Below are 118,758 nucleotides of genomic sequence, written 5' to 3'. Positions count from 1 at the left end.
TGGCTTGTTTTTTCAGGCCAGTCCTTGTACCTGACCATCTGAACATTTATGAAGCCACCTAAAGCTAAGAGTTATCACTCAAGCATAAAAAAAAGCAAAGAACACATTTTAAAGTCTGTATTTTAGCAATTTGTTGCCAGAAGTCTTTTGAAAACACACAATTTGTTCTCATTTCTTCAGTTGCACCCATGAAAATTTCTTAAGATTAGTTTGACAGACATAAGAGCATTTTTGCAACAAGGTGATTCCCAACAAGCTATTGGCTGAAAACCTGGCATATCACGCATGGTGTGCAGAGCAAATTGGACAAGTGGAGGACAAAATAAAAAGTAACAAGCCTAAAATACTATCAACAGCATCTGAAAGACCTTAAAGCGATACAATGTAACTTCTCAAAAAGCCCATTATGGAGCTCCCCCTACAGGCTTGGAGGCAATGTACGGTTACACTGTCGTAAATACAACACCCTTTCGCTTTCACGTTTCACGTTTGTTGACGAACCGGCGAGGAGTCAGAAGGTGCAAGCTATGTCGACCGAGAAGGTAAGAGTAATCAAATGTACCTGGGAGCGTGAGAGGGGTCTATTTGTTTTTGTGGTAGGTGTGCCAGAAAGCAAGTCGAAGTACTTCCGCTCAGCTCCCGGGCCGCTACTGGGCTGCTCCCAGGCCGGTCCAGCAAAATTACATAGCGCAGTTTTTCCAACTCAGACCCCCGAAGGGCATAGGAGACAGGCCAATCGTAATATTAAAACTCATTCTAGCCGCACAATTTTTTTCAAGCTGTTATTTTAAGGTAGAAATGTTACATAGTATTGCTTTAAGAAATCCGCCAAAGACCTGACACAGGACCTGAGAGATGTACCTGGACCTTTAGTTGATCCATCTAATGCTCACTGAAGCCTCATCAGAAATGGTCTCCGTGGAAGGGTGACTGTCAAGAAGCCATTCTTAGGGAAGGGAAGCAGGGAGAAAAGGCTGAGCTATGCCAAATGACTCAAGAAGTGGACTGAAAATCAGTGGCAACAGGTCTTATGGAGGGATGAATCCTCCCCAGAGCCTGGACCTCAACATTATTGAAGCAGTGTGGGATCATCTTGGCTTAGAACTGAACAAAAGACAGCTAACATCCAAAGAAGAGCTTTGGGATTTCCTTCAAGAAGCTATCTACCTATCTATCAGAAAATTGTTTTATTTTCAGATGAGGTGGTACATTTCAACATCTGTAAAGATAAAATAAGGTAGTAAAGCGGTTTAGCCACAAGGAGGGGCTCACAGAAAGAGATACATTTATTCTTTGCCAATAAGGCAGTATTAGTTAGTAGTAGTTATTGTGGTCATTTTCAATTTCTGAAGAAATAATCTCTAAATACATAGAGCCCCAAACTCCATTCTGATTATAAGAATTAGACCAATGTGCTCTCAGCTGGACAGCATGCACAGACTTAAGGCTGGAATGCTCTTGCTAATATGATATTAGGGCACAAAAAAAGCATGCAAGTGTTCCAAAATCTTTTTTAAAGACAAGAGATTTGTCACCACTCGAAGACAAACAAGAAAATTAGGGATATTTGTGTGGAGCAGTTAAGATGAAGTAATGTACTTTTGTGAGCTGCTGTCACATGTTGGGGACTCACACAGTGAACACATCAAAGGCAAAAATATTGAAGAAACAATACCAAACCAACAGGATTTGATGTAACTGAAGTCATATTTGTTCCATGTTGTTTGTTCTATGATTTCATGATTCAAACTGAACTGCATGTGTTATATACAACGATCCAACAGAGAGCAAATCTCTCCTTATACATGTATGCATCACACACAGCCCACACAGTGAAATTCTTTCTACCTTCTGAATGTTCTGCCTTGATGCTCATAAGCAAAACTACCCTCCCACATGCTGGAGTATGTCTCCTCGCAAAGAGAACCCCCCCCCCCCCCCCAGCTTCAAAGCCTGTGTTTCTGCCTCGATTCAAAACATTTAGCTGAGGGGCGTTCTTTTTGTCAGCAGAGCCCTGTGCACATTGTCCTCATAACCAAATAAACACAGCTGCCAACAGCTTTTGAAAAGCTGTGAGACACAGACACACATCCCTTGTACGGGGTAAACAAAAGAGAAGCGTTCATATCCATAGGAGACCTCCTTTTATTAATAAAGCTGATCACCACAATCACCCAGTCAATACTCTGGAGGTGATACGAAACAGATTTGTGAGGAGGAGTAAGGGAGGAATAGTCCTATAAATTAAGCTGACAGAGAAGTGTGTGTGTGTGTGTCAGAGAGGGAGAGACTGAAAGAAAAAGAACCTGAGAGACACATCGCACGAGGGGGAGAAAAAACTAACATTGTAAACAAGACCTTGTGATAATTAAATGCTGACAGCCAGACTTATTTGGAGTATCAGTGCCTCCCAGCCAGCTGGATCCATTACTTTTTCATTAGTGGTGAACACTTCCATCTTCTCCTCCTAAACTTTACATGACATCACAGGAGGAAGGCAGGGCCAAGCTTGGACTCTGCTCCAGCTCCAGGGAAAATCACTCCATCAGCCTCCCTCTCTCTCTCTCTCTCTCTCTCTGTGCACGGACCACCCTCCACTGTTCTCTGCCCCTGGACTGCCTTTGCTGGTGCCATAACTGTGAGTGCAGGCCTTCACTCTCAATGAGAGCAAAGACAGAGCAAGACTGAGAGTGAGGGGACGAGAATGGAGGGCATGAACCTGCAGTGGAAACAATATTGAGACACCGCTCGGACCACTGACTGAACTCACTGACACAGGTGAGATTTCTGCTTTATTTATTTTACTATCCGTTGAACTGAAGTGCACTGCTGGCCAATTTTTTAATGCCACTTGTACTCTGTAATTTTGTATCTGACAAGTGTAGCTACACATGAATGATTTGTAATACTTACTTATGGTGTGATATAAGTGATTTTACTTCCTTGACTATTGTTGACATGATGGCATATTTGTTGTTTTTCCACACTGCAGTAAGTTCTCAACCAAAATCTTCCAAAAGGAGGGTGAGCTGTAGAGATGTGCATCCCTTCATGAGGAAGGAATTTTCTAATGTGCGTTATGTGTTATGAAAACATTTTGACCATATTTTCCAAGCTTGTGTATCATGTTGCCTCCTCAGCAGACGGGCCCAATCAGTGGCATCAACAGAGAAACTTGAGGGCTAATCGGTGCTAAAAGTCTATGGGCCCAGAGCAAAAGCCACAACAAAGTTAGACTGGAAAGAGGGGGATTTCTAATTTACTCATTTGTATTCATTCTGTACTGGGAAAATTAAGAAATTATGGGAATTGTACATATTTCTTTCAGAGGCTTTTATGTTAAAATGGACTATTTCAAAAAGGGAGGTACTGTAGCGGAAAAAACAGCCGCTACAAAGTTTGACCTGTCTGGTCATAAGCACTAAATTAATATGAAAGTGGCTGCTGGTTATCTCTGAGCAGGGAAAAGCGAGGAGAAGATTAGCTTTTAATAAGTCCTCAGAAATTGACGTCTCTTTTGTGGACTCGACCAGCGTGGTGAGAGTGACGGAGAGAAACCTGGTGGTAATAACTGCAAATGAGATTTACAGCCCCGGCTGAGGAGCCTCTATGTAAACACTGTCACTCCTGTCAAGGCCTGCGAGATTCATATTGTGGGGTTGGAGTCGTGCAGTCGTGCCAGTTGTTGAGACTGAACTACTGAAAAGGGATGACCTGTGATTTCAGAAAGAGGGGGGAAAGAACTTTGTGGCTAATAATAACTGACTGACAGTTTCTGAGGTGTTTCTGAGCTCTGACACATGGCCTCTATTCCTCTAAGTGCCTTTCCCTTTGCTCTCATACAGTTTATGATTCATGAGTAAATCAAACTGCAGCTCATTCCACACGGTACAGCAAAAACACAGGCTTCAAGACAGAGTTGTGTTGTTAAACAACATGGTTATTGGAAACTCATTTAGGCTCAGATGCTTTCCATCAATCACGCGAAACTTCACGAAAACACCAAAAAATTCCATTGAGGTAAGCATGTTTTTTTTTTTTCTGAGATAAATGATACAAGGGTTATATTCTGTGACTCGAGCAGTTTGAGTTTAAATAATCCTCTGGGATATGTTCCATTAACTGTGGACAGAGCTCTTCGGTGCACCTAAACGTCAAGATGAGACCACAGAAATGATTTAAAGCTCCAGCTGTCTCGGTCTTGAAAATAATTTTTTAATTCTGCTCCTTTGGCTTGTGAAATCCTCCCAGGATTCTGTTTCAAAGAGTATCAGTGTGAAGTGGGTCACACCATGTGCCTGTCAGAAGTGTTAGACGAAGACTGCTTAACCTCCTTGGTCACATCCGCCACGCTGCCTCCTGGTTGGATTTGGCTCGACTGCCAAAACCAGCCTGAGGTTGGCTCACCACTCTACCTCCACTTCCAGGGCCAAACCATGCTGCTGAGTAGAGAGGGAGGGATTTTTCATTTAGCATGTACCCTGCCCTGCCTCATTCTTTGTGCTGTCAAAACCGATGAAATCAAAACACAAGCTTCCTTTCCAAAAATAGACTCCAGAAAACATTACTCATAAATCAGGGTTCCCTGTTGCCCCTGCTGCTCTTTGAGCACATCAATTTCTCTCATTCATCACCAGATTTAAATCCACCACTTTCTTCTGTCTTTTGGTGACTAATGTGTGCTTTGGGAGGCACAGAACATTTTGAGCGATACAACACATGTTCTTAATTCAGAATTTGATGTGTTGCCATCGGGCCGGAGATTTGGGATGGTAATCTGCGAACCAGTATAAGAAACAATTCATTCCATCTGCCTTCAAGATATTACATCCTGACAAGTAGAATATTTCTTTTAACCATTAATTGGTAATGTGGTGATTGATTGTTTAACTGTCTTTGGAAATGTTTGCATGATTTCCTTTGATGATAGTGTACGTTGATATTGCTGCGAATGTGCCTTATGGTGCAGCTGCGTTTTCACTAAAGAAACAACATTCCCGACATGACAAAAAGTATATTTCGTCTTTATCTTTTTGTTATTCTTTCTGTACCACCCTGGAAAAAAATCCATGAATTCAAATGAGTCAGCAAGGCCCAGTTTTAATCACTTGATGGCTTTTACTATTTTGCTAACTTAAATACATATTTCTACGCCCCTTGAGTCCATCAGAGATTTCAGCTGGAAACCCATCGGATAATGTATTCAGTGTCATTTAATGCCACATCAACTGAATTATCGGTGAAATATTTGACTTTGTCTGGAACGTCTGTGAACTGTGAGAGCTTCAAAAATATTAAAAACAGAACTCAACACTTGCACACACTGGGACATCTGAGACAAATGTGGCCAGGGCCATAATGAAAAAGAACCCGTCATAGAATGTATTGAAAATACGAGTTGAAATAACACATTTGCGGCAGTTGGGTGGAAGAACTGTTATTCCACCGCAAATCGTAGCAGAAGGCAGCTCTTGCCAAGAGCATGACTGTCTGCAGTATGTGGCATGTGAAACAAGCCGTGCATGTGTCGAAGTCTGCTTCTTTTCACTGTACATTAAAGTGCTCACTTGCTTCATAATTAAGCAGAACTCTTGAGTTTAGTCTTCACAAGCAGCTCTTTCCTACTGTGCTAAACCAATCAGTGCTCTCTGACTGAGTTTTACAGACACAGTGGTTTAAGTGGATTAAGCCAGATTAGAGTGAAAAAGAAAACATCTGTGAAAATGTGTAGTTTTCTAGTATTGCGTCTTGGTTGAAATTGAACAAATAGGGCAACAAGACGGGTTACAAATTAAACGGAAAGCCAACACAGGGAGTCTTCGTATAGTGCTGGTAACTCAGCTTTAACACACCTTGGTATTGATCGTCCAAGTCTCATGAACTCATTGTGGAGCACCACTCACAGCAATTTTCTTGGTTTCAGTGTTGGCCCTAATCTTGCATAGCTGTTTAACACATCAGGATAAAAAATGTTTTATTGTTGGATGAATTTAAACATTCAAAACAACTTTGTTTTGATTTGCAATGACTCTTCACCATACGGACACAAATGAAGGAAAAACAATGTCGCCAAAACTGACCCTCATTACGTAACAGATCCACCTGGAGTCAAGGTTCAGCTTTGGCCTTTGATTCATCATCCAGCTGTAGCTTCTTTTTAAAATACTTGGAACCATTTAAATGTATAAGTACTAGCTTTATTTGCCTATTCTCAGCAAATTAAAACAAAAGGTAAAAATATCAATAATCTGACCCAACTATGAAGTCTGAGTTGCAAAATGGGACTACAAGCACATAAGCACAAACATGAGTGCTAGTGCTGCTGTTAATATAGCAGCTCCGTGATTGTGTAGCTGCTGTATCTCCGTGAAGTTACAGTTAGCTACAGTTAAGTGTTGTGCCAAATGTTAACACGAGTATAGGAACAAGTTTCAGTAACATACAGATATGAAATAGATGCTACAATTAGCACGCTAACTATCATGATTTAGTTAGCACAAAATACAATGCATTGCTAAAGCTAATATGAAGGTAGACATTTTTCTCAATGGGCATTTTGGCAGAAATAGTTGGTAAACAGGTGCAAGGCTACACTGACATTAACTAGGGCTCAGAAACTAAATACAACAGAATGTTGTCATAAGTAATGCCTGTGTTTACCTACTATTGTCATTACTGGCAAATGGTGGCTGGGAAAATTAGTTTAGTTAGTATTAAGTCATGAGAACTTTTCAGACAAGGGATTCAAAACATTAATGGCTTCATCAATAAGGGGGCAGTGACTGTGAATGGGGGTAGCTGAAAATGTCACTTTTTTGAGCTTACTGAAGAGGTGATTGCATAGCTATACTACTAACTAGCTTGTTTTTTTAAGCATGGCTTGAAGTAAAACTATATATTTGCAAGCCTTTTCAAAAATTCATATCTTCAGTATGAATCAGTTGGCTTGGGATTTAAAGGGGAGGGAGTCTGCAAAGAATTGGAGATAGGCTAATTCTTTGTTGATGTTGGCATTTTTATTGGAAATGACAGAATAATGCGCAACTTATCCTTCTATGTACTCTGCCCTCTCATAGATCTCTAGCTTGCTTGGTGATAGTAAGAGGCGGAATCATGAGACCTGATATGTGGCGCCTTTTTGTTCTGTTTGGTCTGTCTCTCTGGAGCAACAGTCAAGCCTTCACGAAGAACCCCATCCTTTCCCGGATAAGAAGGGCTCCAGAGGCCAACGAAGAAAGCAAGAAGTGCTCCTATACCTTCCTGGTCCCTGAGCAAAAGATCACAGGCCCCATCTGTGCCGCCCGAGGCTATTCAACTGACAAGGACCGCGTGACGCGCCTGGATGTGGCCTCGGTGCGTGACCTTCTGTCAAAACAGCGCCGGGAGATGGAAACTTTGAAGTTGGTGGTGGACGTGGATGGCAACTTGGTCAATGAGATGAAGTTGCTGAGGAAAGAGAGCAGAAACATGAACTCCAGAGTGACCCAGCTTTACATGCAGCTGCTGCATGAGATCATAAGGAAGAGGGATAATTCACTGGAGTTGGCTCAGTTGGAGACACGCATCCTTAACGCCACCACTGAGTCACTGCGCCTAGCCTCGAGGTACAGGGAACTGGAGACCAAATATGCATCCCTGTCTGCAATAGTGAACAATCAGTCAGTGCTGATTGGAGCACTGGAGGAACATTGTATGCAGGTATACAGTCGTAGGCATGAGCAACCACCCCTGGGACCTCCACTTGTGCAGGTGGTGCCTGAGAACATTCCAGTCAGTGTGCCACGTTTTACCAATGAGATCCAGACCGACAACACCAGAGGATTTGCCCGGGAAAGGGGCTCTCGCTCTGGGCCCCCACCCACAAAAGGCACCCTAGAAGTCGAGAAATCTGAGAGAAACTTCAGCACAGAAGGTGAGTGTATGAGGGAATTAGTTTGATAGTGATCCATTCATTCTGCTAATTCATTTCCATTCATTTATTCTTTGACTGTGTCACTAAAGTAACAAAAACAGTCACGGTAAAATGTAGAGCAGTCATGACTTTTGCAGGCCAACCACAACAGAATAATAAAACAGGACTTTTAATACAGCTGCAAATGGGCCACAGACCTCATTCCAAAGGTTAAAGATTTGCGAAATCAGCTGTTACTCAGCTCCAGGCTCAGCAGAAAGAACACAAACCAGGATGGAAATAAAAATGTTGTAACGTGTGAACCAAGCCAGGATACTTAAAGAAAAGCAAAGTAAGACCTGATCTGCTTGATGTTGCTCATTGACAGAATTTCCTGACGCATTTAAATTACCATTGCTCAAGAAAAATAAAGTATAAAGGATTTCAATGCAGCTAGGTATGAAAATGATCCTTTGCAAGACTTTTCCATTGCGTGAGAGGTAGACAAAACCCATGCTGCAATGAGGTACCGAAGGTAGCTCTGTTTTTAAGAGTCCAGACTATTATTACTGTTACTTTTATTAGCATTATTCTATAATTGGTAGGGAAACCGTTAACTCACCCTTTAAATAAACTTACTGCTGCATGGCCTATTAAAGAAATCTTGTTATGAAAGTGTAAAATGACCTTGAAAAAAGGCAGACATTGACAACAACTGTTTTGGTTTTTTGACCTAAAATGAGGGAAAGTCATTTCTTGTTAAAGGGATATAAGAGGCCTGTTCTCAGAGGAAATGGTAAACAAGTGTAACGTTGTAGATCTACAGCAGATACATGTAAATGGTAAATGGGCTTCATTTATATATGACTTTTCTAGTCTTGTTGACCACCCAAGTGCACTTACAGTACAAGCCACAATTAACCCATTCACACATACAGTGTACGTGTATACTTGGTCGGACTCCAGAATGTGTCTTTTTCATGCTATAGAAAGAGTTTTTGAAAACTACAAAACAGGGGGACAACATGTAACTGCAGTGGTGGAACCCAGTCTTGAGGCTAAACCTGAATTAGCTACAAAAACATCATCTACTTGGCTGCCCAGCGGTGCTTTGGTAAGAACTGTTTGGTTTGTCTCTGTGTTGCCTCTATGATGGACTGCTGACCCATCCAGTGTGCACCCGCCTCTCCTCTGGTTGGGAGGTAGGATAGGTTATTATTAATTAATTGAATTCCAATTGGCTTGAATTGGACTTACTATCTAAGTGCCTTGAGATGACAATTGTTGTCTTTGGCGCTATATAAATAAAAATGAATTGAATTGAATTGAATTGAATAGGCTCCAACCCCCGGAAAATGAAAGAACTTCATCCTTTGATTTGTCTCCATAGGCATGATTTTGTATGTTTTTTTTATGCTACATGAGTATGAAAATCACAACATACAGGAACACAACATCACCACATTTTGTGAGATAGTCATGCAATGACAATTAGATCACACTGTTGCATCACATTCAAAAGGCAAAAAAGCTGCATTACTTAGGGATGATGGACCTTCCCACACATGGCTGTCAGGCCGCAGACCTCGGCTCAAGTCCTGCGATGAGCACTGATGTTTTAAGGAAACTTTCCTCTGAAATGTCATTTTTGCATTCAGTCGCTGTTCCGATGGAATTGTATGCAGTAAAAGCAACTTGGTTAAGGTTAGGCATTAAAACGTAGCCTGCGCGATTAAGGTTTAAAATGGCTCAGTTAAAGGTACGCTTGCATTAAAACAGCCACTGTAATAATGTAAAAATGATTGTCAAAATATGCTTTTTCCTGGATAATTGGTGGCTGAGTCTTGACAACTCAGTTCAACACCCAAAACAGGCTGAAAACACAAACCAGTCTTCGTCATAAAATATACTTCTTTGAACATTGTCATGAGTGACACGATTTTTTGTTAATACAAAGTTTTAGGTTTTGACTCTTTCACTTTTTTCCATGAGACCAGGCTGACTGACTGCGCCCTAGTTACATCAGGCTAGCTGGAGGACAGTCACTGATAATCTGAGTAAAAGCTAATTAACTTTTTTTTTTTTGGTTTATGCGATGGAAAATCAGTTTTGATGCTCCAGTGTTAAATTTAAGCCTAGTGATTTGTTCTTTCGTGGTATCATAAGATAAAAAAATAATTACAAACTAAACTAGTTCTGTTGAAAGCTAATTTGCCTAGCTTGGATTTCCTTAAATGTCCAACCCAGTTAAATAGATTTCAGATTTCAAAACAGATTCCAAAATTACAATAGAATTCTGATAATCTTACAGCATCACCAGAGTCTACTGTTAGCCTGCTCTCTATTTAGAGCTGGACAATGTCTTTCACTGCATGTTCCACGTTCTTATTGTGCTTTCCTTCAGGTCCGTTCAGAGACTGTCTGGAGGCTCAGGAGGCCGGTCACAGCACCAGCGGGATGTATCTCATCAGACCGGGCGAAGCAGAGAGGCCATTGCAGGTCTGGTGTGAACAGGACATAGACAACGGGGGTTGGACCGTTATCCAGCGCAGAAGAGATGGATCAGTTAACTTCTTCAGAAACTGGGAAAACTACAAGGTGATGACAATGGGACTTCCTCTGGTCGGTCTGTCTTTTTTTCTTCTCTTCTTTCTTGGGCCAGCTTGTTAATTCTTAGCTCTTCCAGAGACAACAATGGTGTCGTTATATGACCCGCCTTGGGGACTGTCTGGGTTGTTTGAGATAATTTCCTGAGGCTGAATCCTTGTGTTTTCACTTACTGTAAAATATAGCGCCCTGTCATCAGCTATATTCGAGCAAGGTAATTTATTTTTTTTTTTTAGATTTCCATTATGAAACTTTAGATGCCCCACTAAGAAGGTATTCTGCACAGCTCAATCTGCAAGCATTTCTTTCCACAGCCACTTCTACTATGGTTCCTTCTTAGATGGATGGCTGGTTGGCTTACACCACACCGTATAGAGCGCCATCATCAAAGCCCTGTGAGAATGAGTTAGAGAATATCACAGCAGGCAGCTGCTGCAATCCAGTGTTCCATTCGGTCCGGCCAACTTTGTGCATGTCTAACTGGAGGCTAAATTGCTCTCTTCCACACTGATTTGTCTCTGCGCTGAGACGCACACACACACACACACACACATAGAACCACAGCAGAGTCCCAAACTAAAACCCCACATCATTCATCATCTGTTGGCTCACTCAACTAATCCATAATCACAGACCTCAACCTCTTCTGCCAAGTGAAGTGTTCTTGAGCCTTGTGCCCAGACATTGATGGCTCATGGTTATTCAACACAAGTGCCCAAGTTTCACCATTAGCCACAATTCAAGAAATCTGTAGGGTTTGGGGAGCAGCATTCTGAGGAGAGATGCTTTTCTTCCAGCATAAACTCGACAACATAGCTTTCTCTTGAATTTCATATGGACAAGGGGGCATTCGTTTGCCACAGTCCTTTTCTCTTTTCTTTTGAAGTTTTCACGGATTACAGAACAATGATAAAAACATCATCAAGGAGAAATTTCTCATTTTCTCTACTAGCAATCCCACAGCTGCTTCCACAAGAGGTTTCAGGTTCCTAAATAATGCTCATGTTTCTAAACTCCTCGGCCCATTATTTTCTGTAATCTTTTTGTAACCTTCCCTTTAATTTTCCTTTGATCCAGAGCGGCTTTGGCAACATAGATGCGGAATACTGGCTCGGCCTGGAAGGCATCTACAACTTAGGGAGGCAGGGCGACTACAAGCTGCTGGTGGAGATGGAGGACTGGATGGACAAGAAGGTGTACGCTCAGTACAGCAGCTTTCACCTGGAGCCAGAAAGCGAGGGCTACCGCTTGCGCCTGGGCACATACCAGGGTAATGCCGGGGATTCCCTCAGCAGCCACAACGGCAAACAGTTCACCACTCTGGATCGAGACAAAGATGCTTTCTCAGGTAGATGGAGCTGCAGTGCTTTCTTTAAAGTGGATCAGATTATATCCATGCGTAGACCTTCCGTTTTACTATCGTGACCTTGGAATTTGCAGTATTAAAGGGGAACTCCGGGGCATTTGAAGCGTGTTTCCATTGTTAGAGGTTGTCAAATAATGATAGTAGGACACAGAGAGGTGCACATCTGCGCTCCCTGTGTGAAGATCGCTCTGTCCGCACAGCCTGTCATGCGAGGCTAATACGTGGTGGCTAAGGGGCAAGCGCTAACCCTTCCACGTAAAACAACAACTTGCACACAGCAGAAACGTCACACCACTTTATAACCCATCCGACAATAAAGTCACAAGCCTTACCATCAAAACCATATGCATGGTTCTCACATTACTGGCATGGGGACGTTACAAAACAACTTTATAAACAGCATGTCACTCACCGGCTGGTTGTAGGCTCGCGCATGTGAAAGCCCAGAAGAGTCGATGGAGAATAATCCCATATACAAAACAATTATATTTTCTAGAAAAACTGCGTTCAAGTATTTAAAAATTTACAAGAATATTACTGGGCATGTATTGTTGTAATGTTTTAAATACTTGAACGCAGTTTTTCTAGAGAATATAATTGTTTTGTATATGGGATTATTCTCCATCGACTCTTTTGGGCTTTCACATGCGCGAGCCTACAACCAGCCGGTGAGTGACATGCTGTTTATAAAGTTGTTTTGTAACGTCCCCATGCCAGTAATGTGAGAACCATGCATATGGTTTTGATGGTAAGGCTTGTGACTTTATTGTCGGATGGGTTATAAAGTGGTGTGACGTTTCTGCAGTGTGCAAGTTGTTGTTTTACGTGGAAGGGTTAGCGCTTGCCCCTTAGCCACCACGTATTAGCCTCGCATGACATGCTGTGCGGACAGAGCGATCTTCACACAGGGAGCGCAGATGTGCACCTCTCTGTGTCCTACTATCATTATTTGACAACCTCTAGCAATGGAAACACGCTTCAAATGCCCCGGAGTTCCCCTTTAAGCCGTTGTTATCACACTCAACTACCCTGTCACCTAAAAAGTAGGGACACTGAGTCATCTTTGCTCTTTTAGTATTGGATGCCAACAACACATTTTAGGGGGAAAAAAAGCTCGTAACGGGGCAAGGAAAACAGGAAATGTTGCATAAAGTATAAACCTCCTTGTAAAAGAAAGTATAAAAAAAGCATCCCAGCGAGACTGAAGCCAATTTCACACACGAGCACCAGAGATGTTCGGGAGAATGTTTTTCCATGGTTATTGTTCACACGAACACATTCTGCTGAAGATGTGCTCTCCCTGCTGGAAACATTGTGGGTGATATACAGCATGTCGAGAATCTCCGGTCAGAAATGAAGACTGCGGTGCGTGTGTGGAAATGGTGTGTGAAATATTTCCCAAGCAAAGACGGGGAGGGGTTCACCACTCTTTAAACGAACCTGCAGGAAAATAGTTCATCAGTGTAAAAATAATATTTCTCAACATAGAATTTTGTTGAATTTGGTGAATAGATTATGTGTATTCCTGTAAGAAAGTGGTGTATCCGTCTTCAAAGGAAAAGAGAATTGAAGGGAAGCAAAGGGTGCACTCTTTTTTTTTTTTCCCCACATGACCTTATATTCCATAATATTATGCAAGAAAACAGCTAAATCTCTCTGGATTGCTATGATCTTTGGTAACCAAGCAGCAAGGCATTGGAAAATGGCCCAACATGTGCTGGAGATCACTGTAGGAACGTTTCTGAAAACCACTGTCAGTAAACACAGTTAGTCACTGCATCCACAAACACTACTTAAAATTCTGCTGACATCAAAACTCAAAACAAAATTCCAAACAATTTGCAAATCATTCCATTCACTTCTTATATAGAAATATCTGCATTTAACACAGTCACCCAACTTTGTTGCATTGCAGAGGCGCAGTGTACAGTTGAATTTTGCGTTTTCTCAGGCTCGTGGATTTCAAACAGACCCAGAATGCAGTGCGATGCAAAGTCTTAGCTGTATGCTGGAATCCCACAAAGCCTCCAGCAATGCCTTCACTTCCTTTAGCAAATAAATAGTGATCACTCACTTGCATGCATGACCTCTGCAACTTTTCATTTATTGCCGTGAGGATGTTAAGAGTCACGGGCTGGAAAATAGATTGTGCTTTTGGGAAGCTTTCTGTAAATACGCAGATTAGGACTATTTCAAAATGAATGCGATTGTTTTGGAAACAATCAAAACTGGCTGACTTTGAGCAACAAAACTTCCATTGCTGTTAGGGTCGTACTTTTGATTACAAACAGTAAAAAAAAAAGTGCAGAATTTTGTCTGTGTTTTAGAGATTACCAGAGAAAACATATCAAATGATTAAAAGTGAGACCTTGGACTATGTCGTGAAAAGCATCAGCTCATCTTGAATTTCATGGCAGCAACACCTCTCAAAAAGATGCCAACAAAAGACTGGAACAGTAAACGGTATTAAAAAAGACACGGCTGGAAAAAGTGTTGCAATGAATTCGGTTAATTCATTCACTTCATTAAAAACAGGCATTATTCTGTTATGAAAATCCCTGCCTGGGTTCAGGAACACTTCCAGAATCGTTGCCTGTGAACTCCGTTTACAAATGCAGGCACAGAGGCTGGAAATAAGGGCGAGAAAAAGCTCTCAATACGCTCTTATTTTCTAAGAGAAATACTGTTTCCATAAAAAACAAACGTTCTCACACGAGCTAATGATCCTCATTTTTCCCTACAACAGGTAACTGTGCCCATTTCCATAAAGGGGGCTGGTGGTACAACGCTTGCGGCCAAGCCAATCTCAACGGTGTCTGGTACACCGGAGGAGTGTACCGCAGCAAATTCCAGGATGGCATCTTCTGGGCCGACTACGGTGGAGGCTTCTACTCCATGAAGTCTGTCCGCATGATGATCCGGCCCATAGACTGAGACTACAGTGTTACTCGGACTGGTCAAGGGGCAGCTGTGGTGGCCGTGGCATATTTAAGACTCATTTTAAATTGTTACCTTATATGTCAACAGTAAGTGGTTGATGTTAGATGGAAGAACTGCAGCGATGGAAGTGACCCATCAGATAGTGAGCTGAAATTATCAGCAGTAACAGACACAAACTTTTTTTTTTTTATCAAAACAGATGCATATAAAAGAATTAAGGGCATATGACTTCATGAAATACAGAGCTCCACCATATATGGTAAAAGCAAACGAAGAACAACTGTCAACATTTTGCAGGTGATATATGTTTCTGTTGAAGACTGACTGTGTGCTCTCAGTACTACATTACTTAACAAAGAGGAGGTATATAACTTTATAACTTCACTGTCACAAGCATCACAGGAGCTATACGTGGCTTTTCCTACCTCACCAAGATAAATGTCTGGTTCAGATATTCATATCTGGTATTTGATTTGAAGTGTTTGGAGGCAGTAAACACATTTAGTCCATACCTACAGTCATGTAAGTCAAATAAACCCTCTTGGAATGCTAAGGTTTTACATATCTCGATATAAAAAATAAAATAAAAAATAGAAAGAAAGAATTGAGGTCATTTACAGCTTCAGATGAACAGAAACATATGACATATTACATCATGTCATTATTTACTTTTCAGAAATCAAACCAAGACACAGAAGCAGTATGTGAAAACTATGTACACCCAGCAGCTTGTGGAACCACCTTTAGCAGCAACAATGCATGTTATCACTCTCTCACATTGTTGTGGAGAAATTTTGGCCCATCGCAACACTGCTCCAGTTTATTGAGGTCTGTGGACTATTTTATGCACAACTTTCTTAAGGTCGCACTAAAGCATTTTTGTTGAGTTCTGGACTTTGACTGGACCATTGTAATATCTCGATTTTTTTCTTTTTCAGACATTCTGTTGTAGATTTGCTGGTCCTGTTCTATGACCTCATTTCAGCCAAGTTTTATCTCACAGACAGATGGCCTCACATTTGACTCTAGAATACTTTGGTATACAGAGGAGTTCATGGTCGACTCCATGACTGCAAGGTGTCCAGGTCCTGTGGCTGCAGAACAAGCCCAAATCATCAGCCCTCCACCACCGTGCTTGACAGTTGGTATGAGGTGTTTGTGCTGATATGCTGTGTTTGGTTTTCTCCAAACGTGCCGCTGTGCATTATGATCAAACATCTCCACTTTGGTCTCTTCTGTCCAAAGGACATTGTTCCAGAAGTCTTGTGGTTTGTTCAGATGTAACTTTACAAACCTAAGCTGTGCTGCCATGTTGTTTTTAGAGAGAAGAGGCTTTCTCCTGAAACCCTTCCAAACAAGCCGTACTTGTTCAGTCTCCATTTTGTGGTCTGTTCAGATGCAATTTTGAAAACCTGCCAACCTGTTCAGTCTTTTCTATTTGTACTGTCATGAACTTTAACATTTAACATAGCTCTTGAGTTTTTTTGTAGTTTCTCTGATCATTGCACAGTCTGACCTTTGGGTGAACTTGCTGGGACATCCACTGCTGGGAAAATATACATCTGTCTTGAATGTTTTCCACTTGTGAATAATCTTTCTCACTGGAGAATGACGGACTCCAAATAGTTTGGAAATGACCTTATAACTCTTCTCAGATTGATGAGCAGCAACAATCACTTCTCTCAGATCATTATTGATGTCTTTCCTCCTTGGCATTGTGTTCCTGCAGACCAGCAAACTGACAAAACTTTTGCTTTTATAGAGGTGCTCACATTGATGATGATCATTTGATCAGGTGATTAGCAGCACCCGGCTGCTGCTGACCCTCTTTACTCCCATGGAAGCACAAAGGATGGACTTAGTTTTTCACGCACTGCTTCTGCATTTTGGCTCAGTTTTAATAAATGAATAATGACAGTGTGGAATCTCAGGTCATTTTGTTTATCTAAGGTTATATTTACCTTGAAATTATGTTTTGATATATAAAACCATCGAATTAAAACAAGTGTACTTGATTTTTCACATGACTGCATATAGTGCGCTCTGTATACACTTTCAGATTTGAAGGAGCACAGTTGTTACACTTGATTGCTCAAAAACAGTGCTGGTTTTATTCTAAATTCCTACACTTAAAATGACCTTTATACTGCATGTTATAATACTTTGTCGAAGCGCAGATAATTTATGTGTATAATTAAGTTATCATAACAGTGAAATGGGCCAGGTGTCCTGAGGGAACAGGCAACGATACTACAGAAAAAAGGACCAGTTTTCTCCACTGTAAATAGGACAATCATTCTCAAAGTGTGCTAACACATGTGGAAATTAGCCTTATATGTTTTTCTCATTTGGACTTTGATTAAAGTTCAGTATGACTCCATGAAACACAAGCATTGTCGGGAGGAAAAGAAGCTTTGAGTGGTTTTTGAGCACGCAAAATATGCCGACCAAGCGCCGGGAGTTTTAAGCACTGGGACAGACAACGAGAAGCACATTTCTGAAAACCAGACAGGATGGAGAAAGAAAAAGAGGAGGGAGGGAGGAAGGGTTGGATGGGATGTACTGGGATGGAATCGGTCCAAATTTCCAAGTTATTTTTCCACGCTAACCCGCAACCCCAATCTTGCCTTCAAACGCAGAATAATCTACGTTCTTTCCACACAGAAAGTACTTGAGCTGTATGTTTTTGTAAAAAATATCTTTCAATGAAAAAAGCCGTGGGTTCCCTCACCCTGTAATCAATGCTATGGATGGAAATCCTTGAAGGGAACCCGTCTCAGAGGGCAGGAGATATTTAAACTGGTGGGTTTGCTTTGAACAACCTATCTGCGTCCGTAGCAAACATGAAAGGCCGCAGCCTTCTGTGTCTGACCTGAAGGTAGACTTGCATGTTGTGCTTTTTTTCTACCTTTTTTTAATTGAGCACTATGGGACTCACACCCATCTCTTTATAAAGATTTTATGAAGCAACAAAACACAAAACAAGGATACTGGTCAAACGCAGTATCGCGGAGACATGTTTATGGATATGTAAAAAGGCAGAATCTAATAAAAACTGTTGTCATCCTATAAATAAGCAGCAATAAAAGTCTAAACCAATGACTCACAATGCTCAACACAACAATATTACAACAGTGGCTAAATGGAGAGCATTTGAGGGTACGTCATGGGACACACTTGTTCAAGGGCTTTCGAAGAAGAGCTCTCACTTGTAATGTTAAAACATGATTTGTTTTTAGTGTGTTTAGATTACATCTTATTGTGCGTGGCTGTTAGTTGGAATGCTGTAGTCTCAATAGCGATAGAAAGTTTCCCACTGAAGTTCTGTGCTTAATTTGCATTTGACACCAACAAGAGGTGTCTTCATACCTTTGTGTCTTTGAGGGAACAGCTGAATACATCACAAAGATTCGAGTTTTGACTGAATAAGGGCAAGCCATTTGTTCAAGTCTCACTGGGCTACAGTGCATTACTCTTTGTCACATCTGTCTGTTCAGCAGTTAATAGTTTTACCTTAAATTCTCTTTTTTATGAGAGAAAAACCTTTGGTAACAGAGTCCGTCTGTATTTGTTGATGTAGGTTTAGAAGACTTAAATAGGTTAAATTAGACAACTCAAAAAAAGCACAAAAACTGGAAGACTAGATCACAAGTGTTCACTTGGGTTGAATTTGTACTTAAAAGAACAATTTGTTTTGGGTGATGCACTCATCTTATCCCTCATGAGGAATAATCTGGTGCCTTGCTGATCGTCCATGAATCCATTAGGCTCAGACTTGCCTTATAAGTTACTGCCAGGCATTACATTTGCAATGATTTAAAAGACAGTTTGCGTCAGCATTTTTGTTTTTTACACAAGTTTCAGTGGTTTTTACGGCCTAGAAGTCAACATTTGGGGATTAGACATTCAGAATTGTCCTTCAACACCGTAAGATATGTTGGGCGCCACTGAAGCGAAGAAACAAGGATGTTCTTCGGTTGAGAAAATAGTGACAAAATAAACTACTGTCTGATGCAAAAGATTTGGTGTAATATTCATTAAAAATATAGTGTTTGCTCAGAATGCAGGGACTTAAAAATAAAGAAAATTAAGTTGTTTTAGATGGTGAATATTGAGTAGCTGTTAGCGTAGCTCTCAATCAGAATTCCTCCCTGATTCTCTAAACTTCAAGCTCTCTGACTGCTGTCTACGGCAGGTAAGACACTGGTGGCTCATTTGTACTTCATAGAGTGTCCAAGGCCTAAATGCAACCAAACAGTGGCTGAAAACAAAGTGAAGTTTCAAACCAAAGTAACTGTGGAAATCAAAGTAAAGGACATAATCTCAGGTCTTCTTTTTGACAGTTGTGTGTGACTCCACCACCGAACACTTGCATCTCAAACGTTGAACTTCTTCACCTGCTGAAGCTGATGATCCTTCAGTTTGTGACGGTTTGATGAAATCCCGTGAGACTGCATTCCTATATGCTGCTCTCCTCTTGTTCACATGAACAAAAGAAGAACAAAAAAAAAGCATTTTTGTCGACGGGCTCAAATACAATACATGATGTTTTGTGGGTGTTTGACAAACTTTGTTATCCAAGTATGTACCCTGTATAAATATAAAGTATACAAAAATGTACTCAAGCTCAAATATTGACAGTCTTTAAAATTGGACTGTCAATTTTAGACAATTCCTGCTTGCCTCAAACCTGCATTCTTTGTACTCTAATGGCCAGCAGGGGGCAGCACCAGTGGCTGCAAAAAGTATAAAAGTCTACTACGATGATCTGATGTATCACTTCATTTTTTTTCCAAAAGATAAAACTTAATTTTTCCCAAGACGTTCATGGTTTCAGTTGCTAATTTCAAGTCTTCCTTTTATATTTTGCTCTTTCATTTCAAAACGATGGTCCCATTCACAGGAGACAATAAAGCCTTCTAAAGGACAGAGCTACTTGTGTTTGAGGAATCGCTACCCATGATGTGCACACACAGCCTGTGGGTTCTCAGTCAGATCCAACATCAAGATCCAACACCCAGATCCAACATCTTGCGACATCCAAGTACATCTAAACCTGAGGCTTCAGGGTGGCTGCATCTGTCTTTTCTCCGCAGTCTGGGCCCAACACACTACAAACACACTCTTTAACAGTATACACAGCTAAGAGGCTTAAACAGTCTTCCAAGAATTGTGAATAACAACCATCTGAACACAGCTGTTTTTTTTAAACCAAACCTATTTTTCTATCCATATAGAGTTATCCTGTTCTCTTTTTCCAGTCAAAATGTTGTGCGCATTCATTTAATTTCAGTATACATTTCCCCATCTGAAGGTTAAGAACAAGCAGGCCACCTTCATGTCTTCACACCTCTAACCACCCCACAGACAGCCTGTGTGGGTTGCTCCATCACCACTGGAGCAGTTGGTGAAGCCTTCCAGTAACTTTTACCAGCACACACTGAACCCTCACATTTAAGACAACCTCATCAGGACATTGAAATGCATGATTATCCCACAAGAAACTCCTGTGCAGTCGGACTGTGGAACAGTGAAGGTGACATCCTTGGCTCCGTTAAGGGGACCACACTCACCACCTCAAATTCCTGGCCAACACACCAGGGATGGCCGAGAGCTGCTGCAGTGTGGTCCTCTGTGGATTTCTCCAGGCTTTAGAGGTGAAAGCCCTCCTTGTCACAGAGCGAAGCTCTGCTGTCTGCGGATTTCCCCACAAGGCTCGGAAGATGTCTGGACAGCTTTCTGCTGTTTGCTAGAAGAAATGTGCTGTTGGGGGGGAGGGGGTGGAATGTCCATGAGAGCGACTCATCAACCCTCAAAAGCGCAGTTAGTGTCAAACAGCAAGTCAACAGACAGGATGTGAAGCTGTTTTCTTTGAAAATAAGCAACATGACGAATTTTAGACCTGACTGGCACAGTCAAAAGATTCCATAACTTAGTGCTAAAAAGCCTTTTGTTTAAAAAACTTGACAGACACTTGTTTAAGATGGATGATCATTTGGAGGGTTCTATAAAGTCTCATTTTACTGCAGACAGCTGCAGTTTCCACTTCCTTTCATGGTCTAAAGCATACAGTAGAATATTTCATTTAGCAATGAAGCACACGAGCAGAGTCTGAGATTGGGAAAATACGATTTGTTTTATTAAGATTTTTTAGTTGTTTTCTTTCACAGAAATAAGTACATCCCAGATAATAAACAGGGGGGCATTTGAGCCATGAGAAGCGTGCTCATTTAATTGATTAACAGACATTTAGTGATGGAGTACAATTATTAGTGACCAAAAATTCAGATGGTTTTCATTGTTAATGTGGTTGGCATGACGTGCTTGTTTATTCTAGACTCAAAACTTGAAACCCTTTGCATGATCAAATGGATCTCCGCAGCAAAGAAGTATGACCTCAAAACACTGTGGAGTCAGCATTAGTCACTGAAGTGAGAACCCACAAGTGGTCTACAGTACAACTGTTAACTGTTTGTGTTCTGGTTATGTGATTCCACTTATTGTGATGAATGGCGTGAGTCACGAGGGTCTGTTTAAGACTTCAGGGTCGCCTGGGGAGACGGAACTAAAGGGGCAATCGCTCAGACCACTCAAATGTTTTTATACTGTAGTTGAAAAGGAGAAAAACAAATGGGCCTCCCGACTTAAACCTGCTTGAGAGAGGTATGGGCCCAAAGTGCCACAGAAGGAACCACAGAAATGCTTTACATCCAGTCTAGTGGAGCAGTGGGGCTCTGAATTTAACTGGTAGCTGTATGATGGAAGACACAGCATCGAATCTCTTTCTGTAGAAGTTTATTTTGCTGCTGCATTTCAAAGTAGCTTTAGATATGTGTGACTTTTGAAAGCTGGCAGGAATTCGAGAGGTTAGCGAGAGGGGCATTATTCAAATATCCTTAAAGATATCATGAATTCCCCTAAAAACTCACATGCTTCTCTAAACTGTATATTCTAAAGGTTTTATCAGGCACAAACCTCTCAAGACCTCACAATGGCTTGGGTATGACTACAACTTGATCCTCATTCAGTGAACAGGAAACTATGGATATGCTAATCTGGCGCCACCCACATTTCTGCTCACCAATAAATGAGAAGCTAGCATAAGCTATGAGGAGAGGTTAGTTTCATACTCAGCCTGGTGATGAGTCCCTGCTGGTATTGCAAACTTGCTCAGTCCGGCTTGTGTTGGCTTGCTCACCCTGGACCATTTTAGGCAGATAGCAGCCAGTAGCCTCTCACTCAGTCCGGCCCTGTCCAGATGGCTAGTAGCTAGCAGTTAGCTCCCACTCCCTTAGCCAGGTGAACAGCTGAGAACCCCCCAGTAGCCCCCCATCTAATTCCTTCACTTTTCATTGGTTCAGCCCAACCGAGCTTGAAGTCATAATTGGTTCCATGAGTGTTCAATGTGGAACCCACAGGCTGTTGGATCTTGGCTTTCTGGGACTGTCGGTAGTGCTCTACAGATTTTTACTGCAGAAATATCTTCTACAATGGCAGCTGAAACAACATTAGAAATAAAAGTTGATCAATAAGAATACGTAACAGGTGTTGTGGTCTGCAGCTGTGATAACTCATCCAAAGCAACATTTCACGTAAAGGAACCCAGGTGCATCGCATGCACATAGCAAGCTTTAGGAATATAAAAGATTAAGAGATAAATCAACTCTTTGGTAACAGTGATTTCTTGAAAATAAAATATGCATGTTGATCTTTCATCTGGACTAACTTGGCATTAGCCCTTTCTCTCAAAGTCCGACAATCCACGAATGAATCCATCATCTGTTGTTTTGTGCAAATTTCTTGATCTTTTTCAATGTTGAAAAGTTTCTCTCAGAATCATACCTGCTGTCATTGGTTTGCTGAATCTGCAGCTCCATTACACATTTGTGAACGGCACTTATTTAAGGAAAGCAGAATAGCAATTTTCTGGCAACACCTGCAGCTAACTGTATTTTCCACTTGAACCATTTAATGTTAAAGGAGTGGATTTTGTTCTTTCTGGCTTAAGTTAAAATCTTTAGCTGTTGAGATCATCGAGTGTCAGTCTCTAACTTTTGCTTCAGTGCAAAAAAAGTGCCAAATTGAGCTTTCATTTCGAGTTGTTGGCTTGAATAATCATTTCGTCTTGGTAGCTAAGAATGATGACCAACACTAGCTGGCTGTATACCACCATACGCCAATGCCCTGTTTTCAATTTGTGAAAGCACTGACAAGGGAATTTCTGACCTTATCAGCTTTCTTTTGCGAGATTTCCTGAATATAACTAACAACAGTACCACAGTCACACAATATTATTGGTAATAAAAGGGGGAATGCAAATGTAAAGATAAATTCTATTATATAATATTTTATTAATATTAATGCAGCATTCTGTTCCACAGCAATATCTGGCCCCAAATGCAGAGATGCTACAGGTACTTAGGGGGCCCCAAAAAAAATCCCCTTTAAATTAACTTAAAGGGCCAATGAATTATGGAGGATTTGAGAAGGGGAAGGAGGGGCACTTAAATTTTTTCTCAGTCTGCTATAAAATGTTGGACTCTAATGTCACACTTCAGCTACATACAACGGTCCAATGCAGTATCAGCTCGTACTTGAACCCCTGTCAAAATGTGAAAACACCACCGCTGGAGGATACCATTTAGCTGTTTTTGTTTTTTTTCACAGAGCAAAAAAAATTACATATGTCACAGGGCTGCATGGTGATGTAGTGGTTACACCGTCCCCACACAGCAAGAGAGTTTCAGGTTCAATTCCCAGCTGGGGCCTTTCTGTGTGGAGTTTGCATGTTCTCCCTGTGTATGTGTGGGTACTCTGGCTTCCTCCCGCTGCCCAAAATATGCATGTTAGGAGCCATGGGGAAGGAAAACTTTGGAGAAACAAACCAGCGTAGGGGATGCTCTTCAGCCTTGGCTTATGAGAGGGAAAAACTCAGACAAGAAATGTCCTGGGCATTTCTGGGCCCCTGGAAATTTACTGGGCAGTACAACTATGTCATGGAGACAAATGAGACAACAACAAGATATGTCACACAAAACTATTTTCTTTAACAGCTGGACACTCTGGCTATGCAGAATGTCACTAAAATATCTAATAGAATTATATAGGTATAGGTATATTTTACAAAGCCATAACTTTCACCGATTAAATAAATTGGTTTCTTTTGTCATGTCTGCATTTTTTGTCTCCACAAACTAAAACAGCTTAATTAATATCTTCCAGGAGTAATTCCATGTTTTTGTTCTTCTTGCCAGGGATTTCTTGTTGTGGCAATAAGGACTGTTAAATAAGGTGAAAAATGGCTGATTCTAGACAGCCGATAAAGGCTTCATACTTTTTGTGAGTAGAAGAATGTATACTTCATTTTTGGTAAGGGATGTCAAAATGAAAGGGTCACAACTCATTTTATTCAGCTTTATTGAACTGGGCTTTGCAGACCAACCATACAATAATGCCATCTGGTGGTTGAGAAGCTTTACTGACAAACTAAACTGAGGTCTTTATGATCATTATAAGAAAATTCATACCCCATAATTTAAAAAGTGCCCCACACATCTATTTGATTATCATTTATAACTTTTAGTTAATTCCACAAGCAATATTCAAATAAAGTTGGGAAAAATGTAAAAAATAATAACATGATATTATATAATACAATACAATATTATATATATGTATAACATCAATATTTTAAATCTTAATTAAATATAGCAATAAACAAATAAGAGTAAACGCCGCTGTCGCGGAATGATGACGTATCTCTAAGAAGCTATGGCGGCTCATGCTAGCGAGCTCGAGATTGCAAAGAAGAATTTAACGGATGCAATCGGCGATAATGTGAAGCAGTAAGTTATTGGCACTTTGAGTGTATTTTCTGTTTGTGGCGTTCGGTATTTGCTGTATTTATTTGTCCCAGGGTTGCTAAACAAGTACCGTTAGTCATCCTGACTGTCTGCAGTTTAGCTTCTAGCTAGCACTCGCTAACGTTTGAACCGTTTAACTCTTCTAGCAGACATCAATATTGCAGCTATTCCGCATTTACTATGTGGCTTCAGTATGATGCCACACTTGCAGAATAATAAACGTCACTTCCATTCCACTTTAGTTTTAACTACCGCTTCTGGAAAGTTTTTATCAAGAGAGCTTAAAGATATAGCAGTGTGGTAAGTTAGCGGGCAATAAAGCGGAAAAAAAGACTAAATGAAATAAATATATGCAGCTTTTTTTTAAACTTTTTTCTTTTTTAAACAGTTGTAAGCTGAAATCTTGAAATGGCGAGCACAGGCGTCAGTGTGAGTTTCTGTGAAGTGAATGCTATAAGTGCACCTTAACTGTTGGGAGTGAACATGTGTGGCTTCCGTGCAGTTACTGGGCAAACCTGAAGCTGTGGTTCAAACAAAAAATCAGCAAGGAGGAGTTTGACATCGAGGCACGTCGTCTCTTGGCACAGGAGAATGGTAAGTGTCCAAGAAAAGCTTTTCTCTTTTCCTGAAGTTTGTTTTAGATTTTTTTCTTTTTCTTTGTCTTATCCTGTTTTTACCTCCCTTTTCTGTCACAGTCCATGTTCACAACGATTTCCTCTTGGCCATTCTCACACGATGCCAGATCATTGTTTCCACACCAGGTACAAGTCTTTTTGTGTGTGTGTGTCGCTGTGGCAAAATGTGGTCCTGGTCACTGCACATAAGAATGATGTTTTCAGTGCATTTTTGAAGAGCATGTTGGAGGCTTTTGAATATGAAGTTTTAGAAGATTGTACCAGAGGAACATATTGAGCTTTTGCAACAGACATCACATCACAGTGCAGAGTTTGAGGGGGCAGCACCTCTACAGTGTGAAGCCACGAAACAAAAGTTTTTATCCGTTTACTCATCGGTCAGACTGTTGTTTCTACTGCCAGTCAGAAAGACAGTGAGACTGCACACAAGGCTGAATAATGATAATAATAAAAGTCCTGGGCCCTGCCTCTTATCTGGATGAAAATCAAAAGGATATCAGTCTCTTTGCAAAAAGTAAAGATCATTTTTTTTTGTTTTATCCTTTTCAACCTTGTTGGTTGTATGAGTGGATGTCAACTAATGACTTAACAATTCTTTCCTCAAATGATTTAGATGTACTGTAGACATAGGTTGGTTTTAAAAGAGAAAAAATGACTTTTAAGTTGGTGAACTGATGTCAAGAGCAAAAGACAGTGGCTTCACAATGTGGGGGCTTGCACCTGTCCGACATTTGTCGACCTTTGGTGTAATATTACATAGCAAAGGTTTAATCTGGTAAAACAAGCATCTCTGTTTGAGTCTTAAATGCAACTTTTGTTTTCTTCTCTGTCCTGTAGAGGGCGCCGGGCCATTACAGTGGCCAAGCAGCTTTGCCTCAAAGCCTGGTAAACCAAAAGGGAAGAAGAAATGTACCTCCAGACAAAAATTTGATGTAAGCCCTCATTCTCTTTGTCTATGCATGTTTAATTTAAAAGCAACAATTCAGATGAGACTGATTGGGTGTTTTTTTTTTGTTTTGTTTTTTTTAATAGTTGGAGGCATTTAATTAATCATTAGGTGCTCGAACAGTAGACTCACTGACCAATTTTGGATTTGGTTTGTTTGTTCCTTCAGCATCGCTTCCAGCCTCACAACCCTCTTTGTGCCGCCCAGCCGTTCAGCCCACGAGAGGTGGGGGGTGAGGAGGAGGAGCTTCGTCTCAGTGCCCACACTCTGTTGCTGCCCACACGGGGCCAGCTGGAAGCCCGCATGATGGTCACCGCCTTTGAGCTGGGCCTGGATAACGTCACAGAAGATGCCATCGGCACCATGATCAATGCTATTGAGGTGTGTAGTAGCTGTCCACTTGCCTGGTTTCAATTTTTTTTTTTCTGCAGGTTTGCTGACCAGGATCATCTGTCTTTTCGTTCTCGATCGTGTTCATTCATGAAACAAAAACGGATGTAATTTCTTTCCATCCATCCATCCATTTTCTGTACCGCTGAATCCGTTGGTCGGGTCGCGGGGGGGCTGGAGCCTATCCCAGCAGTCAATGGGCGAGAGGCGGGGTACACCCTGGACAGGCCGCCAGTCCATCACAGGGCCTAATTTTCTTTCGATTTCTCATTTTTGATGCCCCTTCCTCTGTTATGTTTTAATGGCACCAATCGCTCATCCCAAGCTGCTTAACCTCTTTATTTTTTCACCTACTGCTCTTTGACGAGCATCTATCGACGGCGACGTCATGGATTTAGTTGCAACATTACTGTGGGGATATTTTGGTTTTATGGGGAGAGCCCAACAACTTAGCTGTGATTTGCCATATTTATAGTAAACTGCTGATGTCCAAGGAGCTCATGCTCTATCTTTAGACTAATAGTGGTACTTTTTAAGCAGAAAAACACAATTACGTTGTTAAATGCAACTATTAGTATCACAGTCATCAGCTAAAATTCCTGATTGTTACAGCACCGATTGTCCACCCGGAGAAAGTAGGTGAATGTTGGCTGTTTATTTATGTTTTCACTACAAGTAGGCAAACATCTCCTTGTATGCACCGTACTGTTTAAAGCCGAGTGTGTTTATCTGCATGTCAACTCAGAGGTAATCTTTAGTACCTCCATGCCAGGACTCCAGACCAACTTTTTTAACCTTTAATCTTTGAGGAAATTGTTTAATTTGACCAAACTCATTACACATAAGAGACCCATAAGGTGGGTTATCCCTTTAAAAAACCTTTTAAGTGGCTCAAATGAATAGAGGGATTTTGCTCCAGTTATATAGGACTGACAGCAGTGTTTTCTTAAGAGACTGCAGAGCCTCATGGCTCAGTTAGGATCAAAATCCATCCTTAGCAGTGTTTCTAAAAGCAGGTGATGAAGGATATGGTGTGGGCGGAGCTGTAAACATCAGCTCATATAGCTAACGTGCTAACAATCACAAAGCTGCATATCGTGCATCCCCCAAGCAAACACTTTACTGTCCCTGTTTGACCAACCTGGCTGTTGTGGGTGCAGTTTTTCTTTTGACTTATAAAACAAGAATATAAAAGTTTCCTGAATGACGAGTGATTCCCACCCCTCCTCTAACACTGCAGATCCCTGCTATCATGCATGTCAGTATTCATTGTGCTTAGATGTTGGATTCGAGAAAGTGCTAACTTCAGCCTGACTCAGAACTCTGACTTATTGTGTTTCAGCACCACTTGAAAGATGTCCTGACGGCTGTCGTCACCCGGAGGAAGGCATATCGATTACGAGACGGTCATTTTCCTTATGCCTTCGGCAGTGATGTCACACCTCAACCTTATCTGAAAAACAGCCTGGCCGCCTACCACGGTGTCAGTGAATGGTAAGCATGTTCATCATAGGAGAGAGCAGGACGTGGAAGTCTTTATCGTCACTTGTTGCTTTAAACTGTTCAGCTGTACAGATAACGGCTTCTACCTGTCTTTTTTATTTATTTTTTTTAACTCAGCCCCCCTCCAAGTGCTTCTCTGCCCGCGGGCCCACCGCCTCAGGTGTCCCCTGATGACGCTGAGCAAAAAGCCGTTCACTTGCTGGCTTGCTCTGCTGACGGTCTTCCTGCTCCACTCCCTCCAATCAGCATGTTTGACCTCCTTGAGGCTTTACAGGTGAGAAATTGTGTAGATGGGTTTCAGGTCTGAGCGTCTGCCACAAAATGATCTATTATCTAGTGTTTTCTTCTTTTTCTTTTTTCTTGCTTCAACAATAGTCTTATCAATAGTCGCATTCGCACTGTAGGAACCTTTGGCAGTTCCTATAACCTTTTAAGGAACAGGGCCGTTTTTTCCCGCATTAGGACATACAGGAACTCGGGACCATCTCCCTCAGTTCCTATAACCATTTCAGCTCCTTCTCCTCAGCTGGGTCTGTTCTGGTTTCTATAGGAACACATCTGACGTAGGTGTTTGGTGGTTGGTAGCTACGCCCCATGTCATGCTGTCACGGCTGAAATGTTTACTCATACCACACGGACACAACCTGTGCGTGTTTAATAAGTTAAACTTACACGCCGTCTCCTTTGTCTGCGGCGCTCTGCTCTCCTTCCTTCTTAAAATGAAGAAGTATCGCCTGCGCTCGATCCTGACTCTCTCTGTGAGCTCTTCCAGCCTCGATGTCAGATGCCCGATGTGATCGTCCATGATTAATATCACCATCATGCAGACCATGAACATAGTGGCCTCCCCGGTCTCCATCTTAGCTTCTTGGTGGTGTTTTTTTTTTCTTCTCTCCTTACTTTTTGCGGTTTTTGTTTTGTTGTTGAATGTGGCGCTAAAGTAACACGTCACTGTCGCAGACGGTTGCATCGCATCAGTCCCGACCTGGTCCCGACTCATGTGCAAATGCACTCTCAAACAGTTCCACTGGGGAAGGACAGTTATCAGAACGAAATTCGAGGAGGACCGTTGTTAGAACTGCTCTGTCCGAATGCGGCTATTGTGTTTTTCTGTACAAAATGGCAAGAAGGAAACAGTCTCACTCTGTCTTGATGATCTTAGGGGGGAAATGCAATAGTGTGTACAAGAAGTGAAAAATATTTAGTTGGTCATCATATTGATCTCATATAAACAACTGCACATGTCACAGTAATTTCAGTGTGCGGGCAACATGTGAACACACATTAGAAACGCTGACATTGGAAAAAATGACTAAGTTGATTTCAGCAGTTACTTGTTGCTGCCCCGACGCTCCAGCAGGGTAACTTTCATTCCTTTTCTTTTTGAGTCATATCCACGATGGCTCACAAGAAGCTGTGTATTTATGGCCATTGCCGGAGGGATCCCCTGTGTTTTTAAAAAAAAAATTAAAAAAAACAATAATGGAGGCAGTTATGGCACTGCAGCAGAGAGATTAGTGCTGTGGATACACGCCAGAGATGCACCGCAGCAGCTCAGCAGCGCACACGCACCAAAACGCCGGCCTTGGGGAAGCCATTAGCCTGGACTGCACGATGTGTTAGGACTGTTTTAGTTGTTATGGCAAGTGAGCAGAAATAACTCAGCAATTTTATTATTTTGAGGTTTAATTAGACAAGACGGAATATGTTGAACACATTGACTTGAGCTTTTGGATATATCAGTTGGAACTATTTTCTGACAAAACTATTGATTTAGTCAAATGTCTGCAGATTTATCAATAGTCACCAGGGTTACTGTTTATCCATCTGTGTGTGGAATTGTTTGCTCACCTTTGTAACATGTGTCTGATGTAGGTTCACCATGGTGTGATGCCCTCCCACACTATGTACGCCCTCAACATGGAGCGCCTTCTGTCTCGCCTCTGGCACCCCAGCCACGAAGAACTAGAGCAGGACCACGTACACCGCCAGCGGCTAGCTCCTAAAGACGGCACGCTGGTCAGCTGAGAAGCGCCGACACAGGACTGTAGAAGGACTGATGAGGGCATTGAGAACCAAAACGAAAGCAGTCCCCAAACACAAAGGTCTGGGTGCAAAAACCTATTCTAAGACATGAAAAACCACACCCGAGCTGCATAGAAACATCGGACACGAATGAAGCGAGATGAAACAAATAAGCTGGGAAACCATCATCGAATATGTCTACATGTCAGTACTATTCTGACCATTGAGTTTAATCCTAATAAGACAATTTTCAGATTGTGGCGTTTACACGAGTTTCACATATAGTCCGCTCATATTCCCATTTACATGTTGCATAGCGTTCTCTGATTAATGACCACATTATGTTTCCCCGACATACTTGGAATGTTTGCGCTCATCCAAAGTTTCAGTTGCATCCATATCCCTCAACAAGGTAGCCTTCTCAGGTTTCTGCCTCACCCCAGAGGTTTGTCTTCTTTTTTTGCCACAGCCTCTCTGTTCTGCACTGAACTCGGCCAAAGTCAGTGTTGCCAGACTTTACAAAGCTTCATTTGACTACTGCCCCCTCCGAATACGACCTCAGTGGGGTTAAGGTGGTCAGAGGATGTTTACAAGGCAGTGTCTTATTCAGAGTAAGGTCATATTGGAATATCACTGTGCACGCGAACATATTACAGTCAATACAGGTGACTAATTCATGAGTCATTTAGCCTGGCAGAAAACATTATGGAATTTAGGTTCCCCAGTGTCCCATTGTACATAATGGAATATACATTTAGTTAGTTTAAATGAATAGTCTGTTTATAATTTTTAAGGGTTTACCAGCAGTTATGAGAATGAAAATGAGCTTCCAGCCCAGATTGCACAGTATTATCAGCTGTTAGTAAGAGACTGAAAGAAGATGACTGAATTTCCCACTGTTTGTGTTGTCAGACGTGCAGCACAGCTGTTTACTGTAAGAATACAGAACAGCACACCTAGATAAACCTGCAGCACTGTGTACATGTTCTGGACATGACTTATCTTACTGGAAGAGTCGGACAGATATCGCATCAGGCTGAAATTGTGGCCCTGAGGAGAGTCCCGTGATCTCCCGTAAGTCGGCATAGCAACAGAAACGGTCCGTATTTACCAGCAGGTGCAACTGAGGGTCCAGCTCAGTCGGTCACAGTCTGGAGAAGAGCTCAGTCATGCAGTAACTGGAAACACCTGTGTGGGTTTACAGTGGGCACGTTGGGGTCTTTAACCAGCGCTGGACAGCTGCCTACTGTGCTGCTCCTCACATGTCTGGGACTGGGCCATGAGAGTTCCCAGAACTTTTACCGCTTTCTCGGAACTGCGTTGGTGGTCCTCGGTGTCTGCACAGGTTTTTTTTTTTCTTACCTTCTTGTACATACATTTGTACCTTTTCTATTTGGTGTTTGTCATAAATGAAAGACGTTTGGAAAAATGTAATAAAAACGACCGTCTTTGTTTAAAATAAAATTATTCTTTGTGTACCTCAACATTCCAACAACCCCCCCCCCCCCCCCCCCCCCCCCCCCCCCGAGTGAGTAAACACGCCTGCCTTTGCTTCATAGGTTACTCATAAGTGTCACCGGCAGCAGTAGAGCTGGTGGGTGGGGGAGCAGTGATTCAGACGCGCGTGCACGCGCACCCGTCCCGGTGCGCGGTCGGGACTCCTCGCCATATTTGGCTGCCTGCGGCTCTCTTCCGACGCCCCGCTGTCCAATGGGCGTTCGTATAGATTGGCCAACCATTACGAGCGGCTCACGCTGCGCCGATGACTCAGTCTGCCGTCCCACTTCTTCAATAACAAACACACCGTTACAGAGATGTCTGCTGTGACAATTTACCACGAATTCGACACAAAAGTTCTCAAAAGACATGTCCAACTGTTTTATTTCATCGTATTTACAGTTAAGTGCTGCGTACAAATATTACAAAGTGTTATTTCAGGTCTAACAGTTAGAACCCATATCACAAAGCTGGAAGTGTTATGAAAGTAAGGCAGTTGTCAGTAAACGCTACACACACCTGCAAAAGTCCAAAAGGTGTGAAACTTGTTAGTATTATTCTGTACATATGCTCGCTGGTGCATGGGATGCTCAGTGCTCGACTCAAGTTGATGTGCACACGTTGCTACTTGAAAGAGATTTGCAGGGGAAGGTCTGGCTCACCATAAAGTGATGAAGTGGGAAACATGCCATGCCGTGATCTGACTGCACACAACCTTGCTGGAGGTTTGAGTGGAAATGAGAGGTTACAGACAAAGTTATGGAGAGCTAAGATTCTCTGAGCAGTGGTGCACCTGGACATCAGGTTTGGTGGCTCCATCAAACCGACCAATTAAAAGTCATTCCATTCGTGTCCATAAAGTCTGAGTGAATAATTATTGGGAAAACGCGCTGAGGCAGGAACTTCCCTGAAAGGCTGAACGGGCCATTCTAAGTTGCATTTTGGTCCCCAAGCGATGTGCCTTGGTTGTTTTAGTCATGGCAGTTTAGTAGGCTTGGAGCTGCTGCGTCAGAATGAGCTGACAGCCGCTGTTAACGTGGTCCATGACCTTTTGCTTAAGCAGAGCCAGCTCGTCCCGGAGGACATTAGCCGAGGAAACCAACTCCGTGTTTTGGCTCTTCAGGTTTTTGACCCGGTCCTCCAGCCGGGAGATCCTCTCCAGCTTCCTTTTCCGGCATTTGGACGCGGCCACTCTGTTCCTCATGCGCTTCCTCTCCGCTTTGATGCGCTCCTGACTCTCCATGTCGATAGGGGAGAGCGGCGGAGTGTCACCGGACATCTCGGGCACCGTCTGCGGCTCCTCTTTGAGCGCCTGCAGGCGCGGGTGCTGAGCAGCCGCCAGCTGGTGGTCCATGTGGTTGTGGGACGGCTGTTGAGCGCCTTGGTAACTCGTGGGTGGGTGCCTCTCGCTGACAGGTGCAGAGGCAGAGCCCACTGTCCGAGCAAAAGTGGCCAAGTTTGTGTACTCTGGCGGCTCCGTGCGCACCGTGCAGCTGTAGGGGATCCCGCCGCTCTCGCACGGGGCAGAGCTGGGTGCCATGCTGTTGGTCGCGCCGGTCTGTGCGTCGGGGTGGGCGTTGGGAATCTGCTGGTAGTGGAGCTCAGCCAGGGCCCTCACAAAGCCTTCGGCGAAGCCTTCCTGCTCGTCGGTGATGTTCTTAGGACAGACGAACTGGGTTGGGGTGGGAGTCGTCAGCCCGTTGCAGGACTGGATGATCAACCTCTCCAGTTCAGGCGAGGCCAGCTTCAGCAAGCCGACATCGGGAGAAGTCAGGATGTCCAGGGCCTTGGCGCCCAGGTGGGGTTTGAAGTTTTTCGGGTCGTTTAGGTTTAGGGTCATGGTTTGTTTGAGGGTTTTAGGGTTGAACCCGTATACAGCAGTCCCGTCATGCTGGGAGTTGGAGGCGTTTACGGCTTCGTCGTAGAATGTCGCTTCCATTTTTCTGGACATAAAGTTATGATCGCCCTAAGGGGAGTTTCTTTTTTCTCTCCTGTAAAATAAAAAGAGTCCACGACTAACTGTTTACATATGTCCCGTGACAATCCGTCCACTGTCCTGCGGCAGAGTCTGCCTATTGTTGAAGTTCAACTCACTTGACAACTTTGTGTCCCGAGAAAACTTTTCTTTTGTGCGCCGCGCGGTCATCGACAAGAGAAAAAACCAGCACCCTCTTCCCCCGCCGCCGAGCGTCTGTGTTTTTACACCTCAAGGGCTCTCTTTGATTTCTCCTCCCACCTAAAAACCAAAATCGGTGCCTGAAAACGGGTAATACTTTCAATCACTTCCAACGTGGAGACGAACTTTATCCACCTCTAAGCTGCAGCTCGACTGAAAATAACAATGATGTCACTTCTACGGCCTGTGATTGGCTGGAAATGATTTGGTGGGCAGGGATTGTCTAATGACATGCACGTTGCTCTGACAACCAGCCCTATCCCCGCCCCCCCGCGATGGTTTATGGGATTAGGTAATGCGGACAGTGGAGCAATGTACTCTGGGATTACGTAGTGTTTTTGAATATTTAGTTACCCGCTCAATTTCTGATGGTCTATCCCAAGTGCGACACGCTTTGAGTCGGAACATATGATTCACGCGACATTAAGACAACAGCGAAGCCGAACACAAAGTCATTGTTTTTCTTTTATCAAATCGCTTTAGACGAGAAGTCATTATTGTTTCTATGGATGCAGGAACCTGATAAAACGGCACAGGAAGTGAGCGCTGTTTGGCTCAGATGGGACAGTTAAAGATATAGGGCAGAACATGAGCCCGACCTTATATCAAGAGCTCTTCTTGTGAAGAATTACTCGAAAAAAATAGTTGATTTTAAGCAAAGACCTTACAGATTGAGGAGGACAGGTCTTCAGCCACACGTCTATTTGTTTTGTTTTTTCTTGCTATTGCGCAATAACGCACACCTTTTCTAAGCGGTCAGATAGATAGATTTTTATTTTTGAACATGTATATATAAAAAAATGTATGTAACTATTTGTACATACAAAATAAAGAAAAAAGAGAAATTAAAAAAAAAATCACATAAAGTGCTAATGCATAACAAAACACAACACTTTGTTCGAAAAAAGTATACCTCTGAGTTTTAACATTTTACATATCAAGACCTAATGAAAATAATCTGGTCCATACCAGGTTTTAGAGAGAGGTAAATCTGACCTTAAATGAACAACAACATACAACGTATCACATTGTGTCATTTTCTATCAAACTAACACTAAACACAGTGGGAAGCAAAAAGCAGTCAGGTGCTGCTAATCAAATGCACTTAATTAATTGATTATCAGCAAGTGTGAGCTTCTCAAAAGCCAGTAAAAGATGTTTTGTCAGTTAGCTGCTCTGGAGCATTCAGGTGTGTGTTAACACGATGCCAAGTAGGAAAGATGAGAGCAATGATCTCAGAGAAGCAATTGTTGCTGCCCATCAATCTGGGAAGAGTTATAAGGCCATTTCCAAACGATTTGGAGTCCATCATTCTACTGAGAGAAAGATTATTCACAAGTGGAAAGCATTCAAGAAAGTTGTCAATCGTCCCAGGAGTGGACGTCTCAGCAAGTTCACCCGAAGGTCAGACTGTGCAATGTTCCGAGAAACTACAAAAAAACCATGAGCTACATCTCAGACTCTCCAGGCCTCAGTTAGCGTGTTAAATGTTCGAGTTCATGACAGTACGAATAGAAAAGACTGAACAGGTTGGCAGGTTTGTAAAATTGCATCTGAACAGACCACAAAGTGGAGATGTTTGGTCATAATGCACAGCAGCACGTTTGGAGAAAACCAAACACAGCATATCAGCACAAACACCTCGTACCAACTGTCAAGCACGGTGGTGGAGGGCTGATGATCTGGGCTTGTTCTGCAGCCACAGGACCTGGACACCTTGCAGTCATGGAGTCCACCATGAACTCCTCTGTATGCCAAAGTATTCTAGAGCCATCAGTCTGACATATAAAGTTCGGCTGAAACTGGGTCATCAACAGGACGTTGATCCCAAACACAGCAGCAGATCTAAAACAGAATGTCTGAAAAAGAAAAGAATCGAGGTGTCGCAGTGACCCAGTCAGAGCCCAGACCTCAACCTGACCTGAAGTGCTGCGGTGGGGCCTTATGAGGGCTGTGCATAAACAAAACCTCAATGAACTAAAGCAGCTGTTCCTTCACAACTATGTGAGAGACTGTTAACGTCATTTAGAACATGAACATTTCACGTTATTGATGCTGAAGGTTGTTCTACAAGCTACGGAACAACGACAAGGTATCATGTCATGTGTTGTTGTTCATTTGAGGTTGTATTTACCCCATTTTAAGACCCGGCACTGTTGTCATTCTGTCCCGATGCATAACACTTCAGAATTAAAAAGGATGCACCCTATTTTCAAACAAGTGTATATAATTCTAATTGATTAAAATTTGTCATTTGTCATTGTATTTATCATTTTGGTCAGAGTGTTGGAATACAGATTTTTATCTTTATTACCTTGCGATGGACTAATGACCGGTTGTGGGTGTAGTCTGCCTCTCGCCCATTGAAGCTGGGATAGGCCACCCTGAGGTAGATAGAACAGGTATTAACGATGGAGGGATGGATTCATGATGATAACTTTATCATATTCAGATTTGATCTTGGCTTGTGCAAGTGCTTGGTGTGAAATGGATATGTGCCCACTGCATTCTGTTCTTTACTCGCTGGTTAATGTGAAGCTGCATTATTGACTGAAGCCTCTGTGCAGCTACAGTCCAGTCTGTCAGGTTTCTCCCATTGTATTATTCAACATGTTCTCCTCAAGCCAACTATAAATAAGTTAACAGTCCCTGTTAAACTGGGATAACCAGAGCTGCTTGAGGTCAACACTTTTCATGACACACCCATTTGGAGGCATTTGAAACCCTAAAGAAGGGACCTAAGGCTGGAACGCTTTAGAAACTTTTTGTTCCCAATTGTAGTGGGAGAGAATTTTTTCCCCACTTTTTTTCCTCTTTCTCATTTCCCTTTCTGTCTTGTCTCTTGTCTTCTAACATAAGTGCTCTTTCTAAGCCACTATCTCTGTATATCAGCCTATGCACCTGTGTCAAGACCACCAAATAGGATTTTCCTATCAAACAGCCACTGTGCTCCGGCCGCTCTTCCTGTTTCTCTGTGAGCTTTTCCCCTCTGTGGGCCCGACAGGGTCGACTTTAGAGAATAGCGCCTTCCCCCCTTCCCTGCCCGGGCCAGCTGTTTCCACTGCATGCAGTTTTCTAATCAGGAGCTGGCCGGCCTCCCAACAGGCCCCACTGCTGTTGTTGCACAGGGGTGGGACAGTCCAGGATCCATGAAAACACCCCCAACCCTTCGTGAGAGCTAAACATAGAGAGAGGTTGTGGTGCCTCTGTTGATGTATCAGCAGGGCAAAGTTTTGATTACCTTCAGACGTGGACTTTAGGGACACACTTACACGTACACACTGAGGCACCATGAGCACTGGAAGAGACAGATGAGATTTCAAACACTGTCCACGCAGTGTTTGCTGAAGACCATCTGTTTCTTCCTGTCCCGCAGCTTAGTTTGTCTCTGTACTCCATCTCTGCTGACCGTCGCTGGTCCAAACACGCTGGTCACAGCCAGCAGGCACTTCCTTTAGACAGCTGCTTATCTCCTCCAAGAAAACAACACAATTGTGTAAGAAGACAAAGTGTTATCCAGAGGAATTGGATACTCTGAGGGGTTACAGTGACAAGTCGTCGTGTCTGCCCCTTCCAAGAGTCTCCTTTGCAAAGCGTTCACTTTAAAATTTGCTTGTGAATGAAGGCATAAAGCTTACAATGGACTGAAATGACGAGGATTATTTAGAAGTTCTATTGAGCTGTGATAAGTTTATCCACATCTGTTCAGTGTAGACAGTAGATTATTGTTGTTAGATTTCCAGTAGAAGATATCAGTTGTTGGATCTTTGGGAGAGAAATATTTTCCCATTCTTGTCTGATAAAAGATTCTAGCTGCTTACATTTCGCGACGCACCAAATGTTTTCAGTTGGTGAAAGGTCTGTTCTGCAGGCAGGTCGGTCCAGCGCCTGGGCTCTTTTACTATGAAGTCATGCGGTTGAACTAAATGCAGTATGTGGTTTAGCATTGTCTCGCTGAAATATGCAAGGCCTTCCCTGAAAAATATGTAATCCGCATGGGAGCAGATGTTGCTCTAAAACCTTTATATACCTTTCAGCGTTGAAGATGCCTTTCCAGACGTACAACTTGCCAGTTCCATAGGCACTAATGCACCCCCAAAACATACAGTTTTTTTTTGTTTGTTTGTTTTTTTAAAGTGGGAGGAAGCTGGATTTCCCAGAGAAAGCCCACACATGCACAGACAGACTGTGCAAAGTCAACAAGGAAAGGCCCCGACCAAGATTTGAACCAGGTACCTTCTCGATGCAAGGCGACAGTGTGCAGCCCCATCAGTCAAGATCAGCTCACTTTCAACATTCAACACATTTTCCTCTGGGTGACCCTAACCCTAACCCTAACCCTAACCCTCTCTTGTGAATGAACATGGCTTTATTATGGTTGTCAATCATTGCATTGACTTTCTACTCTGCATCCCAGCTTCCTTGGAATCAGTGTTTTATTTGAAAATATTCCCAGAGAGACTGAAGTTGGGCATGTGGGATCATTTTTGTGGTATTCGCAAGAAAACCAACAAAATTTCTGGAAGATGATGTTAAGTACTACTTGTTATGGATCACTGCTGTATTTCTCGAAAGTGACACAACAACATCCCATTCCTCAATCCGGTGACGTGATAAAGACGAATGGCGCTGCGGGCAAATGTAGATGCGACAGTCATGAATTGGATGTTGGAGTGGATGAGTAAGATTTATGTCACCACGTAGCCCACAAACATGTTGATTTCACCTAAAGACATGTCCAGTGCAGATGAATTCCTGGAAATGTCCTCTTATTGTTTTAGCTGAAGTTGTCTTATTACCAAACCGCCATGTGGTGCCTGCATATTTTGGAAAATTTCTTTCTTTCTTTCTGTTTTCTTAAAAAATCTTCTTATATCTATGGAGGCCAAGATGTAAAATATTGATAAAGTCATACTGATATTAGAGGAAAAATACAAATGAATACCAATATCATGTTAATCATATGATAATCTTATTTCACTTAATATTTCAAGAGAAACTTTTAGTAATCTACCAGAAAAGACCTAACATGAATTAGATTGGTAGTGAAGTAATAGAAGTAATACTTCTATTACTTCTATTACTAGATAGAAGTAATAGTAATAGAAAACTATAGAGGTCACGATAAAACAATTATTGTTTAATACTATTGGCCACAATCGTGGAGAAATTCAATTAAATCTGAAAAGTTAAAGTTTAATTTGGCCATATCATACAACGTTCAACTCAAAGCCATTCACGATTTTATTTAGCATAAAATATGCCTGTTTTTTTTTTTTTTTTTTTTGTTTGTTTGACAGATTCAGTCTTGATGTTACATTGATTGAGTCATGATTTGGAAATATGCTCATCTGAACCTACGTTTGTTTTGCTTCGGGCAGCATACACGCGAAGGTGTCATTTTTGTCCCCTTTCGCGTTCCGTTCTCAGCTCCCTCCCGTATTCATTGCAAAGTCCACCGGTGAGAAACTTCAACGATGAGAGTGAATGTTTTCAGGACTGTAATGTCATTTTGATCACTGGGTGAGCTTGAATATGTTGGGGGTAGTTAAAGCAAGAACACTCTTTTTGTTTGGTGACGTCTTTACGTGCGTTTCAAACGTTAATCTGTGCACAGCTTTCGTGGAAATGTCGTCTCTGCCCGCTGCTGCTGCACCAGTGTTTTCACGGCCGACGGCATGATTTATGAAGACAGTGAAAATAACCAGTTTTTCATTTGCAGATTCGTGTGACTGTTAGCTTTCCCCCATTTAACCTTGCGAATGTCGACATTGACAGTTCAGCCTGGTTAATAAGTGACCAGCTCTCCCTCCTCTGCCTTCAGCCCGTCTCCTCATGGCAGAGCTCTTCTATGTTGGGGTGGACGTGGGCACCTCCAGTGTGAGGGCTGCACTGGTGACCCGGGAGGGCCAACTGAGGAGCACCGCAGAGGAACCCATCAGCATCTGGGAGCCCCAGCTTGAGCACTATGTCCAGTCCTCCACAGACATATGGCAGAAATGCTGCACAGTTGTCAAGGTAGGATGAGCTCAGATCAGCGGTTGGTCCACAACATTCTAACAAGAATGTGCTTCTTCATCCCAGTTAGCCTGTTTAGCCCTGTGATGGACTGGCGACCCGTCCAGGGTGTACCAATGACAGCTGGGACAGGCTCCAGCCCCGCCACCATTGACCCTAAGTTGGATTAAGCGGGTATAGAAAATGGATGGATTGATCCCAGTCTGTTATTTAAGCCCCTCACACAGCTGACATGTTCTAACAGTCCAGACTCAGCTCTTACGTTACTGCCACTCTTTACAGTGGTTTGGATAAGTTAACATTCTTATTTGAAGTATAAAAAAAACCCTTAAAACTTTATCAAGTTGAATTGACTCCATGTTCCTAACTTTTTCCCCCCGAAACTACATGTAGTAGAACATGTTAACAATAAATTAAAAATAAAATGGCCAAAAATTACAACAAATTATTTTTGTTGTTGTTGTAACTAAGACCTAAACTACATCTAAATTACGCATGAACAACCAAATGGGAGGCACTGAAAATGACCGTAAAAGACGCAGCGGTGCCATAAATCTCCAAGAACAGTTGGGGATACACATAAAATGACTTAAAGCTGAAAGGATTAACACCATTCATCATGTTCCAATCCACAAAAGACCCAGCTCCACAGCAAACAAAGCTTAAAGGGCCTACCGCTCACTTCCTGGTACCAAAAATAAGAAAAAGGACATCCTCAGAGGTTCTTTGTTCATTTCCTGACTGGTCGTAACTCTTTGGTGGCATGACAAGGACCTAATCAGTATAAGGCAGGTGGTCATAATATTATGGCTGATCTGTGTGCACAAAAAAAGGGGGAAAAAAATTAAACCAACTCTAAATATTGTAACTTCATTTTTTTGTGGTCATTTTGTGTATTTTACGGTCTTAGCCCTCTCTGTCTGGGAGCCCATTCAATTCAATTAAAAAAATTATTTATATAGCACATTAAAACAGCCTTAGCTGACCAAAGTGCTTCACAACAGCAACTGCATCACAAGAGAGTCATCAATAAAAGCAATAAGAATGACTTCATCACAGATAAAAATAAAATTTGAGATAAAATTAGCAATATAATAACAATAACAATAAAAGTAGCAAGCCAAGGTGAACTCCATTTCAGCTAGTGCAAGGCCAGGGAAAAGAGATGTGTTTTCAGTCCGGATTTGAACTGGCCTAAAGACTGAGAGGACCTGACAGACAACGGGAGGCTGTTCCACAGTCTGGGTGCTGCCACAGAGAAGGCTCTATCACCTCTGGTCTTTAGCCTGGATTTGGGAACAGCCAACAGGAGCTGGTCAGCTGACCTCAGGGCTCTGAGTGGAGTGTAGGGCTGCAGCAGCTCACTTAAATAAGACGGGCCCATGGAGTTTAAACACTTAAAAACAATCAATAAAACCTTAAATTTCACCCGAAAGCCGACAGGGAGCCAATGAAGGGTGCACAAGACTGGGGTGATGGATTCGCGCCTCTTTATTCTGGTCAGCAGGCTGGCTGCAGCGTTTTTGGACGCTCTGTAGACGCTGCAGAGAACCCTGGTCCAACCCTATATATAAAGAATTACAGTAATCCAAACGCGATGTTATAAATGCGTGGATTGCTCTTTCAAAATCAGCCCGAGGAAGATAAGATTTAATCTTTTTTTTAAGATTTAAGCACATGATTAGCCTACCTTTAGGAAATTTATAAATAGGTTGTCTGTTAGCTATAGCTAATTGTTCAGCTGTCTTTCTTTCCTATTTACAGTTTTTTTTTTCACCTGTGAAGTCAGAACTCATTTCAGCTTTGTCACTCTCTCTGCTTACCTGTTAGACTTCTATACAGTGCACATTTTGTGCTGCCCCAGATTGTAAAGCGGTATGAAGGGTACTGTTAAATTTGGCTGCTTACTGGTTTTCCTGACAAAAGATGACTTGAGATTCACACCAGACTGAATACTGTGTGTTTGTTGCAGAAAGTCACCCATGGTGTGCAGAAGAGCCAGGTTCGGGGGCTTGGCTTTGATGCCACCTGCTCCCTTGTGGTTTTAGATGAAAGTTTCCAGCCTGTGCCAGTCAATGAGGATGGTGAGGGATTTATTTGCTTGAATACATTTTCATTCCTCGGTTGCCTGACCGGTGCACTTTGTCAGTACGATTCACTTACTGCTCTGTATGCGTCATGGTTGCTAAGGGTTGTCTGAATTATCTGGATTGGATTTTTTTAAAAACATTTTGGTTTGAAACCCTGCAGCTGTTGAGTTTGGCTGAGACAAATAGTTTTTTAGTAATGTAATGTGATACTTTGCTGATCCTTCACGGGAAGAAAAAACCTCCTCCATAGTGAGGTTAAAGGTCTGCGTCAGCTTTGACTTGGTATGAGTCATGTTTTTTCCTCAAGTAAGACAAACATAAAAGGCTGACAGCTTATAATCGTGTTAAAAAGCTGATTATGTGCTGCCTAAATAGTATTAATCTATGATAAGATTCATGTATAATCTCTTCTAATAGATTAATTCAATGTAAATAAACTTTATTCTTGGAAATTGTGCCAAAGCGGTGCCAGCCAGCCAGCTTTAACCGACCTTCTCCCCTTGTCTCTTTGGTTTTTCAGGGGACACGGAGAGAAACGTGGTGATGTGGATGGACCATCGAGCTGCAGAGCAGGCTGCTCGTATAACCAACGCCGGCCACAGGATCCTGGAGAGGGTAGGAGGGGTCATGTCACCAGAAATGCAACCCCCTAAGCTGCTCTGGCTAAAAGAGGTGAGAGGTGAGCAAGGTCACCACCCGGTCAGTGGTCTCTGTGTGTTTTGTTGTTGCTCTTTGAACTGGCTGCTCTGCCGTGTTACTTTCATCAAATATACCAGTCAACATCCGTGGTCTGATGGTGTTAATCTTTTCAGCCTTCTTGACACGTTTATTTATGTTTTTGTTTGTTTCTGATGGTCAGATTCTTGAAAAGCTTCCGTTCAGTCACTGCATGCATGCGTTGCATTTGTGTTGTCTCTGCATCAGAATCTAAAGGAACGCTGCTGGGACAAAGCCGGGCATTTTTTTGACCTTCCAGACTTCTTGTCATGGAAGGCAACAGGCTCATTAACAAGGTGAGTGTTGTTGGAGGATGGTAATGTGATTATGATGGAGGATTTAAACCGGTATTTCTGAATCTTTTTTTAGTAATTTATCAGAGATATGTAATATGAAGTCGTAGTAGTGTATGTACTGAAATGTGTGTATCTCTGACAGTGGCCTACAGAGTTGATAATAATGATGTTCTTGCCGATGTTCTGTTGTGCTGTCCTGTAGGAACACTGTCCTCGTATCAAATGTTTGTTTAAAAGCAAGAACAGGGGAGCAGAGTACTGTGTCTCTATCATGCACAAACTGTCTTTGATACTGTGGCCTTCACAAGATGCTCTTAGCTAAAAAAAAACAAAAAAAACATGCTGTTCCACAGGTCTTTATGTACTCTGGTGTGTAAATGGACGTACTGCCCTCCGGAAGGATGGGATGCCAGCTTTTGGACTAGCATTGGACTGGAGGACCTTCTTGAAAATAAATTCTCCAAAATAGGTGAAGAACGTTTAAAAAAATAAAAAATCACATTGTTTGAAATCATCTTTTAGTTGAAACGGTCTGACTCAAACACGAGTGTTGACCTTATAGGTTATCGTCTTCATTCTGTGTTAAAACCTTTCCGTCTTTTCCGTCCCCCAGGCGGTGCGACGTGTTCTCCGGGAAGTCCGTTGGGAGATGGCCTGACGCGGGAGGCAGCGGCAGATTTGGGTTTAAACCCGGGAACTGCAGTTGCTGCTTCTCTCATCGATGCTCATGCTGGAGGCCTAGGTATTGCACAGTGGACCGTGTTCATTGGGAGATGCAAAAAAAAAAAATCTTGTCACGAGCAGTGTTGTGCAAGTCCACTCCTCACAAAAAAACGGTTTAAAGTTCAGTTCACGCGGGGTGGTCCGTGGCGTAGTGGGTTTAGCAGACGCCTCATGTACAGAGGCTACAGTCCTCGCTGCAGCTGGCCCCGGTTCGAGTCCCGCATCGGACGGCCCTTTGCTGCATGTTTTTCCCCCTCTCTTTGCCCCCTGCTTCCTGTCTCTCTTGAACTGTCCTATTAAAGCCATAAAAGCCCCCCCCCCCAAAAAAAAAAAAATTCAGTTCACTTAGATTAGTTCATGTTCATAGTTCACCATTGGTGATTCTGAACAAAGTTTACAGTCCCATAATGAACAACTTCACAGTAATTTCTTACTTTTTTACGAGGGTTCCTCTGAATCGCTCTCCTTATAGGGCTTGTAGTGCTATGGCACATGGGCACCACGGCTGCCTGAGCAGATGTTTCCACATGTCGTTCTGTATCTATTTTGTTACTAATCATCAAGATACTCTAAATCTCGCTACTAGCCTACTTAGTCTTTACTACTACTTTATTTGATCGAGCTTAACTGGTTGCATTCGAGACCTGACGGTTGATTTTTTATTTTTTTTTTGCTATTTTGAATACAACTTTGGAGTCACATCCATAAGGATTCTCATCACATACATTTAGCTTCAGACACGTTAAATAAAACATAAATGGCTCAAAATGATCAGAAACCTAAATCAATTTACATTTATCATGTAACAGACCATCAGCTGTGTGACAAAAGCAGCAGAGGAAATCATACTTAATGGCAGAGCTTGGCACAGGTGAGGACACGGGGGTTGTGCAGCTGTCTGCGTCAAGGCCAAAACAAAAGTTCAGTTTACTTTACAAGTGCTCACCTCTGGCTTTCTCTCTGACTGTGCAAAGTCATCTATTATACCCTTCAGACTCAGCAAGCAGGTTTGTCTCTGTTTTCTCTCCGTTTCTTCATAGTTCCGTTCGAACGCCCGCTTTTGTTTGAATCTGCCACTTTGCTCGTCTGTTTCTGTCATGCTGTCTGCTGTGGGAACGTCACAGCGTAGTTCTGCACATGGCTGCAACCACACATGCCTCTAATTGTGCTAACACAGTTAGATTAATTGTGTATGCGGTAGTTAAGAGCGTCACTCGATGCCACAGGAGAGAGAGAGAGCTGTACTATCGTTCAGTTCAAAATTCATAGAAAATTTGAGCTCCGCTCAAGAAAGCACTCATTTTAACATATTCATGCACAAACTGGTCATCCGTAACCTGACTTCCCCCTCGTTATTACATCTCTCTCTTATGTAAGTCTACACGTTTGACTTTTTTTCTTTTTTTTTACCAACTCAACAGGCTATGAAGATGCATTTTGTCTGCAAATTGGACATTTCTGTGCCAGCGGCTGCTCCCGGAAGATTAAAAACTAAAAAGTTGAGGCTTAGTGAGCATAAATCAGGAAACATTCAGAACAGGGGTGATGCTGCTCTTTAGATTTCTTTTCTAAACCCGCAAGGGACAAATAGATGCCGAGCCAATTAGAGAAGTCCCTGCGTGTATCACCTCTTGGTGGGCTTCAGGGCAGCAGTAGACTTTTCTCTGGCTCTGGCTCTGGCTCTGACCCCTGAACCATCTGGTTTTGCTCTGGGTGGTAAACTGCTCATGAACTCTGCTCTCTGACCCGTGGCTGGAGCCTCTGCCAATCACACATTGTTGTATCAGTCAGAGGTTAAAACGCTCTGCACTTTTCGTTGTTCTCTGTGTCACGGTGATACACCCTCCCGACCTCTGCATGTAGGCCAGGCTTCTACCTTAAACTCGAACCAGCTTGACAAACATTATTCCAGCAGTTAGTGTCACTGCAGAATCCAACTTGAAGGTTATAGAACGACTTCTAAAGGATTTAAAGCTCTTGACTTACAAATCATTGTAATTATTACCTGATGGGGCTCAGCAGGTTTGGAAACTTTGAATTAGGCTTTCCCAGAAAAAACAACAACACCCAAATAAACTTAATTTATGGCAACGATTTCCTTCCTCTGCTGAAAGTAAGCTCTGATATTTGTGAAACAGGACTGGAATTGATTTTTAGTGTCCTCCTTCCAGGTGTGATCGGCGCTGATGTGAAAGGCTTCAACGTGCCCTGTGAGCAACGGCCCATCACGTCACGCATGGCGATGATCTGCGGGACGTCGTCTTGTCACATGGCGGTCAGTAATTTTCCATCTGCAATTCACCAGTCTTCTTTTGAAAGACACTTGAAATTAGAAATAGTATATCCTGTTGTGTACTTCAGTGGCACTTACCCTACACTGCGTACGCCAGACTGTTGGCCAACACTGCCCAGTCATACCTCCACATGGCAACCGAACTCTCCTACAGTAGCAGGGTCCCCCTGCAAGACAGGAGTGGGCCCCCACAAAAACTGCTTGGGCGGGATTTAAAGAGCACCACAAAAGGTGTGTTTTCAATCAAAAGCATCCCAATTTCAACAGCTGAAAGCTTTTTCCAAGGAACTGAAAAATGACGAGCTACTTCACCTGAGACGACTGAGACTCTGAATATTTGACCAATCAGAAATTTTCAGTGCCGCAAGCCCCACCCCAAAGTTAGTTAGCGTAGTCTCAAAACTATTACCTCCATGCAAGGGCTGTTTTTCGGGTGTCGTTTCTCCCCAGAAAACTTTTATTTATTTTTTTTTTAGCCCCTGGTTGATGTGGTCAGGATAGAAGAAGCTGAGGAAAGTACCACCTAAAAGACCCTGGTTCCTAGAAAAGGTTTCTGAACCCAAACTGCACCTAAAGAGTTTGAAGTGTTCACTCGGTTGCCAAACTTCCCAGATACCAAGTCTTATGGGATGTGATGGCATCTGTGGGAAGCGAGACCAATCAGCAAAGACCCCACCCCGCAAGCCAAGGGGCCCAAAGAATCTGTTGCTATCGTCCCAAAACCCACTGCAGGAGGACACCCTCAGCAGTTCTGTGTCCACACTCTTTACTGTGCGGAGCTGCTTTGACAGCATGTGGAGGAGCTGCTCATTATTAGCCAGGTGGCTTTAAAATTGTGGCTGATGGGCACAAATGCTTTGGAAAAGTTTACGGAGCGACGAGGCTGTGGTGTCCGCTTCATTTGATTCTCTTTTTCTACAGAATATATCACTTCATGACTAATACAAGACTTCTGATGATTTATCCTTCACTCTGTGTCCATATTTCTTTGAGAATGTGTTTCTTTTTATATATAAAGATACACGTGTATTTTTGCGTTTCTCACCTGAAGCTTGAGTTATAAATCGGTCCATGTAAAATATTTCCTGTTTGATCCCAATGGAACACAGATCAGTGAGCGGCCTCTCTTTGTGCCAGGAGTGTGGGGCCCCTACCTCTCCGCCATGGTGCCGGGCTTGTGGCTCAACGAGGGAGGACAGAGCGCCACAGGGAGGCTGGTCAGTCCACTCCAAAGATTTTCAAGGGATTGTTCCCTGGTTGCTTTCTGTTGGATATTAACAAATAAACACTGTGTAGAGGAATAATGTGCACAAACCTATAAACCGGCCACACTAAAGTTCACGAGCAGCATGTGTCAGACTGTGTGGAGACTTCCGTGTTATCAAAAATACTCATAATGTCAGCAACTGAGGATTGTGAAAGACAATAGTTGAGTCTCCACAAACTTTTTGCAACAGAATTTGGTTAAATGTGCCTTTCGTTTACCGTCAGTTGAGATTAAAATCAAATTGGGATTTAAAAAGTAGCTGTTTGACAAAATAAGTTTTTTTTACAAACTTAATCGGTTCACTTCATTACGTGTGTGTCACCTGTTTTTTTTTTTCCTTTCGCTCTCTCCTCTCTCAGATTGAACACGTTGTGAAGGGCCACGCTGCGTACAGCCGGCTCCAGGAACAGGCTCAGCAGAGGTCAGCTGATGCACTCAGTGCCGCTCCTCCCAAAAAAATGCTTCAGCACAGCTGTCATCCTCATCAGCTGGCTGGATGAGGTGTCAAATATTCTAAGTAAACTTTAGTAAGAACAGAAGCCCCGTAACACTCGGCTGATAACGTGTCGTTTGTGTCTCTCAACATTTGAAAAGAATGACACATAGACGCTTTGCTTTTGGCTAACAAGCTGCGCCTCTCCTGTCATGACAAGGAAAAATATTCTCTGGGAATTGGATCTGTGTAACATATTTTTTTTCATTCTGCCACTTTAGAGTGCCGTTCACAGGCGAGAACGTCTACAGCTACCTGAACTGCCACTTGAGTTCGATGGCGAACTCCGCTGTTGATCTGCTGGGATCCGGTCTTCACGTGTGGCCGGACTTCCACGGGAACAGGTCGCCACTCGCTGACCCCACTTTGAAAGGCATGGTGAGGGCTTGACATGCACTTCGAAAATGATTGCGCGCGACATTAAGTCGTTTGAGTCGATTTATTTACAACTGGTCACCTCATGGACAGCATTTCTCATCTGTGAGTCAGTGGAAAATTAGAAAAAGTAAAGTATTGTTTCCAGAGGCAAAAATCAGGGAAAGATATCTCTCTTTTATGCTTTAGCTTTAAAGTGGCGTTCAGCTCTTAAGCGAGTTGCACTGAAACAGAGAGTCCACTTGTGAGCTGTATGTCAGAGTTAAAGCGATCTCTTTGTAAACAAGGACTCTATTGAGGAGAGGGCTGTTGAGTTGGGTGAAGTGGTAGTTGGCAAGTGTACAGACCGTTTCACATCTACTCGTGTGAAAACACAGCCATCTCGTTTAGAATGTGCACTGCACATTCTAAACTTCTAAAAGTTTATCTCAATCCACATTAAGAATGTCGAACAAATTTATGACTTGAATTGAGATGTAACAAACCGCAATTCAAACGCAATCTTTTTTTTTTATTTAAGAATATCTTTTCTTCTTTCAACGTTTATTTTGCCAACGTCTACGGAACCAATGGCTGTTCTTTGGACAAATGTGAGCTCCCGTACTCCTCCTCACTATCTCAAACTAGGGGTGGGCGATATGGAAAAAATGTTGTATCACGATTTTTTTGCATAAAATCACGATTTCGATTTTTTTATCACGATCTTCCATCCAAAAAAAAAAAAAAAGAAAGACCAATTACAGTAGAGTTAAGTCGACATGCTGAACCACAGAAGAGCTAAGGAGTAAAAGAAAGAATTTGGCAATCAACACATTGTAATTCAACTGTAAGCCAATTCAAGATGAAAAATAATGATCTAATTAATGACATCTGACACAGTGAGAGTGAAGCAACCGGAACTAGAAAAACGAACCACTGATGACGACTTGACTCCACCTGTTAGAAAGCCCATGTTGTTTGGTTATTTTCAGTTAAATACATTAATTACCTCCGCCAAGGAGGTTATGTGATCGCCCGAGTCTGTTGGTTGTCTGTCTGGATGTTCGTCTGTTCGTGCTGCAATCTTGCGACCTGCCACAAGGTGGCGCGACCTGGCGGAGGTCTGCACTCTCTGAGTGCATTTCTAGTTTATATTGTGTTTTAAGGTGAGTTTTCATACGTCCAACGTTCGTGAACGCACCATAGACGTTCCGATGTTCCTGAATGTACCGCACCTGTGCGTGAGACGATGTCGCTGTAAAGTTTCGTTTCTCCTCCCGATGAAGGCAGCAGTGAACAGCTTGTAATTTTCCCTTTGCTGTTTTCACCTAACATTAGCCTGTACATCCTGGGTTTATTGTGTGTAAATGCCAGAAGAACCACAGCCAAATAAATCCACCACAAACTGGACATCTGTATCTTTTAACGGGGACACACACCATACACCAGCATTAAAAAAAAAAAAAAAAAAAAAAAATCATCGCGCTGATTGGCAAAAGCGATCTATACGGTTTCTCTAATTTGGTAGATCGCCTGCGATTCTCCACTCTTCCTCGCCAGTCACGATTTTATATCGTCAGATCGCGCACCCCTATCTCAAACATGTGAGCCGGTGCCTTTATGGGATTTTCTTTAAAGAAAAAGACAACAACCTCAGAACCTCGTTTTCGACTGCTTTCTCTGTGGATCGACTTCCCACATAAATCCACACTGTTGGCGGTGAGCCAAAGTGGAACCGAAACTTAAAGTTGTTTGAAAATCTATTGGAAAACGGCACGTTGAAACCTAAATTCTGTAAATTAGACTTTCATTGCATCCTTGAAGGTAGTTCAGAGGTTGTAACTTCCTGAAAAACAAATGTAAAAAGTTTTCTTTAGTTTAAAGTTTCAGTGGAGTTGATGTGAAATCTGCTCTGGTCGTTGGGGCTAGCCTATCAGAGCAGACTGGAATTTTTGGTAGAGGCGTGTCCCTCAATATTTAATCAATCAAACTTTATTTATGTAGCACTTTTCATACAGTTTTTGCTTTACAGAAATAAAAGTCTACAAAACTAAACTGAGGAAGCGCTGTCAGTGAGGACAAAAAGAATTTATAAATAAGTACATTAAAATAATCTAAAATAGGATGAAATAAATTCAAAATAAATTAAAAAGATGAGAAAGCATCAATTACTAAAAACAATGTAACTAAAATACTTTAAAACAGTTGAAACAAGATGAAAGGTGTGAAAAAATAAACATCCCTTGAAATGAAAGCCAAATTAGACTTAAAAACCAGTGAAAGAATCTTTAAATGAATCCTGTAGCTGACAGGAAGCCAATGCAGAGTCTCTAAAACTGGCACCATATGTGCTCTCGTTCTGGTCCGGGTCAGAACCCGAGCGGCTGAGTTTTGGAGCAGCTACTATGGAGCAATAGTTTTTTCCGGGAGACCAGAAAGTAGAGCATTGCTGGAGTCACTTCTAGAGGTAATAAAAGCGTGTAATAGTCTCTGCTTCGGCTTGAGAGAGAAACTGTCGTATTCTGGCAAAAGTCTTAAGATGATAAAAACCAGTCTTGGTTACATACACGTGGCTTAAAACTCCACTTCTTTACTGTTTTAGATTGGTTCAAAGTGAGTAAATGAAGATGTACTGACACGTTGAGCTGTAGAAAGTTTCCTGCCATCCATGTTTTAATATCAGAGATAAAAGGGGGTCTACAGGCCCAGGGTCATCAGAGGCAAGCGACTTCTGATTAGCTGTTTCATGCGAACTTTATGTATCACAATTTATTCATAACTTAGGATTTTTGTAAATAAAGCCTCAGAAGTGCAGGTTGCCTGGGTTACTTTGTCTCCACTGACCAAGTGTCTCGGCTCAGTCTTTTAATGCGACGCATCGACAGATGGTTTCTAGAAGTGGTTGATGAGTTTTTATTGTTTCACAACTGTGTTACAGGTGATTGGACTGTCTCTCACACAAACCTTGGACGACTTGGCTCTGCTCTACTTAGCCACCGTTCAAGCCCTTGCTGTAAGTCTGACGCGTTCCGTTTCAGATTACTTCCTCTTTTTCAGCACCGGTACCTTCAGTCGTATAGGAGCGGTTGTTTTCTTGCCACCCATTCTTGTGCCGCCTCCTCTCGTTTCAGCTCGGAACGCTCCATATTCTGGAGGCCATGAAAGAAGCAGGACATGACATCAGAACCCTCTTCCTGTGCGGGGGGTTGAGCAAAAACACCTTGTTTGTGCAGATTCATGCTAATGCCACAGGTATGCATGTTGTTATGTTTCAGAGTACTCTTCGAAGGTAATTGATTTTTTTTTTATTTTCTTCCTGATTTTTTTTTAATTAATTTAATCACAGTTTTCTGCAGTCAAAAAGCAAAGAAAGTATGCTGCATCCAACTACAACTGTCTATGTTTGGCCTCAGTTGTGAAAGCCAACCCATTAGACCTAAACCGGTCACTGTAAATGATAGTGAGTGAGTTCCTTTGTGGAGATGCAACAGCCATCAAGCCTTTGTGGCAGAGGAGCCGCAGAGCACGCCGAACCTGCGTGAGCATAAGAAGCAAAATCCTTCAGTCTGAAGAAATGAAGAACCATTTGGCTTCCTTTCCCGACATGAAGCACGTTTACGTGGCATGATTAAAAACAAAACCAGACCAAAATCAGACTTTTAAAATGCTTGTAAACATATTAATCCAACCGAAGTTGTACAACATCGAACATCTCAAACCTAGTAACACCCTGATAAAACAGTTCAGGTTTGAATCGCATTCACATGGACCGAGGCACCTTGCACATGCTCCAAAGTTGGATCTGTTTGCATGTTTTTGAAAAAGAAAAACCAGTAAAGCACAAGTGCACGTTAATACAGCCATATTCCCGATAATTTTTATTGTTAGCCTTTATTTAACCAGGTCGGTCCCGTTGAGATACAACAAGCTCTTTTTCAAGGGAAGCCACTCTCATTCAAAGATTTTTTTCAGACGTCAGAAGTGAGGATTGAAAATGAGCCCATTAAGACTACAGTGTCACTCAAAGCATTTCCAGTCTGCCGCTCTGCTCTAATAAAATTCAGATTTTTTATCTGCAGCCTCATCTAAAAAAATAAAATAAGATAAATAAATCACTCACCATTTAACCAACCTAAAGACAACGTGTTGGCAGTGAATTCAGCTGTACTTGCATGTAAGGTGAGCTCCCACAAAGAAAGCTTGAAGCAGCAGAATGTCTTAAACGTTTTCTCACGCAGACCGCAGCGGAGCGGCTTTGGGACATTCTTCGGTCAATAGCTTGATTCCCCTCTCGCGCGTTTATACTGGGAGAAGGACGGTGGTCCAATTAAATGGGCAGTTGTAACCCTTCCAAGTGTGTGTGGTGGAGTCCAACCACAGAGCATCCCTTTATACCATCCTAATACAGTCAAACGCGGTGATCCTCAGGAGATGTTTCTCTGCAGCAGGACAGAGGTACAGATTGAAAAGACTTGTCTTCAAAGCCCAGGATCTCGGACTGTTTGAAGTGAAGAGTCTCAATACTTGTCTTTTGTTTTAAGAAACGTTGTCAAAAACTTCCGGAAAAAATCTGCTTTTTCATCGTCCAGAACCGCATGCAGATGAATGTGCTATGGATGCTAATGCAAATGAATTTCCACTTCAGGCAGTTCAGGGTGACAGAATGAACCTGGTGTACGTTAAGAGCTTTGATCCAACACGGAGAGTCCTGGAAAGAGGACAACTCAAGTGTTCACTTTTCATTCTCAGGACTGCCCGTGGTGCTGCCAGATCAGATGGAGGCTGTTTTAGTGGGAGCAGCAGTGTTGGGTGCATGTGCATCACGGGACTACAGCACCATACAGGTACAGCGTCGCACTGATACATGCTGAGATTTGGCCCAATAGTTGGCTTTTTAAAAAAAAAAAAAAATTTCATTGATTAAAATTGGCCAACAGAAGTTGTACATCAAAGAGTAGAATTTTATTACACATTTGTTTGTCACTGGCCACTGTTCATGTGATTATAAAAAGCAGGAATGTAATTCGTCAGAGATGTGTCGTGATATTTGCGTCATACCTATGAGGCAGTTGGCGGCATCTTTGACTCAGTGCCTCCATCTGCTGGAGGGAACCAGAAACGCAAAGCACGAAGCGTGCAGCTCATCTGGCTTTTGTTACAGAGAGAAGCCCGATTTGTCTGCAGTTATCCTTTAAGATGTAAGTTTTTGTGGATCAGGTCAAATGTCCCAGCACCAGAACTCTCAGCAGCCTTTAAGCCTCATATACTAAAAATAATACGCCATTCTTCCAACGAGGCTGCACCTGTCCACTCGTTTTCAGCCGTAAATACAGCACACAGTTGCTGCAGCTGATCCTCTGAGCTTCGGCACATTCACCCCCCCCCCCCCCAGGATCCTGCAGGTTTAGATAGCAGAGAGGCCCAGCCATGAATTAAACATAAACTCTGCCTCAACAAGGGCCGGCTTGCATTGTTACTTTTAAGTAGGTCACGGCTGACGTGAAATCAAATGTGTGTCACATGATTTATTGAGTGGCGTTTGTCTTTGCAATGTTCCAGGAGGCCATGGAGAAAATGGCTAAGGTGGGGAGAGTTGTTCAGCCGGACCACCAACTGCAGAGGTGAGGGGGAGATGCTGTCTGGGTCGGTCCTAGAAACAGACCTTTTTATTAAAAAGACTCTCGCTTTTTTCCCCCACCCTTCATCACTTCTTTTGAAATGTGTGTGTGTAATGTCTGATGGAGTTTTGTTCATTTCTTTCTCATTGAATGGAAAACTTACGCCATTAAACCGGTACCATTTAAGTTAAGGTCAGGCCATGAGAGGACTGAAGAATCGGTGTTGTATTATAGGGATACCTGACATTCACACTATTCATAACATTTATTTCCTATTTTTTTCAGCTTCTATGAGCGAAAGTACAAGGTGTTCCTGCAGCTGTTCTCCCACCAGAGGGAGTACCAGACCCTCATGAACCAGAGATGACGGAGGTGGGAGGAAGACTGCATACTGGAAACTAGAACAGACGTCTCATTACAAGCAGCTCTTCTTTTGGAAAATTTCTCAATACCTCGAAAAGGAACCAGCTTTCCGAGGCTGAACGCCATGTTGTTTGATTGCTTCTGTATGATATGTAGGTTTTAAAGCCTCCAAGAAGATAAGATCAGACGTCCAATGCATTCGGCCTCGTGAGATTCGTGATTTTAAGATCGACTGCTGCATAGAAACACTTGTAAGTGCTGCTGAGCTCCCTTCAAAGTCGAATATCATCATTTGTTGTCCCCTTCACAAGCATTCCAAATAAACATTTACTCTTTTAAAGAAAAGTTTCCATGCCTTTGTCCCTCAGACCCAATATGCTGGCCTGTATGATGCAACAGCCTCTACCTTGACACTGAGTGGCAGTCATTTTTTTTTTTTTTACTTCCTCTTTGGAACCCCTCTGCTGGCCTTAAATTCTCCCGTCTGCTGGTCACAGAGGAGGCTGCTGTCAGTGTTCCCAAGATAAAGATCAGAGTTGATAAGCTCTTCAGTGCTGCATTCGAGCGACCCGATGAGGGGGAACACCAAATCCAACACAGCTGACTTAATACTTCAAACAGACCTGACTCATGCCAGAGAGAAGTGAGAGGTTTGAGGGGCACAAACCAAGGGTAACAAACTCATAAAGGAGACACTGGGAAGCTGTGTATTGAAGTGACTGAAAAATTCAACTGCTACTTAATGAGCTGCTAAAGATGTTTTTACGGGGCTGTGCAGAAGTCTGGAGCCATGCCTTTCTTTGTATATTGGCAGGTAAACAGGGAATAGGTGTAGGATATATAGAAATATGAGTGAACATTAACATAAACAATTTTGAAAGTCAGTATTTGGTCTGAGCGCCTTCATTCTTCATCACAGCTTTCTGTCATTTCTTTAAGCAGTCTTCAGGAACAGTTCTCCCTGCTTCTTGAAGGACATCCCAAAGCTCTTCTTTAGATGTTGGTCCCACACTGCCTCGATGATGTTGAGGTTCCCAGCTCTGGGGAGGATTCATCCCTCCATAAGACCTGTTGCCACTGATTTTCAGTCCACTTCTTGTATAATTTGGCACAGCTCAGCCTTTTCTCCCTGTTTCCCTTCCTTAAGAATGGCTTCTTGACAGCCACCCTTCCATGGAGACCATTTCTGATGAGGCTTCAGTGAACAGTAGATGGATCAACAGAAGGTGGATTTTTTTCCTCTTTCTTAAGGACATCACTTTCAGATACTGTTCATCTGTTGTAGATAGTTTTTTTTTAGGCCTGACACTTCTTCTGTCGTCCACTTGTCCAGTTATTCAAATATTTCAAGGACTCACTGCACACCATGCGGAGATTTGCCAGTTTTCAGATAACTGAGAATCAATGTGCTGGTGCAAAAAATACTATTTTGTATCTGTGAAACTTGGATTTGTTTTTTGGTAGTGAAATGGGAGCAAATGATGCGTCTTTGTGACAGGCTGCTAGTAACAAACTGGTCAGTGGTCAGGTACAAGGACTGGACTGAAAATGAGTAAAAAAGCAGCCGATATCCAAAGAAAAACTTTGAAAGACCTTCAGAAGGTCTGGAGAACTGTTGTTCAAGACCACTTTAAACAGTTACAAGAAACACAATCAATCTGTAAGACTGTGTGAAATTTACAAGTCCTGCTCGATTGATGGAAACGTACACACACTACGCTTTTGTAACAAGCTGCTGTAGCTGTGTATAAGGAAGTTTTATTTGCTCTCACTGCCTAAATTGCACCACAAAGCACTGACTTGTGTACTGCATCAAAAAGAGGAAGTGAATGAGGAGTAAATAATACCATGCAAAATAATTAACCCTGTTTTTAACCCAGACCGTCTAGCTGTTAGAAAATGGAAACTGATCCTGCCAAAGAATAGATAATTAAAATGTTTGTTTTTCTAAAAAAAAGTTTGTCTTTGTTTGCTATGGTTGAAAAACTCACAAATCCTCCTAAACAGCCAAACACAGGCCTCCTCTCCACTGAGAAATGCAACGAATTTGCCAACTTTTTTAGCCAAAAAATCAAAACAATTAGACAAAACATTCACGCCACATAGACGAACAAGAAAACTAATCTGTGAATAAAACCTAGAAATAAATCTGATGTTATGTCACAATTTAATATTGTTGATTTAAAAATCTTAGAGGAAACAGTTCGGCATCTGAAATCAACAACTTGCATTCTGGACATAATACCATCTGTTTTTACCTGAGTAGAAAGTGATCTCCTACGAATAGTTAACAGCTCACTGGCATCAGGCATTTTTCCCAAGTCACTAAAGACAGCTGCCATTAAGCCACTCCTAAAGAAGAGAACTCTAGACGCCTCTATTGTGAACAACCACAGACCTGTCTCTAATCTCTCTTTTATATCTAAGATGATTGAGAAAGTTGTATTTAACCAGCTCAACGACTTTCTGAATGAAAGTGGAAGTCTTGATAACTTTCAATCAGGCTTCAGACGTCATCACAGCACTGAAACAGCTCTGGCCAAAGTGTTAAACGACATTAGGTTGAATACTGATTCTGGTAATGTTTCAGTCCTGGTTCTGTTGGACCTCAGCGCTGCGTTTGATACTGTAGATCACAGAATCCTGTTGCACAGGCTGGAAAACTGGGTTGGACTTTATGGAGCGGTCCTTAACTGGTTCAGGTCCTACTTAGAAGGCCAGAGTTATTTTGTTACAATTGTCAGCTATGAATCTGAGCGAGTGGCCATGACTTGTGGAGTCGAATTCTTGGACCTCTTCTGTTTAACTTGTATATGCTCCCTTTGGGTCTGATATTGCAGAACTTTAACATCACTTATCACAGTTATGCAGACGATACACAACTTTATGTGTCTCTGTCACCAGACGACTGCAGCCCAGCAGACGTACTGTGTCAGTGTCTGGAGGAAGTAAACACCTGGATGAGAGAGAATTTTCTACAATTAAATGAAGACAAAACTGAGATCATTCTGTTTGGTAGCAAAGAGAAGAGGGTCAGCGTTGGTAAATATCTTGAGACTCGGGACCTTACAATCACTGACCAAGTTGGTAACCTCAGAGTGTTGATAGACTCAGATCTGACTTTCAGCAGCCACATCAAAGCTGTCACCAAGGCAGCTTTTTACCACCTCAGAAACATCAGCAGAATTAAAGGTTTCCTCTCCCAAAAAGACCAGGAGAAACTCATCCATGCATTCATCTCCAGTAGACTCGATTACTGTAACGCTCTTTTAACTGGACTTCCCAAAAAGAGCATTAAACATCTGCAGCTCATCCAGAACGCTGCTGCTAGAGTTTTAACCCGGACTAAGAGATCTGAACACATCACACCAGTTTTAATATCTTTACACTGGCTTCCAGTCAGTCACAGAATAGATTTTAAAAGCCTGCTGATGGTTTACAAATCCCAGAACGGTTTACGCCCAAAAATACATCTGTGATATGTTCAGAGAATATAAACCCAGCAGAGCTCTTAGATCCAAGGACTCAGGTCAGCTGGTCCAGTCCAGAGTCCAGACTAAACATGGAGAAGCAGCATTTAGCTGTTATGCTGCAAACAAGTGGAACAAACTGCCACTGGAGATTAAACTTTCACCAAATGTAGACATTTTTAAATCCAGGTTAAAAACATTTATTTTCTCACGTGTCTATGCATGAAATATGCACGCTATCTTTTAACTTATCTTGACTGTTCTTTTGTTTTTAATCATTATAATCATTACAATTAGTTTTAATTATTTTATTTGTTTCTCTTTTTATTCTTTTACATATTTTTAATGCTTCTTCCACTCGCCGCTGCAATGCTTTTATTTTATGTAAAGCACTTTGAATTGTTTTGTACATGAAATGTGCCGTACAAATAAATTTGACTTTGACTTTAAAGACAAAAATCCGTTCTCCTTTCTCAGCCCCCTTGTTTCCTTTGAAGCTGTGGCTCATGGTTCATTTCATGTTAGACAGCTGAAGTTCACTATACATGCACCCCGCCTGTGCTCCTCGCTGGGGTGTGTAGCGCAGGTACTTCTTGCCAGAGGGCAGGTCTTTGGTGTAGACGCCAGCTGGGAACAAAGCCGCAGCCTCCTCCTCAGACAAACTGGGAGGCACCATCACGCAGTCTCCAGGCTGGAGAAAGACACAGAACAGAGACAAAGCTATTCCATATGGCAACAGGTCAGCTCTCGCTTCTGTTATCTGTACAGTCAGCTGCTGAAGTGCTTGCTGCTGACATATGTCACTTTAAAATTTGTGACATACCCTCCAGTCAGCGGGCGTGGACACTCGTCTCGTCGCTGTGAGCTGGAGGGAGTCGACCACGCGTAAGATTTCGTCAAAATTTCGTCCGGTGGTGGCCGGGTACAGCAGGGACAGTTTCAGCCTTTTGTCGGGACCGATGATGAACACCTGCGCAAAGACGGAAATAGTTGAAGAGGAAGAGGGCTAAAATCTTACTCTGTGCCGGCCTGATAAGTAGAAGAAGTTCTGAAAATGAAAACATTAGATCCTGTGGGTTTTCTGACACTCACGCAGCGGGCAGTGAGGGGCATGCCGTCTTTGTCCTTCTCATCTGGGTCCAGCATGCCTAGGGCGACTGCCAGCTCCCGTTTGCTGTCCGCTATGATGGGAAAGGGCAGCGAGCAGCACGATGAGTCCTCACAGTTGTAAGCCAGGATGTCCTGGTTAGATAAAAGAAGAGACGCAAGGCCTCAGTGGCTATTCAAACTTAGCCGTTGCCACAGCGACACTATATGTGACAAACTGGCATTTTCTCCATGACTTGTGTGATTACTAAAAAATGCAAAACATACTTTTGAAACCTTGAAAACATCTAATTAATGCTTTATATAATAATAATTTAAAAAAAATGAGATGCCTAAAGTATTCAGCCACCTAAAGTGGCCACCTTTATTGCGTCCATGGGATTTAAGAGGGTAAACAGCAGCCAGGTGCTGCTACTCAAATACACCTAACTGATCATCATCCGCCTATAAAAGCAGACGTTGTGTCAGTTTGCTGGTCTGGAGCATTCAGGTAAAGGAGGAAAGACATCAGCAATACTCTTAGAGAAGCGATTGTTGCTGTTCATCAAGCTGGGAAGGGTCATTTCCACACAACCATGAGTTCATCACTCTACAGTGAGAAAGATTATTCACAAGTGGAAAACATTCAATTTGGTTTTCAGTCTTCCCAAGAGCAAGTTCACCCAAAGGTCAGACTGTGTAATGATTAGAGAAACTGCAAAAAAACCCAAGAGCTACATCTCAGACTCTCCAGGCCTCAGTTAGCATGTTAAATGTTAAAGTTCATGACAGCACGATTAGAAAAAGACTGAACAAGTACGGCTTGTTTGGAAGAGAAAGCCTCTTGTCTCTAAAAACAACATGGCAGCACAGCTTAGGTTTGCAAAGCTGCATCTGAACAAACCACAAGACTTGTGGAACAATGGGCCTCATGCAAGAACATTTTCGTATTTTTATTCTAAATTTCTCTCACTTTTTTCGTAAGAAGGTCTCGTACGAACACGCCACGTCAGATTCAACAAGCGCTCTTAACTTCGGAAAAAGTGTGTAAACGATCTGTGTAAATGATGAATCACACCTGTGCGTATCTATGTGCACTTGCACGAGGATAGTAGATTTGCATACCCCACGCCCCAAATTATACCATATAAGGCAGTGCTTCCTCTCTCTTGTGCCAGGAAGTGTTGAGTGTTGAGTCATGAGAATTGACATCAAGGCGCAAAAAGAACAACTTTACGGGCTCTGAGTTTGAAGTTCTGCTTCCAGAGATCCAAAAAGGAAAATCTGTCATTTTTAGCAGTGTCAGCAGTGGAATTACGGGACCCACTAAAGCGAAGAAATGGGAAGCAATTAGGAGTTCTGTTAATACCATGTCACCGAAATAAAAAAATAAATGGTTTGATATGAAAATGGCTTAAAAAAAAAACGTCTCGCCATGGCCAGGCGCTCGATGACTGCGACTAAAGCCGTGCAATCAGTTGTTGCCTCATCATGATGGCACTTTGATGGGGTGGTCCATGAGGGGGGTCTTGTGGCACCACAGCTTCTTGTCTGCCTGGGCTGCTTCAGATGGAGACCCTAGACAGCGGTAAATGGGAATCTGATGTACCATAGGTGATAAACTGATGAGAGCTTTGATGACCAAGGGGAGCGCACGATTCACAGAGGACTGTCTGGGACACCCCCGATCTGTCTCCAATCTCGCTCTGAAAGGTTCCAGTGGCCAAAAATCCAAGGGTGGACCTGGACGTGTGGTGGAATTGGGTTTGATCGGCGTGTTTTTCTCTGGAGTTGTGGCTCTAGCAAGATGCATATTAGCAGCAGCACAGTCCTTGGCAATCTTAATCGCGATTTCAGCCATTCGTCTGTCTCCACACGGTCTGTTCCAAGAGCCTGACGCACTAAGGTATCCAAAAGCAAGACAGCCGCTGCGCTTCCCGTTACAGATTCAAATGAACCTTCAATTAGTGCACAATTTAACCCAATTTAAGTCAAACAAAATAATGTCAGCATAATTATGGGGTATAATGTATATTTATTTATGTTTTCTTCAAAGTAATTAAATATACAAGCCATTAGTCAAGCAAACTTGATTGGAATAACAGCGGACTATTTTACGAAACTCCTACGACAGGTCTGGATCACTCGTAAATTCTGTTCGTACCTGAAAGAAAACGTAAAATACGAAAAGATTGGTGAATGCGCAAATTCTCTTAAATCACTCGTACGGACGATTTAAGAACAAATCTGTGCGTACGAACGGTTCTTGCATGAGGCCCAATGTCCTTTGGACAGATGAGACCAAAGTGGAGATGTTTGGTCATAACGCACAGCGGCACGTTTGGAGAAACCAAACACAGCATATCAGCACAAACACCTCATACCAACAGTCCAGCACGGTGGTGGAGGGCTGATGATCTGGGCTTGTTCTGCAGCCACAGGACCTGGACACCTTGCAGTCATTGAGTCCACCATGAACTCCTCTGTATACCAAAGTATTCTAGAGCAGGGGTCTTCAACGTTTTTCAGGCCAGGGACCCCCAAACTGATGGAGAGTTGGAGCAGGGACCCCCCTACTATTTATATGGCATACAATTGTGTTTTATATTTAACGGGGCCTGGTGCCGTGTATGAACATAGCTACTCTGTTATTGTACATTCAATACTAAGCTATTCAAATAATCCACAGGTTAATATATTCATGTTTTTATTTTAATGTGCAAGGTACAGGGTGGCCGTGCCACTGCCATTTATAAACAAACATCTTGCATACAACACTGAGCTATTCAAATAATCCACAGATTTTAACTTTAAACATGAATGTAGATGGGACAATGAATCCTCAAACCATCTGTGGATGGCACACGTTTGCACACAATTTGTGAGAAAAAACAGTTTGAAAAAAAAAAATGTTAAAAATCGTCTAATCAACCAAAGATTTCGCGACCCCCCTGCAGTACCTCCGCAGACCCCGTGGGGGTCGCGGACCCCCTGTTGAAGACCTCTGTTCTAGAGTCTAAAGTGAGGCCATCTGTCTGACAGCTATTGCTTAGCTAAAACATGCAATAGGATGCTATGGTGAAACACCCACAAACCTCAATGAATTGAAGCAAGAAGAGTGAGCCACAAATTCCTCCAAAACACTGTGACAGGCTGATAAATCATACAGAAAACAATGAGTTTTGGTCAAGCTTATAGTCCAAGCTATCCTCAAGCTATCTGGTGCACGTCGAGCTCTGATAACACTGATTCCTGCCAAACAAACAAAAAATAAATAAAATCCCGAAGATGCCATTACAGCACCTTGACCCAGCCGTGGTGATCCTCCAGGGAGTTGATGGACAGGGCAATCATTCTGACGTTGCGTTTTCTGAACTCGATGCTCATTCTGGCAGCCCGCCCCAACTCCGTGGTGCACACAGGCGTGTAGTCTCTGGGGTGGGAGAACAGGATTCCCCATCTGTAAGGAGGACATGCTTTGAGAGATTTCACAAACAAGTTTCATTCTTGCTCAGACTCCTCTCATTGGAGGCGAACACTTCTCGGTGGTGTGTAAATATGAGTGTTGTTGGACTGGCAGGAAGCTAAATTTCAGCGACGTGATTATTGCGCCATCACTGTCATCAGTGGTTTTACTTTTAGGTTAGACATTTTGCAGCTTACTGATGCTTTGAGGGGTGACACAAACCTAATTTCCGGGAAAGTTGGAAACAAAAAGGCAAAAAAGACTTAAACGTGCCGTTTTTTCCATTCGTCAGAACATTTATCGTACAGACACAAGACCAAAGAAACGATTTTGAGCATCTTCGCTGATGAACTTTATAGTATTTATAAAATAGAAACAACTTTAGAATTTGATGCAGCAGCACACTGAAGAAAGAAATAGAGGCACGCTCACCACTGCAACATCCCTGCTTTTTAGGAAACACATTTGAATCCTTTTTGCAGAAGAATCTGTGTTCTTTTGTGCTTAGTGCAAGAGTCCCTTTGCTCAACGGTCCATGTTTTTCGTCATTTTGATTCTCCTTTTCATAATGCCACATTTTCAACAGAAAACAGATCTGGATGGGCCTCACGGTGTAGTGCTGGTTAGCACTGTCACAGCACACCAAGATGGTTCCCGGCTCGCATCCTGTTTGCATTTTCCCTTGCGCGGGAGGTTTTCTTTTCAGGTTCTTCGGCTTTCTCCCAGTCCCACCATCCAAAAACATGCATTTTTTTAGTTTGACTGCTGATTCTGAATTCAAGCACACGCACTCTGTGTCTATGCAGCCACGCTGTAGGAAGTTGTGCAGACCATTGAACACCACGGTAAAAAGAGGTCACACCCGCATCAATGGTGATGATTTGCATCTAGAACCCCCCCCACACACATACACACACACACAAAAAAAATGGAAATCAGGGCTGGTTGCTGCTCAGGAGATAAAGGATAGACTTTAAGCCACTTTATGAGCCTCACAGCTTTTAGTTAGAAACTACACTTTAACCTTGTTGGGCCGCAGAGCAATTCCTATGCTAAACAGTGATGGAGGAAGTCAGTTTGCTTCCCACCACGCACCAGCTAAAGTCTCCTCACCAGCTAGACTGTGCCGGTGCTGACCTTGTCAACAGGAATTTTTTTACCGTTTTGCACATCAACAATATTTTGGATTCTCCAATTGTGTAGAAGAATGGGGTCGTCAGAATGACCCAAAGAGGGAACTTAAACATAATACAACACAGAACCAGCCTCTAACGTTGTCTTTTTTTTTTTTGGATGAGACCCAATCAGAATTTAAATTGTGGAACATCCTTGAGAATAAGGTGGTTGTTGTTGCCGGTTTATTTTCCCTGCACACACAAAAAAATTCAGCTGCTTTTATCGAAAGCAGAAGTCAGAAAAACAGTTAACAGGAACTGTACACACTTCAACCTCTCCCCCTCACGATAACTGAATTCTCAATAATCGGCACCCAGCCGATAATCAACAAGTCTACTCACGAGTCGTCGAGAAATTCGTGGAATTTAATTGTCCCAATGGTTGTTTCTGCTTCGAAATTAGGAAACACATCTCCGAGCAGCAGTCCCGGCATATTCTGACCGACCGTGGGTGTGATCGCATGTCCGGCAGCAGCTCTGATGACTGACAGCGTGTACAACGGGGGCGGGAACTTTCCTGTGAACAAACCACACATCCGCAGTGAACAGCAGAGGACACCGTGTGGTGCGCCCCGGCTTTATGGTGCCGCTCTGCGCAGATGTCACTGGTTTTTCAAACACTTGTTAGCATGCACAATGATCTACGAGCATGAATGAAAGCATTTCTTAAGCGACACTGTGAAGTGATCGTGGTTTTGATGATATGTTATTTGTGCAATAGATGTTTAAATAAGAAAGGGACAAAGGGCAACATTTCAGTACAAGCTTTTAGGCAATTAGTTGGAGAAGTGATAGTTTTTTTCAAAGTAATTCAAACTAGGTATGGAAAAGTCATCACCAGTTTAAGAATAACTTCGCACTGTAACTTTTGTCACGTGACCGGAGCAGTCCAGTTCTAAACTGGTGACATTTTAGCCCCTGTGGTGAGGATGCTTCGCGTCTGAGCGCAGCGGGATTTGGGAGGTGATTAAAGAAAGGCGGACACATCAGCTTTCTGAAGACACTCTGCCAAAGGAGAAAAAAATATGTCCTCACCGACGACCAGACGGAACAGCTGCCGTGGAGTCGCGTCTGGAAGCCGGGCATCATCTGAGTGCCATCCGCGCCGGCGAGGCTCGAGCTGCTCTTACTTCTCTCCCGGCACGCAAACCGAAGACTTCTCCGTCAGTTTGAGCCAGCCCATATTCACCATAACGCTGCGCTTCTTGCTGGCGGTAGATCTGTGGCTGTCCAAGCGGCTCGGAGTGTGCGCCTGCGAGGGCTCTGCATGGGGCAGCATACGGCCCCTAGTGAGGCTGGTGGAATTCTCCGGGCATGTCATCCCGTGGCTCATCGGCGCTGTGTACACTCTACTCCGCGGGGAGAGCGTGGCGGAGCAGGAAATCATGCTGAATTTAACCCTGGGTGAGAGAACTGGAATCAACTTTGATTTGGATTTCTGTGATATAAAATTGGTGATCAGTTTTTTGTTTCCTGTCCGTTTTTCATGAAAACCAACATTTCCCCCACCTCTTTGCGTGCCATTTAACAACTATAACAACATGAATCATAATGGTAATAAGTGGAATTAGAAATATGAATAGCTTTCGACCTATTATTTGGTGAATGTTGTCAGCGAACCTTTATATTTATCACCACATTAGAGAAAGGCCGATGCGCAATTACGCACAGCAGTGGCATTATTAAAGTGAGGTATTTGGCCGTCACCACTGCGCGCTGTGGATGTCTGGTCGAAGCTGAATGAAATAGCACAACAGGCCAAAGCCCCATCAGTCAACTCAGGGGTCAAATAATGTAGGTCATCAGCTGAGGGGGTGTTTGGGAGCCCCACGACAGGGAAACGGCAACAGGCAGCGATGGAAAGTTTTCTTTTAAGCTGCAGTTGACATATCTGAGTTTGAATCCAAACAACACAGCAAATTCTGACCTTTTGAATTAACTCTCTGAGTTCAAATCAACTCAGTTAAAGTGTACATGTGCAACGACAACAGGGCCTACACTCAGGGGCAGAGTTAAAATAGCTTGGAGTTGATTTTTAAAACCGTTTTCAGGAGAGAAATTGGAAAAAAAGAAAGAAAAAAAAGCCAACTGTATAAGTTGTTTTTTTACTCTAACTCTTTTCCAGTGTTAAAGGTCAACCCTGACATTTGAATGTAACATTACGTGACCATTACCTTTACATGAAACACAATCTCACATGTTAATATAAATCTTTTTTTAAATGAAATAACTCAGCAATGTCAACACATAAAGTCCAGTTGTTCCTGAAACCCATTCAACGTATGGTGGTCAAAGCTCCTAGACTGAATCTAAATCTCATTAGGTTTGTTACTGCAAGTGCAAAACTCATGCTGCTATATCACTGTTTGAAGTGAAAATAACTCCACTGAACATCAAACCGTTTTGTTTAGGTTACTTGTTTTCTTGTCAAATCCACAGCGATTTAACGCAAAGCAGTTACGTGCATGCTTGGAATAATCAGTGAGACTTTAGTAACTCATCAACTTTAGTAGTGGAGCTAAAACAGGCTCTATAACACCCACACATTCAACTCCAAAATATCATTTGGACAGAGCTTTTTTGCCTGAACACAACCTATAGTTAAAGGAAATAAATGAACAGTAAAAATCCAACCCTTTTTGAATCCTTGTTTGCTCAAATTCAGACTTTTACACTCCAGAAAATTTGCTTGAGAACATTCTATTTTGTTGATCGGTGGCTTTGAGTTAGTATGTGCTGTGCTGTTATACTGTGTTGTGCTGTAGTGAAATACCAGAGCTATTCTTGGCACACAATAGCCAATTTAGGATGACAGTATTTTGGAAATGCTGTGCTTGGTATGCATCTTCTTGCTGCAGACCTATAAGAAATTAATGAGGTCGAAGATTTTATAACATTATGTTTCATAAGAAAATAACTTTTTCTTGTCAGGAAAATACATAATAGAATATAGTTACATAGTTTCATTATTCTATTGTGTCCACTTGATATATTTGGGTTGGGACATCATAATCGTCAGTGACATAAAATGGAGAAATCTTGTGTAATCGATTACTTTGTGCCACTTATGGCAATCTTGTTGAATGAATGAGAACAGACTGACCTGAAACAACAAGGCTTATATGAGTAAACCTGACCAACCCTGTACTGGTTCATTCATGTATGAATGTGAAATGAGCTTCACCAAACCAATTAAACCGAGTCCTTTTTTTATCATTGCTAATACATAACGTTAAGCCAGTGTGACTATATTCAGGTGAAACAACACAAAGCGTAATGCAGATAGAAAGCCATATAACTGGGTGGAAACTCCCAAATTTGACTGGCTTAATTTATGTGTAACCATCGAGAAAATGCCTTTAACAAACTTAAACGCAATACATTTGGGTCATGCGAGTCTGCTTCCGTTTAGTCAATAAAATATGTAATTTCCTTGCTTTCTTTTAAGTGATCAAAATGGGGAGTTAAACAAGGACATGCCTACAGAATAATGTATATGTATGCAAACAAATGAGGGCTGGCTTAAGACTTTTGCACAGTACTGTGTTGTACTTGTTGAATAGTTCAGTTTGTAACAGCAACATAAGTCAATGTTGCGTGTTCTCTCCTCCCCAAAAGCTCTGATTCTGGACCTGCTGCTGGTCAGAGCCGTGAAGACTCTGGTCGGACGTCGAAGGCCTGCTCAGAACCGCTCTGACATCCTCTCCGCCTTCTTTGTGGAGCGTTATTCCTTTCCCTCGGGTCATGCTTCGAGGGCGGCCATGTGCGCCCGCTTCTTCCTTGCCCAGCTGGTGGACACAGCCTCCATGCGGGTCGTGGTGGTGGGCTGGGCCACCCTGGTGAGCCTGTCCCGACTGCTGCTCGCCAGGCACTATGTGACAGACGTGGGCTTTGGGCTGGCTATGGGCTACTGCCAGTACAGCTTGGTGGAAAGGTTGTGGGTGACTTGGGACTGCCTGCAGGACCTGATGCTCATGCGACTGAGAGAGAGTCTCGACAGGGCTTACAGTGGACTTTGGATGGTTGACTGGAAACATTAGGTCAGGCTGAGATGTGTGTGTGTGTGTGGCAGCTGCAGTGTGGGGAAACTGTATAGCATGAGTGTGTGTAATTCAGAAAATCCCTGCTATACTTTATTTATTATCTGATTAAAGTTACTCACTCTGTTTTGTTGCCCTGTATCAGTTTTATTCGTATTTGTCTTCATTTTTGTTGAAGAAAAAAAAAGCCAGTTGAGGTACCATCTACAGACATGCTTCACCATACACCAGAGTTTTTTTTTTTTTGCTGCATGTAAAACCTGAATAGATGAACAAGACCGCAAGAGGTGCACAAAACAGTTTCTGGTTTCTCTGTGGTCCCAGTGGGCACTATATATGTGCAAACACTGTCGGGGCAAAGTCAACGAACACTCACCCAAGTTTCCATCAGCTGCTGCTGAGACCTCTGACTGTCATTATACTGTTGTACTTCTCATCTCATCTTACCGTGTTGATGAACTGAGCTGCCATCGCCTCGTTTTCAACATGCCGACACAACTTCCAAATCCGGCCATGCAAACTCAAGCTACATGATTTTGATTTAACATTTTAAAAAGGTAAAAAGAGCAAGTAGTAAGACCTCGTTGTGCTGGAGCATAACTGAAACTCAATAAACTCTTGCACATGAAATGCAGGTGCGACCACTTGTCCCTAGAGGGCAGTGCATCATCGCAATTGTAACATGCTGCAAGTGACAATGTGTTGCTAGTGCAGGGTTCTCCAGAAAATTGGGGTGTCAATCTGCTAACATTTCTCAACTCTCTTCCGTACAACCTGCAGTGACATATGTGACAGGTTTTGAACCACAACATCATTAGTTCGGCAAAAAATACAAGTTCAAACTCCAACAGTGTGAAGAGGACTGACGGTTCACATGGATTAGATACATGAGCCCATGAATGTAAAAAGATTAAACTGGCTTCTTTATATGTTTAGGCTTTGGCTTGTTCATGTATGACGTTTAACAGACAACACTGCAAAAGTGTTGATCCCTCATTTCTTTATATCTTAATTCCAGGTGTCAGACTATTTTAAATTGTATCTTTAGGGGCTTTGTTAGTTGCACTCTGCCACAAAGACACATCATTTTTTCCCATTTCTTTAGCTGCATCTGTGAAAAATGCCAAAGATGACACAGTTTGACAGATGTGAAATGGTATTTTTGAACCAATACGATGATTCTCAAAGAGCCTTGGCATATCTTAGCATGGTGTGCATTGTGCTCTTAAAAAGGACTGCAGAAATTGAATAGCCTCTCACTGTGACCTTTTGAAAGGTGGAATTGGATGAACCAACTCCAGCTGCATCCAAGCTGTTGATAATGTTACTTTAGAGGTCACACCCACCCCTAACCCTGTCCCCCTACCCAGCCAAAATGGATGTGGGGCGAGTTGGATGATCTAATCTGGCGTGAAACCATTTTTAAGGAAGAGAGACAGGAGGAAAAGGCTGAGGTATGCCAAATTACGTAATAACCGGATTGAGAATCAGTTGCAAAAGATCTTACTGAAGATACTCAGTTAGACTGTCCTCTACCAGAAAAACCTACAGGCTTTGTACAAACTTATGTTGAAAAACTTTTAGGTGTATGGAAGATATAAATTGGATATACATTCTTGACCTTTGTTAAGAAATAGATCATAGCGCAGTTAGTTTGAATCCTTATTCCACTCGCTTCCGTTTAACATGGGGTTCCTGTTACAGATGCTTCCCAAGCTCTCCCCACTGACATGTAGCAAGACAGGAAACCATCTGTAACATCTGCACAGATGTTTTATAAATCATACTCAAATGAAATCTTACTTAAATGTTATAGAAAATTTATATTTTTCATGAATTACGCTTGTTTAGACAAACAGAGGAAGTATTATTTCAGCACGTTGTAACTGCCCCCTGCATTGGGGCAATTTATAACATCTGACCTCTTCTCTTGAAATAAATGTTATGGAAAATTGAGTTCAGTGCAGTCATGTCTAAGTTATATTTGCAATGAGCGGGCAGATTCAAGTTGAATGAAACATTACGTTTAACTGGAGTACAACCTTATAATGGCTCCTGTGCTTGGTAACACTTACTCTGATGTGGTCATTTCACAACCACCAGCAGCTGCGGTACCCAGCCAGAGAAGTCTTTTTATTTTATTAAGACTTTGCAAAGACTCTCAGCACGTTTCTGTGACGATAAACTGGCTGATAGTCATGTTTTCATGTCTTGTGTGACAAGGGGGCTCAGCTGTTACTTTCAGCCAGACTTAAAGGTGCCAGCCTATACAAACAAAAATTTCCATTACAGAGTCACTAAATCCCATGACTGGGCAGCCAGCCGGGGGGGGGGGTTACATTTTTTTTTCCTATGTGCTGTTGCGCTTTCAGATCCACTCTTTCAGAACACGGACACCCTTCACGGACTTCACTTGAGATGGAAAACTAAATGTGTGGTGCCACTAGAACATAACTGATGCTCAGTGCCCGCATTTGGAGAAAGTGAAGAAACATGTCTGTGTATACTCTCTGAGAAGTCCGTCTAATGCAGTCAGAGAAAAGCACAGTGTGAACATGATGCACAGGAGGAGCTGACTGAATAACCTGTCCTGGAATCAGGTAGCTGGGCGCAGTGCTTCAGTCACGTATGTGTTTCACATGTTGCCAAACACAGTCAAAATCGCTTCACATTTACATTATCTGTGAGCATAGAAAGTTGACTGTCATAGCTGGTATTCATCTTTTGCGTATGTGTGACCAGGAGGATTTTCCAAAATGTAAACAAATGTCGAGACGAGCAAGCAAAGAATTTCCATTTTTATTTGTAAGATTATAAAAATATTTCATCATTGTCATGACTTTCATTATATCAACAAAACTATTAGGCGCATTAGTGACTCAGGAACTTATGAACATCTATTTTTTTTTGTCAGAACACATATTTACAATAAAATAAAAAAAATAACTGTATTAGATATCAAAGTCTCTTAGTAAAGTGATTAAACTAAAACCATCATGTGTTTCGTGTCAGCTCAGTCCTGTTCCTCTCTGTGTCCTCTCTAGCTGCTTCTATGGTCAACGATGCCCTGTCTGACGTCATAGGTGACCATGTGGAAGTTGTCCCAAGTGTACAGCTTCCTCTGGGCGTGGTTGTAGTCCACCATGCTGTTGTAGCCGTACTTGTTCTTAAAGGGCACAGAGGTAGCTTGTCCCACGCCGGTGGCCGTATCAAACATGTAGTTGATGGTGGTGTTGGGGGCGGTGTAGCTTGCCACTGTGTATAAGCGTCCACACAGCATGAAAGCGTTGGCTACTGTGTTCTTCCTGATGTTGGTCTCCCAGCTCTTCTTCACCTCCAGACTCTCTGAGTCCAGCTGGGAAATCACGATTGCGCCTTTTGCTTTGCTCGTGCTGTAGATGGCCCACAGGCCCTGCTCATCCACTGCCAGGTCGATGTCTGTGTAGCCCCCCCAGGAGTAAGGCTGTTGGCCATGGAAGCCGGCATTAGGCAAGTCCCTCTGTGTTGCCAAACTCTCAGAAGCCAGGTCGTAACGAATCAGGGTGCGGCTACGTCTGCGCTGGTAGTAGAGGGAGCCTTGATATAGGGTTGCCCCTGTGCTTTCTAACGGCTCCGGCAGAACCAGGACCTTCATGGGGAAACCTCTGGAGAACTGATCCATGTCCTCATACACAAAGAGCTGACGCACGTCTTTACCAACCACATCGATGCGCCACACAGTCCTGTTGGTGTAATAGAGGTCCTGAGGCTCTGGATCCTGCAGCCACACTCCGTACTTCCCCGTGATGCTGTCAGCTTTCCTGTGCAACACAGGATCTCCCACTGACAGTAACTCTCCACAGCCTGAGGAAAAAGAAAAGTTCAGTCTTGTATTTGTCTTACATTTACATTTGATGTTAAATGCATTCACTTGCAGGCCCACCCTGCCACCAGCTCAGTTTGAGCCTCTATCAACATCAGTAAAACTCATTACCTGTGAGGCTGCGATTTCCTTCAGGGATGAGGTGGGAGGCAGCAAACTCTGTCACCTCAGCTTTCATCTCCTGATAAGCACCGTTTCCCAAAGCATCTGCAGGGTCTGGGAGAGACAGAGTACAGGACAGATTTGAATAAACAATTGTGTCAAACATGTAAAAAAATCTAAATCAATGCACACAAGGTCAAAAAATAAAGTTTAATTTCATTCCCTAAAAGCACAGCAGGGTCCCACTGTAATTTTAAATATGATCAAGCTGACATCAACAAATATAGCCATACAAGAAGCACTATAAAAGAGAAGTCTGTGCAATAAATTCCTGTCTCCTTACTCAGCCCAGGACAGAAAACTCCCACCTGACCTGCTGCCCCTGAGGACTTTACAGCCTAAGTAAACCACAAAAATATCAAAATCCAGCCCATAATTAAAAAGACACAGAGAGAAGGAGAAGGGGATATTTGCAGTAAAATGTCTTTCCTATTACCTTCTCAAAGGAGAACTTATTGACTAAAACATTTACAGTGCTGAAAAGAGAAAGTGCTCATTTGAGAGTGCAAGATGTCTAATTGAATTGTTTCTGCCTGTGTCTCTCCCCTAATTACTGATGTACATACCAGCAGCAGGTCCGTTTTCTTGCTGAGGCCCCCCTGAGGTGTGATTCTGCTGGCAGGGTCTCTGCCTGAGGCTCTCTGCCTCCTGGCTCAGCTCGGCCAACGTGCTCTGCAGCTGGTAAACCTGCCTGCTCAGCCTCTCCTTCTCCTGTCGCAGCTGGTTTCTTTCCCTTGTAACCTGGGAGTGAGCTTCCAGGAGATCCACCTCGCCGCGGCCTCGGCCCCCAGCACTTGCGTTCCTGTCCCCTCCCGCCATCAACCGACTCACCAGAGCTTCAAGCAGGACGATCCGGGACAGGATTCCGTCTATCTCTGGTTTAGTGCTGCCTCCAGAGCAGCTGGACTCCTCTGGACTTGCTACGGTGAAGGTATAGTGGCAGCGTCCGGTGGGGTCATTGGAGAGACTGAGGGAGGCTTGGTCTTGGGCCTGGCTGTGATGGAACAGAGTTAAAAAGGGCAAACAGATGAAAGATACTTGGAGCCACATTCTTGACAGCCTGACTGAGACGTTTGCAAAGAAGTGGCTGCTGATCCTCTTTTTCTTCTTTTATGAAAGCAAGACTTCTTCTTTCTTCTTCTTTTTTTTGAGCTTGTCTTTTCCCACCTGTGTCCTTCTGGTCAGTGCAGGTCAGTGCCTGAATCCCAGCAAAGCTCTGAGTGACATATTTATACAGGTAACCGACAAAGAGTGGGAGGACACGAGGAGTGTGGAAGGGGATGAAGCAGCCAGGGGGTGTGGAGTGTTTGCGTAAAGGCCCACGTGTTTCTTCTTTTTACTGTTGGTGGAGTGAGATGTGCTGAGAGGGACAGACAATATGAAAACCGCACAGTATCAGTGGAAAAAGCACACACACACACACACACACACACACACACACACACACACACACACACACACACACACACACACACACACACACACACACTTTGTTTGTTTTCTCCACTGAATTCCTTCAATGTTTCCCAGCAGTCAGTATGTCTCTGCAGGCTGTTTGGATCGGACAGCGTCTTTATGTGTCTAGCAGCTGCAGTTCTGTTTACTTCCTCGCCAACTGATAGTTTTCCTATTAAACCAGTGTACGATTAACCGTAATCCCAGTTTATGACTTTGGCACTGGGTGAAATTGGGGCTTGAGGGGAATTGTTGTGGACGGCGACATCATCAACATCAAGGCAAGCTGGTCCTTCAGACGACCTGAAAGCATGCTGGTACACTGTGACGCATTACAGCTGAGCAGGATGTCTGGCACAGGAGGCAGTCTGGCTGGGAATGGTGCATTGTGGCTACTATTTTGTTTCCTCCAAGCAAACACAAACTAGCAAAAGTACCTTCATTGGACAACGTAACTTATAGGGTCATGCTATAGTGCTATAGTCCACTATAGCACTATGTAGACCTACTCGAGCCCATGATACAACTGAAATTGTGAAAACTAAAGCATTTTTAATGAAACTTGGAGGAAAATAAATCTTTTCATCATCAAAATGATCTCATCTGGCAGTCAGTAGGTTCAACTGCATTCCAACTGTCTTCCTGTTATCTGGAACTTGATGTGGTTCAGACAGAAGTAAATGGTAAACATATCAGCACTTGTCTCCTGGTGCCTTTGGAACCAAACGTTTCCATTATCAGCTGTTTTTTTCCTTCTTCACTCCCCATTTGTCTTCTCAACATCTGTATGCTGCCTAGTTAACCTGTCTGTTTTATGGCCTATTGAAAGTTACCAGGATTCCACAATATTTTTGCCACGGATGTGTGTTTTTCTTATGTAACATAACTTCTCAGGAATCCTGTAAAAATTAGTGCCAGCTCCTCTGCCGAAGAAGCAAAACAAAATCACATGGAGCACAAAACTTCTTCCATGCGATCATTCTTTAATGAAGAACATCCACTGGGAGCCAGTGTTTGCCTGCTGAAATACTCATCATGCCCCTAAGCTAAGAATACACTTTATATATATTTGCATTGGTAACTCAAATTTTGAAGTTTGTGAGCATTAACGCAAAGTCTCTAAGCAGGATTTTTCACTTTATTCATGTGCTAAATATCAGTTATCCCCTTTATTTTTCCCATCTGTAACTATAATATATATATGTAAAATATATAATTATATATTGTCTGATGCACATTTTTATGGCCTTCACTTCAAAACTGCGGATGTAAATGTGTATATGTGACCACTGATCAAATGTTATTATTATTATCATTATATTTAGATTTATTTAGCCATGATTAAAGATTTTGTAAAAATGGTACAGTATCAGAAGAGAGAGAATTTAAGAGAATCTAGGACACAACCAGTGCATCGTGTTTCTCTCCAGTCTCTGGAATGTTGTTAGCCTTCAGTTTGATTTTACATTCCTATGGCGATCCCAACCATCAGAAACTTGTGGAGGGAAGTTAGACGAGAAAACTGATACCACCCTCACATCTGTCGGTTCAGTGCAAAGCTTCAGCTAGAAACTGGATAGCTTAGCATATAAACATGTTACACGGGGAAAAAGCTAGTTCTGCCCTTTCCAATAGGACTATTTTTTTTATCTTACATGAAGACATGTGGTGCTGAAAGATTGTATAAAAGGGTATTAATCTCCAACATTTGGAGATTCATTGCTTTGGACAGTGCTGTATCCCGTAGCATAAATCAAATCATAAGCGAACGGTTTGACGTTTTGGCAAGTATGCAACTCAAGCAACTGATGTGTGTATTATTTATATCCAAATAAACCAGTTTCATGGGTCAGTAAAGATTCTGCTGAGATCAATAACATATGAGTGTCCTAATGCAGTAATCAGTCACAACATTTAAACCACTGGCAGGTAAATTGTGGTATTTGCACGAATGTTACCTTCACCCACCTAAAAACACAAGAAATGGTCTGAGGTGTTCACAGGGCCTCCAAAACCAATTTGATTGGATATCATGGTATTTGTTGGAGGCAAGCCCAGTCCATGAAGCCCCCCCCTCATCACATCCCACAGGGCCCAGTGGATCTATTGCTAACGTCCCAGTAGTAGACGCTCCCGGACACCCTCAGATGTTCTTTGTCAACGCCCTGACTGCTCAGGCTGGTGGTCATAATGTTATGGCTGATCAGTCTGCCCTCGGATGAAGCAGGAAGGAGAAAGAATAGGCATTATAGTTATTTTGGCAGTTATATTAAAAAGAATCCCACAATCCTTGGTTGCACAAGCGACATTTTACTGCCACATTTGCTTGATTCTGAATGACATCATTTTCTGCAACAGGAAAAAGAGAGGTGGGCTGTTGTCTATGGAAACAAAACAGATGTGATAGACAGTGTGACTGCGGAATCTCACACTTATACTCACCACCAGTTGCATTATTGATTTGTCAGAGAAGAAAAGTAGGCTTGGTATGAAATTAAGCGATGTGTCAGTTCTCTCACACAGTTATTAAAACAGTGAGAGCTTTATTTGACAGTGCTCAGTGAAGAGCAACCCTGAGCCACACAGAATAACACCCACACCCACACAGAATAATCATTTGCTCGCCACACTTGCATTTGCAGGCCTGAAGTGTTGCATAACATGCATTTGCACGGGGGCTGTCTGACTTGTTGGTGTAAAATGAAATGCAGACATGAGACAAGCACTAGTCACAGCAGTGCTGAGTGTTCGGTGGCTTAACACCTTGAGCACAAGCTCCCACCTCAAAGGTCACGGTTCCAGGACAGAAGACAATCTTTTTAACAATACGCCTCAGTGCTCTCACTGAAACTACTTTTCACTTATTTGAGCTGTTTTTCTCTGATGTCCATGTGCCAAAGTTTATGAGAGTGGGGGGCGGAGACTGTGCATGTGCTGTTGTGACATAAAATGCCAAAGCTACAATTGGTTTGATTCACAGTGAGTGTTGATGAATATGACAAGAATTATTACGCTATAATAATTACGCTTAGATCTGTGGTTATACGGTTTCGTGTTCATCACACAGGCTCAGTATATTAGTGGGAGATGCTTTTGAGAAAAGCATGAAAAATATCTTGCTGTCTCCTGCAATTATGAGGCTATAATCGCAGAAAGTCGCACACCTACGCACTTGAAACCCAACAGCAGCATAACGGTGTTGTTTAGTCACAGCTCTTACAGCAGAGGTCCTTATTATTGAAAACACAAACTGTGTCACACGAAAGCAGGTCAAATCCCACTGATCTAACATAGCACAGATGCAACTTTTTCAGGTCGAGGAGTAGGGTAGCCACAAAAGAAGCACGCAGCCCAACTGTGAGGAATGTGTAACCCTCATTGAGATGCACTTTGATTATTGCTAACCATCATAGCTTAGAGAATATACTAGATTCAATGACAGAAAACTAAGGTGGACTAAAATCTTTCAGTGTGTCTAATGAGTATGTAGAAGTAGAGATGTCATTAGATGTCAAAGTTATGAAACACCCCGTGTGATTACAGTTCTTCTTAGGAATGTACATTTAAATGTTTTAAGATTTTTGTACCTATTTTCAACAACACAGAAACCTGACATTTTTGCTTTTTAGTATTGACTGCCCTGAATGTCCTTAATAGCCATGTCTCTTGTGCCATTATGTCATCTAAATACAGAGCATAAAACTAATGCAATACTTGGGCATTGTAATTGTAACGAATAAATCTTTACAGATTATCGCCTTTGAGGCATGTTGTTTTAAAGTATAGGTTAACAGGATTCCAGTGGCCTTAATATGTACATTCAACAGTTTCAGTAATTCCTCCTTTCCAGCATACAATACCAACTCTCATTCCATCTGCATGTGCGCACACAGTATATGCGTGTGCTGTACAGTATGTGGCTGGTTAAAGTGCGTGTTATGTAACGGGGCCGCTGTTTTTTTTCCTATTGGCGACAGTTTAACAACAGGCTCGCTCAACAGCGGTGCGAGCCAGTCTGAGATTTAACAACTATGTCATCAAACTAAAAAATGATAAAAATGAGTCCATTCGCTGCCTCTTCCCTAAACAACTGCAACTGTAAATAATTTACTTTGAACAATTCAGACTCTGGTCTGGCTTCATCTCGAATGGCAGAAGGTCACATATTTCCACTCATCTCAGTGGGCTTGCAATCATTTTTAAAAGAGGAAGAAAAGAGGAGGTCTACTGAGTTCCATCCATGACTTCTTGTTGGATTCATCTTAACAGCAGATCATGTTCTAGTACGGTTCAAAACAGGCACTGTCCAAACTCGGCTCTGCAGTTAAGCATGGGTAATGGATGATGCAATGATGGCGACTCTCCATGCGTGGTCTCCCTTTTGGGGGGTGTTGTCTTGTCACTTTCTCTAGAGATTCAGTCCACAGACAGATCAATTCTGACCTTTGTCTTTACAATTCACTGGTTGGAGTCAGCATTTGATGTGCTGTCAGTGATGCGAAGAGGAACAGGAACAAACCATGATATGAGGTTATTATGCTGGAATGTGGTTTATTCCTTCACCCAAACATTTTGCTTTTTATTTAAACCAAAAAGGTTTTATTTGGGTCTGACATTTGTCCACAAAATATTTTTTCCAACAGCCTTCAGCCATGCCCATACAGCAAACAGGTAACAAAGCCTTTTTACTTGCAGAGCTGCCACACACTCTGTTGTTTCTCAGCGTCCTCTTAATGGTGGAGCCGTTAACTTTAACCTTAATGTGACAAAGTGAACAAAGTCTTCAGTTGTTAAAAAGTTACCTCTGGTTCCTTCATGACCACACAAACTATGACACATTTTTCTGTCGTAGGATAACAATAGTATTTGATTAGCTTGATTTTCACACAATCTATGGACTAGTTCACTGTGGATTGGTGGCAGTCAAACTCTTAACAGATAGTTTTGTAACCCTCCTGGACCTGATGAGTATCAATAGCTCCTTTCATGTGGTTCTGTGGTTTGACAGATCCATCTCACCACATCCTTATTATCATCTTGATGACTGAAAACTCTGCTTTCAACGCTATTTTTCATTTCGCATTTCACAAATCCCAGATGTTCACTTACTTTTACTACTCATAGATATGAATTTGATTATGGAAAGAGGTTCCTGTTCAAATCCTGGATGAGCCTCTATTTCTAAATGGCCGGCTCATAACACATAGAGTATCATGAAGCTGGAAAAATCAACAAAAGAGTCAAACCAGTCATATAGCTGTTGGATTCCGACAGCTCCCCTAAACTCAAACCCATAAATCGAAACTAAATGAACCAAATCTTAAAATAGAAAGGCTGGTAACTGTCAAACCTACTAATAAGTAATGAAAACAAGGGTTTACAACAACACAGATTCAGGTTGATGCTGTTGGCCAGGATGCTTCCCATTCTGGCTTTATACAGGTACTTGTGAGTGCGATCAGCCAGTCAGCAATACAGACAGGAAAGATCAAAAGTTTGTTCGTCACAGGAAATAATTCTTATTTACTCATCAGGTCAATTGAGTTTTATTTATCTGCATATATACACATCTGATAAATCCGATCTTTTATGCAGAAATGTAGAATACAGTGAACGACCACTTGAATGAGATTAGTCTTTTCAGCCAAACAACTGCATAAATATTTCAGTTTATCCCCGACTGCCCTGTTCAAATGTGAGGCTCCAGAATTACCCTGGGTCTCATTTTAATGGTGTCCCCGCTGCAGATGGACAAACCAGTGCTGAAGTGTTTTGGCCAGTTTCTGGTCTAAAGACACACCCACCAATAAAATCCTGACCTGTGGACCAACTTTCCTGTTGCTCCAGGTGCCTTGGGAAGCTGGATGTCTTTAGATGAAAGGGATGGTCCAGGGACATATGAGTGAGGATGAGAAGAAGACAGAGCGCTCCTGGATATATGTTTTTGCTCTTTCAGGTGAGATCACAGAGCATGAGCGAGAGATGAACCACAGCAGACCACTAACTCACACCAGTCACATCAGTGGAACTCTTAACTGCAGTTCACTGACCCCCTCTGACAACACTGGAAACATTGAGACCACCGGGCTTGTTATATGACACACAGATTATTTCTTTTCCTTTATGTTCTCCCATTTTTCAGTTCATGCAGTCTGTGCTTCATCACTTATAACCAGTGACTGTGGTCATGGGCGTAAGAGCTGAGCTAGTTAGGCAGTTACTGCCATCTAGTGCTCACTTCAGCATGTTGTCGACTCTAAAGGCCTGACCATGATGACAAGGGCAAATGCGACTAATACCACAACATTTGTATTGCCATTTAGAAAAAGATTTAAATAAATAAGGGGGGGGGGGGGGGTTTACTTTGCCTGTTATGACATCGATATACTAAGTTTCTTAAACCTCTCAGCCAAAGCCTTTTAAGAGCATATCAGATCTCTCCTTAGGATAAGTGATGACAGCAGATATCTAGCAGTTTAGGGAAGGCACTTCTCCGGGAGATACAGATGTTGCCTCGTGAGAGGTTAAGACGGAATGGCAGCGTCCTTTCTGCATGACCGCTTCCACCAGCCTCGGCCTGCAGTGACAATCTGGGAGCGAGCGTCACATTTTTTTCCCTCCTGTGCGTGTTCGTTAGAAGGCTTTCAGGATTCATTTGCCACTTGTGGGCCCATAGATTTTTCAAAGTCACAAAGGATGCCGCACGTCACCGTTATGCTGTAATAATACTCAACGCACACTAAAGCGACATCAAATCAGTGCCCTGTTTGAAATGGGAGCCTGTCAAATTTACGACAGCTTGTTTCTGCTCCTACTGCGGGGATCTGAGGGGGCGCATCCTCCTCTTCTGTTGCAGCGATGCGCAGCCGTGCCGCATGACTCACAGCGGCACAAATGGCACGGATGTAAACAGGGGGCGGGCTCACGTAGGCCTAACCTGTACGCGCCCAGCCAATGAGGCGCCGCGTCTCCCTGCCTCTGTTCCGATCCCGTTGTTTTCATTGGCCTTTCGCCGCGTCGGTACGGTGGAGCGGCGAGGTGCAGCTTCGCAATTACATCGCGGAAAAGAGGAGCAGGAGGGGAAAAAAAATATTAATCTGTCAAAGGCGAATTCGTGGTCGGCATGAGAGCGCTCTGACGCTCAACCGACCGTAAAGAAGCCCACAGGCGAGAGCAATTAATGCTGAGGAATTTCAGAGGCAGCCGACGCGCCGCCATAGCAGGTGGTGCTTGTGTAATCTTTCAGGGTCTTGCCACTTGTCTTTGCTGCCTGATCTGCGCGTCGTTTCAGCACTGGACAGCGTCCGGCACCATCGGACACTGAATACATCGAGGGAATCCTGAGGCGGGGTGAGCTCCCGGCCACATTATACCACTGGGTGTCATTACTGCAATGGCATATTTTCTTTTGACGCGATTTTTTTTAATGGGATATCACATTGTATCTGCAAACAGCAAATAGGGCTTTGTTATGCATTAATTCAGCGCGTTTTGTGTTTGATTCATGGAGCCTTGCGCGCCGTGAGGACACGGAGCCTGTGGAGCTTCTGTCTCCAAATGTCCTTGAAAGTAAAGACATCGTGCAGCTCGCTGTGTGTGCGCGTGTGTGTCTCTGTGTGTGTTTGTTTCAGAAAGAGAGAAAGACAGAAATAGGGGGGTAGGTTATGGCGGTGGTAAACAACTGCGCAATTGTCTGTCCCTGTCTGTTCTGCTCCTCTCTCCCCCTGTCTCCGTTTTCCCTCTTGGTTTCTGACTCCCCCCTATCCTGTCTACACAGTCGGTCCGACCCTCGCTTGGCTTGGTGCTATGCACGGCTTGATGACTTCACTACATCAACAAGCACCACGATAGTCCTGGACTAATATAGCAGCGCCACATCCCCCCCTCCTTACTCTGTCCATTCGCTGATCCCGAGTCCACCGTCTAAAGGCACCATGGGAAACCATGGCATGGAGGAGCTAATCCCGCTGGTCAACAAACTGCAGGATGCCTTCAGCTACATCGGCCAGGCCTGCAACCTGGACCTGCCGCAGATCGCGGTGGTCGGCGGTCAGAGCGCAGGGAAGAGCTCCGTGCTGGAGAACTTTGTTGGCAGGTAAAATTGACCACCTGAAATAGAATAATCCCTTCTCTCTTTAACCTTGTGGATGACATAAGAGGCCTATGAAGCCAATCTGTCTGCAGAGTTCAAACCATCTTTCCCCTGCCTTAAGTCACAGTTGAAACACCTCTTGACAAACTTACCTTCAGATAAGTTCTGTCCTCCATTTTTTATTTTTTCAACACACAACTCTGTTTCCTGACTACTAGAGCAGGGAAGCTTTATTTGGGTTACAGCAGCACCTTTGGGGATTTTGGCCCAATCAGCACAAGCGAAGAGCTAGAAATATCCATGGCTTCTCCGATAACCAAAGGATGATGGGTCTTATACACTGTGTATATGAAAAAGATTGCAGAAACACATGGCTGCTTGAAGCTTTTCCTCTAAAAAATCTTTTTTTTTCTCAAAATAACCTAAATCACAAACTTGATTTTTTTTTTGTTTGTTTTCTTTGCTTGATAAGCTTCAACCAACTGCTCTGAGAAAAAAAAATTGCCCTTGATCCACACTGACATTTATTTTTGCTGTTTTTTCTGGCTTTTTTTTATGTTTGACCCCTTCTTAGGATAACAATTCAAGGTATTTGTGGCTGGTTGTGGCTTGATTGTACAACTAAATGTTTCAGTCCAGATAGATGAATTGATTTAGTCCTCTTCCTGCCTTTATTGAGTCGTGATGCTGAGTAATGGTCCATCTGTCCAGCAATGGCTCTGCACAGAGCTGAATGGACAAGTGAGGATCTGTATTTTTCAAAGCTCATCTCACTTGAGGGCCCTCTAAGGGTCGATATATGTCAATAAGGTTTCTCGGACCAGACATCATGTATAAGAGGTATAGACCTTTGGGTGTGCAGCATGCACGTATGTACGTGCTTGTTGTATTCACACCCTGCTTGTATGTGAAACCCTCTAGAAAACATTGAAGTCATCGTTTTTAAATCAGAGAGCTCCTTGTCAGTGATGCATCACTTCAACTTGACCTGCTGTTTATCAGGTCGGATTGTTCTGTACTGTTGGAGCACTGGAATGCAGCAACGGCAGCTGAGAGCTCCAGGGTTGCTATATTTTAAAATGGCCTCTGTGCCACTTGATTTGAATCGGCTTTCAGCATTTAAAATAAATGACACTGAAAGCTCAGCAGCAGCTGGCATCATTGTGAAGAGTTTATAATAAGAAATAAAACCTTCAAGAGTTGACTGAAAAACAAATACCTACTTGTGATATCTGCTATTATCTCTTTGATAAATGTTCACATTTTTCTGTGGTCTGACATGAGAAATTTTTCTTGGCTTTCTTTCCTCAGGGACTTTCTGCCCCGTGGATCTGGTATTGTCACCCGCAGGCCTCTGGTACTGCAGCTTATCAGTGCTAACGCTGGTGGGTTCACACATATTACCCACCCACACATACCAGTATGCACACATTTGCACATGCTCATGCACACACACAAATCCACACTCCCCCTCTTTTTTTTTCTTCCCAGTGGTGCTGTTTTTGGCTTGGCTTTTAATCCCTCCTGCACTGTCATTATTTCCCACTCAGCACAGCCGTTACTAATCTCTTTTATATGTTCTTTATTCTCATCCTGTCAGAATGGGCTGAATTCCTCCACTGTAAAGGGAAAAAGTTTACAGACTTTGATGAAGTTCGGCAGGAGATCGAAGCAGAGACTGACCGTATCACAGGGGCCAACAAAGGCATATCGCCTGTCCCCATCAACCTACGGGTTTACTCCCCTCACGGTACAGAATTACTCAGCTTTCCTCCTTTTACTGTCTAGTGCACAGTAACCTCTTTGTATTAAAGAAATATTTGGCAATTAGGTTTTTTAAATTGAGTCTACAGAATCAAAGGGGATAATTTTGTAAGTGAAAGTGAAAAATTATTGAATTGTCGTAATTTCGAAAAGAGGCATCAATAGGGATTCTTTATATACATTTAGTTTAATATAGCATATTCAATTAGGGCATATTGATGTCCTTACATTATTTGCTCTGTAAATCTAAATACCTTCCTTTATTGCAGCAGAAAATTTAAAAAAAAAAAGCAAAATAATGGGTTTTATAAAATAATGGGTTTAGGGTCATCAGTGATCTTCAATCACTTGTGGAGCTCAATGAGAATAAAATTGTTAACATTAATGTTGGGTGGTGGTGGGTTCTTTTCAAATTAGCCAATGTATTTTCTCGTGTAAGGCTGGTAGTCTGAGATGCATAGTTCTAAATGCTGATGTACAATTGACTATCTTACATAAAATAGAAGCTGTCATTTTCATCTGTTATTCTTTTTCCAATACAGTGATAAAGTATTCAAATAGATGTTATATCCATCCAGAATACAGCACGTTAAACACTGTATAGACCTATTGTTCACACTATTGGAGAAGTATGTATCCTACAAAATGTCCACAAGTTTTATTCACTCCTGCACCTGCTGTTAAGCAAGTTCAAACTTAGCTTTGATTTTAATTTTGCTCTAAGTGGAGATTTACGCATCAAAGAGCAAAATCATGTTTCAACAAGCAAATAATTTTATTACATCAGTCTTCACTCTTATGAGATATCTATACAACGAACAGCAAACATTCGAGTAAACTAGCTAACAGAGCTAACTGGCAATACTAGCTAGCTTGCTGAAAATGATTGTATTTTGATGCTTGAATAGACGTAGAGGAACTGCTAGTCAATAAGAAATGTAGTTTTTTAATTTATTGTGACACTAAATAGAATGTTTTCTTTATAATTATGTAAACCATGGAAATTTTAATTTTTCAATCTTCACAGTAATGTTATTTTAAATTTTCTGTTAGTTCATTAAGGTTGGCCTCATCTACTATTTTCCGGACATTTTTATTAGCATCAAGCAGTTAACTCTGAAACAAGAATAATACAAAGTATCTATGTATGCAAATGGTTACTGTGATAACTGAGTTTATTATTTATCCTTACCCCTGAAAACCTTTGAAATTGCAAGCTTCAAATTTGCATGTTGCATTACTGAGTGGTTTACAAACCTGTGTCTAGAAAACATGAGAAGTTTTCTAGAATTCAACAGAAATTTGAATTGATTTGTCAGAGACATAAGGACAAAGGAAATTATTTTTTCAATATCCAATGAATAAACTCTATTGAATTGAAAAATACTGGCTCAAATCTAAAATGATTTCATGTTTAGAGTCAAATTTAGTGTTTAGTTACATGAGCCTTCCTTTTAACTAGATATTTTAATTGTTAGGAAACTGAGGATGCTAAATGTTGTAGCAGAATCTGTGTTCATTCTTGCTGAGTACAAGGTCTATAATCTCTGTTCGTCATAGTCTGATAGTCTGTGAGCTGCCATGGTGACCCCATTATAATGATTGATTTATTCATTTATTTTGAACTGATTGATGATTCTCAGATAATGTTTGACATAGTGGGGAGCCACAACCCCACATTTCTTTGAAAGACCAGGCCTTTTGAGGGTGCTCTTTAAAACATGTCATGTCCCATGGATAAGGGTTATCCATCAACAATCAATCTGAAACAAGAACCTAACAGAACAGGGTTACTTTTATATTCCACAAACCTTTCTGCCTTTCTTGGCTTCTCTCCAAATTTCTTAAATATTTCTAAGTGTGTTGCTGGCATCAAATTATTTATTATTTTTAATGAAGACAATGGGAATAATTTCTGTGGATCTGACTCTGTTAAATATAGGTTCAAAGAAATTGACAAGTTACAGATTCAAGTTAAATATTTTTTGAAAACCTTTTCTGGAAGTAGTTTTAGTATTAATTTATATTAGGCTTCAACGGTGCACCCATCTGAATGATTAACTGAAGCTATCTGGATATATATTTTAAATGGGAATTGCATATTTGGCAGTTGGCTTTCAAATAGCCGGCACAACTAAATCCTGATATCAATTTGAGATGTTAGTTATGGGATCATTTCCAAGTTTATTTGTTAGCTTGAGAAAGATGGCCAAATATCCTAATTTCATCGCATTTATTTCTCCAGCTTTACATGCAAGAGACCGACCTAGCTAAATGAATGCAAAGAAAATGTTTGCACTACTCCTTAAAAATAGGTCAGAGTAATGTCAGGTAAAGCAAGCTCATATATTGCATTCCTCTGATTGTGCAGTGCTGAATCTGACTCTCATTGACCTGCCGGGGATCACTAAGGTGCCCGTTGGAGACCAGCCTGTGGACATCGAGCAACAGATTCGGGACATGATCATGCAGTTCATCACAAGAGAAAGCTGCTTGATCCTGGCAGTCACTCCGGCCAACACTGACCTGGCCAACTCCGATGCGCTGAAAATGTCGAAGGAGGTGGACCCCCAGGGTAAGGCAAGGGTATGGGGGTAAACAAAGGATATTGGGAGTAAAGTAGGCTGTAGTAAGGATGTAAAAGATAAAAACTGTAGGAAATTAAACTTGGAAAAAGAGGCCTTGTGGTTGTTAGGCAAAACTCAACAAGGCATTGAGTGTCCTCAGCTGTAGGCATAATGCTGAGCGGCTGACTTTGTACTTTAACCTCTCTGAATGTGGAAGCAGATTTTCCCTGCAGGGTTCGATCAAGTGCCACTTTATTATTAGAAACAAAGGACATAGAGATGAGGGAAATAGAGGATAAGACTAAGTAAGGTTCAAATCAAATGATGAAAGAGTAAAAGAAAGGAGAAAAAGGAAGAAGAAAAAGATAGGACGATTAAGAAACAGAGGTGAGGCTAAAATAATTCAGTGGGATGATTACACAGAAGAAGGGACTCACCTTAATGCCCAAGTTTTATTTAGGGCAGAGTTTCACCTTCAGAACAGAGAGGGGGTTGACTTCTGAGCAGGGGGGCAAATAACCATTAAAGGAGGGATGAATTCTACCTACAAATTTCTTAAGGAAATTTAAAGGAAAACAGGACAGAGAGACAAAGCATTTTAAATGAAGAAGATTTAAAGAAGACGTATTATACCCTTTGTTCACTGGGCAGCACAATCTCTTGAAGTCCAAATCAAATATCAATGATATATGATGCTTTGGTAAAAAGATGACATGGATACAGTACAACAATTTTCCTTTCAACAGCCTGGTACTGAGCAGCCGGCTTCGGTTTTCCCACAGGTTGTGCCTCTTCTAAGATCAGTGCGCTACCATACAAATGTAGATTAGGTCACAATTACACTCAATAAATCTTAATTACATTTACCCGCAGAAAATGGGGTGGCACAATAGGTTTTTGGGCAAATTAATTATATGCATTTATATGCAATTATATACAATATGCAGCAGATGTGCTGTGTATGTTCATTGTGAGAATTGTATTATTTTACACTGTAATAGATACAGAAAGTATTCACCATAAAAGAGATAGTTCTGGGACATTTTAGGGGTTATCTCCTTTCAAAGTAATGTCTCTGAGTTTCATCATCCTTCCTTATTCTACAACTTTTTGATGCCCTTTCAAGGTCTTAGGACTATTGGAGTGATCACCAAACTGGATCTGATGGATGAAGGGACAGATGCCCGAGATGTGCTTGAGAACAAACTGCTGCCGCTTCGAAGAGGTGTGCATTATTTTTTATTCAGATTTTCTTTCACACTTGTGGTTCTGCTTTTTCTGATATAATTTCACTCAAATGCTCCTTCATGTTTGTATTAAAAATTAAAAAAAAATTTTTTTGTCCTATCGTGTGGCCTTAATCTCTTGGCTTTATCACGTATCCCTGTCTGTTTATTCCCAGGGTACATTGGAGTGGTGAATCGCAGCCAGAAGGACATTGATGGCAAGAAAGACATCAAGGCAGCTTTAGAAGCTGAGAGGAAGTTCTTTTTGTCCCACCCAGCGTACAGGCACATGGCTGAGAAAATGGGCACCCCTCGCCTGCAGAAAGTGCTAAACCAGGTGATGATGGAATTACTCCAAGTGCTTTCCCACATTGCACTTTACATGATTAATAAGAGAGTGGCCTACTTTCTTTTTTTAAATTTTTGTTTCCATTGTATGGCACATCAGTGTGGGTGCCATAAGACTAAGGCTATCAGTAGGTGTAAAACGCATTCACTCTTAATAAAATAAGTTCAGCTCCCAAAAATGTAGAATTCCACTCATTCCAGATTTTCACTGCATTGTTGTGGGATGAGTGTTGCATCATCTTTTATTACAGTGATATATGCTGTATTGATTTTTAAGTAATTACAATGCTAATCACGCAATCTGTTTATTAGTTACCTCATGTGATATTAATTGGCATAATTGTGTTGGTTTTGTGTCTTCATAGCAACTGACCAACCACATCCGGGACACCCTGCCAGCTTTCCGCAGCAAGCTGCAGTCCCAGCTGTTGGCTCTAGACAAAGAGGCAGAGGAATACCGGGGATACCGGCCTGATGACCCGTCTCGCAAAACCAAGCAGCTGTTGCAGTCAGTATAACATTTTTCTCACAGCAGAAGTGTTTACATTATGTGGACAGAAAATTTGTGAAAGGCTTACTTTCCTCTCTTCTTTCATTTCCCTCACTCCCTTTCTTATCAGCTTACAATCTCCAGCCTCAAAATCATTGCTGGCCTTTTATTGGTTAATCATTTTTATGACTATTGGGTTGCAGGATGGTTCAGCAGTTCTCTGTGGACTTTGAGAAGAGAATTGAGGGCTCAGGGGACCAGGTGGACACTGTTGAGTTGTCTGGCGGAGCGAAAATCAACCGTGTCTTCCATGAACGTTTCCCCTTTGAACTTGTCAAGGTGATTCACCCCTCAAACGATAAGAGGACAGCATAGAAAACAAGAGAGAAAACTGCCTGGTCCAAAACATTTGGGTCTTTTTTTCCCCCATGATATTAGCACAGTGAACCTGTATTTCCAATGATACCCCATCAGAAAATTCTCATTTGTCAACCTGAAATTCTAAAGAATCTCATGATGTATATTTTACCGTCTTTTTTTTTAGATAAAATAATAAAGCGGACATGAAGTCTGTGTCCTCTGTTGTTCCTTTGGCCCAGAACTGTCTGCATTATTTTTTCCTGTTTCACATTTATGGTAGACACAGTATCATTTTAAGAGATAATAATTAGACTTTTCCATCTGTCGTCTTTATATTCTATTCTGTTTCCTCTTAACTCCACTTACACACTGTACATAATCACTTCCCATATTTTCTCAATCACCAAATAGCTTTGCTGTTATCAATGCCTGTTCAAACAGCCTCTTATCTTTTTTTTTACGACTCAGTTATCTATGATCATCGTGGTCTCTTGCTCTCTGTCTTTCTTCAGATGGAGTGTGACGAGAAGGAAATGCGCCGCGAGATCAGTTATGCTATCAAGAACATTCATGGTATCAGGTAGGGGTTTGTCTACCTCTGCAGAGTATGTCACTGCCGAAAGTCTTTTAATTTGTTCCTACCATCCCCTTTATAGTCAAACAGCCACATCTTGTACCAGTAGTGGTGCATGCCAGTTTTCCCTGAACAAACCCTCAGTTCTGTCAGTTATTTGATGCCAACCTCTCTGTGGTAGCAATCCACCAACTGCTATCATTAAAAAGGTATGAACATGTTTCAGCCTGTGGCCAGAGGTGTTAATGTATGGTATGGCGAATATCACACGTACATAAAACCAAAATAAAATCACCTTTGGTTTGCCAACAACGTGGACAAAGTTTGAAAGATCATTTATGAACGAGGGTGGAGCTGGTGTTCTTTCTATTTATTATGATTGTGCTCAGTTCAGGCCACCTTTGTGTTTCTGTTCTGATTCAGCAGCTGTTAGCCTCCACGACCAAAAATACTGCCAGTGGAGCAAGACACCACATTTTTATTTTTTAGCCTAAAATCATTCCAAAATAAAAGACATGACACCACTTAAAGCCCTGATAATCATCCAAAACACATTTAAAGTTTAATCAAAACAAAGTTTAAACAAATGAAAATGAGCTCCATATGCAGGATCTACAACAACATAAATTCGTATCAGACTTTTGCAGGTAAAACTGTTTCCCTCTTGTCTTTCTTGTTCTCTTTGTCCAGAACTGGACTTTTTACCCCAGATATGGCATTCGAGGCCATTGTGAAGAAGCAGGTCATGAAGCTGAAGGAGCCTTGTGTTAAGTGTGTGGACATGGTCATCCAGGAGCTGATTAACACCGTACGCCAGTGCTCCAACAAGGTGACTTTGCTCATGGGCTTTATGGATATAATGCTGTAATGTCAGCTTGACATATCAAGTTGAAAACCTTTTGGCGCAGGGATGAGTCGAAGAGGGAACGTTAAAAATACAAGTTGTACTGATCGGCTGTGTGTTTTCAGCTGGAATGTTTCCCCATGCTGCGCGAGGAAACAGAGAGAATTGTGACCAGTCATATCCGAGACAGAGAGGGTCGGTCCAAGGATCAGGTAACTGTCTGCATATATCGACATGCACATTCGCTTAAAGTGGAAGCTTTATGACATGTATATTCATCTGAGGATACAAAGTGAACCAATTTTTCTCTTTGGGGAAAAGATTTACCTCATCTTTTCTCATTTTAATGGTGTAGATTACAAATAAGGTACCAATTAGCCAAATCATTTATAAAGAAACATAAACCCAACCCAGGAAAGTTTCCAGGAAGTTGGAAAATGTTACTACAGCGCAAATCTGAATTTTTTTTTTTTAATAAAAACAAGTCAAAGGAAATTATTCAAAGGATCTTCACTGACCAACTTCATTGCATTTAAAAGATATAAACAATCCGAGAATCTGATGCAACAACATACCCTCCAAAAAAATTGGGAGAGAAGCCATTTTGTTACATGATACTTCCCTTTAATTGCACGTTTGAACCATTTGGGAACTGGGAATAGAAATTGTTGGAGTATTTCAAGAGGAATCGATGTTCCTGAAAAGAAAATTTCAGCTGCTCTGTGGTTGTCTGCTTCTCCTCTTCATGCGTCATACATTTTCAGTAGGAGACAGATCTGGACTGCAGGCAGGGCAGTCAAACACACACACACACACACACACACACACACACACACACACACACACACACACACTCTGTCTATGGGGCCATGTTGTTTGAAGTTGTACAGAATGACGTCTGGCATTGTTCCACTTATGGAAAAAGACGCTGTCTTGATTTCAGCATATTTCTCAAAAACTCCAATAAGATTAAGATCAGATTTATTAGTCATGCATACACACAAAATTTGTCCTCTGCTTTTAACCCATCCAGGTTGGCACCTGTTGACACACATGCACAGGGTCACACACTCATAGAGACAGATACTAACCTGGAGCAGTGGGCAGCCATTCACAGCACCCAGGGAGCACAGTGCCTTGCTCAAGGGCACCTCAGCCATGACAAGGAGGTGGACTGACACCCCTCCAGCTGTCAGTTCCACCAATGTTTTTGAGTGGTGAGAATGGGAATTGAACCTGCCAACCTTCTGGTTGTTGGATGACCGACTCTAACCACTGAGCCACGGCCGCCCACCTCTGCATCAATGGCACATTCACACACATGCAAGTCAGCCATAACATGGACATCGATGCATCCCAATACCATCACAGACACTGGCTCTCTGATAACAACCTGGGTGGTCTTTCTTATCTTTGACACTTAGAACCAGACCTCCCGAAAAGCAGCTGAAACATGGACTCATCTGACCACAGAGCACATGTCCACTGTCTCTCTGTCCATCTGAGATGGGCTTGTGTCCAGGAAACCGGTGTGTCTGTGCAGAGTTGATATGTTGAGTTGGCTGTGTCGAGTGAAAGCGGTTTTCCAAGGTGCTTCTCCCACAGTATCGCCTGAAGGTGTGAAGGTCACACATTTCCAACAGTGGTTTCCATCTTTGGCCTTTTACACACTGAGATTTCCCTGAAGTTTTTCCACAGCATTATGCAGTTCAGATGATGAAATATCAAAGAAATATTTTTTGGGGGGAATTAATTAAGGATTCTCTGACCGAGTTTGGCAAAAATAGGTGAGTCATGACCGTGTTTTGCTTGGAAAGACTAATCCTTTTATGGATGCAACTTTTATACCCAATCGTGACACCCTCACCTGTTACCTTCAGAATCTTCCAGAATGCTGGGAATTGTGTGTTAACTTTTTATAAACTTTCTTTTCCTCTCTCCCAACTTTTAAAAAGTTTGTTTATATTTTCTAAATACAAAGAAGTTCATCAGTGAGGGCACTGAAAAGATTTTCTTTGGACCTGTGTCTGTTAAATAATGATTCAAATGTATAAACAACTTACAGATTTAGTTTTTTTCTTTTCTTTTCACATTTGTTTTTATCACGAAGCTCCATGTTAATGGAAATACAGCTACTGAAAGCCAGAGTAGAAGATGGATACCACACTCCTGCTAGTCTGTTAACTAGGATGCAACCGTAAGCAGCTTGTTAGCTCAGCTTAGTACAAAACTTAGAAAGTAGTTTGGGGTAAAAATAATAATATGTTGTTGAGTTGTTTTGTGTGTTGTTTCAGGTTCTGCTGCTGATTGACATCCAGCTTTCTTATATAAACACCAACCATGAGGACTTCATCGGCTTTGCTAAGTAAAGATTCAATCTCTTCTCTTTCGCACTGTCATGAAAAAGTCTTTATTTCCTAACATAACAGGTCAATTCAAAGCAAATGTTTGTAAGATCCTGTTCTTATTTTCACTTTTTTCTTCCCGTCACTCTGCCTCTCCTGCCACGTCTGCTCTGTTGTTGTGTTGCCTCAGCGCTCAGCAGAGGAGCAGTCAGGCTAATAAGAGCCAGAGTTCGGCAGGAAATCAGGTGAGCATTTGCCACGTCTTTGTGTGTCACGTACATAAGGTCAAGGAAATACTGCACACCCACACAGCCGCAAGATGGCCACTGCAGAGAAAATACAAAGCGCTGAAATGAAAGATCTGCAAAATACTCTCTTTCGTTGCATTGGGCTGTACGCATTGTAAACTCTTGTGTTTTTTGATTTTCTGATTTCATTGTTATTTCTATAATTTCTCTTTTAGTCATGCATCCCGTAATGTTTGAACTGGGCACCAGGTGTGAACAGTGTATGTGTGTTTTTTTTTTTTTAATCCTTTTTTGAGAATCACATTGGGTTCTATTACTTTTTGCCACCATCATTACTGGTGTTGTTGTTGAGACGTTTCCCTTTGTTTGAACCCCTCCTGTGTCATCAAGGTGCCACCTTGCATTTCATCCCCATCCCTTAGTGAGAATCTCAGCTGCCCTCTTAGGGGTGTCTGTTGGTGAGTATTGCTCATTGTGGGTTATGGTTTGCTATGTCATAAGTGCCTGCAGTTACACCTTTGCCCATTGAGTGGTGCTCTCCAGCACTGCTCAGTAAAAACTGCCATTTTCTCATTTTCCACTCTGACAGCTCAAAACTGCTAATTGACTGTGTAGGCTACTATTGGGCAGAGGCTTTTTCTTAAAGTTTCACTTGAAACCTTTTCAAGTGCTACATGGTGTCTATAAACCCCACATTCCCTCCTGTTTCAGGCCTCCTCTCCTCCCGCTTCAGGCCTGATTGTAAGAGTCTACTCTAACTGTTTACTCTCTAACACCGTCTCCACCCGCATCGGCCTGCAGACTACAAGGGGTTGCCATCTAGACATAAAACATTAAACTTCTCATTTTGTTTGCCAATTGAAATACAATCTGTGTGAAGAATACCATTAGGTCTTGCTCTGGCATATGCACCTATTGAGAGAAACGCTTTGTAACCATTTGGGTAACCTCCTTAGTGAGTCTTAGGCGGTCCAAGTCTGACAATAATCTAAGCTAATAATCACCCGGCACAATACCCACAGGCCTGCTTGTGTAGGGTTTGTACACCTAACACAGAGGACACACACATGCTTTGTGTGTTACTAAACAAAGTCACTAAACAAGCTTAACACGGGCATCTTCTTGTGAACACAATTCCTCGTATGAGACTGCACTCACACACAGTCACGTGCTTTGCTCTGAGTGTGCCACAGACACAGGGACGCACCTCACCCGACCACCACTCACATTTCATCGCAGTTTGTGCTTTGAGGGTTTGCTCAGATTGACTTCACATGATGCAGATTTTAACCCTGCGTGGCCCTGATGTGCTGTTTAGAAGGCGGATGGGGTTTTTCTTGCTTTTTATTACAATCTCAAATTGTAACAGTGAGGAGGGTATGGTAAAAGGAAAACCTACATTTTCTTTGACTATTATTTCCTTGCAAACAGTATGAATCCGAGATGTTTTGTTTCGTCAGCTTCATTTCATTTGTCGATGTACGTCCATTTCAGCATATCAGACCTGCAACACACTCAAAAAACTGAAGGTGACAAGACTAAACATGACATATGTTTGGTTTATACTGTTGCTTTAAAACAAATTATATTTATTCCACCTATCCATCTTTTTCTAATTTGGGGTTGTAGAAACTTTACAGATAAAAAGGCTATTTTTTTGCATTTACTGTTCATATTTCATGCACTTATTTAGCCTTACCCTCCCCTCAGGTCATCCGCAAAGGCTGGCTGACCATCAACAACATCAGTATCATGAAAGGAGGAGCCAAGGAGTACTGGTTCGTGTTGACTGCTGAGAGCCTCTCCTGGTTCAAGGATGATGAGGTGAGTTTAAAGCAGCTGCACGTATTCTTCTTTGATGGCAAAAATAGTCCGGAGGAAATTCTTTTCTGACTCTGCAGGTCTCTAAGTTTGAGTGCTTTAACATAGTAACCTTGAGCTCCCTCACGGTAACAGGAAAATGTTAGCAGCACCTGGATTCTCAAATATCATTCACTCAGAATTTTGAAGGTTTGTTATCTTGTCCCCTTTTTCTGTTTTTCCTTCTTATTTCCTTCGCGTTTGAGGCCTTAACCTTCAGATTGTGAGAGTTTTAGATTTTATCTGGAAGACTTTAGGAGATTACTTTAAATCTGTATATAAATAGAAATAGAAATATTTTTTAGAAACAAATTGTTTGGATGTCTTTTATCCTTAAGATAATCAAAATATGACAAAGAAATGGCACAAAATATACACGTTTTTTTGTATTAGGTCTACTTACCTGAAAGGATAGCGGTGGAGCCTGAGCCGTCAGGATTACTTTCACTCATTTTTGACAATATAGTAATACAAATTTGCTTTACCAAATAGTTAAGCAAGGACGTAACTATTCGTCGCTTGGATGGGAAAGGTTATATTTCCAATGGAAATCCTTTCCCTAGGCCAAAGTCTCTGCTGCCAGCTGTTTGATTGGACACTGCATAAAAAATGACAGTTATTTGCTAAGAGTTTCTCAAAGGAACATGTATAAAAAATGACAACGAAAACTGTTTGAACAGGTCAATCAAAGTCTTTGATTACATTTAGAGATATTCTGTTTTGGGTGACTATTTGAGAGAAACGTACAGTATTATTCTATTTCTACACTGGTCAAAATCTATCAATACCTCCTAACATCTGTCTGCAGTGAAAGTGTTTGATCGGCATTCAGTCCTGCATCAAAGTAGTTGCTGTTTTTTTATCGTCATCAGACAACACTCAGGTGCACATGCAAATTTTCTTTGAGGGTGCTGCCCTCATGGCTGCAAGAGTACACTCAGCCAATTTTCTCTTTGAAGAAACACAAGTTAATGAACTACAGCTTCATAAGTACTCACTGAACTGGTTCTGGCAACATTTTAGCCTCTGGAACACAGATGGTAAACACGTTACAATGGTAAAGGATTTAACTTGGGCTTTATGGAGCTTCTTTTAACGAGTACTGCCGAAACAAATCTATTAAAATGTTTTGTAAAAATGGCAACAGAGCCTAATTTGCCTAACCTAATTTGGTAAGGGGTTGAAAGGTAAAAAAGAGACAGAGGAGCTGGCTAGTCTTCCATAATTAAAGGTTACTTAACCCTCAACAAAGGCATGTTGAAAAGAAATCCAGTAAAATTTGCCAATAACAGCCTGCTACACATAACAGATCCGGCAACCATGGTGCCGAATGAACATAGAGTAGACCATTGGAATTTCTTTAAATCAAAATTTTATTATTTTATTGACTGTTTCATACAATAACATAAAAGACAGACGAACAACAAATTTTTGGTGTAGTAGTCAAAGCGCACCATTTGGACATAGAAGCCTGCATCAACAGGATGCAGCATTTGGTCCGTCCTGCTGGCGTATTTTGGCAGGTTGTCGTCTATCTGCCTGTCTGTGCCTGCTGTACAGGTTGGAGGATATTCTGCACAGCAAGTGTAGATAGGCAGACACACTGCAACTCCTTCAACTGCTTGGTGTTGTTGCTGCTTTGCTGCTTTGCTGTTTGTTTATTGGACCTTTCTTAGTCTCTTGCCATGGCACAGTTTCAAGGCAGATACAGAGAGGAGAGATTTTCGAGCGAAAAGAGAAGCTGACAGAGACAAAAGCTGTCCCTGCAGCCTTCATAATCAAACAGCTTTTTCTTATATGTGGTTCCAATTTAATGTGTGCATCCTATTTTTGAGTGCATCATCACTATGATGAAGCAGTTTTCTGTATGAATCACATATGTGAGGAGCTTGAGTTATTCCGCCCTTCTTTTCCATTCAACTTCTCTTTTGTCTCTTCCCTCTCTTTCCCACCTCCTTCCACTGGGAGCTTAGGCATTCTCTTTTTCTTTGCAAATTTGGAACAGTCCCAGTACCGACCAAATGTTCACTCACAGACACCCGAAAAAAATATGAAACACACTCAGCCCTCAGACAGCACACGGCATTGAGTCCACAGATTGCCATTTGAGACGTTAGTGCAGTAATGTAGGAAATTATAGACTGCTGGCTTTGACTTGTGTATTTCTGTTATACACCCCTTGAACTTTCTATAGTCACATACACATGCACACACACACACAGCTGTGCACCCTCCTCCCTCTCCTAATGTGGCTGGCAGTCACTTTGGAACTTCTCGCATTCTTGGCAGGAAAGTTTTTAATCCAAACATCAGCTTCCAGTATTTCAGTGGAGAGAAACCCTTCTATTAAATATCAATAACCCCCCCTTTAACATCCTAACTAGCTGTGACTTCTTAGCACAGAGTCACTGCTTTGATCCTTTTAACTGTATTTGTAATAATCCGTGAAAAAGCTGCACATCCAACCTGAAAGCACACAGTGCTGATCTCGACTGAAAAGTAAAGTGTCGCTAAATTAACTGGCTGGTTGCTGTACAACGTTGCTTGATTCTTTCAGTGTTTGTGCATTTTAGTCCTGCTTTTATTGCATCTGCAAAATGCTTCTCATACCAGCTTCTAACAGTTATTTGACACTCCAGCAATCTAGCATACATCAGTGTCCTTTGCCTCCCATCCTTTCAGTCCCAATCTGACCACCCACTGAAATAACTTCCCTATGGGTGTCTCACTGTATTTTCAAACTCCACTTGATTGATTGGCCCTTCGTTCCTTTGGCCCGTGTTTGATGCTTTGCAGCCACATTTGCTCCTCCCCCCCCTTCCAGTGGACCACATCCTCATCAGAGCACTAGCAGTCTGCACACTTACTCATTCATGCTATAAATTATGTGAGCTCGCTTTTTCGGGAGTTAGGTTTAAATCCTACGCCATTTTGGCTCAAATTTTTAAAAACTGAAACCCCGGGTTTCACAGCATTATCGAAGTTAGTGTGGAAAACTGGTGACACATGTTTATTCCAAAAATAATTGAAAAGGAAGCGGTGAATGTTAGAATGCATTTGTGACAAAATAAAGGTGGTTACAGATCAAATACAGACAGGGTGAGATGGAAGCAACGGATGCACAAAAAATAAAAAGCATTTTTGAGAACTGAAATGGCAACATAGAGACAGAGAGACACACACAGACAGAAAGACTGACAGAAGAGGATCCTTGCCCAGTCTAACCAATGTGCAGACTACTGTACACCAGTATGACAATGAACAGGTAGTCTGAACACTGGGTGGACGGAGCAGGAGTTAAGAGCCAGGCCTTGTGTGCAGTTTTCTGCCTTTCCAGATGCTTGTGGCTCTGTCGTCTGTGCCCTCCCTTTCGCCCCTCTCCATTTTGGCAGCATTGATCCCGAAAACCCATCAAAAAGTGCGATAGGCCTCATCCGCGTATGCCGCTTTCCCCTTTGGTTTTGTGATGCGCCCCTCTTGGCGTGTTTATTTGTTTTGGTGGGCGTTTGATCTCTGGGTCCCCTCGCGGTCCGTTTTGGTCACGCCGGCCATGAAGAGTATCCAGCCTTGACGTGGCATATTCGCTCAGACGACTGGGACACACTGGCTGCACGTTCAGGGAGGGAATATTACAAAAAAGAGAGAAAGAGAGAGGCGGAGTGGGGGGGGGGGGGGGGATGGAGAGGAAGAGAGCGGAAGAGGGAGGGGACCCGTGTGACCATATATGGGCTGTAGTGACCCCTTGGGGAATACAGCCTTGAAGGGTCTGCAGAGTTTGCTTGTCCTCTCTTCTTCTTCTGTCCCCATCTCCTTCAATTCTTACCTGCACTTCTTGTCAACCAGCACTTTCCAGACCGTCACTCTTGGTGTGGGCTTCCTTCTGTGAATCTTTTTGCAAATCCACTTCAGTGTCTCTTCTTCTCGGTCTCTCCTCCTCCTTCACCCGCCGTCTCTTTAACTTCTCCCTCCTTCCCTGCTTCTCTGTGTGCTGCTAAGCACTACCAGATGTTGAGTTTTAACGCCAGGCTGTCATTTAATCTCTCTCGCTCTCTCTCCTTCAAAAAAAAAAAAAAGGCAGGCAGGAAGTGGGCCCCTCTGGAATGGAAAGGGAAAATATTGAAATAATATTGAGGGGGTGGGATAAAAGAAAAAAGACAAAGGGAGTTAAGAAAGATAGGTTGGATGAAGTGTAAAGTGAAGGGTAATGGTCTGCCACAGGTCCTCTCTGAATCAGCCTGAGCCTGTGACTCAGTCACATCAACTCTACATCTGCACGGCTCTATATCTGGACCTCCAGTGCCTTTAAGTATCAGCGTTTTCCTTGTCGTAACCCTAACCAGAGTTTCCTCTGCCTACCAGCGCTCCTCAGCAAAAAAATGCACCGTGAAGAACGACTGTGTCTTGACCCGCACTGTAATGACTTCCACATGTGCTCTCATTCTCCCTTTTTTCCCTCTTTGCCTCAGCCTCCCCTTCTCCACCTACTCCCCCCTTACCTCCCACTCTCATTTCTTCCTCATTCCTCCTCTCGCCCCCATACTCTTTCTGTGTACCCCCTCTTTAAAAACCCGATTTCACCTTTCTCTTAGCATCACATATTGCGGTCTTTCGCATAACAAATGACAAAGTAACAATGGGGAAGAATTTTTTTAGCTTTTGTACAAATTGCCATCTTTCTGCTGTTCTCGTTCACAGGAGAAAGAAAAGAAGTACATGCTACCCCTGGACAACCTGAAGGTCCGCGATGTGGAGAAAAGTTTCATGTCCAGCAAGCACATATTCTGCATCTTTAACACAGAGTCAAGGTCAGCGCCACAACACTCAAATCTCTACCTACATTTGCGAATGATCAAAGAAGCCAAGATTTCTGAGAGCTGTAGTGGTTGCAGGCCTGTGTGGTGTTGCAGGGGCTGAAACATGTTTCAGATTATGCGTCATGGCAGTGTGTGTGCATGCATATATGCACAAATACAGACAGAATGCATCCTGCAAGAGGAAACCTACATTTTATAAAATACAAACAGACATTAACTAATTAACTCGAGGAAAATCTCAAGGACTCAGGCCCTCAATGGTCTTAATGTTGTAATAGTGGATGTGGATCACAATATAGAGAAAACAAACGGTCCCACCAAGACTATTATTTGTACCACAGTGAATCTGTGTCGAAATGTTCAATGTCGTCCCTGAACGTCCTGTAGTTTTCTTCATCCATTTACCAGGACATCTTGGCTTGACTCATATAAAATGTCAAACAGGAAATTGGAAATATTTTTGTATTAGGATAAGATAAAACGGCTGCACGGTGGTGTGGTGGTTAGCACCGTCCCCAGGTTCAACTCCCAGCTGGGGCCCTTCTGTGTGGAGTTTGCATGTTCTCCCCGTGTATGTGTGGGTTCTCTCTGGGTCCTCTGGCTTCCTCCCACTGTCCAAAAACATGCATGTTTGGTTAATTAGTGTCTCTAAAATCCTCCTAAAGAGTGAGTGAGTGTGGTTGTTTGTCTCTGTGTGGCCCTGTGATGGACTGGCAACCTATCCAGGCAGTACCCTGCCTCTTGCCCAATGACCGCTGGGATAGGCTCCAGCTGCCTCACGACCTGACTGACAGATTCAGCGGGTATAGAAAATGGATGGATGGATATGATAAATCATCATCTCATTTACAAAACCGATGCCAAAATGAAGAAGCAGTGTGTGAAAAACTAAGTTCTCTCTTTGCCTCCATAAAAATAAATAGCAGTTTATGTTAGTTTAAACTGAAATCCACTTTGCATCCATCCACTATAACAACTCACAGAGACATAAAATAAAAATAATTTTCAAATGCACCTGATTTATTGATCATCAGCAAGGATGAGCACCTTTACAAAAGACAGTTGTCAGACTTTCCAGGAGTGGACATCCTAGAAAGTTCATCCCAGGGTCAGACTATAAAATGTTCAGAGAAACTGCAAAAACACCCAAGAGCTCAGGTTATGCAACAAGAGAATGATCCTAAGCACAGCAGCAAATCTACAACTGAAAAGTCGTGGCTGAAAAAGAAAAGAATCAAGGTGTTGGAATGGTCCTGTCAAAGTGCAGACCTCAGCCCGATTGAAACGCTGTGGTGACACTTAACAGAGCTCTACACAAACAACGGACTGTAACATTTTGTAAAGAAGAGTGGGCCAGAATTCTCCCTCAACAATCTGAGAGACTGATAACATCATATAGAAAACTATCACTTGAAGTAATGCTCCCTCCAGCTGTGGGAGTTTGATCACTTTTGCTGAATGCTTTTTATAACACCACTGTCTACATGTTTAACAAATACACATTAAGACAGTTCTTAAATCAAATGTTATGTTATGAGTGCACTTTGACAGAAGTTTGCATGGTCTTTCAGCTGTGCGGTGATTTTCTATCACCTGTGCTCTGCTGTGTTTAGGAACGTTTACAAGGACAATCGCACTCTGGAGTTGGCCTGCGACTCTCAGGAGGACGTTGACAGCTGGAAATCATCTCTGCTACGTGCTGGGGTGTATCCTGAGAAGGTCACTACGGTATGTGAACTCATTCATCCTCAGTTGAACATGATCAGCTCACAATAAGGACAGCTCTTCTGTCTGATCCTGTCGTTAACATCACTGTCTGGTCCTTACCTGTCAAACTTGTGAGAAAATTTCCATGTACTGTTTGATGTGAAGACGGAAAAGTCCACGTATATATATGCATGTCTGTATTTCATAATTACATTTAAAGAGAGCAGAGTCAAAATGTGAGCTCCATGTCACATATAACACAGTGTAAAAGAAAAAAATATATTAAAAAAAATTAATTATCTTTCTACCTCTATAGGTTGAGAGTGAGACCACCACCACCTCAGATAACTTCTCCATGGACCCTCAGCTTGAGCGTAAAGTGGAAACCATTCGTAACCTGGTGGACTCGTACATGGCTATTGTCAACAAATGCATCCGGGACCTCATTCCCAAGGCCATCATGCATCTGATGATCAATAATGTAAGAAAAAAAGACATGTGGTGAAAACAGCTATCTCTGGTTTGTTACCCATACCCAAAGTAAATCGTGAGCTTTTCTAGAACCATATGAAGGCAATGCTTGATTGTGTTCTCTTTTGAATCCCAACACTCATTCCTTCCCAAGAAACAGCCGTAATCAGTCAGTGACTGGGTAACAGATGAGACCTTGAAAGACATTTTTCTTTGTCTTTCTTGTTTCTTTTCTTTTTGTAAAAAAAAAAAAAAAAAAGGCCAGAAGATAACAGTATTTGGGAGGTATTAGCTAGAAAACACGATCAGAGTTGGATGGTAGTTTTAAACTTTGAAACTCCAAAAAAACCTATCCTGAAGGCGGTTTATGTTTGGTACGCTGAGGCCTCACTGCAGCCACATTGCTTTACAGCAGGCTTTCCTCACTAGCCACTTAAAGTTACCAATTACAAAGGCAAAATCTCATTTTCAGAATTTCATTGACTATATGATATACAGGATAAGCACTTTCTTACAACACAGACTCTTACTGGCTACTGTAGCCTGTGGACGTGACATAGAAGATCCTATAGTCTCAAGTAGGATGTCAGTCAAATGCTTAGGATGGTGGCTATATTTTGAAATCACTGTTCCAGTAATTCTTATATGAAAACCAAACTTATAGGAGAGAATATGTGAAAGATTATGCACAGATGTTAGTTCATTGGAAACGATACAAGGGCAATATGTGGAAAATAAAAGTAACTGGATTGCTAAAACCCTATTATCAGGAGGTTTAATAGGTGAGTTGCTGCAGTGTTGTAATTTTTGTTCTTCCTGTCGTTGGCATTTATTGTTCCTGCTGTGGTCATTGTACCGTAGGATGATCAGCATGAAACAAAGCACAGGAGTCTTACTTTTCCAGTGGTATGTTGCATGAGGAACTGCTTATACACAGCACTTGTGTGCACAGCAAAGTTGTGCAGAAAGCAGCTGACAATGTCAATATTTAAGGGGTTAAAGCCTCTCGTACATTTATAATAACAATACAGTTAATAATGATAATGTTACTGTGAAAAAAATATGATCCACAACCTCTTATGTCTTCTTCACAGAGGTGTCAAGTAACAAAGTACAAATACTTTGTTACTGTACTTTAGTACACTTTTTAGGTATCTGTACTTTACTCCATTACTTATGTTTCTGCGTACTTCTGACTTCTACTCATTACATTTTCACACAAGTATCTGTACTTTACTCCATTACTTATTTTTCTGCGTACTTCTGACTTCTACTCATTACATTTTCACACAAGTATCTGTACTTTCTATTCCTTACATTTTTTTTTGTTTTTTTGATGGGACGAACATGAATACCTCACGACCTACCTCTTGAATACTACCTCACGTGTAATTGAATTCCATTAAAATTTGAGAAAGAACATGCTCCTTGTGTGACTTTGTCTTTGACAGTAATGGTTTTATGATTGTTGTCTTGGGCCACATGTAGAACTAATCAGTTTTCAAATTAAGCTTGCAATTCATATAGTGGCATCTACCTTTTTGTGTGTGTGTTTTGTTTTTTTTTTATTTTAAAAACATTTTTATTTAAAGGTTACTTTATACTTTTATACTTTAAGTAGGTTTTGGAGCACATACTTTTTCCCTTTTACTTGAGTAAAGAGGTCAAGTTGATACTTCAGCTTTTAGTGTTTTTAAACTGCAGTATCTATACTTCTACTTAAGTAACAAATGTATGTACTTTTGACACCACTGCTTCTTCATTAAATCTCCCTTCCCCATTTAATCCTGCCACCAGGTGAAGGACTTCATCAACGCAGAGCTGTTGGCCAGCCTTTACTCTGCAGGTGACCAGAACGCCCTGATGGATGAGTCCCAGGAGCAGGCCCAGAGGAGGGATGAGGTGCTGAGGACCCACCAGGCCCTGAAAGAAGCCCTGGCCATCATCGGTGACATCTCCACTTCCACCATCACTGTCCCCGTGCCACCACCTGTTGACAGCTCCTGGGTGGGAGGATCCACTGGTGGTCGCAGGTAATGTGAAAATGAATTCAACAGACTGTGAATAATTGTTATTTAATTAAATTGCAGCATTATTTCACCAAAATCCTTACTTTTGGTCGTGCTCTCCCTTCCTTATGTATTTTTCTTCTACTACACCCTTTATCTTATCCAGGTCTCCTCCAGCCAGCCCCACGGCCCCCAGGAGGATGTCCTCAGGCCAGCGCCCGGCTCCACGAGGGGCCCCGCCACCACCAAACCGCCCGGGACCACTGGGGCCCTTCAATAACAGTGCTGACAGCCCTCAGGCTCCCAGCCGCCCGAACAGGGCCCCTCCTAGCATCCCCAGGTGAGTATGCAGTCATCTTCTCCACTGCTTCATGATGTTAATAATGAGAACATAATTTCCCTCAAGACTGATGGATTTTTTTTTAACAGAAATTTGGTTGTGACTAAAAAAAAAAGAAAAATAGATTTTCATCAAGGCAGTGTTGTAGTACAGTGACATATTTTGCATATTTATCAAAGATAATCAAATTCGTATATGAATGTAATTGACAATAGCGCACTATTGCAGGAGAAAAATAAAGACCTATGGGCATTGCAGACAGGATAAAAAACACTGAGCCTCTGATGCTCAGAATTACATCTGAGGAGCTCTCAACAAGTGCTCTTTATCTGCCATAAGATTAGCATTGATACTTTTTCCAAACCATTGCATGAAATCTTTCAACATTAGGCGAGGTTTCTTGCTTTGGATAAAACACTCACACCTGTCCTGAAAAAGCAAATGGCTTACAAAAATGATCAAAAACAGACTATATGGACTTGAAATTGCTTAAAGTGCCTTTATTTTACATAGCAATGCAAATTAAACCGACGTATTATGACCAAAGAAGGCCCTCATCTGGGTTATATAATTTTTTTTTTTTGTATTATTTGTTATTCCTTCTCCTCATTTATGTAAATTTGATGTTGTCATTTCCTTGTTTGACATCCATTAAGCCTGGGCTGTGGTTTCACTTTGCCCTTGGTGGAACACCACACAGAAGTGCAAGCCACAGCAGACAATGACTTTGATGAAGACCTAGTTTGATTGTGACCTGTTGGTCAATTTTGCACAAACTTCCTCATGTGCCTCTGGTTATTTTTGGTCTCTTGCTTTTTCAGGACATCTGTGAGTTTTTCATTCAAAGCATGAAAAGGCAAAAATACCCAGCAGCATTTTTAAAAAGAACCTAAATGAAAGGAAGGACCCTCCAGCGCTCCTAAATCCATGGTTTCCAACATTATATAAAATCTGCTTGACTGGCCTCTAATTGAAGTCCCCTATCAATCGACCAAGGACCTTACAGTAATATATTTATGAAGAATCCTCTGAAAGTTGTATTGTAAGCTAATCTGTAATTATTTAGTTGTCATTAGCTTGAAAACTGAACAATGAAAGTGTTATTTGGGAGAAATAAGATGAGGAGGTATCTGTTTCGAACAAGGAGGTTGTTTTGTCATTATAGTAACGTTTTTGGAAGCATTCGTATCTGCTGTCTTTGTAATAGTTGGAGGAAAAGATTGACACCACTGTCTGTACTTAACTGATGACATGAAGCTACCACCAGCTGACTGTTAGCTTAGCTTAGCACAAGGGTTGTAAACCAGAGAGAGAATGTGACTCTTTTCAAAGATGAAATATATATGTATATATATTTAAAGAGTAGCTTTTAAAGAAGCATAGCTGTGAATGTATTTTGAATTCTGCATCAAACCTTGTTTATTTTCTCTTCCAGTCTTTGTGCTAAGCTAGGCTAACAGTCAGCTGGTGGTAGCTTCATATCATCAGTAAAGTACAGACTTGGTGTCAAATTTTTCCATTAACTCCTACCAAGAAAGCAAATATGAATGCTTCCAAAAATGTTACTATAATGAGCAATGCATGTTTCAGTTTCATATTTAGTGTCTACAGACAATAGTGTTCTCATCTGACTTTTGACAAAAAAGCTATTGTGTGTGAGACATTGAAGAATTCTGTACCTTTTGAGAAAGATGTCACACATAATCAGGGCTGCCACCTCTCATATGCTGAGCCTTAGCCTGAACCTCAGTCTGACACATTTATTATGCCCTTTAGCAACATATCCATTTTCTCTATCCGTAAAAAACAAATTCAACAGTGATAATGTCACAGAGTACAAAAGAAGACTGACAGTATATGTAAAGACGAGACAGAGCAGCACAGGGCTTTGTGCATCAAAGAGATTTTTGGCCAAATCAGAAAGGGAGAAATATCCACAAATCTTTTATAATTTTTGACGCATGATGTTCAGGGTACTCTAGTCAGTTGCTCCCCTGCAGCGTCTGCCATTCTCCTCCTACACTATTTGCTGCCAAGGCTTGCAGGAGTGTATGGGAGTTGCTATAACAGAGGGATTTTATTTTAAGTTTCTCACCATTTCTCACTTTTTCACTTCATTCATTCAAATTGATGATGCGTTTTTGCTGTTATTAGACTTTGAACCAACTGTATATTAACATTGTAACTTAGGTTTAATAGTATTTTGATCATGGCTTAGTAGCCTTCAAAATCTAGCCATTTTAGGTTGCATAAGATGTTTATTAAAGAACTGAAAATGTGAAAAAACCTTGAGTCTAATAATAAAAGCATTGTTTTCAAAGCACCTTCCATCTAATTAGTTTAGACTTGTGCAGGGTAGCCTACTGTTCCTTGTTCAATAAAAACAGCTGTTGAACTTGTTTGAAAAGTAAAGGTTAATTTCCTTAGTTCTCTTCTCTTGTCTATTTTCTTCTTTTTGTTTTCAATGTTCTATCCTTCTTGCTGTGTGACACCCTTCACCACATCATTGCTGGTTTCTCTCCACAGTCGGCGGCCACCTCCATCACCTACAAGACAAGCCCCATGATCATCTTAAGGGGTGCCTCGTACGCTTGTCTCCTTCCCTCATACACTCCGTCCCTCCTCTCTTAGCCATGGCTCTGCTGTCCTGGTCTTTCCTTCGTGCAGACACAGAAGTCTTTGACCCCTTTGAAACTAAATTATCTGCCAGGTGACAACATCCATATATCTGTGTACAGTATGGTACTTGTCTTGTGGTGTATGTGTTTGTGCGCTTGTTGCTCGCCTGTGATCCAGGTTTGCTTAGCAGGTCCACTACCCAGTATCAATCCCCTGGAACCTCTCCACCAAACCTCCCCCTTCGTCAGTCACTACCCTCTACCCTTGCTTCTATTTGAAAATACGCTCAACACTCATACTGCCCTACTCATTCCAAAATGCAGCATGGCACATACGCTGCTCTAATTGCATGGGATTGCGTGGATGTAGAGTGTGTGTGCCTGTTTTGTGTGTATGTATATGAGGGACAGACTAACTTGCCTAAATGTAGGCTGAGTTTGAATTAGTATTGTATTAATTTATTGTATAATATCCCCCCTAGGTGTTAAATATCAGCTTGATGTTCTCTTAGGAACAGAAGTTGTATTTTAGTATCAGTGTGTATATGCGTTTTCAGTGTGAATAATACTTTGTATGTGTGTGTGTGTGTGTGTGGATGTGAGGGTACGTGTGGGTGTGTGAGGACACGTGGGCATGTGTTGTCTGCACGTTTGTTGGTGTTTCAGTTCTATTTGTTTTCATGGTCAAAGCTGTTAATGATGAATCCTAAAACTCCCCCGGGGGTAAATTTACTGTTTGACTTTTGTGAGTTGTTCCCGTGTTGTAGTAGCAGTCATACACACATAGCAAGGCTGAGGAGCACCTTCAGTATTCTCTATATGGAAAAAAACAGCCTCAATAATACATTGAAACTTGTCATAGGTGTCCACCTGTGCTGTAACGATGGTCAAATTGTGACCCTTACGGCCTTAAGCTCCGATTCAGATGCTGACTGGTAAGAGGAATGGAACTGCAGTTTGTACTTGGTAAAAATAGTAAAGAAGACTTGTTATTCAATCTGGCTGAGCACAAGCTCCTCCATTATATGGACAATGAAATGCTTTAACATGTTTCCGTTTAGCCTTTTTCTCAGGTCTGTCCCATGCAACTCCATGTACATCACAAACCTCCACTCCTCTTTTTTGCTCACTTTTAGTCTCTTCTTTCCTCACCAACAAAACACCAAAGCCAGTCTGTCAGCATTTGCGTCCGAGCTTGAGGTTTTATTGTCAATGTTCAAGTGCTTCTCTGTCCGTTTGTTATTGTGTATGTGGGCCTAAACTGTGTTCTGATGTATATAGGTAATGATAAGGAGATACTGTACCTGTGGACTACTAAGACCTCATCAAGAATCCTAGCGCTTTAATCGTTCTCTATGTCTCTATTCACTATATGCTCTCCTCTCTCTAATTTAAACTGCCTTACTGGCATGAATTACAATTCTTTATTGCCAAAGTTAAATACAGAAAGAGAATGGCTAAGTCAAAAAAGAAAAAAAAATCTGCTGATGATCAGCAACAAAGTGGTTCTATGTTTAACAGAGGGCATAATGTTAAATCGGGGGAAATGCATCAGTTGTTACTTTCTGTGTGTCTGTATTGCTCCTCAATAAACTTCCTCATAATGGCATACTTTGTCCTCATTCTTGAAGCCAGTGGGTTTTGGGCAAAGTTTACATCTTTTTGATGCTTAGACATCACACTTAAGCTGTATTGTTACCACACCGAATAGTTAGTTAGAGTAAATGGGGCATATTATAATGAAAAGGCAACTTTTTTCTGGGCTCGAGAGCATATTCTTAGGTGTCAAAAAATTAGAACATTCTCAAAAACATTACCCTGTCACTTTGTTTGGGGGCTTTAACATCAAATTTTCATCAGCAGTTATATATTTCACTTAATTTAAGAAAATTAGAAGCAAATTATGCACTACCATTACATTTGCTAATGTGGAAAACCTGCATCTTGTTTGTATTTTCTATGATCTTTTCTTTTTTCCCGGAAGTTGGAAATTCCAAATTCTTATTTGTCTTTCAATGCATCAGTTGCATGGCAAGAGTTCCATCCATACATCCATTTTCTATACTCGCTGAATCCGTCGGTCGGGTCGTGGGTGTGTGGGGGCTGGAGCCTATCCCAGCGGTCATCGGGCGAGAGGCGGGGTACACCCTGGATAGGCCGCCAGACCATCACAAGGCCTCACAAGGCCACACAAGACAAGCAACCCCCCACACACACACACCTAAGGACAATTTTTTTTTTAGAGACACCAATTAACCTAACATGCATGTTTTTGGACAGTGGGAGGAAGCCAGAGTATCTGGAGAGAACCCACACATACACAGGGAGAACATGCAAACTCCACACAGATTGGCCCCAGCTGGGAGTTGAACCGGGAACCTTCCTGCTGTGAGGCGACGGTGCTAACCACCACACCACCGTGCAGCAACCACCTGGAAACAGTTCTGTCAAACAAACATATTCACCTTGATGAAAAGTAACCGATATGAGCAACAGTTCTTAACGGTAACCTCGAAAACCTTAAAACTCAGAGGAATGGAGCAACTGTGAAGGCAGGGGTTTAACTTTACTAGACCATATGCGTTGGAGGAATTATGATGTGATTTTTGGTTGGCAATTCCATTACTTCATAAAATGATTGTACCAAAAAGAGTGAAAAGCACCAACTGCCTGGGTCCGAACTGCAGATGAAGGTTTGGTGTGGTACCCTGAATTCAGCTTGCTGTGTGTGCTCCTGTGTGCTCTCCAGCTGTTTACTGCATTGTCCCTCACATAGTATAATGTGCTTTCAGGGTTACTGAAGGTAAATTATGTCCGAATTTATTTCTGAATTTGTGCAAAGCTGTAGCCTGTGACCAGTCTCAACAGATGGACACGTGAGGTCCGGTCAAATAATGAATATCTAAGAGCAAGCTATGGTAAGATCTGTTGGAATTCTCTACATGTTAAGCAAAAGAGCTTCAGTGCTTCCTTTATTATCTCTTTTGGCATAGGAAACAGTGAAGAATCCTTCATGATAAAAAGATAGTTCCTTTGCAGTCACAACTTTAAAATGGTTGCTTGATTTTCTTTTCTTTCACTCATACTAACTGTAATTTGTGTAGATTAATATGAGGAAAGGAGGGTGAGCATGAGCTGACATGGACAAAAATGTTGGGACATTTTAAGCATTTTTCTTTCTTTTCTTTATCAAAAACATACATACATTATATCTCATTATATTGTATGTTATATGAATGACATAGTCTCCATGATATGACTGCATTAAATTAATTATCCAAAGCATTTCTTGTTGAATGTTGAACATCTGCCATTTCAATGATGCAGACCCACATCACAGCTTAGTGTGAGTGTGGTCAGATTCTCACTGACCACACTCCTAAAAGTCCCCACAAATTTCTCCTACCATTGTTTCTTAACCCTACGAAGCTTTCCAAAGAGGTCAAAGAAAAGATGATAGACAAAGAAGATAGGAAGTCATTTTTTTATTCTGCAACCAGACCTTCCATTAAGACCTTAGGCAATTTGTGTCAAATTGTGAAAAAAGAACATACGTTATGCGTAACATACATATGTTTCCTTAAATCAAAGCATCATTAAAAAGGTTTGATGCACTATTCCACTTTGTATCAGCTTTTTGTGGTTACACAGCTGATCAGGGAAGCCTGAGAGAACAAGGGGAACCTGGCGTTGCCGTGGATGGACATTCCGAATGCCTACGGGTCCACACCCCACAAGCTAATTGAAGAAGCACAGATTCATTACCATATCCCGGGCAAGTTCAGAAACCTCATTCTCGACTATTACAGCAACTTTAGCCTGAGAGTCTCTAATAGGACAACAACTTCAGCATGGCACAAGCTCGAGAAGGGGATCATCACAGGATGCACCATCTCTGTAATCCTTTTCTCCCTTGCCATGAACATGTTGGTAAAGGCTGCAGAGGTTGAGTCTAGGGAGCCACTCACCAGGTCTGGTGTTAGACAGCCACCCATTAGGGCTTTTATGGACGACCTAATGGTGACATCATCATCTGTCCCAGGGAGTAGGTGGATCTTAAAGGGTCTTGAGAAGCTAATCACCTGGGCCCGCATGACCTTTGAGCGATCAAAGTCCAGATCCCTGGTGCAAAAGAGAGACAAAATCTCCGATAAGTTCCGCTTCACACTGGGCAGTGCGCAGATACCATCAATCGCTGAAAAACCAGTGAAGAAGGAAGGTATTTGACTGCAGCCTGAAAGACACAACATCCACCCAAGCCACCAACCAAGATCTGGAAACTTGACTAGCCGCAGTCAGGCCTACCTGGCAAGTTTGAGGCCGCTGACCCGAAAGTGTCTTAGGCAGGGATTGAGGTCAGGACAGGCCAAAAGTGGAAGGCAGCAGAGGAAGTCAGCACTGCTGAGTCAAGTCTGAGGCTCAGAGCCCTTGTGGGGGTGGTAGCTCAGGGGAGGGCAGGCCTTGGCACTCGTACACCTCCTCGCTATGACAAGGCACACGGGAAAGCCAGGAGGTTGCTCATCCAGGAGGAGGTGCGTGCATCAGTTGAAGAAGAGCGATGCGGATGCAGGGAGCCTGGACAAGATGGGAACAAGCAGTGGAACCCAAAGTCTCATGGGCTGAGCTGTGGAAGGCCGAGCCCCACTGCATCAAATTCCTCATCCAGGCTGTCTACGATGTACTACCAAACCCATCCAACCTGTTCTGCTGGGGGAAAGAGTCACCAGCTTGCCAGCTGTGCTCAGAGAGAGGGACTCGAGCATATTCTCAGCCCGAAAGCCCTGGCTGAGGTGCACTACCGCTGGCACCACGACCAAGTCCTGAAGGCGATAGCAAACACCGTATTTAATGGAATAAGCCACTCCAAGCGCCTACGCCCAGAGCAGAGGACCATTGATTTTGTCAGGGCTGGTGACCAACCAACAGCAACAGAAAGAACCACCACTCCTGGCCTACGAGCAATGCCACAAGACTGGGAGCTGACAGTTGACCTGGGGAAGCCACTGAGATTCCCAGAAATCATCACCACAACAACGCTAAGGCCAGACATGCTGCTGATCTCAGAAGCCACGGAGCAGGTCATCCTCATCGAACTGACCGTTCCTTGGGAGGACCGCATGGAGGAGGCTATTGAGAGGAAGAGGGCAAAATATGCAGAGCTGGTGGAAAAGTGCCGGAGCAACAGGTGGCGAGCGAGGTGTGAACCCATAGATGTGGGGTGCAGAGGGTTTACTGGCCAGTCTCTCTGCTGGGCCTACAACAAGCTGGGCATCACAGGTGCAAGCAAGCATAAAGCAATCAAGCTGGTCAATTAGGCAGCATCGAGGTGGCGTCAAGGTGGCTGTGACTCCTGCGAGAAGAGCCGTGGGTAGGGTAGCGCTGGCTGGGCACGAGTTGGGGCTTGATCACCCCCAATTGGTTCACCTGGGCGAGGGTGTATGATGTTGAAAGACCCGAAACATCCAGTGACCCCAAGAAACATCACTGATGACGTGTCCATATGCATCAAGAGGATGTATGATTAAAGTGGCCTGAAGATTGAACTTTTATTTATTAATTAAAAAAAAAAAAATCAATTTAAAGTAATGCTGGTTTAGAAAATATACAAAAATGTATTATTTAAGCACAACTTAGGTGAAAGTGCTTAAACTAAAAACGGAAGATGATCACATGACCATAAATTAAACAGATAGTATCTCTGTTATTTCAGGTTTTGTTCTTATTCATATATTTGCTTTCCCCTCAGGCCTAAACACTGAATACATTGTCTAGAATTGGCTATTGTGACCTAGTAATTTCTATTTTTTTTTAATCAGTAGCTGCAAATATCAAGACTTTTTTGTTCCCGCAATATCTGATCCTTTGAGGAAACATTCCCAAAGCAGAAAGCAACATCAGCAACATGTCAGGGTGCTGCGGTTTCAAATGAACAACTCCCACATAAGAAGAAATATAAAAAGAAGAAACAATATTCAGAACTTTGAACCAAACATATGGATTTGTGATGCAATGCTCCACCCTATGAAAATACGTGGATATAATCCCATCATTTCATTGAGAGTCATGTATGGTTTACTGTATAAAGTAAACAGGCTCACTGTAGTGAGTCACTACACACATTTGGTAAATATGTGTGTAAAGTCAACACAGCAGCCAAAATCCACATATAAAATCACTTCTCTGGCACAAACCTGGTACTGGATCAAAATTCTTGACAACAAATACTACTTTAGCATTCATTTTCTTCTGCCAAAAAAGTTGCTATCCAAACCACAGCATACAATGGAAGAAAATCAAACCACTTACTTAATCAAATCAGTTTGATTCCAGTTAAATTAAAACCCTTGTGCACTCAGCCTCATGATGGCAGCAGAAGCCCAGCCAAACTTTGTATGAAAAATAGACCAATATTATAAACTGGCATGCTGTGATTTTGGCCTACATTTTCTGCACATTTCAGTTGACCTTGATGAAAAAAGAAAGAGAAAAAAAGACTTATTTTTACTTCCAAGACAAACTAGGCCATGCAATTAAATGCAAAATGAGGATTTCTCTACAAATAAAGGATGAATCCAAACAATGATGTATAAGTATAAAGTGTATTTTGTGTATGTATGCACGTAGTACTGTGATGTTGGAAAACCATGCTTCATTTCCTCCATACCCAGAAGTGCCTTTTATTGTAAGCTTTTTTTTTCCTGTTTTCCTTTCTCCAGGTTATGCATTCATTAAATGTCTTAGTACTATTATAGCCACCAACATCCCCTGCGGTAACAGTGGTTAAAGTACCGCTCTAGTAGACCACACCGTTCTACTAATATTGGTGGCAGCGTTTTTCATTCGGCCTTTTATAATAGTCTCGTTAAAACCAATTCAAAATTATATAAAGCCTTGACATTTTTTTTAGAAGACACCACCCCCTGGTGGCCATAACATAAAAATGCTTATTTTGTCGTTCAGTCAAACTTTGAATTCAGCCGTATCTTGTCTGTAAAATGCACGACTGAAAAATAAGAAATTCCGAGAACAAACTATTGCTATGGTAACGAATACTTCTTGTAACAAATAGTGGGATGCATCAAATTCTTCGTTTTACGTGGATTTTCTTTTCTTTCTTACGCTTAATTTATCAGCTTCTTTTTCAGAAAAACATAAACTGCATGCGCTCTTGGGCATGTAAGTCTCGCGATGTTTTACAAGTGGAGGTTAAGTTTTTTCTTTGTTTTTTTTCCCATAACTTTATTGCACCATTTAACATTTACATAAACTGGTTAACATGGCAGTTTCAACTGTCAGTGCACAAAAATAACAACTTCAGAGGGAACATAAGGAAGATTTAAAATAAAAATGTTCACTAAAATATGAGAAGCGGTGGTTAAGTTAGAAAGCGTAATTTCTTATTTACTGGGTATATATGTTTAGTGGTCATTTTAAATGTATTGTTCAAGAATTTATATTGCCTACAATGTCAACATATTTGTTTTAAATTTAAGTCGAGTCTCTCGGATACCACGGGCTTTATTTCAGGGACATTAAAGGTTGAATGAAGGAAGCTCAACGTAACCGGGCGAACAGGGTGTGAAAAACAAGCCCCACTACCACAGGATGAGTTTGAACTGCGCAACAGCTATGCTGCCTTTTCATTGGACTGCTGAACGTTGGGTCGCCCTGACAATCCATAGGAGGCTTTGTATGGGTGACAGTGGTGTACACACACTCCATCCGTGAAACTCCAAACGTGACAAAATACAACAGATTGATTAATGTTATAACCCGCTGAAGAGGCCACTAACTAAAAGGATAAACGTTTCTCTGTCTACGGCAAGGATGCCTGTCCCGGCAGGAGAGGGATGAAGATGACACAACTGTTGTGGCGTATTGTGTCAGTGTGGCTATGTGTTGCTGTCGTCTGCCGGTGAGTTTGTCATATGTTTCCTGATTAAATAAAACGTAAAAGTTTTTAGACGATGAGGAACAACCTATGTTTTAAGTAATACACAGGTTGATATCGTTTACAACGCAAGTAGCTAGCTAGCTAGCTAGCATTAACGCTATGCTGTGATGTGGCACCTGGCTGACTTCTGACATGTCAGTATGAGTTGGATCGAGTTGCTGACAGTCTTACTTCAAACAAGCTAGGCTAGCGGTAGCTAATAAACAAGCTGCCCTCAGTTGACTTTATATGGGCATTCACCTCATGACCTTTGTCATTTAACAGAATTTAATACGTTTTATCCGTCATTTTGGGTAAAGCTCTTCAGGTTCCACCTGACGAGCAAAAGTGCAACCTTTCTGAAAGACACCTGACTGAAACAAACCCAACTCCGCTGCTGAGTCCGCTGTACACGCTGTACAAACTGATTTCCCAGGACTAATGTTAGCCTGCGTTACACAGATTTGTTTCACCAGCTGTCAGGATTATAGGCCTTTAATGTCAGTCTCCTCGGTTGAAAGCCGGGGTTGTTTGGTAACGTGGTTTATGTAAATCAGACGGAACATAGCAAAGCCAGCAACGAAAGATTTTATAGGGTGATTATGGGCTGTAGCCAGGGTGTTTTGGCCTTTTGGCTGCTAATTCTTCTTGTTTCCTGTCAGGAGTGGAGACAATAACCGTGTTAACCGTGACTATTTATGGAGGGAGTCATTGAAGAGTTGTCTTGTCCTTTATAAATCTAAGAGGACTGTTTTGTCACCCGGCATTACACTGGTGTTTAAAGTACAGCTGGATTTTGAAACTTTAATGGCAGTTGACTAAGTAATTGACTTTTTAAGTGATTAAAATCTGTGTAGAAAACATAAACCCGTAAAAAACCAAAATCCTTAACACTAAAGAGTAACTTGGCTGTGTAAATATTTAGGTACTTTAATTTGCCAGTTTTTTTTAAGCTCGTCTGCAGTTATACAGGATTTTGGTTTGCCTTTCTGACCAGCAGCTGTGCAGGTTTATCTGAGAGTTATCTTGCAGTCCGGGCTTTTGTCTTGGGCTTCCACAGCTTTCTTAACTGCCGGTACTGGGTTACATTTCAGACAGTGGAAACTGCTGGCTGGAGATGCTCTTTATTGGCTACACCTGCCTTGTTGCCTTACCCTCAGTCTCGTTGTTGGGTGTTCACAAGGCTGGAGGAGTCAAAAGGATTTATCAGCTCTGGGAGTGTCATCAGCTGACTGTGCTGATGGGAAAACTTTGCCTGCTTACAAGCCCCGATGAGTCAGTTAATACCTCTGAGATAACAAAGTTCCAGGACAAATAAAAAACAAAACAACAAAGGTGACCAGATGGTGCACATGTGTCAAAGTTAAATCTGTGTCTGACTCATACCTGAAATGAATTGAGAGGTGTTTTCAAATGTGTTTTTGCTGTGTGGGTTGTTCTGGGTTGTAGATCAAGTTTCTGACACAGAAACGGTTCACATCGGGATAAAAGAATAACACTTTACCTATTCTAAAAGTTTCTGCTGTTCTTTAATATGTATCACTGTTGGTCCTACAGTCATGCTGAGGAACGGACTCCTTAGAAGTGTGTCTCTGCACACAGATAAGACACAGACCACCTGGAGTTGTGTGGCGTGTCATTAGGTCGCAGTTTAATCTTCGTATGAGTCACTGCTTACAAAACACGCTTTCTTTGCCGTACACAGGGGTTTATAAAGTCCTCATAACCTAACAGTGTAAGTCTGTTTTTTTGGGTTTTTTTTAGACCACAGAACAGTTTCTGTAAGACATTATGAAGTGACTTGTCTTTAGATAAAGGGACTCAGTGTTGTTGAGGCTCTGATCGTCTTTAACTGTATGCAGGTACCCTAGTTGCTATGTCGGGTGCACGGAGTTGGACCGGGAGGCCCAGAGGCCTGAATCCCCACAGGACGTCGACTCAGAGGAGGCGTCTGGGGAAACGACTCTTCATCAGAAGGTAGTGTTTTATAACTGATACTATAACCTGCCTCGTGGCACAGAGCTTTAGTGTAGGAAGTGGCTCATGTGACTCAACTCTTCTGTTTATTCTTGTGCCGATTTCACCACACAGGGGAGTCGTTGCTCCGCTTGACATGATGTCACATTAATAGCAGGTGCACAGCACAACCCGAGTGTCTGAACTGATTAGATTTGTGTGGCACGTTTACAGTTGTGCACGCGTTGGATTCTGCGACCAAGCTACCACTTTCATGAAAGCATGTAATTCATTTTTTTAACATGTGCATTTTCTAAAGAACGAGGAAAGCTGGGCCGTACCTGCTCAGTCCTTACCTGAAAATGAGCAGCAGACCGGGGATGAGCACCCAGAAGTTGAGCAGATAACGCAGGAAGAGGACCAGAAACAACACCCAGAGGTGGAGTATAAGATAAAAAGAATGTGAACCCTTTGGACTGACCAGGATTTCTTCACTAATCACTCATGAAAAGTGGCTTATCTTCTTATAAGATACAGTTATAGACAAACACAACCTCTGTAAACTAAAAAAAACACACACACTTTCAGAGAAAGTTTAAAACATTTTGAAAGATTTTACCATTTGGTTTCCACCCAGAGCAGCGCAGCAGTTTCACGATGAAGCTACTTGTATTTTATTGATTGCTTCTGGAACATCTGCAGCTTTTATTGACCAGTCCAGCTCTGGGTAATGGGTCAAGCATTGCATTTAACCGGTCATTTATCTCTCGGTTTTTCCGACAGCCTTTTGAAGCTGAACTGCCTGCTGAAGAAGAAGAGCTGGAGGCAGATGGAATAAAATCCCAAACTGAGCAAACCTCTGACGATCAACATCCCGAATCGCTCGTCTCTCAAGACCAGGAGTCTGCCTCCCCGCAGCCTTCCCCAGACTCTGTTATCTCTGCTGGGAATCAGGATGATCCCAGCATCCTTAACCTTCATGAGGATTTCCCAAACAGGCAGGCAGCATTTACCTCGACTCTCTATGAAAACATTTGTCTTTGTTTTGCTGTCACTGCTCTGAGTTGTTCGTTCGACTTAAGTAATGTGTTGTACATATCTTACAGATGGAGCCCAGATCCTGCGAAAATGCTTTAGATGTGAATTGTTTTTATTTCCTTGTTTCAGTGTTTCGGGGGATGCATCTGATGTAGCAGCTCCTGAGGTCACTGAGTCTGACCTGCCCATCGCTGACTGTATAGAAGAAGACAGCAACCCATATGACGGTGACAGGTATATAAAGTTAATGTTATATCTTCAAAACATGTCAAAATCAAAGCATCTAGTTAACAAAAGTTTGTTGTGGGACGACCAACCTCAGAATATGGTTAAAGTCCTGTTTTAAAAGGCATGTCTCACTTTGACACTCTGAAACAAGGCAACATTTTTTGTTCATTCATTTCACAGCCCTCCATTGGTTTTGGAGAACACATCCAATGCTCACACCGCTGGTACTAAAACCCAGACGGACCCCCCTCTGAGTCCTCCTGCTGTTCACAGCACCAAGTATCTGGAAACCAACACATCGCACATGCTGCAAGAGCAGGTAAGGCACTCGGATGGCATCTGAACTATTTTCCTTCCTCGCTGTCAGAGGAGGTGTCCCAGCTCCCGTTTTCTCATTATCTGTGACAGGACCTGAGCTCCCCTGCCACCGCAGACACAGATTCCAGCGTGAGCACCAAAGACCCAGAGGACATCCCCACTTTTGACGAGTGGAAGCGGAAGATGATGGAGGTGGAGAAAGAGAAGAGTAAGATTAGAAGTCGCATTTCTGAGTGTCAAATGTTAAAGATTCTTATTTTGCTTCAAGCGGAGAAATGTCAGGACTGAATTCTGAATTTTCCCTTTATGCCTTTGCTCCATTTATTTTTCCTCTACAGCTTTGTCTACTCACACCTCCAACAATGGGGGGTCTCATGTAGTGAAGAAGGTCCAGAAGAACTTCAACAACTACGCTTCAGTGGAGTGTGGAGCCAAGATACTGGGCGCTAATCCAGAGGCTAAGGTACACGTTATCTCATGCTTCTCTGGCTTCTGTTGTAAAGTCTGCGTCCTGCTGGATGTCGACTGAGGGATGAAGAGAAACTGATGTGTATTTGTTATTTTTGAACACAGGGCACTTCAGCCATATTGATGGAGAATAAGGACATGTACATGCTAAATCCCTGTAGTAACAAAATCTGGTACGTGGCACCGAGATATCAGCTTCGTTATATCCACACATAAGTCCTTTGTAAATGTTTTTCTTTTTGTCGAATTCCTTTTCCCTTTTTCGCAGGTTTATTATTGAGCTCTGTGAGCCCATCCAGGTGAAGCAGTTGGACATTGCTAATTTCGAGCTTTTCTCCTCCATGCCTAAAGACTTTCTCGTCTCCATCAGTGACAGGTATGCTCTGAAGCCTGAAATGTGGATGCAACCTAGCCATAGATTTCATAGTTCTTCAGTGAGGAGCATCAGAAACCTGATTTATCACCACCTCACACTTATTAAAGTTGTAACAGTGAGCCATAATCAACGCACTGACCGCGTCTTATACACAAACGCTTTCAGGTACCCAACAAATAAGTGGCTGAAGCTCGGAACCTTTCATGCCCGGGATGAACGCACAGTTCAGAGCTTCCCATTAGATGAGCATCTTTATGCGAAATATGTGAAGGTGAGCATGATTTCTTTATTCTTTTCGATAGCCAGACACTCACCACATCTGTCTGTACTCTCTGTGTAGAATCTTTTAATGCATGTAGATCTTAGTATTTACCGTTTCTGAATAATATCCGTTTGAATCTCTTTGAGTGCAACTTTTGGCTCCTTCACTTTTATTTAACTGCTCCTCATTATCTGTGACGGTGGTCTGCTGTAAAACCGCACCGTTAGAGGTCCTGTTCTTGTCTCCAGTGTTGATTGTATTGTACACTTTAGCGAGAACAGCCACAAGCTGAAACGAGTAAAATGTGGCTCGGTCATTTTGGAAAGTGTTTGTCTAAGTCACGGAGATGTTGAAGTGATCCAGATAAAAGCATCATGCTCTGTTTAGCCCTGTATTGAATGCATGCTTGCATCTCCTTAATTTCTCTCTCTTTTTTTTCTCTTGCTTCAGATGTTCACCAAGTACATAAAGGTTAGCCTGCTCTTCTTGTAGTGCACTGTGGTTGGATGAACTGAAAAACGTGGAGGGAATTGCATTTTGTCACCTTTATCCTCAAAGACTTATCAGAATATAATCAAATCAGATCGAACCTGTATGATTCCCACCAATCACCATAACAATACGTTCACATCACACATTAAGAACATTTGATAACCCACGGTATCACCAGCTGCCAATCAAACATATTCTGCCACACGATTAACTTCTTTTACCT

The 118,758-nt window shown here is 42.2% G+C and overlaps 8 protein-coding genes and 1 pseudogene across 11 annotated transcripts in view; 6 read left to right on the top strand and 3 right to left on the bottom strand.

The window, feature by feature from the left end:
• Positions 1 to 2,588: 2,588 nt before the first annotated feature.
• angptl1b (angiopoietin-like 1b) lies at positions 2,589 to 16,824 on the top strand. The gene is made up of 5 exons (XM_075483935.1): positions 2,589 to 2,778; positions 7,077 to 7,912; positions 10,296 to 10,489; positions 11,576 to 11,846; positions 14,611 to 16,824. The coding sequence occupies exons 2-5, from the start codon at positions 7,114 to 7,116 to the stop codon at positions 14,796 to 14,798; spliced, it is 1,452 nt and encodes a 483-aa protein (XP_075340050.1). The 5' UTR covers positions 2,589 to 2,778; positions 7,077 to 7,113; the 3' UTR covers positions 14,799 to 16,824.
• A 7,730-nt stretch (positions 16,825 to 24,554) lies between these two features.
• On the top strand, positions 24,555 to 31,579 carry tada1 (transcriptional adaptor 1). The gene is made up of 8 exons (XM_075482386.1): positions 24,555 to 24,649; positions 25,170 to 25,261; positions 25,363 to 25,428; positions 26,140 to 26,234; positions 26,417 to 26,629; positions 27,981 to 28,132; positions 28,259 to 28,415; positions 30,017 to 31,579. Exons 1-8 carry the CDS (start codon positions 24,576 to 24,578, stop codon positions 30,167 to 30,169), a joined length of 1,002 nt encoding a protein of 333 aa, XP_075338501.1. The 5' UTR covers positions 24,555 to 24,575; the 3' UTR covers positions 30,170 to 31,579.
• Positions 31,580 to 32,030: 451 nt separating this feature from the next.
• Positions 32,031 to 33,983, bottom strand: LOC142399326 (transcription factor Jun-like; annotated as a pseudogene).
• Positions 33,984 to 39,260: 5,277 nt separating this feature from the next.
• fggy (FGGY carbohydrate kinase domain containing) lies at positions 39,261 to 54,416 on the top strand. Of its 2 annotated transcripts, none has more exons than XM_075483932.1 (16): positions 39,261 to 39,300; positions 39,664 to 39,857; positions 41,830 to 41,941; positions 42,468 to 42,619; positions 42,872 to 42,960; positions 43,314 to 43,429; positions 43,574 to 43,702; positions 45,855 to 45,958; positions 47,086 to 47,193; positions 47,603 to 47,664; positions 47,958 to 48,114; positions 51,029 to 51,103; positions 51,222 to 51,342; positions 52,840 to 52,934; positions 53,650 to 53,711; positions 53,994 to 54,416. In XM_075483932.1, exons 2-16 carry the CDS (start codon positions 39,675 to 39,677, stop codon positions 54,073 to 54,075), a joined length of 1,647 nt encoding a protein of 548 aa, XP_075340047.1. In that variant the 5' UTR covers positions 39,261 to 39,300; positions 39,664 to 39,674; the 3' UTR covers positions 54,076 to 54,416. The 2 variants fall into 2 exon arrangements, with proteins under 2 accessions (XP_075340047.1, XP_075340046.1); XM_075483931.1 differs by having other exon boundaries at positions 39,272 to 39,362.
• A 3,309-nt stretch (positions 54,417 to 57,725) lies between these two features.
• On the bottom strand, positions 57,726 to 64,371 carry LOC142399325 (peroxiredoxin-6-like). Its single transcript, XM_075483934.1, has 6 exons — positions 64,304 to 64,371; positions 63,611 to 63,785; positions 61,931 to 62,087; positions 58,634 to 58,783; positions 58,365 to 58,511; positions 57,726 to 58,232 (listed from the first exon to the last, which is right to left on the bottom strand). The coding sequence occupies exons 2-6, from the start codon at positions 63,700 to 63,702 to the stop codon at positions 58,053 to 58,055; spliced, it is 726 nt and encodes a 241-aa protein (XP_075340049.1). The 5' UTR covers positions 63,703 to 63,785; positions 64,304 to 64,371; the 3' UTR covers positions 57,726 to 58,052.
• On the top strand, positions 64,102 to 67,365 carry LOC142399324 (polyisoprenoid diphosphate/phosphate phosphohydrolase PLPP6-like). Its single transcript, XM_075483933.1, has 2 exons — positions 64,102 to 64,672; positions 66,887 to 67,365. The coding sequence occupies exons 1-2, from the start codon at positions 64,294 to 64,296 to the stop codon at positions 67,306 to 67,308; spliced, it is 801 nt and encodes a 266-aa protein (XP_075340048.1). The 5' UTR covers positions 64,102 to 64,293; the 3' UTR covers positions 67,309 to 67,365.
• A 2,791-nt stretch (positions 67,366 to 70,156) lies between these two features.
• On the bottom strand, positions 70,157 to 72,533 carry LOC142398405 (myocilin-like). Its single transcript, XM_075482385.1, has 3 exons — positions 71,899 to 72,533; positions 71,282 to 71,386; positions 70,157 to 71,151 (listed from the first exon to the last, which is right to left on the bottom strand). Exons 1-3 carry the CDS (start codon positions 72,380 to 72,382, stop codon positions 70,349 to 70,351), a joined length of 1,392 nt encoding a protein of 463 aa, XP_075338500.1. The 5' UTR covers positions 72,383 to 72,533; the 3' UTR covers positions 70,157 to 70,348.
• A 7,260-nt stretch (positions 72,534 to 79,793) lies between these two features.
• dnm3b (dynamin 3b) lies at positions 79,794 to 107,073 on the top strand. Of its 2 annotated transcripts, XM_075483930.1 has the most exons (22): positions 79,794 to 80,137; positions 80,565 to 80,882; positions 82,191 to 82,264; positions 82,480 to 82,629; positions 85,015 to 85,218; positions 86,337 to 86,435; positions 86,613 to 86,773; positions 87,150 to 87,292; positions 87,478 to 87,613; positions 88,147 to 88,214; positions 88,899 to 89,037; positions 89,178 to 89,264; positions 91,347 to 91,417; positions 91,588 to 91,642; positions 92,357 to 92,386; positions 93,356 to 93,469; positions 98,201 to 98,310; positions 99,933 to 100,047; positions 100,343 to 100,507; positions 102,295 to 102,530; positions 102,673 to 102,846; positions 105,373 to 107,073. In XM_075483930.1, exons 2-22 carry the CDS (start codon positions 80,722 to 80,724, stop codon positions 105,410 to 105,412), a joined length of 2,532 nt encoding a protein of 843 aa, XP_075340045.1. In that variant the 5' UTR covers positions 79,794 to 80,137; positions 80,565 to 80,721; the 3' UTR covers positions 105,413 to 107,073. The 2 variants fall into 2 exon arrangements, with proteins under 2 accessions (XP_075340045.1, XP_075340043.1); XM_075483928.1 differs by lacking the exon at positions 92,357 to 92,386 and having other exon boundaries at positions 79,795 to 80,137.
• A 6,026-nt stretch (positions 107,074 to 113,099) lies between these two features.
• Positions 113,100 to 118,758, top strand: part of LOC142399321 (SUN domain-containing ossification factor) — a 13,876-nt gene continuing 8,217 nt past the window's right edge. Inside the window, exons 1-12 of one of the 2 annotated variants that reach the window (XM_075483926.1) lie at positions 113,100 to 113,379; positions 115,260 to 115,374; positions 115,673 to 115,792; positions 116,137 to 116,351; positions 116,521 to 116,625; positions 116,800 to 116,938; positions 117,028 to 117,145; positions 117,276 to 117,400; positions 117,511 to 117,578; positions 117,674 to 117,781; positions 117,947 to 118,052; positions 118,494 to 118,514. In XM_075483926.1, the coding sequence (XP_075340041.1) occupies positions 113,315 to 113,379; positions 115,260 to 115,374; positions 115,673 to 115,792; positions 116,137 to 116,351; positions 116,521 to 116,625; positions 116,800 to 116,938; positions 117,028 to 117,145; positions 117,276 to 117,400; positions 117,511 to 117,578; positions 117,674 to 117,781; positions 117,947 to 118,052; positions 118,494 to 118,514 (1,305 nt within the window). In that variant the 5' untranslated portion in view covers positions 113,100 to 113,314. The remainder of the gene's footprint in view (positions 113,380 to 115,259; positions 115,375 to 115,672; positions 115,793 to 116,136; positions 116,352 to 116,520; positions 116,626 to 116,799; positions 116,939 to 117,027; positions 117,146 to 117,275; positions 117,401 to 117,510; positions 117,579 to 117,673; positions 117,782 to 117,946; positions 118,053 to 118,493; positions 118,515 to 118,758) is intronic. The other variant, XM_075483927.1, reaches the window with a different exon arrangement.

This window comes from Odontesthes bonariensis, chromosome 14 (genome assembly GCF_027942865.1).
Source record: "Odontesthes bonariensis isolate fOdoBon6 chromosome 14, fOdoBon6.hap1, whole genome shotgun sequence".
Taxonomy (NCBI): Eukaryota; Metazoa; Chordata; class Actinopteri; order Atheriniformes; family Atherinopsidae; genus Odontesthes; species Odontesthes bonariensis.
Note: the sequence above shows the minus strand (reverse complement) of the source record. Positions and strands in the feature narration are given on the sequence as shown.

Bases quoted from the DNA above. Each gene is read 5' to 3' on its own strand.
- angptl1b (XM_075483935.1), top strand. From the start codon at position 7,114: ATGAGACCTGATATGTGGCGCCTTTTTGTTCTGTTTGGTCTGTCTCTC. The intron at 10,490-11,575 runs GTGATGACAATG...CCTTTGATCCAG, and splicing joins GAAACTGGGAAAACTACAAG to AGCGGCTTTGGCAACATAGA. The intron at 11,847-14,610 runs GTAGATGGAGCT...TCCCTACAACAG, and splicing joins AGACAAAGATGCTTTCTCAG to GTAACTGTGCCCATTTCCAT.
- fggy (XM_075483932.1), top strand. From the start codon at position 39,675: ATGGCAGAGCTCTTCTATGTTGGGGTGGACGTGGGCACCTCCAGTGTG. The intron at 39,858-41,829 runs GTAGGATGAGCT...TGTTTGTTGCAG, and splicing joins AATGCTGCACAGTTGTCAAG to AAAGTCACCCATGGTGTGCA. The intron at 45,959-47,085 runs GTCAGTAATTTT...AATGGAACACAG, and splicing joins CGTCGTCTTGTCACATGGCG to ATCAGTGAGCGGCCTCTCTT.
- LOC142399324 (XM_075483933.1), top strand. From the start codon at position 64,294: ATGTCCTCACCGACGACCAGACGGAACAGCTGCCGTGGAGTCGCGTCT. The intron at 64,673-66,886 runs GTGAGAGAACTG...CCTCCCCAAAAG, and splicing joins CATGCTGAATTTAACCCTGG to CTCTGATTCTGGACCTGCTG.
- dnm3b (XM_075483930.1), top strand. From the start codon at position 80,722: ATGGGAAACCATGGCATGGAGGAGCTAATCCCGCTGGTCAACAAACTG. The intron at 86,436-86,612 runs GTGTGCATTATT...GTTTATTCCCAG, and splicing joins ACTGCTGCCGCTTCGAAGAG to GGTACATTGGAGTGGTGAAT. The intron at 88,215-88,898 runs GTAGGGGTTTGT...CTCTTTGTCCAG, and splicing joins AAGAACATTCATGGTATCAG to AACTGGACTTTTTACCCCAG.
- LOC142398405 (XM_075482385.1), bottom strand. From the start codon at position 72,382: ATGTGGCTCCAAGTATCTTTCATCTGTTTGCCCTTTTTAACTCTGTTC. The intron at 71,387-71,898 runs GTATGTACATCA...TGTCTCTCCCAG, and splicing joins AGAAAACGGACCTGCTGCTG to ACCCTGCAGATGCTTTGGGA. The intron at 71,152-71,281 runs GTAATGAGTTTT...CTTTTTCCTCAG, and splicing joins AGGAAATCGCAGCCTCACAG to GCTGTGGAGAGTTACTGTCA.
- LOC142399325 (XM_075483934.1), bottom strand. From the start codon at position 63,702: ATGCCGGGACTGCTGCTCGGAGATGTGTTTCCTAATTTCGAAGCAGAA. The intron at 58,784-61,930 runs GTGCTGTAATGG...TTATCTAACCAG, and splicing joins ATCACCACGGCTGGGTCAAG to GACATCCTGGCTTACAACTG. The intron at 58,233-58,364 runs GTATGTCACAAA...GTCTTTCTCCAG, and splicing joins CCACGCCCGCTGACTGGAGG to CCTGGAGACTGCGTGATGGT.
- tada1 (XM_075482386.1), top strand. From the start codon at position 24,576: ATGGCGGCTCATGCTAGCGAGCTCGAGATTGCAAAGAAGAATTTAACG. The intron at 24,650-25,169 runs GTAAGTTATTGG...GCTTCCGTGCAG, and splicing joins ATCGGCGATAATGTGAAGCA to TTACTGGGCAAACCTGAAGC. The intron at 26,630-27,980 runs GTGTGTAGTAGC...ATTGTGTTTCAG, and splicing joins CCATGATCAATGCTATTGAG to CACCACTTGAAAGATGTCCT.